Source organism: Melopsittacus undulatus, chromosome 4 (genome assembly GCF_012275295.1).
Source record: "Melopsittacus undulatus isolate bMelUnd1 chromosome 4, bMelUnd1.mat.Z, whole genome shotgun sequence".
Classification (NCBI taxonomy): Eukaryota; Metazoa; Chordata; class Aves; order Psittaciformes; family Psittaculidae; genus Melopsittacus; species Melopsittacus undulatus.
In genome coordinates this window covers 32,145,451-32,289,629 of record NC_047530.1, presented here as the reverse complement: position 1 = coordinate 32,289,629, position 144,179 = coordinate 32,145,451, and positions in this window count along the sequence as shown.

Below are 144,179 nucleotides of genomic sequence, written 5' to 3'. Positions count from 1 at the left end.
TATAGCTCTTGAGAGAAGGAGAAAGAAAAAACAAAACAAAAGACAAGCTGACCATGTGAAAGAATTGCAGGCTGGCAAAGTAGCATAGCCTAGATAAATCCTGTGCATTTGCATAACTGGTGAATTTATAAATATGTTCCACATTATGCTACTTCAATAAATTCCCATTAAAAGTTATTGTGCTATACCTGAACTAATACATTTATGATCAAAAGACTTCTGTTTGACTGTATTCTGCACTCTGTTTTGCTCTTTACATTGGATTCCAATTTCACTAAATCTATTATAAATGATTCTCCTTGTTAGAAACACTGCTTGGCTCTTAGAAAAACAGAATAACATTTTAAAATGGACAGCCAATTCATAGTGCAGAGTGGTGTCACTGCTTTCTGATGAATTGAAGAGGAATGGTAAGCCTTACAGTACACATGAGTAGCATTCAGTTTAGACTTTCCTATGCTAAAATATTTCTTTTAGCTAAATGAGAATCAGAAGTTTGTGAAAATGTACATTAGATACTGATCTTGATTGGACTGTTATAAATCCATAATATCTAGGCTGACTTTTCAAATATAGATCTGGTGTCCTAGAAATCTATATTCTTGTTTTCAGAAAAAAACACAGAAGACTCACTAAGCTGGTTAATATTATTAAGAGAAGGCTTTATTTTTTTAGTGATTGTTCTGACAGATGGATTAGGATTGTGTAAGTGGACTGGAGAAAAGTGGGTACACATTTACAGCTTCAAAGTAGTTGCATTTTGCAGAAGAGTAAAAGTTATAAACGATGAGGGGTTCGAGTGAGAATGGAATTTGGGAACAGTCCATTGTTTCTTCTTTTTCCTGTACATAAGAGAAGTGAGCTCCTTCTGCTTCATCATCCATAATAACCTAAAGTGTATCCAGCTGTGATCTAGCATATTATTCGTATTTGTCTCTTCCTCTGTGCAACTTCAGGTTTAAGATGGGGACACAAGTAACAGGTTGTTCATCAATGCAAAACATACCATTTCCAAAGTGTATCCATCAGGTAGTGGGGAAGAGATAGGTTTCTAATGCCTGGTTTGTCTGTATTATTTACATATCCTGACAATGTTCAGGAGAGCTGGGGGCAGCAGGAAACTGAGGGGGTTGAGAGTGCAGTGCTCACATTGCTTCCTTCAGCACATTCCGCTGGGGAAGAACAATGCAAGTCTTTCAAAAGATTTAGTAACTGACTTATAGAAGAAAAATATCAAAACATACTAGAGACATGAGCAGACAGCCATTCAAGAGGAAAGAGCAAAGATTCCTTTTATGTATTATCTTGCTGGACAGTGGAGGCTCAGCATGCTCTGTCATGTGTTCATAGATGGATCAAATGATTCAGATAGCTCCAGAAAGTTTTGTATCCAACTTAAAGCAAGTCACTCCTTTGACAGGTCCAGTTGTAGTTCATGTAATGTATTCATCAATCTAGAATGCATTCTTTAAATTAACATTTAAATAAAGAAAATAGGCCCATATAAGACATCTTTCGGAATCTTTTTTCTCCCAAAAAATCCCACAGAAAAAAAAAAAAGACTATATAATTAACACCAAAATTCTAATCAAACCTGAAATTGGTTAATTAAGTGGGAAGATAATTTCAGAGATCTAAACCCTTTAATGATCATGAGATTTCATTTATAATACCCTGATTTTTTCCCTTGAGCTTTGCTTAATATACTGATGTAGACATAGATGTGATTTCTAAAGTTAGACTGGATAAACCATGCAAGAAGATGAATTTATGAGATATTTTTAATGTTAAATGGGCCAGCTGTTCCACAATTGATAAATGAGGAAGAATGTAAAACTGTTATATCATGAATATAGAATTCTAAACAAAGAAAGCTATCTAACCTTGATGTATATTTACTTATTTCAGATGCCTCAAGTTCACTATTCCCTCAAAAAAAACCCCTCTTCTGGAATTATTTTAATTAATTTGATTTTTTTACCAATATAATGTTTCCTTCATTTTATCACCATGTTATAGAGTTTTCCTTTTATTCTTTGCTTATGTATAGCTATGTTATTATTCAGTATAGCTAATAATTTACCTATCTTTCATTTACACCAGAGGTATACAAAACCAGGAAGACTAGAAACTTAATCTTTTTATGTCTTTTGGCTGTTGCAGGCTTATTCATGTGTAGTTTTATGGAGTTTCTACTGTAATCTATCTAATGATGCATAAGAGTGGCCCATGGCATTTGGGGAAAAAAAAAAAAAAGCATAGTTGCCTTTGAAGAACTCCTTTCTTCCAGTTTACATCACAGTTCATGTGCCCAAGGCTATCTGCTGTCTTTACAATAAGGTGTCAAACTTTGGCATGCTAGAGGATCAAGCTGGCATATCTGCAGTCAGGCACTATAAGCAGTAATACATTCAGGTCTGACTGCTACTAGCTGCTAGGCCAAGGGAACAAACATAGTACTTATCCCACTCTGGATCTCCAGTTTCCTCTTTCCCATTTTGAAAATACTTCCCTCTGAGAAATACATGATTTGTTGTTGATTTAAGTGTAGGATAAACCAATGTAAAATGTTCAGTTCAGCAGCTCCTCACTCCTTTCTGCTTAGTTTGATAAATATGTCCTGAGTTTCACTGGATAACTGGCTTTAAGCCTCAAAGGAAAACTCCATTGTAATCAATACATTCCATCAAATGAATTAGTTAGCCCATACTAAACATACTTAATTTCAGCATGAAAACACAGGCTGCATTTAGTATCTTTTAAATGGACATAAGTTTCTCTTTAGTGAAGTTAGAATGTCTTTGACTTTCAATAAAGGTAAAAACAAGAAGGTAAAAATGTTGGTCTCTGGAAGAAATAGCTAAATTCAATTTGGATTTCACTGTTCAGGTTTTTAGCCTATAAAAGTTCAAGAAAATTCAGACTCTTTGCAATTCTTACAAATATTTCACTCCCTTTAGAGCAGAACCTTTCTAGGTTACCCTGCTCTTGCAGGGGGGTTGGACTAGATGATCTTTCGAGATCCCTTCCAACCCTTGGGATTCTGTGATTCTGTGTGATTCTCCAACATAGCGATCCCTTTATTTGTCTTTTATGTTAAAAAAGCCATTGTCTAAAGCTTACACACCCCCATTTGATTTGGCTTGACTCTCATCATAAAGATGTTTTTACAGTCTTGCTCTCCTCTCTTTAACAATCCACTTACATCCAGCCACTCAGTTACTTACAGTACATTGCTGACTGTAGATTTTATGGAGACACATGTGCAGTGCAGGAAATCTAGTTTCCTTTTGAAATCATGTCATATGATCTGCATGTGACAAGTGGCTGCTCCTACTACATTCACAAAAACTTCTAAATGTTTTTTCATTTTTATAAAACTTGCACATGAAAATTGTAATAGTTGATGAGTAGCCCACTACTATTTAAGACAACAAATAGTTTTGATTCTGTAAAAATAAAACCCTAAAAGGAAAGGACTGGAAAAGACTACCTCAAATCAGTATGCCTGGATGCATACTGAAAGTTCTGGAAGGCAGAACTGCATTTTTCATACTATTGTCTGAAAGAGAAATTGATAGATTTGCACTGGTTAAATATTCTAAATAACTTTTTTTTCACTCTTTTCCCACAAGATCATGCTTTATTTATAAGTGACTGGGCTTTGTGATATGGAGATCATGCTATAATTCAGAGCAGGTTATATATTCTGACTAAGAATCAGCAATTAAATGATAAACTGCTTAATTTTGTATTTTTTAAGCCTAATATTATTGTCCTGTGAGATACAGATTTTTTTTTTCTATATTTTAACACTCTCACCCAGGAAAATAAAAGTCATTAAGCAAAGCATTTAAAATTAAAGTTTAGATCTTGCTTTCAAACTTTGCAATTTGGGGTTTGAATACTGGATTTCGTCATTGTACAGTGCGGATAGACAGAACACATGAAGTGCAACACAAAGTAGTTGGTGCCTGTTGTACATTTTAACAAACTCGTGTGTGAGAGTTTTTTACTATGGACTGCCTTCTTGTTACATTTCCATTGATTCATTTGCACTAATTGGTGATAAATGAGCATCATGATTAAGTTTCAACAGTGTTTTAAAATACTTTCCCTTTAGCAAGACCGTTTGGAGACTTTACTTATTATGGAATGTAAAATTCCCAATGTGTCTGCAAAGCCACAATAATTGCTTTGTTGTTTGCTTTAGTTTCATTTTGTTTGGTTTGTTTTGGTTTTGGGATTCTGTGATTCTGTGATTCTGTTTGGGGTTTTTTTTGGTTGTTTTTTTTTTTTTTTCCTTCCAATGTTTTTTCATTGTTATTTCTAGCTTCCTATTTATAATCCATAGCATAGTTTTTCTAAAGGAAGAACTCTTCCTTAACTGTGACTAACATATCCAGTCAACCACCAAAGATGAATTCTAAATAATTAAAATGCATTCAAGACTAAACTGAAGTATAGTCAAACTCTTTATGCATCAATATATATATCATTAATACTCTGTGTAAGAATACAAAAGACAAGTTTTAACATTTGTCTTCTGTATTTTTGCTGGTGTTTAATCCAGCATGGGCTGTCATTTCCAAACAGTTAGAAAGTTGAGGCCTATCACATTTCAGTTACTCACCTTATTCTTTTGTATGTTGAAATAGATATGTGAAATCATAGAATCATAGAATAGTTACAGTTGGAAAGGACCTTAAGATTATGTAGTTCCAACCCCCCTGACATGGGAAAGGACACCTCACACTTAAGTACTATGCTGTACTATATATACAAGGCATATATATTAGCTCAGAGTAGATGTGCATATTTGAACTGGTATTGTTAATACAAACAGTGCACAGAAATTCCTTGACTGCAGTTTTAAACCCTTGTAACAATTCATATGACTTGAAATACTCACCAGGTCTGACATTTAAGAGATTTAGTCTAACCACAAGATAACAGCTTTGACTATACTATTCCTAAGTGGGGGGGGGGTTGTTTGTTTTTGTTTTGTTTTGTTTTTTTTTTAATTCATAATGTGGTATCTGTAATATGCACAAAAATAGGACATTGTAACATATTCTGATATCATTGAGCAGCTTTTGCTTCTGAATGACTGAATGCCATTAAGGGAAAAAGAGGAAATCAAACTCAAAGCATTATGAACTTTTAATAACATACTTATTCTTGGCTTTGAACAAATTTGTCATGATAGTGGATATGTGGAACATCATTGAAGGCTCAGTATTCTCTTTCACCAGTGTTCTCGTTCTTAAGAGGCACCTTTGTTTTAAATTTTTCATTTGCCTATGAAACAAAATCTATGAGATACATCATAAGAATAACTTTTCTTTGAGAAAATATTAGACATTTTTGGCAAATCCAGTACAACTTGTCATATGTTACCTCAAATTTTTAAATCAGCGAATAATGGTAATCCTAATCATCAAAAAACCCAAGGATAACCAAGTAAAACATGTTAAAGAATGAATATTTGCTCTTTCTTTTGACAGCTTTAGTATCTGTGAAATGATTTTATACTATTAACTATGCTAAACCTTTTGGATCAAATAAGAATAGATCATGAAAACAACCTTGGTGAAGCTTGACTCCTAGTCTCCTTTACAGAGTTAATTTTTTTGCAAAGATTCAGTCAAGTAACTATAGTATCTTTATAGACAACAGTGTAGTAATCACAAAGGACATTCATGTTGTATTATGCAAGAAATAGTGTGAACTGGAACTCACTGTGAAATACATAATTAAACCAAACAGAGGCCTATATTTTTTCTTAATATACCAAGCAAAATAGATCTAGGAATTGTTCTGCTTTTCACCGTATTTATTATTTACACCCAAAATAGGTGGAAGTTAGTGAGATGTTACTGGTAAGATGCTACTGAGTTAAACATGTGACATGGCTGTTAATATTTACACGAAGTGCAGACAAGGATGTAGCATGTACTGCAAAACCAGAAAACAGCGCTGCTGTGGGTTATTTACTGTGCTGTCCATCTTTTTTCTATTAAGAAGTTATTAGCTAAATAAACCATGGAGAGGATGCATATTTATTAAAAGCACTTGCTCTTGCATCCTGTGTTACATGTGATAATTAGTTACGTGACAGTCCTTACAAAACAAACAAAAAACAACAAAATAACAACCAACTAACTAAATAACAAAACTTTACCTCACTTTGTCTCTATAGTTAAGTGGATTTAGGTAACTTGAAGATTCTTCTCTCTCTTTCAGTGACATTGAGGATTTAATTGCTGAAAGAGGAACACGTCTATATAAACAAACACAATGGCTGTTGTGTAGGGGAGGTTTAAAATACTTCCATACACATTTTCAGCCACTCAGTGACTTGTGTCATAGTAGAACCTTTGGCTAAACTCTGCTATTTTTCTCAGTTTCAGAGGTGACAACTGTCAACTTAGTAATAAAATAAAGCTAACTAAATAAACAGCTGCCACCAACAAAAATTTTCACATTGACCTCTGCAGTACAAGTGCTTGAATAGTTTGGATCTCAGAACTGATCCACAGAATTCTGCTGCTGAAAAGCTGCTGTCAACTGAGCTCTGAGTTAGCCACTTTAGCACAAAAATGTTTTCCACCATATTCTTAGTACAGATAATTGCTTGGTTTTTCCACATGACATAGCTTCAGTCAAATTATTATATCTTGTTTGACTTCTCTAAATTTTAGGAGATTGATTTATGCAAATTGAGAATCAGTTCTTTATGTTGTCATAATGTCTTCAATGTGATATGAGAAATTATTCCTTGTAAATTGGATGCTTGTGGATTCTGATGTATTTTTAATGCTATTAATTCTGTGGTCAGTGTATTATTATGTGGAAGTGAATGTCACAGGTTATTAATTGTTTGAAAAATCATTTCTGTTTAGGGGTTTTCTGGTATTTGTGGTTAGTGGGGTTTTTTGGTGTTTTTGGTGTTTTATTTTGTTTTTATGTGTTTTTTATGTGTTTCCTTTTGCTTTCAATTTAGATTTCCATGCTTTTGTAATTTCAAGAATAGCAAATATCATTAAAAAAACCCAATATCTTTTCCAGAAGCATTATATATATATTCTTTGCATTCTTCACAGATTCTTCCTCTTCCTCTCTTAGTAAATTCTTCTTTTGAATAAACAATATTTGTCATTTTCATGGATCATTTAATATTGTTTTTCCTAATATATCTTCTAAAATCCATCCACTCCCTTTTTTTTTTCACATATGACAAAAAATATATATATGCTAATTAGATGTAAGGCTCTCGTACATGTTAACTGAATTAACAGCAATAATCAAGGATTTTCCAACCTTTCCCTATTCCTTAATATTCCTTCTTTTTGTTCTTCCTCTACAATACAGTGTGGGGTGCTCAGCAGAATTTTTATTGAAGTCTCAATATGAACTTGATTTTTCTTTTTTCTTTTCTTGGACTGTCACAATGGTGAGTGATGTTCACCTTTTAATCAATACCTAGAAAGCAATAATAAAATTACTTAAAAGCGTGATGAATGTTCGAGTGCTTTGTGTGACAGGCCAGAGTTAATAAACTAAAGTTCTTTGTGCTATCAGCTTTGACAAAACTGTTCAGGCTGGTTGATACTCTGAAAGTAGCTGCTCAGCCCTAGTCTCATAAAAAAATGCTATATGAAAACTGAAATAAATTAGTTAAATTTTGGCACATTAATATTTTCAAATATTGACATTTCAGAAGTTCCAAATTTTGCAACTGGGTTAGATCTGAAGAAACTCTGGGAGGGTTATTTCTTTTCCATCATCTAAAGGAACAAGGGAGAATTTTTTTTACAAAATACTGTATCAGGTTTTTGACTGTAGCAGAATAACCCGTGTCTGAGCTGGAGGTATTATGTCTTGATGTCAAAGCTTGCAAGTAGAAAGTGAATAAACAGTTTCCAAACAGATGCATTAATTCTACCTTCTTTACTGGAATGTTTCTCTGCTCATCAATGTCTAGTACCAATTTTATTTGTATCAGAGGTAGTTAGTTTGGGATATTTTATAAACTGCAGTTCTTAATTGAAAGAAAGACAGTGTAAACTGTCTTCTGTTGGTGATGCTGCTTGGTACAACCCTTTTTCAGCTTGGATGCAGTTTAGTAGTTTCCCATCTAGTATTAAGTTCCAGGCCTGAGTAAGAACCAAAATCTGAAAGCTAGATATCTCCAACTGCCAAAACTAAACTCAGCCTCTGGCTTAAAATGAGTCAAGGGCTGATAGTTTTATGACAAATAATTAAAGTCCCTGGAATAATTTATCACAAATCCTCTATCATTATAGCTTTCTCTCATCTTAACCATTATATTAATCTAAGATTTGTTCAAAGTATATCAAAAAGATGCTACACATTTCTCATCCCCTGAAACTTACAAGGCTGTTTAAAATAATACTGTCACTAGAGACTTTATTAAGGGATTGGCTAGAAACAGTAAGATAAACTGAAGTTACAGAAAACCTAGTTAGGACTTTACAGTTCTTGGTCCAGCTGTGCCAGTAAATCACTGTGAGAGCTGAAAAAGAGTTTTTGGGTTACAGTCTGCCTCAACAAATTTTAGGTAATAAATTTTAGGAATTAAGCTGCTAGTCTGAGTGAGTCTGTAGCCTTTCTTTGTAGTCAGTAAAGATACATGGTTGCACCCTAAGGGCAGTTGATGAAACTTTTCTGATATTTTATCTATGCATATATAGTATGAAATTCTTGGTGTAGTTGCCTGAATTTCTCCCTTGACTATAAAGTGAGCTTATATTGATTAGCCGCACAAAAGTTATGTGTCTAACTGACACTAATTCTACCCATAAGTATATAGTGCCTCTATTCTTGTCCATCTAAAAGGAGACAAAAATAAGCACAAACAAGCTCAGCACTCACTGCAGAAGTATTTGGAAGTGCCAATATAAAAGTGCACTACCAATTCCAAAGCCTTTAGCCCTTCTTTGTGAAAGAGGAACTGAGGTGCTCATCTATTTCAGAATCTGCCCATGATATCACCTGCACTTTATATTTCTATTCTTCAGAATCTAATTACCAAAACCTCTAGTAAACAGGGCCACCAACACACATACATGATGGCAAGGTTAAAGATTACTGTTGTATCCAGATGCTGTTTGAAAACCCTGTATCTTTGCAGTTACTTCCTCCCCTGCTTTACACCCTGTTCTAAGCTTTCAGTGCTTCTGTTCTCTGGAGCTGAACATGACAGACTGCTTTCTGCAGGTAACTGTACTTTAAAGGGGCAAGCAATACATTATTTGCTGAAACTGCTGGGACTTAGATCCACATTTGCAACCAAAATCAATATTCATGTTTCTCTATTCCTCTTTTCAAAGGCCTCTTTATTTATAGGTGATAAAATTCAGGCAGTAGGTTTAAAAGGCTCTGAAACTCAAGCTTAATTAAAGCATCTGTTTATCACCAAACATAACAAGCTGTAAATTATATAGATGTTTCAGTTTATTTTGCACTACAAACACGTCATTTTGATCGATATGTGTTTGGCTTCTCTTGTGCATAGGAGCAGTCTTGAAAGTGACAGCTCGCATTTTTTTGAGTACAGTGTTAGGAAAAATTGATGAATAATAACATGATTGACTGGGTGGAGATTTTCAAAGGCACAGGTGCCTGGTCCCTATTAGCTATCAGTGGAATGTAGGTGCCTGGCTCATGTTTGTGTCTCTGAAAGTCTCCTTCGTAGATGCATGAAAAGTCTTAGGCAGTTAGTTAGCTGAATTGGAAATGATCTTCTGTATCTTTAGAAGGAGCTGAAATTTATGTAAAATAAAAAAAGACTGCATAGTAATTTTATCAGTTAGAAATTCTGCTGAAGATATGCAAAAGCTTGTCGCAGAGAATTCCTTTCGGAATTCCAAAAATAATATAATTTAAAGCTAGAAGACATGATTTATGGAGAAAAGATTTAGGGCCTCAATCAGTGTAGAAAAATAGTTAGTTAAAAGAGTCTATTGACTTTTACCAACTTGGAATTATACCTTAAGGAAAATGAGTAAGATAAATAAAAACTAAAAGGGTATCCACATCCTGAAAAAGAAAGCAGTAAATTTCAGTTCCTTCAGGATCACCTTAATATTTTGTATTTAGGGGGAATAGGATATTTTTCGGGAATAATATAACTTCCTTCTGCTGTGAGTGTTGAGTAAATAGTTTGTACTTCAAAGAATTAAGCAATTTATGGCATATGTTTATGGAGTGACACTGAATAACCTTATCTAACCTGTTAAAGTGGGATTATAGTACAAATCCTAGAATGGCTACTTTAATATCCTAATTACTGTATGTTTTTATACAAATTGAGAAATCAAACAGTCATAGCTGACCCAATTATCATGTGGATGGACTGGATTTCTGTTCCAAAATACCAGAAGATTGTCTCCCCTTTATACACTGGATTTGATGGATATTGTTTCCAAATATGGTTCAGATTTTCATTTCTCATCCTATAGCTATAAATGGCTGCAAAAAAAAAGGAAAGCACTTGTTTTTGTATAGATGGGTTATTTTGCTAGATGCCATCTAACACCTTTAGATGACTGATGGTAGGTTTCATCCCACCTTAGTATTTTTAGTACATGTAAAAAGTTTTGATCAGGTTCCCTATGGAGATTGCACAGCCTCTTTGGAAATCTAAAAAAAAAAAATAAAAGAGGTGCTAATCTGACAGACTGGTAATTGACGATGATGAGGAAATTTAGATGCACTTCATAAATCAGTATCTTGCTGACTGAATGCAGTGAAAACAGGCTTCATTTACATTCTGAAAGTATGGTGTTTTCAGTTTTGTTCATCTTTCTTCAGTGGTTCTTTCTGGAAAAAGTCTGAGATTATTTTTGTTCATAAAATGTATTGGAAAGAACTTGGGCCATGTTCTTAAATAAGAAACAAATAGTGAAGCAGCGCTTCACTGACTGACTTTGGTAATTATGAATCATATGCTGCTTTTGACTTCTTTTGGTTAATGAAGAGAGAAGGTTTAGATGCGATTCTCTGACAAGTGTTCCTATACTTTATTGATTAGTTTAGAAACTTCTAAATGTATACTTTTTTATTACTTGGAAAAGACTTTGCATGTCTACTACTTACATAGAATGTCATCAAATGTTACCCCTAAGGAAGAGGGAAAATGTATATATCTTGAGAACCTATGAAAATGTTGTTATCTAAATATTTTACTACACAATAATATTTAAATGTTTAGGCTGGTCTCATTGATATTATAATTAAGTACAAACTAGTTACACCAAAATACCCCCCCAAAAAAAAAATCTTGCTTCTGGTACTGCTGCTTGAAATCTTTTTAAATTCTCACTAGTGCACTTTTGGGTGAATTTGTCTTTCTCTTTAGGGTGATCATGAAATATTTCTTCCCTTATAGCTCACCTGGATTGTGAGTTACTGGAAATTTGCAGAGGTGTGAAGGTGTTTTGGGTGTTTCTGAGTGCGTGCATTGCTGGATAAAAGTTGCTGGGAAGCTGTCTGGGTATATGATGCAATACTGGGTTGAGAAAACGTGTTCTGTGACATCAGAGTTCCAAAGACAGTAAAAGCTACTTTGAGAGTTGTTTGTACAGTGGAGAGTTTGTGTTCATAATAAGACAAAAGATGTGATAAACATATTCCTCCTTCCCTCCCTCCTTCCCTCCCTCCTTCCCTCCCTCCTTCCTCCCTTCCTCCCTTCCTTCCTCTTCCTTTCCTTCCTTCCACTTCCCTTCCTTCCTTTCACTTCCTTTCCTTCCTTTCACTTTCTTTCTTTTCCTTTCTTTCCTCCCTCCGTCCCATTACAGTAAGCATTCAAATTAGGTATACATTCCACAAGTTCCTTTTCAGCAGCATACACTTTCTATCTTATTTTCATTATGATAGCACATTGGAGCTCTGAATACAGGACACCATCATAATAGCCACTGTACCTGAATAAAATCTAGACAATTTCTTTGGTCTTATAGTGCAAATAGGCATTATAAGGAAGCATAGTATAGAACTTTGGAAAGATAAATGAGAAAGTTAAACATGGAAGTATTCTCTTGTAATTACCATACCAAAGTCTTGGCCACTAAACCAGGCTGTCTCTCTTATCTCTCATACTAAACATTTACTCTAAATTGAAACCATGTTTATTTAGAACTGCTTTGACATGCTGTCATTTACAGATTAGTTTTCCAAATTATATAAAACTTAACCACATGGAGAGGAAGAAGGAGTGAGAAATGCAAAACAAAACAAGAGCAAACAACAAATTCTAGGCTGTAGTGCATGTGGGCCAATCAGTGATGATAGTGTGTGAATGGATCAGCAGTATATCCTGATGAGTTTTATACCATCATTTTCTCCAGTTGTTTAAAGTGTCTTAAGTGTAGGACTTCATATTAAAAAAAAACAGCAATCATAATACTTCCTTTCTGTAGGTAAGAAGTATTCAATCACTGGGTGTGAACAATTGTCTAAGGCTTACAAAAGATGAAGGGTTTTTAAGGTAGGTATGTTAGTTGTGCAGATCCCTCTTTTATGCAGCTAATCAAACTTTGTGTTTAAATTGTTTGCAATAGTTTCATGAAGGCTGACACCTCTTAGTGAAATTTTTTGTGTTTATGAGATAACACAGCTGTTGGGCAAATGGCAAAGATTTAAAAATGCTCTTAAGCTGAAATGGGGAAATCAGTCGGCATATAACAATAGCCCTTCATATTCACCTTACTCCTCTATGAACTGCACTATGTAGTCCAGATATCAAGTTAATCCTTTTAGAGATGTGGTGGAAAACAAAAACACTTCTCTTTCATTTCCTTCTACTGTCATAAGAATATGAGCACATTTGTCTAAGTCTGAGACACTAGATAAAGCTCTAAAAAAAAAAATAAGATTTGTCTTAAACTGGGCGAAAACTTCTGATGATTTTTGAAATTATTGAGCTGTATGAGAATAATAGAGATTTCTTATTAACTTACTGGGGTCTAACAGCAAAGTAGGACTCACAGAAAGAAGGAAGTTTTCTCACAGGAACATCAAGCTGACAGATAAACCAAACCATCCAAAGCCTTTGGGAAATTTCATACATCTACACATACATAATAGCATGAAAAACTGCTGCACCTCCTCTGACCTTTTCTTCTCATCATTTATATTATATTGTGGTTCACTAGACTTTGATTGCAATTACACGGTAGAGTTTAACACTTTTTGTTTTCAGTTCTGTATTTCTTGCTAACTAAATATCTGCCTTTTTTCCCTTATCTTTCTCTGAAATTGCCGTTTGTAACTGATCAGTGAGCCCTTACAATGGAAAGCTCAGAGGAGATGGCCACGGAAGATGCAATTATGAAGCCTGGGGAAGATCATGCTAAGTGATTGAATGTGGTTGTTGTAAAGGATGCTGAACTCATGGTAAAGGGGACCAGGGGAAGCCTTTGCTTTGTATGAATGTTTATACAAGCTGGTTGGTAACTAACTGTTCATCCCTTACTTAATCAATAAAAAGCAAAAAAATATGTCACATAGAGAATCCAAACTGAGCAACAAACAAAAGACCTTTGAGCAGAACAACGGACTTGAGCTGGTTTCAATCCATATATGCTTTATATGCTTCTATAATTAAGATATTATAAAAGTCAGTAAGGAAATTCTTGTTTATATTGTGATTCAGTTGAATACAGCAATTGCTGTGCCTCTCTAAGGGGCTTTGTACTTGCACAGTGATTCTAACGCATTCCTGCATCTCACTGCTAAATCAAAATCCTATGTAACTTAAAATAACTTGAAATAAGTAAATCCTGTATTGCACATTAGACCCCCTACATGTGGAATATCTAAAGGAGTCTGTTCAGAATCTTGCACTCAGGCACTACCAACAGTGCAGGACATCCTCGCTGACCTCCAGATTCCCAGAGCACATCTATTCTGCCAACTTCTGCACTCATCAGAAAAAAGTGAATTCCCTCTTCAGCCTAGACCTCCCTCCCTTCTTACTGCTTATAGCTTTTGAGTTATGTACAGTGTTTTTTATGAGAAGCACTTCACAAAACACACTTTTGTTGTGCTGCCGTCAACGCTTTCACAAGAAAGCTGGTATGTTGCATAAGCAAAGAAGAAAAGCTCAGCCTTGCAAACAGATTACGATTACATGAAATGGCTCCAAATCTGTATGTGAAGCCTTTCTAGCTCTCTTCATTTCCTGTGACCCTTAATGATGAATTTTAAGTCATACTGTTGTCCAGGGAAATAAAACCAAAGAAAACTGCTGAACAAGTTTAATATCTTTGCTTCAATGCTTTGATGCAGTTTACACAGTGAAAAAGAAAGAACTGTTAGAGGTAATAGGGTGAAATTAAAAGCTGACTGATCTTTCACTGAAATAATTGTTAGCACTGCCATTGATTTGAAATAAACAGCATACAATGACACCCCAGACTCTGAAGGCCATTTCAGAAGTTACTTCCTCTAGTTTTCCAAAGAAGATAAACATTTGGATATTCAGGAAGTTTGGTCTTTAACTGAGAAATCTGCTCTTTCCTCTGTTCATATGTGTTTCCTGGTTCCTGCTTAGAAACTAGCCAAAGAAGATATTCCTTCATACAACATATGGTTAAAGGTGGGGCATCATGCCTTATGAGGTTTTGGGAGAAAAGTTTATAAGGGTCCTAAACATCATTGGTTAAAGTGATAGAATTCAAAGAAGAGCAACTGAATTTAAAATGAAACAATATCTTGCTCTGAGAGTTCTTCCTTGAATCACAGATTGCTGGCATCTGGTGTAGCACTGTAGGAAATACTGGTATATGCTTGTTCTCTTTTTTTTGTCTTGCAAAAATATCTCCTTTTATTCATTTTAAGAGACAGATCTAGAATTACCTTTTCCCTGACCAGTTCACTCATTCATCTGCTCTAATGTTTTTTATAAGGCACAGAAAAAAAAAAGTAATCTTAACCACTGCAAAGATGTCATCTTTGACATGTAGTGGTGGAGGAGATGGGGGAGCAGGTCATGCAAACTGCCTGAACTGACAGGATGGAACCATCAGAGTCAGCAGGCATTTATCCCTTCCCTCCCACTCTGTTCCCTCTACCTCTACTAATAAGCATATAAAAAGATCTTCAAACAACACTACATAAACTCTGATTTATCTGCCCTGTGGGCAGGGGAGATGTGTATTTAATTCTTAGAAATCTATAAATGGCCTGCTACCATTAAGAAGAGGCCATGGAGAAGTGGGAAAGTAGATGGCAAAGACTTGCCTCCAGTCACTTTTTCATCCAGATCCTCTAAATGTTTTGACTTTGCAAAAAAATATTTGATTATAAATCTGTGCTATTTATATGCAGAACCTAAACATGCCAATAACAAATAGCTGTCTGTGAAAACAGTAGATGACCCCTTAATACAAATACCATATGAAGGGTACTTAGCTTTATAAATGATTTGTTAGGTGAGAGGATAAAAGCACTCCATGGAATTCCTCAGTGATTTGAATTTGCAACAATATGTAGAAAGCCATATTGATGTTATTGTAAGGGGAGGTAGAAGAGTTTGGTATCCTTTTGAATTCCTAATAGCTTTCAGTATAAACTAGCCTGGATCTACTGAAATTAGACTATGTGTACCAGTAGTTATGTGGCCCAAAATTTATTTGCTCTTTTTCACTTGGTATTTGTCTGATCTCTGTGATCATTTCATCCACCACCAAAAATAACTACAGGGTGGCTTTTATTTTGTGACATGTTCTTTATCTCTTGAATAACTAATCCTGGTGTAAAATTCTTAAACCATTACTGAGGGATATAGCTCTTGATGCCCTGGATCATAAACTGAATCAGAGCATTCATTCTCTGCACTTGCTTATTGCCCTTAGCTGTGTTAACGGCTCTTAGACTGTCACTGAAAAGAAAAAACTAGAAAACTGCAGAATGTTGCTATTAAGACAGTAATTATGACAACTGTACCCCAGGAAAAATGTGTTATCTGGATTTTCCTAACCTCTATTCACAGTTTACAATTAGTTACCCATAACAATCCCTTTTTTAGGCAAAATAGGAAGACACATATTAGAAAGTTTAACATTAGTGAAAATTTTTAGAAATGTCCATTGGTGATTCAAATATTGATTGTAGGCCAAAATTACATACTAATATTGGGACAAATCCTAATATAGGATTAGGGTAGGGGAGACAGATGAAGATTAAAAGGAACAAGATATAGATAAAGATTAAAAGGAACAGTTACATTTTCAAATACTAAGGAACACAGAATATGTCACTTAAATGTCTCAGTCTCAGTGAACACTGTGGTGACATTAAAGGTTACATAGTCTATGGCTGTGCAGGAGTGTTTATTTATGTCTGTCTTAGGCAGACAATATCTGCATCTCTCTTAATGCCTGGAAACATTCTAATTGATAAACAAAAAGATCAGTACATATGACATTATATATTTATCTGTTCATTTCTCAAGAAAATAAGCCAAATTCAACTAGATCTTAAAATTGCTACGGAAGACTTAGTAAAGACACAGTGAACAGCAACAAGCAACAAGGCAACAAGTGAATGGCAGCAAGGGCAACACTAAAGACAAGGAGACTAAACTCATTAAGTTTTATTACCCTGGAATAGAAGAAGATGAAGAATGATATGATAGAGACACATAAAAAGAGGAAGGTGTAGATAAGATGATCAAGGAAATTATTCACTCTTACAATAAGAAAAGTAGGGAGCACAAACTGGTATTGTATGACAGAAAATATAAGGTAAAACAAAGGAAGAGGTTTTATTCACATAAATATATAGCTAAACTGTAGAACTCATTATGAGAATATAATGGATTTCTTATAATCCAGGAAAAAAAATAATGAAAGGGTAAATTAATAAAAAAACCCCACAGCTTTGGTTATATCAAATAGTATGAGCCTGTTGAACTTTTTCTATACTGCAACTCTCTAAAAGGATTATCTCTACAGAGTGGGAGTTTACCCCACTTTTACCCTGTCAAACTACAACACCAAGGAAGGATTACTCTATATTTACCCTATTTATAATATCTTACCCATGGCTACCTGCCTGGCTCCAGTGGATAATGGTGTTTTAGGCGAAATGGATCTTTGCTCTAATCCTGTGCTTTCCTGTTCCTCTACAGATCAAAATTTGAATTCCTGCTCTTTAGGATAACCTTCAGGGGGATGGATATACAGGCAATGTGTTTTGTATTTTGATTTCAGACAGCACAGTAGACTAGATTATACCAGACTCAGTTGTCTGAACAACACTTTTTTTCTTTTTAAAAGGTGGTTAAATGTGAAATTAAGTATCTCAGTGTCTCAAATTTTAAAACACATTCCCCAATATCTTAGTTAGAGAGACAAAAGGGGAAGATGATGATTTAAGGAAAGTGATAGATATGTAGGAAGGCCAAGTTCAAGTTATCTGCAAGTACAGATTCATATCCCTCTGAAGTAGCCAAACCCAAGAACAAGGATTTTGACTTGTGTTTTGGCTTAGATGTTCTGAGGTACCATAAAGTAGTAGAGAAAATAGTTCAAAGAATAACTTACTAACTTAATAACTAGCCTTGGGTGATATGGTTTATTGTGAGGTGTCCCTGCCCATGGCAGAGGGGTTGGAACTAGATGATCTTGAGGTCCTTTCCAATCCTAACTATTCTATGATTCTATAATGTAATGGCATAACTTAGTGCAACTTTCACAGCTGTTACGATTTTATCACTTAATCTGATTCTGTTGGCTATATTCGATAGCTATAATTCGTTGTCTAGTCTATGTATTGGTCATCTATGTTCAAAAGGTACCTTAAAGAATGAAAAAGTGCATATTACCAATATTAGGTAGAAATCCTGAATTACAAGGTTTTAGCTGTTTAAGAGGGTTAGTCATAATTAGGAGCTATGAAGTCTTGAATATGGCTTGTTGCAGCAGTTATAGGTTAAGCTGCTTTGCTACAGGAAAATAAACCAATAGACTTGCTTAAAAGAATTTGCCCATCAAAAAGATGAGGCAACAACTTCATGAATTTTGTCAGTTTTCACCTCATTTATGGAAAATTAATAAAGAACAAGAACATTCAGGGAAAATACATTTAAAGTTTTTTTGCTAATCCTGCCTGTCTCAGTTTTTTTTGTACTCAAACTGAGTTTACAAATGATACCACCTGATTTTCAGGGATGCTTGGTGCTTTGAAATCCTCTCAAAAATGGAACTGATGGAGGTTCAGGCTCCCTGTAAGCCCCTTTTGTTGTATTCAGAGGTTGAAATTTGTATGCACCTGGACTGATTTTGGCCACGGATATTTAAAATTATTTTCTCTGCTATCTAAAGTGGCAGAGCAAAAATATAAATGGGAGAAGGCAAACTTGGAGGGAACCACAGGGTCTTAAGTATCCCTACACTTAACGGTATGAACTCAACTATGGAGGTCTGTGGTGCTCTAGATTTGCACAAAATGCTGGTCAGGCACTGCTAATATTTTTTTGTTTTGCAGTGAACTGCTGCCACTTGTCCATCTTGACAAATTGGTTCATAAAAAGGATAATATTTTAGTGCACACACTCCTGGGTCTTGCATGATCACGGCACTCATTATTTACACAGAAACACCTCAGATTTTTTCTTGAGAAGGGAGACACCCATCACTGCAGCTCCAGCAAAATAAGCTAATCAAGGGCAGGTTTCATATCTGTCTGCAAAGTTAGGAGCAGAGCCAGTAAGTATACCACATACCACAGATGCATTCAAGTGTGCACCTGGTGTTAGTTAATTGGGTGAAGATTTTTTGCCTGTGGGTGGAAAGGATTTAGTGACAGAAGGTTTTTCTATTCCCCCACTACCACCCTATGCAATAAGAAGGAGAACATGATTGACTGGCCTATTTTGCAAGACTATCTGGGTCAGGACCAGGGTATGTTCAAGGTTGAAAGGGGAGTTGTTTGATTTACAGAAGATAAATAAGCATGTTCTGGATACATGAAAGATAAATATAATTCCTCTCCCAAATAAACCTTAAATTCTCACTGGCAGAGAAATGGAAGAAGGTTCATTATAGTGATCTTACTGCTGATTTCTCCATCAAGGTGTTTCCAAGTGGATGAAGCACAGTGGTTTTCTCTTTCCTCTGTGTGTGTGTCTACAAAGAGTACATAGGCATGTCTACCAGAAAACAGCACACTGGTGGTTGGTAAGGATAATAAATAAATAACAGTGTAAAAACTTTCCAAGACTTAAAGGATGCAAGAAATATTTAAAAATTTCAGATTCACTGCAACCATCTACTTTAGGTGCATTTTACAAGAAAGGGAAATGGAAGCACGGTGCTTTGAGGGCCAGATCCCATTCATTTCTCTGTGCTACAGAAGAACCTGTGCTGTGCTGAGATTTTAAAGTTCTTTTGAGAGATGTACCTTGATTTACAGGTCAAGGACAGGGAGTCATGTGGTAGGAAACATAACTGTTGCATCTTCTACAGTACTGAAAGGAAAGCTGTGATCAAGCTAAAGTAGAAGGTAACATAGCCTGTGATGTAAGAGTTAAGTTCCTGCCTCATGACGTGTTGTCAAGAATGTTTATTAAGGCTCAAAAATAATGGAGCACAAGGATTCTGAGTTCTCTTGCTGAAATAAAATTTTACAGCGGTGAGCAATTCAGCATATTATACTAAATCCTTCTATTCTACTAGAAAGGGTGAGGAAAATTAGTGTTAGTAATGGAAATACAATTTTACTAAATACTCATAATTGTCCATCTCATCAATATACCAAGAGATGGAGCAGCTGGACTACAATACCTTTTTTTTTTAACATTTTATGGACAGGTGGACTGCAACAGCAAAATAATATCTTGCTAAAAACAAAGAGCAGGGAGGGCTTAGCTGACGGGATTTAAAAGTAAACTTTACTGATTGATGATACTAAATTGGGACAAGCTGTGGACTCCCATAAGGGTAGAGAGCCCTTACAGAGAGATATGGAAAGACTAGAGAACTGGGCCATCACCAAGCATATGTAATTTTAGCCATATTCTGCACCTGGGATGGGGTAATCCAGTTTATACATGCAAACTGGGAAGAAGAGGCTGGAGACCATGGGCCTGCAGAAAGAGATCTGGGGGTTTGGGTTGATGGCAAGTTGAATATGAGTCAGTGGTGTGCCCTGGCAGCCAAAAGGGCCAACTGCATCAAACACAGCATTGCTAGGCAAGGTCGAGGGAGCTGATTGTCCCACCCTGCACTGCATTGGTGAGGCGACACCTCGAATGCTGTGTGCAGTTTGGGGTGACTCAGTGTAAGGACATCAAACTGCTAGAGTGCCCAGAGGAGGGCGACAAAGATGGTGAATGGCCTTCAGGGCAAGAGTTACAAGGAGCAGATGAGATCTCTTATTTTGTGGAGAAGAGCAGGCTGAGAAGTGACCTCATGTCAGCCTACAACTTCCTTAAGAAGGGCAGCAGAGAGGGAAGCGCTGATCTGCTCCCTCTGGTGTCCAGCAATAGGACACGAGGAGATCAAATGGAGCTGTGGCAGGGAAAGTTTAGGTGGGACATTAGGAGAAGGTTCTTCGCTGAGAGGGTGGTCAGTCACTGGAAGAGGCTCTCAGGGGAAGCTGTCAGGGCACCAACATTTGAATGATGCTCTTAGTCTTATGATTTATCTTTAGGTAAAATTAAAGAAGCCAAGAGTTGCACTTGACCCTTAATGGTCCCTTCTAACTTGAGATATTCTATGATTCCACAGAGCTGTGGAGGCAGACTCAGTTAACTGGTTATTACTGGCCTGTGCTAGGATGAACTGCACATGGAAAACATACTTTTCCCTTTTTAAGATAAAAATAAACTGGGTCCTACTGAAGGCAGTTATTTTTGACAAAAAAAATAAATTAATTTATGGAACAAGGCAAATAGACTAATCAATAGTTGAACAAAACGTGAAATTCATTTTCTTGTAAAAAATATGTATGTTTTTCTATTGAGAAAATTTGATGTAGCCCATAGTCTTACCCAAGTGAAGTTTCTCATATTTCTATATCCTTTTTGTCTCTTTCCCATTGTAACTTTTGTACTGGGGGGTGGAAAAAATGTTAAACTCTTCAAAAAGGAAGCTGTCAGGATTATGTCATTATGTAAAGGTGAAAAGATTTTAACTGTGCATGCTGTGATTTTAGACTGCAGTTTAGCAAGGCAGTTACAGAGCAGCCAAACTTTAAGTCTCTGAGTCACCTCTTTGGAGTGACACATTTGTAAGAATTGTCTCCCACTTAATGTGTCCTTGTCACTGTACATATCATGCACTACATAGAATGAATAACTGAAATTCTGTCTCCCTCCCTCAACCATTTGAAGGCAGTATATCAAGCAGTTCTTCAGCATAAGAGAGAACTGGAATTTCTGTTGGTTATCTGAAATATTTATTTTTCCAGTACATGAAATATATATCTGTGCTTATAGCATTCAGCAACAGGAAGAAAAGTCAGGGTTAAGGTTTTATTGTTTGGGAGATTTTGAAATGAGTTTTCAACCGGATGTGTTTTCAGTCTTATCGAATTGATAGGTCAGATGAGCAAAGCCACACTCCTCCATTGCGCATGATGGAAATTCAGAGGGTCTCTACAATGTGTTGTAGCACTAGCCACTCTCAGGGTCTTATTGCAAAGTCATAATTTTTTTTCTGATCTTTTTAGCAGTATCATGGAGTTGCACTGGGACATTGAGTAGTTTTAGCAGTACTGTAGGTGCACTGAAAATGAATAGAAAAAGGACAAAAAAGACCTCACTTTTTGAGACAAGAGAAGATGAATGCAAGAATGCACCTTTGCCATATCCCATACTTAGGAACAAAGTACTAGCAATAGGTTAGGTGACTATTATGTTACTTAGATATCAGGGTTTCTGGGACCACCCTACATCTTTGACATGTGCAGGAATGAAGAAAAAAAGGGTAGGTGCCTCAGTGCTCAGATTCCTCTGGAGCTACATCTGCTTTGCACATATTCATACACTGCAACAACAATAAAAATCTATCTCAGAAAGGAAAGATTCCATGAATTATAATCTTGTAATAGAATAAAATCTGGTTTCAGGCAGGAAGGCTATCTCTTTTGAATCAGGAATCCAAAAACAGAGCATAAGCCTGTGAGGGCAAGTTACAGTGCTCAGATTCTGTGCTGTAACTGTTGCAACTTGAAAGGGGGATTATAGGAAACATCCTTGATCCATGGACACATTTGTGAAAATGGGCAGTGTGAAAAGAGATATTAAATATATTGGAAATATATTTAATGTGTTAGTGTTTCACCTGCTCAACTAGGTAAAAATTTTCAGTTAAAAATCTGAACTTGTGTTTGTATTAGGATGGCTTTTTCCATGAAAATTATGTTTCTTGTTTCTGTAAAAGTTGTAGTCTGTGTTCAATCACATGCACATCCCCAAAGTATTCTTGTAAACCTTGTTCAAGTGCAGCCTAGCTGGTGGCTTGATTGGAGATATGAGATTGCGTCATGAATTTGTGAGGAGGTAGACTAGCATTAAATGACAAAATAAGAACAATTGAATATGTCACCAATTAGAATTAAATTGTGAATTACTCTGTGGACTTCTTGTCGTTCATATAGAAATTATTACAAATAAGTATGGCTAGCCACAAAGATCCATTAGACATGGAGTGATTGTCTTTAATACTTAAGTCAATTTTCCACTTTAGATCAAGAAAAGAGGGAGTAAGAACTTGAGAGCAGGAATAATATTATCTTGGTGTTTCTCCATTACATCTTTAATGGGTTAAGAGCTGTTTTTACTTGCAGACATACTGAAGGAGGTCCTATTATTTTTGAACTTTCAAGTCATTCTGGTTTAATCTGTGACTTGATATTTTTATGAGACATTGTTGAGCTTGGGGGTGGAAGGTTTCCTGTCTCACTGCGGCCAGCAACTTTTCCTTCAGCTTTCAAAATGGGAAGGTTATGAGAGGTCCAGCTACAGTCATGCAAAAACTGTAACAATAAAAATGTAATAGAAACCAGAAATATGGGATTCTGCAAGAGAGAGAACTTTTCTCTTCCAAATCCAGCTTTTGCCTCCTTTCTTCAATGTGTGAGATCTCATTTTCCTATTGATCGTCATCAAACAGCTTCTTGTCCCATTAACATTTTGTAATAGTTCTGAACATGTTTTTGTTTGTAAAATACATGTTTTGTGGAAAAAAATAGTGCAGGGACACAAAAACATCCTTGATATTTATCCCTGATATCCCTGGTGTTAATCCCTGAAATGAATTCTGGTGTCAAATACCTTCTGGTTTTGACCCACTGATTCCAAATAGTGAATAATTTTTTTTTCTGTTTCTGAAGGTCTACCTGTTTACCCAGTACCTCTCTCTCCTGTGGATTCCTTCCTGACAGTCAGCAGAGATCCTCACGTCCTGTATCGCTGAACTCACCAGCATTTGTAGTAATATCAAGAGGAAAATCTAGGGACACCAGTGTGTTCTGGGTTCAGCAGTAGCAGTCATTTTTCTCCTTAGTAGCTGGTGCAGTGCTGTGGTTTTGACTTCCATCCTGGGAACAGTGCTGATAACACCAATGTTTTTAGTTCCTGCTCAGTAATGTTTACTCTGACCAAGGACTTTCTGAGTCTCATGCTCTGCCAGGGAGGAGGGGAAGCTGGGAGGAAGCAGAGACAGGACACCTGACACAAACTAGCCAAAGAGGTATTCCATACCACAGCACGTCATGCCCAGTATATAAACTGGGGGCAGTTATCTGGAAGGGCTAGATCACTGCTCGGGTTGGGCTGGGTATCGGTCGGCAGGTGGTGAACACTTGTATTCTCTTCCCTTGTTATTTCCCTTATCATTAATTATTATTGGTGGTAGCAGCAGTGATTTGTGTTATACCTCAGTTACTAGACTGTTCTTATCTCAACCTGTGGGAGTTACATTCTTTTGATTCTCCTCCCCATCCCTCCAGGAGCAGGAGGAGGTAAAAGGGGGGCAGTGAGCGAGCAGCTATGTGGTTCTGAGTTATAGGCTGGACTTAAACCACAACACAGTGTTAGTTCATCTCCTATTTTTTCTTAATTTATGTCATCCATAGGCCAGATGTTTAAGGAGACAGTGTGCCACCCTACAAAAAAAAAAAAAAAGAAATTCTTTCTTCTGTATTAACAGTTATTTCTAAAGGATGCAGAAAGGAGGTAGGGAAGAGCCAAGAGAAAGCAATATGTGAGTATTCAGGGGAGAGATAAGTACTTTGGAATACTGATGAAACAGTTGAAATGCCAGCAATGTGATCAGTCATAGAACAGAATCATAAAATAGTTTGATTTGGAAGTGATCATCTAGTTCCACCTGCCCCTGCCACAGAGAGGGACACCTTCCACTAGACCAGCTTGCTCAAAGCCCCATCCAACCTGGCCTTGAGCACTTCCAGGGATGGTGCATCCACAGCTTCTCTGGGCAAACCTATTCTAGTGTCTCACCACCCTCACAGTAAATTATTTATTCCAAATATCTAATCTAAATTTGTCCTCTTTCAGTTTAAAGCCATTACTCTTGTCCTATCACTACATGCCTTTCTAAAATGTCTCTGTACAGATAAGCTATGTCCTGGGGGTAGTAAGAATCATCAACTTAAACTGAATTCATTGCATGAATGATAGTACTTTGCAATGACTTGATCTTTGATTGTAGGTGGGAAATAGTGCAATCTAAAAACTAGAACAAGGTGTTCAGTCAGGGTTTCAGAGCTGTTCTTGTGTCCACATTGATCCATCAATTAATTTGGAAAAAAACCCAAAATTATTGTTTCTTTCCATTTACCTGTGTTCAATGAACTTAATATATACCCTGCTAGTGGATTTCTTGAATAACTAAAGTTCCAGAAGGAGAGATGCTATAAGAGAGTGAAGTCATTTTAGTTCTGAGTTTCAGAACATCACTTTGCATGTAACAAACTAGACTGTATTGTGAACAGCCATATACTGCTCCTCTCATCTCACTTGCTTCTTGTAAGACTCGATTTCCTACGGCTGGGAGATGTTTCTCAGGGTATTATTCTCTAACACTACATAGTAAAGAAACCTCCCCCCCCAAAAAAAAATGTAAGAAAAAAATAAATAAAAAAAAAAGAAAAGTCTTCTTTTTTCTCAGAAGATAAGATAGCCAAGACAAGACTCGGTAAGAGCTGCAAAAAAACCATTAAGAAACAAAAGAAAAGAAATGAAAGAATATTCAGGAAATCGTGCAGTAGCTTTCACTGGTGATCATCAAAAATGTAAAAGGTATTTACTGAGCAGAGTGTTTAAAGTACAGGACTAGGATTTGCACTTTGGGTTTGGGGAAGAATTGTGAGATTTAGCATGAATGAGTTTATGGATATCTTCCCCACTGTTCAACATATTTTTTAGATACAAATAGAACAATAAACACATCATTGCAGGAGAAAACAGAACATCAGTGTTTCGGCTGTAAAATGGTTACCTTCAAATTTCTTCAGACAACCAAATAGTTGTTTGTGGTTCTCAAGTCCAGATGTACAGTTCATAAACACAGGGATATTACTAGGGAATTGGTTCCTCTCATCTTGAGTGAACAGCTTGATTTTTTTAAGATATATCCATCTGAAATTTCTATTTGTCATCACATGGTTTGAAAACCATGATTAAGTGTTTGTTAAGAGGGGGCTACTCTGATTTTAGTGGGAATGATGACCCACATTAACTTAATGAGAAAAACTGTCCTTTCCTGAACAGGAATAAAATAGGTTAAAAAAAAATCTGTCAGATATCTGGAAGTGTATTTTAAACAATATTTAGTAATACACTTAAAAAAAACAGTCACATCATACATAATATATAAAGAATTATTAAGCTCATACAAACATAGAGAAAAGAAGCTGAGTTAAATAACTCATTAATTCTTTCAAATATAAAAATCTTAATTATCTTAATCTAAGATAACTGCACTGGCAATCTGACCACTGAATTACTACAGTGTTGTTTTTACTACAGCCTGTTTTACTACAAGCCATATTTTATCTTTCCTGTGCAGTTTTACCCTATTTTCTTCATCATTGCTCCAAATCATTGCCTAAAGAAAGTGTTTTTATGGCTGAGAGTGGATTTTTATCTCCATGATTTGCTATGCATTTGACCTTTCTAGAAGATACATTGGGGCTTAATTCTGCTGTGGGTGTTTACTTACCAGAAACTTAAACTGAGATGTATACAACCAAATTTACATAAGCCAAACAGCCTTTAGGAGATAATGACTTTCAGTCAGTCCTATCTGAGACTGAATCTGAAGCAGCATCCTAAGGGTCAAAGGCTTTGACTCATATTTCCTTTTCCACTCTCTTTAGCAACTTGCCAGCATTTTATCTTGCTAGCAGCAGCTGTTTAAACAAAACCATGAAAACACGTTTATTTCCTTTGAAAGAATCAACAAGAAGCATTATGAGATAGTATTTTCTTGAAGATGGGTTTGAAAAGATAGCAAAAGTCTTGTGCAGTTTTATTATCAGCTTGCATTTAATAGTGATGAAGATAATGATGGATTTCTGAATATAGAGTTGTATTTAATGAGCATGAAGGGTGTTAAATCAACCTTGGGAACAAAGTCTCTTCCATTTATTAATGGATAAAGGCAAAAAAAGAATTATCTGATACTGCTCAATTTATGCAGCTTAATTTTATCATCAATTTACTATGGAGTCAGGAAAAACCAGTTAATCTCTGAAGTCTTTCTGACAACACCAGTATACACTTCTAATACATTCTTTGGGGTTTGGTGTTTTCTAAAGTTACTCTTGTTTAAGTGGAAAACAATTGATATTATTTTCCTTTGCTGAAATACAGTGTCTGAGCATGCGGGAAAGATATTAATGCTGAAAATAAATAATAGATTGCTTTTAATTGTTAGTGCTATTTTTAACTTGGAGGGCTCAATGAAACTGCAGACTCATCAGCAATATCTCATGAACTTGGAAGTTGCTTTTCTTAAAAAGAGTAATGATAATCTCATTGCCTCCAACATGGTTCATAGCTTTTCTGTAATAGGAAAGGACTTCAAAGAAATTTTGGAGTTAAAGAAAGAAAGCAGGGAGTTAAAGAAAACATGATAAAAACTGATGGATCTCTCTGTCTAAACAAAGGGAATTAGCTTCTATGAAAAGTCTAATAGCCTTCATTGCAGACAATCATAATTTGCACTGGTTGGTTTCGTGGTGCATAGAAAATCTTTAATTTTATAAATGTTTTTTTTTTAAAGGGCATATACTTTTATGGTCAGATATGGAAATATATTTCCCCAAATCCTCCATTAGAATAACTTCTGTAAAATATTAATTCAAAGTCCTATTTTCTAGAATTTCTGTATACACATAATACAATGGATCTGATGAGTTCCTTTTAGATGCATTATTTTGTAAGAAATGCTGTGCTTACAGTCAAAGAAGAAAGAAAAAAGACAGCAAGCCTTAGTATGTTTGAAATAATCTCCTAAGATTTTGTACTAAATGCCTCTTTCCATCAATGACATCTAGAGTACTTATACATTTAAAAATAAATAAATGAAAAGGCTGTTCAAGCTGGAAAATCTGAGAAAGTCAGGAAGAGTCTGGGAAAATTTTCTTGTTGAGTGAGGAATGTTCAAAGAAAGTGGTCGACAGCTCCTTCAAACACTGTCTTATCAATAAGTAAAAGAATAAATACGTTTGGGGAAAACTGACTTCAGAATGCTTTAGGTCTTGCTAGAGGACTGATCAAACAGATGAGTTATACCTAGTTTTTCTCTGCTTACCATGGAGATGCCAAGGCCTGGTTAGGATCTCTACATGCATATAGCTATATAGGGAATACAGTCCTGATCTGTACCTGGCAGTTCACAAAAGACACATGCCTACTTTTTAAAGCTCAGTGCTAGTCAGTACTTCTTTTCTCTTCCTCAAAGTAAAAGCACTGACATTCCATAAATTGTCTGTCATTAATTGTTTGTGGGTTTGTTTGTTTGTTTTGTTGGTTGTTTTTGTTTTGTTTTTTTTTTTTTTAGTCTTTTTAGCTGCAGCTAGTGTCTGTCCTTATTTTGCAAGTTTTGGAGGCTTGTAAGTCTCAAAGCCACTCTGTCACTAAGCTTACATGTACCCTAGTCACATTAGCAGAATAAGCTCTCATGAATATAGGTCCAGTCTTTTATTATTACAAACAATTCATTTATCCAGGTTCAAAATCTCTAAACATCAGCTTCAAACTAATATTCGGAAGACAATAGTTTCGCTTATCAATCTGTCCGTTTTGGCTTCATTTTAGCAAAGACTCCATTAGCAAATGTTACCTGATGTGCTTCTAAGTTCCAGAACACAGGAGAAAGATCTTTTCAAGCTTGACATGTAAATTGCAGCATAGAGAAATGACTACTGACTGCATTTATTACCCATATTATTGGCCAATTTGTCAGTTTCTATTGAAACCACTTGCTTCCTCTGACAGATGAAAAAAGGATCCCACAACATGAGTGGAGGAAGAAGGTAAGCTGTGAGAAATAGTTTGTGATGTACCTCTACATCATTAGGTTATGAAAGAAGGAAGGAACAGGAAGAAAGGAATATTAATTAATTAATGCATTAAAAGTTAATTATCTTTCATTCTCCCACCCACCTGTGTGTGCATGTGTGCTTGTGTGTCCTTTTAGCCCTAGTGCCAGAGGAGCCAAATACGAGAGGATGGTTAAGTATTCTCCCCTCAGTTTCAAAAAGTGAATGTGATTATTATCTGCAGAAAGGTTTATCAGTTATTATTTTGTACCAAAATGACTACTCCATGAGTAAAATAAAAAGAGATTTCAGGTGTCAAAATAACAGTTGATGAAACATTTAGAAAAACCTCTCCAAGCAGCTCAATAGCAGCAATGTTAAACCTCAGCTATGTCTCTGGCATCTCATACTAACAGACCTTGTTTCTATGAAGAAGGCCGTTCACTTGCTTGTTGTTTTATCTGGCACTGCTCCCTGCACAAAAATCAATCTCCAATTCCTTTTAATGTTTAGCACTAAATCCAGAAAGCAAAACAAAGCATATGAGTCTTGCATTTATTACAGCAGCCTCTTGTGTTTGGCTTCAGGGCAGCCTTCTAATCAACGGAATGAATAAACAGTCATTGACTCACTTTCAGAGAACATGGGAGACAGCTCAATCTTCATGAAGGCCAGCACAGAGAAGGGGCCTCTAAATCATAAATCAAAACACTATCAGCCTGTTAATTTAGCCAGGCAATTATTAAGATGTTAAAGCATTTGTACTATGTTTATTGATGGAGGCTAAGGGACAAAGGCAAACTTCCTTAAATCTATGCCTTCATGGAAAATGGAAATATCTTATAAGTAATATAACATTTTCAAAGACAGCTTGGGGATTTTTTTAAGTTTTTTTGTTGGCTTTTCTCCATCTAAAGCTGTAGAAGTATGAACTTCCACATTACATTGACATGTGTATTTTTCTGTATATAAATTGTTAGAAAAAGGCATGAAAAGTGGTTAATAAGATAAAGTTTCATACCTGCCATTTTCTGTGGAGGAGATTCACTGGATAGTTACAGAATTGTGTTTCCTTTTATTCTCACTTCAGTTGTATGAATCTTAACTACTGTGAACCTTTCAAAAGGAGTGGGAGGATCCCCACAGCCTTTCCTTTCTTGTACTCCAAGGAGTTATAAGATGACAGAAGTATCAAAATCTGAATCAGTACTCTGACCATTAGTCCCAGATATAAAATATGAGTGACTTGATCTTCCATTTTCCTACCAGTGTTTGCTAAATGAGGAGTGGGGCATGTAGATGCAAAGAATCTAGAAACTTTCAGACTCTTTAATTTTGCTTTTAAATGCTAGTTTATATTCTTCATGATTTCAGACAAAAAAAAAACAATGAAAAAGGATATCCTGAAGCATTTACCTGAGGAGAAAAATGTAACAATTTTTAATCTATATTCTACTGTTTAATATCACAGTTTTCAAGGCCTGCTTCCTTTGGTTTTTGTTTTTTTAGTGTTTGAGTTTGGAAATTAACTACAAATGAAAAATAGTTATTTTAATCCTCCTCCTCATATTTTTAATTTTTTCTATAACATTAAATAATATATTTTAGAAATTTCAGCTGATGTTAAAAGTTTATAGAATATTGCAATATAATTTTGTTTTACTATGTGGCCTGCGTTAACACAGACTCATATACGTGGATAATTGTCTGTTCCCAAAAAAATACCATACTTCTCAACAATTATGCCAATTTTGATTAGGACAAAAGCAGATTATCTGCTGCTACATGTTATTTCTAAAAAAAAAAACTGTAGTTGATAAAGATATTCAAATTATTCTCTCTTTTTTAGCTGAAAAAATCTTTAAATCCATACAGAAAAATAGCTGAAACTGAATGTCACATATAGTAATGGAATTTCAGTAATCCCAGATGGCTCATCAGGCTAAACAGATAATGGAGCATGCTGTTGCAGCCAACAGCCGCTTTTGATTTACTCTCCCAAAGAAGGAAGGCAATACTTCAAAATCTTTTCAGTCTGTAGACTTTTATATAGTATTTTTAGTCTTTAACTGGCTGAATTTGATCTTGAAAAATAAAAACAATTTGATTAAGGTAGGCATCACTGTAAAGGATGTTTAGAACCTAAAAGATACATACTCATCTAGACATGCAACCCTGCTGGAAATCCTAATTTCTTGTAATGCTGTAAAATTGTGCATCATTGCTTTCCCAAATTATTCTTCCTGACATAGACCTGTTATATAGTTTTCTAAGGAACTTTCTGTTTCTTTTCTTGTTTGCTTGCTTGCTTTCTTCAGCTTTCTTTCTTTGCTTTCTTTTCCTTCCTTCCTTTGTTCCTTCTCCTCCATAGAATCATAGAATAGTTAGGGTTGGAAAGGACCTTAAGATCATAGAATCATAGAATAGTTAGGATTGGAAAGGACCTCAAGATCATCTAGTTCCAACCCCCCCTGCCATGGGCAGGGACACCTCACACTAAACTATATCACCCAGGGCTTCATCCAACCTGGTCTTGAACACTGCCAGGGATGGAGCATTCACTACCTCCCTGGGCAACCCATTCCAGTACATCACCACGCTAACAGGAAAGAACTGCTTCCTTATATCCAGTCTAAACCTCTGCTGTTTAAGTTTCAACCCGTTACCCCTTGTCCTACCACTACAGTCCCTAATGAATAGTCCCTCTCCAGCATCCCTGTAGGTCCCCTTCAGATACTGGAAGGCTGCTATGAGGTCTCCACGCAGCCTTCTCTTCTCCAGGCTGAACAGCCCCAACTTTTTCAGCCTGTCTTCATATGGGAGGTGCTCCAGTCCCCTGATCATCCTCGTGGCCCTCCTCTGGACTTGTTTTCAACAGTTCCATGTCCTTTTTATGTTGAGGGCACCAGAACTGCACACAATACTTCAAGTGAGGTCCCACGAGCTTTTCTCTTTCTCTTTCTTACTCTTTTTAAAGATAGAATAAAACTGAATCCCATCTGAGTTTTTCAGCCACATCTTCTTAAAATGAAAATATTCTGAACTTTCGAGTGTCTATCCCATTTTGTAATAAAAAGATGACTAAACTAAGCAATTAATATTTCCAATACATTGAATAATTGCAGTTGTCCTCCCAGAAAAAGGTTGGTTGGGTTTGTTTTTTTTTTTTTTTTAAATCCAATAAACTATAATCAAAGCTAGTTTTACCAATTTATCAACATTTCTGGTATTTTAAATTATATAGAACACATGAATCAAAGCAAGATAATTAAAAAGCAAGTAAGAAGAAAGGAAAATAAAAAAAGAAAAAGATGGAATACACCTGCTTAGCAGAATTTATAGTTCAACTCTCTTGGCTGTACCAGTCACTTAGAACATTAATTTGTCTTTTAAAGGATTAATGTGTTTAATTAAGTTTATGAAGTAATTCCTTAGAGGCTAAGTCCATATCTAACAGAATAATGAAGCCACAGTTTTTGTGGCTTTTTCACACAATAAAACCTTCCGCATTACTTTCAGAGGAACGGGTAGTTCCCTCCATTATATTTGCTCTTTATTCTATGTATTTATTATATGTATATAAAAAAACCCTCAATCTCCAGTAACCAATAATCTCTGTCATTAGGAGAGTCCTCTCTACTCCTGAAATCAGAGCACATGTACTAACTGTAAATGATAAATATGTAACATCTTCCATGGTTGATGTCTCAGTGGCTTACCTGATGGCACTTTTCTTTGCGTAAGTAATGATGTTTACCAGTAATAGAGCTTTCTGAAGGATTTTCAGCCTCTCAATATGTGATGGGAATAAGGAAATACTGTAATTGATGTCTCCAAATGCTGAAAATAATTTGATTCTGAAACATTTTGACTCTATCTATGCTTAGATTGACCTTAACATTATAAAACTCAAGTATGTAACAATCTCCTAAGTACGATCCTCTTGAAATAATTGACTTCAGGCCTAGAAGACATTCTTTGATACTCACATACTATTTCTGCAATGTTTTTTATGCTGTATCTTAGGCAAATAAATTCACTGACAGTACACCACAATTCTTAAGCTGATTTTTAAAGATTTACACCTTCACAAAATGTTAGAGAACCAGGTCTTCTAGTATAACATATTTACTGTTTTTATTTTGGCTACCAATTAGCAATGTAGACAGGGGAAAGGTAGCTTATAAGGCTTGTTATCTGAAGGTGATCTCAAAATAAATCTTAATTTTCTAGGCATGAAAACAGTTGGAATTGAATTGCTCTATGTTACAAAGTTAATAGTCTTTTTTTGAGGTGTGATGATCACTTTAGCCACCCTCTCTCAGAGTTGGAAAATAAAAAATTATCTTCATGTGTAAAAATGTTAAGTATTGCCTATTTAATGTTAAATATTGCCTGTTTCGTTTATGAATTTATGTGTTGTAATGTTTACATCAGAAACTGTATCCTTTTCTTCCAAGAGTATTCTGTTTGCCTGATTCTGTCATTGCTCACCCTTTTTATGTTTTGTCTTTTGTCAGAGAAGGAAGGTGCGTATACTAGAGGCAACATTGATTCTTTTTCCTTTGTCATGACTATAAACATATATTCAAATGATCATGCTGTAACTTCCTTTTTTGTTGAAATTGAAAAACCAGTATGAGAACTGAAATTACATCATTATGTGTTAGAAAATTAACAGTCTTTTTCTGACAGAAGGGAATGTAGATTCTGAATGTTGGTTTAGGGTTTTTTTTGTTGTTTATTTTTCGGGAAATATGATTTTTTTTTCCCTTTCAAAATGACATGAACACTGTTTGAAAGTCTATCACTCCCCAAGACAAAATGGTGAGGTTTCTTTTGTTTTTGTTTGTTTGCTTTTTTGGTTTTTTTTTTGTTTGTTCAAAAGAAATGTCCAATTGTTTTGCTGCATTCCTAAGAAAATTAACTGATGATTCCATTTATTTTGAAACGTTAACTCCTGGAGTCAAAGGTTTTTTTTTGCTTGTTATTTGCATGTTATGATCACTAACTCACCCATATAAAGAAAAATCATAATGAATACAAATAGCCAGTGGCCTATACTGAGATGTGCTTAAGGAGGTTTCTGCTGGGATAAGTCCAGTCAAATGCTCCGTAGTGTTTACTCGTATACTGGTATGATTTCACAGTAGCATGTGGTAGCTGAAGCCTTCATTTTCCTTGGGTTCTGTAAAAGCTCCTAAGTAAGGGAAAAAATTAAAAAGAAAATGCTACATTCTAACACACTCTTTTATATAGTCCAGTTTTAGAAACTACTTTTTTTTTTCCCTACCTTGAGTGAGGTCTTTGGGAAAATAAACACTTCATCCATGTTTCCTTAAGTCTGTGTCCATATTCATGATCCTCTTTTATCTCCTGATAGTTTGATCTTATCACTCAGAGATATTTAGTCTTACAGGAGCAGTTTAGAAAAAAATCAAGACCCTATTCTATGTGATTTTTTTCATGGAAGCACTTATTTTGAATGTAGAAATGTGAGGAGTAAAGGTGAGCAGTTTGGGAGTGAGCTCTGAGGTCTTAGGGCTTAACAAGCCCTGAGGCAATGAGCTGGGCTGTTGAAGGACAGCGAAGGTCGAAGAGCAAGCCTCAGGAGGATGGGCCCAGATGGAGTTGTGACTGGAACCTCAGATGGAGGCTAGAGGATGTGGGGGTTGTGAGAGGGTCTGCAACATTGCAATTGTTCTATTTACCTGGAGGGTTTCACAGGGGCCAATGAGATTGAACACGGTATGTATGTGCTTGTTGGAAAGTACCAAACAATGGGATAAAAAGGGCTTTGTAACAGTAAGCGAGGATTTGAGTCTGCATTAACTTGAGTCCGTGTCGTGAAATGCCACATAGAAACACTGCTCTCTTCTTTGAATATACTTCCCTTCAAGATTACCAGGCATACCATCTCCTATGCAAAGATTTGCTTTGAACCCAGGAAGTTTCTGTGAATAAAGTTGCAATAAAGAAGCTGTGCTGAAGGTTAAACAAACCATTAATCCTTTAGATGAAACACTTCTGCTGTATCAGGAACAGTCTCCTTAGTAGGTACATACAAATACATATATCGTTTTATATTTTTCCTCCTGATCCTTAACAGTTGCAACAAAAAATACCTTTCTAAGGCCTTTATTGTCTAGGACTGAAAATGTTTCATAGCAGTAGCACACACTAATCACCATCATCATCATCACTGGTTGTCTTTCATGCACCAAAATTTTATTTAGATATCTTCAAATGTAACTGAGCATACAGACAACTAAAACTCTGTAAATATTATTGTAAAAAATCACATACCCCAATCCCATTATGTGCAAATGTAATACAAAAGTTTGGCTTATCAACATTCCTAAACAACCTTTAAAATCAAAGATTTTTGCATGCCAGATTAGTACAAGACTAATGAGGAAATGAAATTTGTTCTCACAAATGCAGCGCAACGACTGCTTCTTGATATCTTTTCTAAGAGAGGGGAAGCTGTTAGGGAGAAGTTTCTCCATAAGTTTCTGCTCTGGGCCAAAGGACAGGGCCACTTCAAGGCACCTCCGCTAATTTTTCTCTATGACAAGTGGTGTGCTGTTGGGGACTGCATGTGGGATCTGACTGTCTCTGGCAAGGATAAGGAGGTGAAAGACTTTCGAGTGTTGTGGAGAACAGTGGTGAATGTGCTTAAGTACATGAAAGCAGAGACTAAAGTCGCAGCCGCAGCTGTGCAAGTACTAGGACTGAAACCATCACAGAAAGAGCGGTCGAGCATATCGTGTGTAGCTACGACTGGTGAACCTGCCTTGCCAATAAAGGGGATGACTGGGAAACCATGTCAGACCGTTGCTGAATTGTTGCAAGGCACAGAGCAGCCCCTTAACATCCCGGCTATTTTGCCCCAGCTGCCTGAGGGTGCCGCGGTGAGCACGTCTGCTCCACCAGCTGAGGAGGTGTCCCGGTATACAGCCCAACAACAAGCGGGGCCCGCATGTAATCCCAGGGACCCTGCTAAGGTCCCCTTACCTAATGATGATTCAGCTACGGTTACAGCCGCCGTGTCACCCTCCCAGGATGAACCTAAGCACAAAGTATCCCCTAAGGAGTTGTTGGACAAACTGAAGGAGGTGATGCAGCACCTTGATGATCGTGCTCAAATTGTAGTGCAAAAGCTTGAGCGTGAATTAACGGACAAAACATCAACTAATGTTCCCCCTATTGCCCCGCCCTGGGAGCTCGAGCAGGCAGCGCTGTGCGGTGCAGGGGGCCCGGGGCCCTGCGCCCTGGCCGCGAAGCTGCTGGAGCTGCTGAGGCCGCTGGGGCCGGGGAGCGGAGCCGGCCCTGAGCCCCCCCCCCCCCCCCCCCCCCCCCGCCTTCGGGCACAGCCTCCGGCCGCCTTCCCCCGCCCCAGGAGGAGGAGAAGGAGGCGGCGGCCACCACTCGGCGCGGGGGGAAGCGGCAGCGCTGCGGCGGCACCGCGGAGAGCAGGGAGCGCGCCCAGCGGGTGCTGGAGCTGACAGCGCACAACGAGCGGCTGCGCGCAGAGATCCAGCGGCTCAGCACCGAGGTGCAGCGCACGCGGGCGGCCCTCATCGACCGCATCGTGAACCTCCGGCTGGCATAGGCAGCGCGGCTGCTCCACAGCCGGTGGGGTAGGGACAATGCGGCCCCCACACATGGGGGGCAGACATGAACTGGAAGGGCGCTACCCCGCCGGCACAGGCTGATCCTGGGGGGGTACTGCGACCACGCATCATTGTACAGGGTTTACATTTATTACACACACAATCGCCCCTGACCATTTCTAAGGGAACACACCTTATTTTACTTCACAAAGAGACTTGGAGCAGGTAATTGTTCCCCAATTGTCAGTTTGCCACACAGGGGGACTGCAAGAGTGTTGTAATTGCCAGGCGACTAGCCATCGGGCATGGGTCAAGATCTTATGTGGAGGGTGTAAGGGAAGGTTTTAGATTCATCAAAGTGAGCTGATAAACGGTCTTTAGTACAGTCATAATTTCCGGTGGAATTGCATGACTGTCTACCAAGCCTTGTCTAGACTGACAAATTTGCCCATAAAACAAGGCCTATATGCAATCCAGGACAAAGACAAGGTGCGGCGAGGCCTAATTGCCTGGGAGTTGCAGCACATTCTGGACCGAGTTACTGCTCAAAACCAGTCCTGAATCCTGAAAAGGCAGTGTAATGTGCACATACATGTCCCCACAGAGTGGCAGGTTCACCCTGAAAATTGGCATGATATTTGTCGGCGGCATACTCGACCCCGCCCTAGTGATGGCCGAGGACATAGAGCACTCAATGTTGAGTCTCGACTCCTGGCCAAATCTGTGGGTAACTTGGGCTAGTCAAACAAATACATCTTCCTTTTGCTTGGCTATGTCATCAGCTACCGATCCCTTTCGGATGTGCCTTGTGGGCATTCCGGGGTTTAATCCTGCAGATTTTGTGTCCTTTTCAACCAGAACCTGTAGTGCTTCCCATAACACCGGTTACTGCACTGCCCTGATTTTGTCTAGTTTAAACACTCCGTTGCCATGGGACCCCCAGGAGATCGATTTGTTGGGAAGTCGAGCTTTAAATGCTAACTTACGTGAATCAGGATGTGTAATGTTTGGTATATACCGGTGGCAGGTTAATGACACACTAGTTTGGCTAACACCAAAGAACAATGTTTTTGCCAGCCTGCCTAGAATGTGTGGGTGGTACGGAGGCTATGGGTGGGGAAATGGACACATACAAATATGGGCACATATCTCAGCGTTAGCCCTACCAAAAAAAGTATTTCTTATCTGTGGCGACCGTGCTTGGCAGGGCATTCCACGGTATGCACGGGGAGGGCCGTGTTATCTAGGGAAACTATCGGTGCTTGCTCCGAACATTTCCTCTATACTGTCCCTACGTCGAGCCAAGAGAAGTGTCCATTCTCTCCCCCCTAATTGCAATGACAATGTTGAGCTTTGGGGCCCAACGGCTCGGATATTTGCAGCTATGATTCCAAGTATAGGAACCGCACATGCCCTAACCACAATTAATAAATTGGCCTGCTGGGTTGTCAAACAGTCAAATGTGACCACTGAAATCTTGACCAAATTAGCTGAAGACACTGACAGCCTCAGACACCAGATATTGCAAAACAGGGCAGCGATAGATTTCCTATTATTGGCCCAGGGACACGGTTGTGAAGAATTTGAAGGAATGTGTTGTTTCAATATGTCCTCACATGCCCAGTCTATACATAAGCAACTTCAATGGTTACAGAATCATGTTAACGATATCGCTGTAGTTGACAATCCCCTCGACAACTTATTAGCATCGTGGGGGATTGGGTCATGGTTACGATCCTTCGTAAAGGCAGGACTAATTGTGTGTCTCATTATATTTTGTCTGTTGTTGATATTGCCTTGTATGTTTAAATGTGTGCAATCGATGATTAACCGCATGCTTAAACAAACCTTTATGGTTCAAAAAGAAAAAGGGGGAATTGTGGAGGATTTTCTGTTAGAAAATGGCCATGGGGTGGAGGATTTTTTATTAGAGAATGGCCACGTGTTATTAATGGAAATGTACAGCAAGGGTCATGAGGCTACTGAAGAAGGTTAGTTTTGCAACGAGAACAGATGTTATATTCCGTCATGTCTGGAGGAAAACAGAACAGGAACTGAAAACAGTGGAGCAAGGAATTATCTCAGCTAAGCAGAAACCGCAAGGCCTGACGACAGGAACCACAAGGCTTGACGAAAAGGGACATGATTAGAAGCCATTCTCCAATCAGCTATGCAGCCGCTTCGCATGGACATTTGTATCTGACCAATCAAACTAACTGTTGACAGTTTGTGGTTTTGTGTTACTAATCTATGAAACTATAAAAAACGCTATGAATATTCAGTAAATCAGAGCATTCACCATAACTCTATGAGTGTCCGTGTCTGACTCTCGAGCCACCCACAGATACAAATGGCAAGATTATATTTTTTTACTATGGTGATTTGAAAATCATACACTGAAGAAGGTACAATGAGGGTAGTGTCCATCCCCATATGTTTTCTGAAACTTAACATAAACTCCAGATTAGGGCCAGTGAAAGAATGTGATGTTGAGAAGTTATTCTGTTGCTTAAACATTTGCATGTATGTCTGTTTTATTTGGCATGGTGTGCCCAAGGTTTAGCTTTAAAAGTGGTAGATACACCTCTGGAATCCCACACATTCTGAAATGCAGCCAGAAGGCCATTGTACCTAGAGGCACCTAGAAAAATCCCCTTTAATTATCTCAGTAATAGGTATGTTAACTCATTCAAAAGTGTCAGTAAATAGTAGATTAATCTATTATCTTTACTTAGCTATGATAGTACACTTATTCTTGCTACCACAAGTATACATCATCATTTCTGTTTTATAAAAATAATATATTTATGGTTTCCAAAGAAATTTACATTTTCTGAAGCCTGTTTAGAAGTGATCAACCATCTGGAGACCTCAGAAGCTTAAAACAGGATTCTTTTACTATGTGTTGTAGAACATGGTTATGTGTTCATTCTTTTGCATAAGAAAATCTTTAGTACATGAAATTCAACATAAGCAATACCAGTGTCTCTGAGAGCTTATGAACCCTGGACTTTAGATGAAGTCTTTCACCTCTTCATTTCTATTGGAAGTGTCTTCACAACAACAAGGCATGTATTTAATCTAGCACATGACATAAACCAAAATTATATTACTGCTACTGAGTTATTTCATACTCTCAGTATTTGGAAATAATGTGTGAGATAATTGACACCTAAAGCTACCTTAGCTACAGATATAGCTTGGTAGGGTTTGATTAATGTGGAACTCAGCTGGCTGATAACAGATGATTAATAGGAACTTACTGGAAAACATTTGAATGTGAAATTTTTCACTGTCTTTTTTTTTTTTTTGAGGGAGGGAGAGGGGAATCTTAGAAAGATTGCAGACACATTAGAATATAAGTTTCTAGCTTCATTTGCAAGACAAACTCCTAAATTTACAGCCCCTGTGGAGTGAGATGGCAGCACTCACTCTATCAGAGTTCCTTTTGTCCCTTTTCTTCTTCACACTAGTGAAGAGTGAGACAAACACATCCTGTTACAAAACCTGGGAGGGACAAAGCTGGGATACAAAAGCTCACAGTTACTTTTTTTTGGTTGGTTGGTTGGTTGAAGTATATGAAGAAGAAAAACTGAGCTTCTAATTGTAAGATTAAATTGCCTCAACATGCAGCTCTTTAGCCTGAACTCTGGCTGTTCTGGCTTTGATGAGCCAGTTGCATTCAGATCATCAGCATTTCAACAATGTTGGCATCAGTGTTTGAATATGTACCACTGTCTGTGTTAGGTCTATCGGACTGGTCTTCTTGCACTTATCTTGTCTTAGCTGGCTTATTGTTGTGGTTAACTTCATGAGTTCCTAACAACTTGATTGTCAAAGATTTCTGAAGCTGTTTACAGACTTTTTTTGAAGAATATTTCCAATTCAAGGTAATCCACTGTATTCATTCTGTTGTGCTAATCATAACAGCCTTTTTTTAATGTTTTTTTTTTGTGAGAAAAAAAGCTAGTCACAGTGATCCTGCTAAAATTCCAGTGTTACTAACTATATCACAAGTAACATAATTCTTTTATGAGCAATTTAAATTATGTTCTCTGTTTCTAATTTGAAACGTGTTATAACTTATCCCAGAAGTGGCTGCCATAGCAAGGCTAGGTCCAGTGATTCCTTTCCATTGCTTAATCTATAACAGTGGGATTATTCATCCCTATTGACATATACTATATGACATATACTATCCACTTTATATTCGTTTAGTTTTTATTCAAAAGTATGCATGCAGTTGAAGATTGCATTAAATGGAATTTCACCTTGCCATGTAGCAGAACTAAGAAAATTGAGGAAAAGTAAAGACATAATACACAAATAAAACATGCCTTTAGTGCATGGTTGTGGGGTGTGTTTTATTAATCCTACCCTCCATATTTTTGATATGTAAGAAATAGGAATAAAACCCTTAGAAACATCTAGGACTGTAGACAAATGAACCAGGCTACTAGTTAGATCTTGGTTTGAGGTTAAGCATCCAGGATCAGGGCAATAAAACAAACCTTCTGTTCTGATCATACAACACAAATCAAGCCTACTTCCATGCTCTTAAGGATTGTGGAGTTTTTCTTGCCTGCCTGGGGAACCCAACAGGAAGGATCAAGTGTTATGGCTTCATCATATGGCTTGGTGGCACCAGTAATTATCCTCCACCTACTAGTGGTGAGCCAGTGTGGTATTTGCAATTCCAGATAACTACTGTTCACAACTATCACAAGGATAAAGTGGACAAACAGGTTTTTGTATCTTCTTTTGTTTGAAAAATGAGATTTACAGTACCATCTTGATTTTCATTCAAGTGTTGGAGAATGTTGACGTGCTTTCCCATTCATCAGCATCCAAAAACTGCACTCAGCACTGACTTCTCACAATTAAAAAAATCTGTCCTAAACTTTAAATTTATCCCTGGAAATGATGACAGATATCTGAGAGGCTGTAATTATTCCTTTACTAAGTTGCCTACATTCCCCTATTTGAAGAAAATTTCTGAAGTGGTTGGAAGTAAGTGCAGATAAAAGTTCAGATACCACTGTCGGATTCCAGGGATCCAAAAGCAGAATGTATCCCTTAGTGTTAGCCCTCCATTTATTAAAATCTCAGATAATAATCTGAAGAAGTGCTATCTTAGTCATCTCTATTTTTGTCTTTGCATTATGGAATCCAGTAAAACATACATGAGATATTAAGAGAGCTGGTTAAAGTTCCAACCTAATGATGGATTCTGTTAGTCGTCTTTGATGTGGGACAGGGTGTCTGGCTGTGACTGTCAGCTAGGGTCACCTGGCAGGGTCCACACCCTGCATGTTGAAAAGTCCCCTACGGAGAGCAAACCAACATTCAGAAGTGAGGACCCTGAAAATCTCCAGCGTATTTTAACCTCTTAATGTGATTAAATCAAAAAAGAAAAAAAGGAGAGGGAAAAAAAAAAAGGAAAAAATAGCAGCTGTTAAGCATCCTGATTTGCCTACCAGAAACAGTTAACATTCAGTGTGGGCTAGTAATCAAGCAGCAAAGCTATGTAAGATCTGCAGGGAGGTTCAGTGAGAGGAAGGCCTGTGGAAGTCTATGCTTGAGTTAGGAAACAGCCTGTCTTCTGAGGTATCTTCGGTAAACACATCACTTACTTAAGTGTATCTGACTCTTCAGCCCTGCCATGGGCTACTGTGTTAGCAATTCTGTCATGTAGCTCAACGTCAGTGTTTAGAAGACAGGTATATGGCAGTGCTTGGATCTTAAAGATTACCTGAATAATGGGAACCATCTAACAATTTCCTAAGAGAGCCTCTGGACCATGAAAACCAAAATCCCCACTCACTGTTTTAGGACTTCATTTCCTGTCAGGATTAGTAAAAACTCACAGCAAAAGTTAGTGGATACTCACACTGTCTTCGCCCACACTTTCTTCAGAGTCTGAATAAAAGGTTTCAATATCTGAGGTATCTGAGACTATCAGTTCCCATCTCTAAGTTCACTGATTATAGGAAACAAACATCAGAAAGACATTAAGTTAAGACACTGTGGTTTATGTCACTAAGAGACACAGAGCTGGACATTCTCTTTCTCACTACTTTTTTTTTCTTTTTTTTTGATCTCTCAGTCCTCTCACCCCATAAAAGATTTCTGAAACGGAGACTTTTATTCTGACTAAACGTTAAAGAAAGGTCTCCTTCACTTACATGTGCAAATCTTTATCTCCATCTGTTTCTTATTTCATGTTTCATGCCCATCTGTCTTTTTTATATCTAGATGCTCTTTCTCATAACACCATCAATGTGGTAGCTATGTTCATTTTTTTAATCATCTGGGAAATGTTTTTGCTTGAGTTTTTTGTTTTGTTATATTTTCATCTGTTTCTCAAAGGCTTACCTTAAAAACTCAGAGAGGTCATTTACCTCCCAGATAGTCTGTTGTCCTTTTAATTCCTCCAGGGAAGCTTCATTAGATAAAAAAAAATAAAAAAGAAATAAAAAAAAAAAATAAAATCCACTCCACAGTCCCTTGTGGTAGCATCAGAAAAGGAACTGAAGATCCATTTATCCATTTATATCTGGAAGCATAGCAGAGACTAATGTCAAGTGGAAGGTTTCCAACTTTTGTAGTACTACCTGTTGTCCTGCCCCCCCCCCTTACCAATACCCTCTTTCGCAGAAGCTCTGGAGATAATTTTACAGCATTAAAGAAAACAAACAAACAATATTCCTTTTACAGTGTTACAAAATAGGTTGGGAATGTAAAAATTTAGAGAATAAAATCTATTTTCCTATGTCATGGTTTAAGCCCAGCTGGCAACCCAGAAACCATGCAGCTGCTCACTCACTCCCTCCCCTTCCTCCCTCCACTCGCGAATGGGTGGGGAGAAGAATCGAAAGAATGTAATTCCCACGGGTTGAGATAAGAACAGTCCAGTAACTAAGGTATAACACAAAACCACTACTGCTACCACCAATAATAATAATGATAAGGGAAGAGAATACAACTGCTCACCACCTGCCGAACGATACCCAGCCTGACCCGAGCAGTGATCTAGCCCTTCCAGATGACTGCCCCCAGTTTATATACTGGGCATGACATGCTGTGGTATGGAATACCTCTTTGGCTAGTTTGTGTCAGGTGTCCTGTCTCTGCTTCCTCCCAGCTTCCCCTCCTCCCTGGCAGAGCATGAGACTCAGAAAGTCCTTGGTCAGAGTAAACATTACTGAGCAGGAACTAAAAACATTGGTGTTATCAGCACTGTTCCCAGGATGGAAGTCAAAGCCACAGCACTGCACTGGCTACTAAGAATGAGAAAAATTACTGCTACTGCTCAACCCAGGACATCCTGTTAGATTCATAATTTATAGATTTGTGTAGTAATTTCTATAGTATTACACTACATTAATCTTTATTTTTGTGGTGGTGGGACTTTGCTTTAAAGTGAAGGGGAATAAGGTAAAGTAAGGTAGACAGACAGTGAGAAATGGACTCCATCCTGGTCCACTGAGTTCATTGACTTTACCTCAGGAAAGCATATTTTGTGTGGTGCAAGATGATAGTCATTTAACAGGAACCTGGGAAAACAGTATTATATTTCAAAAATTATTTCCTCTAGCTCATCATACTGCTTTTTAGCACCACCTGGTTCCCTAGTGCAAATGTATGTAACACTTTTTTGGTTTATTTGGGTCATTAAATGTTCTGCTTCCAGGATTCTGAACACAGATAATGATTCTATCTAATGAGGCTGATATGAAGAAAGGCTAAAGCTGATCTGAAGTGGTGTTATAGCAGAAAGGAACAGAAATACCTTTAGTTAGAGACTATTTTTTTGTCCTGTTACTGACATGCTAGAACACCAGTAAGGTCAAAGAATAGATCAGCTTGTATGTACAGATCATATCCATTTAGAATGGATATTCCTGCTACTATAGAATTTGCTAAGATGAGGACACACATATTTCTAAAAGACAGAGTTTATCTAATTGGAAACAAATAACTGAATCTCTCTTCCTGTGAATGCATGGTAAACATGGTTAAGGTAGCATCTAAGTTGCTAATAGAAAAAATAGTAAATAGATTTTACCTAGCCTGGCAACAGCATGTTTTTTGGTATGAAAGTATTTTATTTTTATCTTTCTACGATGTTATGGATTTTTTTTTAATGAACAAAGTTTTCTCATAGAAAATTCCAATATATAGTCATAGCAATGTCACAACTAAGCTATCGCTTGTCATGACTAAGCTATTAGGCTATGGTGTTGATATGTTTATGATTGTTACTTTGCTGTCTGTTTTAAATGGATTGTTGAGATACATTACAAAGTAGCCTATTTCTTAAACCATCTCTGAGTTGAAGGGAACTCTGAGTGTACATAAGCCTATCCTGTAAAACTTAGAAATTCTTTGGGCTGTGTGTTATAGTGCTTCCTTATCTCCATAGAAAGCACATACAGATATGTGATTTATGCTACCGAAAATTTCCCCCATTAAGAATACAAATCTTATTTGGCTTTACCATCAGATTACTGTTTGGAATGATGATTTTATACTGGTTTATTTATTTACTTATTCATTCATATTTATGATCTCTATATTGAAGTGTGAACTCAAAGTGTTATTTAGAAGTTATTGAACATAACTCATTTAAATACTAAAGTACTTAAGTATATAACATATACACATATATAGTATTAGAAGCCAAGCTTTTGATATAGCTTAAAATACTATGCTATTGTGTCTACAAATAACATTATCACAGTTAGTGATTCTTGACTCTACAACTAATGCATCACATCACTGCAGCAGAATCTTTTCCATACATAGGAGGAGATTGAAGGAAGCTAGTGGAACATAGAATATATGGCACTAGATGCTCAGACATGGTATTTCAAAGATGATTGTATTTTAAGTCTTTTACACACCAGTGGAAAAAAAAAAAAAAAAAGATGTGACAAATACTTTGGGGCAATTATAATCCACTAGCTCCACTGGCATTTGGGGATTTTGTTTTGCAGCTGCATGGATTCTGCTAGCTTTCTGAATATTATTGTTGCTTCATAATTTACTTGAATTAAGAAGGATCTTCCTGCTGTCTTAATGGGAACATGACCAGACAGACCAAAGAAATAAACTTTTTAAAAATATTTTTTTATGGGCAACCCTGATGCAACTGCCCCCTTTCTACATTCTGTGTCTCAAGTTCTTCCTTACTATCATGATCTCAAACGTAGATGTAATTATATTTGTTTCTTATTAAATACCCTGCTTTACTTTTATGGCTCTGGGGACAGAAACTTACTGTTTGCTTCTGATAACACAATTATCTGCTGGTTCAACAAAGAGGACTAGAGCTAAATGAGTTCTGTGACATACTCTGCCCTGTACAACTCAAGTTTAAATTAAATTTTTACTAGAAAATAATGTGCTGGATGTTTACAGAACTGTAAACTGTATGGTTTAATTCCTTATGTGAAAACAGGATGTTATTCTAGTCTTTAACCAGTACTAACTATAAAGTAAATATATCATTACTCTCTCCACACTTCACACTGTTCTTTCTTTGTTTATATTTTCTCTCCAATTGCTTTTGTATTTGGAAATAACGAATTCTTTATGTTGATTATCTGCAGCCTTGCTTCTATATTTGAGTCCAGAAGGCTTTTGTGAAAGATGCCTCAATACAAATACTTGTGTACAGCTAAACTGCAGAAGCAAAGACACACTACTCATTGTGCAATATTTAAGTTCTCAAATAAGCCAGCTCTGTCTCTACCATGCTCCGGTGTCTTACTGTTTAGGGTTTCTGAAATAACAGATAAATTCATTGTTCTGAGGAAGCTTTGTTGGCACAGCCTGTTTTCCTTCAAGAACAGCTCAAATTTGGAGAAATCTTTTTATGTAAACAACATTCCAGATCTACTTTATTCTAATGATACCTCAGCATTTGCTAAGAATACAGACAAAAGTTCATTGGTGTAATTTGCTAAACCTGACTCTATTGTGGTAAACCATGTTCAATTTCATAATGGAGGCAGGGTGAGCCATGTTATTTCACCATGTGTGAACAGCCACATAAAACCAGAGTTCAACTGTCAGTTTTCCCTAAAAGAAATTTCCTTCCTTGGAAGAAGCTGAAATCATCTGGATGCAATTTCACAATCTTAGACCTGTTGTGTGTAGCATTTTCTAATTAAAAGAAAAAAAAAAGGAAAAAAAAGGAAAAAAAAACAACAAAGAAAAAAAAAACAAGCTTTCTTCTACTTTCTTTGGAAGATAATTTCCTCTGCTGTGGAAGTGTCTAGAGAGCATGCTTCCTTTAGAGAAAGTATTGGTGCTTGACTACAAATGTAGAATTCCTCTTATTTGTTCCTCTGTGCTTTCTGCAGAAAATAGTAAGAAAAGATGTTAAGGTCACATTGGACATGCATCTTGGTAAATGTTCAAAGTTGAAGTCAGCACAGGTTGCAATAGGTTATGGAAAGATTAGCAGAAATAGGCGTCTTATTTTGCCTCTACCAATGCCATTTTGAGCATGCAGCTGAGAATCCTTAAGATATTATCTGTCTAAAAATGCAAGGGTACAAATTTTAAAAATAGCATTTTAAAATGCAAAATGATTGGGCAGACTGAAAAACTAGCAATCAGAAGTTCACTTGACAGCATGAAACAAACGTTATTCATTATCATTTTAAGCCTTCGTTCTTTTTTTTCTCCAAATACCTTATGTTCATGGAATTCAGCTTTTATTAAAGTCCAGCAGAGTTTTATCACTGATTTCAAAGAAGGCAAGATTTGATCCTGGGATTCCAGTGGGATTAATTTCAGCATAATGGACTATTCAGCTTGAATAGCAGGAAACAAATTTCATCAGAGAATAAAATAAACTCTTGGGGGTTTGGGTTTTTTGGCCATCTATAATGCTTTCTTGTGCTGTAAAAGTACAATTAGAGGTTGCCCAAGACCGCATAGCACTTGAAAAAGCAGCCAGATAAAGAATGCCTTCAACAGGTATAGTGTGAGTTATACGGGACAACATATGTCTTTCTTAATTCAAAAATGAAGGAATTAAAGCCCACATTGCTTTTGTCCAGTGAATAGTTTAAACTTTTCATTTTCTTGGCAAACTGCCTTTCCTTCTCCTTAACAGCATTAAATTCATGTGTTTATTTAAAATACCCATGTCTTCCACAGTTTAGAAAGAAGTATCTCGTTTATTTACCTAAACTGAGGCTGTAAAATTGATATACTCTTTAGGATTCTTTATTCTAATCTCTTTTATTTTCTGATTTAAGGCTACTGTGGCTTAGTTTTCAGTTTTTGCATCCTGTTATAAACTTACAGTCATCCTTTTCATCATCTCCTAGAATTGCTCCTCTTCTTTTCCAAACTGACTATGGTGATTGTGAAGGGTACAACAACAACAAAACATTAAAAAAAAAAACAAACCAAAAATCCCAACAAACCAAACCAAAAAAAGACACACAAAAAAGCCACAAGAGATTAGGGTGATTTAAGGATGTTTAAAATTGACCTCACTAAAAGTATTTAGGGAATATTTTCATCTCCCAATTGTTTGATCCTTATCATTCAAAGAGAGTTTAAAATTCCTAACAAGTCCAAGGTCAGAGCAGATTTTCTTAAGGCTAACCAGGTGTGTTCATATCAGTTGCAAATGCTAACCAAATGGTATTGATTGATGAACAGCAAAAGATACCATCTCATAGGAATCTAGTATGAAGTGTGGAATGTTTTTAGTTACATGTTTTAGAGGAGCCAAATTCAGGTGCTGAAAGCAATGTGAAAAACCAATTGGAGAAATGTTTTAAATAGAGAAAGGCTAAATGGAACACAAACATGTTTCATGTAGGTGATCAAGAAGCCACTATCACGTTATTGACAAAACACACATGAAGACACACACAGACTGCCTTGTTGCACTTGGAGGGGTAAACAGAGAAAAGAAGAAAAGAAGTGATAAAATCTCATCTAGGTTAGAGCAGAGCACTAGACATATTTACATGTAGTCATAACACAGATGCAGACAGACACAAACACAGAGTAACAGAAGGCAGTGAGACCTGACAGTTAATAAAGACATGCACAGATTGAATGCTGGAGACTGTAGATAAGGTAAGTAATAAAACATCAGGAAAGGTATGTGTGAATAACTGATGCAGGATAGAGTAAGACTACAGAAGGAAGACTACAGAGCCAGACTCTTCTCACTGTCATTGAGTGACAAAAGGCAGGAAATGTGGGAAATTTTCTTTTCTTTCTTTTTACTGTGAGCACAGTCAAACACTGGAACCAGTTACCTGGAAAGTTTTTGGGGTGTCTATCTGTATGATATTTAAAACTTGATGCAGCTGTGGGCAACCAGCTGTAACTGACCCTGCTTTGAGCAAGAAAGTTGAATTGGATAGTCCAAGGAAACCCCTGCCAATCTCAGCCTGTCTGTGATTCTATACATGATCAGCAGAGTTAAGGTAATTTAAAAATCAGCTTAAAGTCACAAAACAAACCAAAGATTCCTATGATTATTTTAGTCACATACCAGTTGGAAATAATGCAACTATTATCAGTCCTAAGAACTAAATATTTATTGAGTTATTATTCTGTGTTTGGGAGAATGTATTCCTATCCTTATGATGAGTGTTAATTCTTGTATAGCTTTACAGTAAAAAATGGAGCAAGGCTACATTGGCTTATGTACTGATCTTAAATCAGCAGGTCTTTATAACTCCTGTCCAAGAAGAACTTGGCTTTAATGATGATTTTCAGTTAATTTTGGAAGATTTGGATGTTTGTGCAAAGTAGGAAATTTTACTGGGATTTAGAACTGAAATGCATTTTGATGGAAAAAGAGATTTTAATTATAGATTGCATATTTAGATATTTAATTGTATATATTGTCTGTTAACCCAGTCTTCAGCATATGAAAGTTGAGACTGAGCTGTTAGATCCTTGTCTTTTTTTCCCCAGACTGAAGAAGGTAAAGTACTGGAATGGCTTTCCAGGAATTAAAACCAAAATTACATTTTTTAAATATATCTTTCTTTCTAAAAGATACTTTTAAATCAGCGCTTTGCTTTGTGCTATGTGGGAGATCAAGTTGTATGATTAAAATAATCCAGCATCATGCAGTGTAGGTACCTGAATTAGCTGTCTTTGAATTAAATCAACTAGGATGGGTCTGGAAATCAGTATAAATGCAGTTTCATGGAACTCCATTAGGGCTGATTTAATCTCCTTTTTTGGTAATATATTGACTATGGCTTTCTAAAGTAACCATATGCTTGTGAAAAAAAAAGAGAAGAAGGAAAAACTTGCTCAAATAAAAGTGAAAGTAATCCAGCTCATGGAAGATTTTCAGAGGGAATTCATAGATGATATAGCAAAAAAAGAAAGATAAAATGGAAACAACCTATTTTACACATTGCCATCAATGAGCCTACAAAAATTCTTCAAAACACTCAGCATAAGATTTTTATCTTATCAACTTTATCTAATCAACTCAATATTTTTATCAGCATGTTATGTAGAATCCAAGAGACACATTTTACTAACACACTTCGCTAGCTAATAAAACAATGTACATAACATGATAAAAAAAGAAGGAACCAAACAGCACTTAAAAAAACCTAATTCATATTTTTATTTGTATAAACATATAAAATATTTATATGTACTTATATTTGTATTTATGCATTACATGTTAGCATATAGTAGTGCCAAGCTAGTGTTAACTATGATCATTAGGTTACATTATTTACCACTTATAAGTATTCAGGCAACATTCGGATTATTGAAATAATTTAATTCTAAAGTATAAATTGATTATAAGACAATAAGTTCTTCATTGGTTCATTCTGAATGAATGGTGACTTACATTTATGCATATTAATTGCTGCTATCTTTCTCAAAAGCAAGATCCTTATACAATAGTTTTGTATGCTTGGTCAAATATGATCTTATAAAAGTCAGAGAATATGCTGAATTGTGCAGTGCACTGCCAGTATGCAATCTACAGATAGAAGCAAAAACAAGTCTGAATGGCACCTTGGCTACCTCCTTTACACTCGTGAGCTGACATAACTAACATTCTTCTGTGTGTATTGAAAGATAAGCAATCATCAGTGTTTAGGGGTATACCTATGAATGCAATCTAACACTAACAGATTACTGAATTCCGACTCATGATAAAGACTCAAGGTGGCAACTGTTTAAATCAACAGAATAGAAATTATTAATCTGCATTAACTTGCATGCACTTCTAGACAATAAAGAATTTCTAAGTCAGTTTGAATCAGCTGGCTCATTAGTTGTGCTCCTACAAAATAAAAATGGTTATCTTAGTAAAGAAAAAGCAATAATTATGTGACCAAATAGATGAAGTACCAAATCCTTGATTTTAGTCTTTTGTGGAAAAGTTGCTGATTAATTTTTTGTGATATATCCATATTTTAAAAGGATCATAGTGGCAGTAAAATTTTACATTTTAAACCCCCAGAAAGTTTTACTTGTGCTTATTTTACATAATTCGTTACTGGAACCTATTGAAACCCAGTGGATGTGCAGTCAGAAGAGCTGAATATGTAGTGATGAATAGATAGCGATAGCTCCTTGAGGAATAGAGCAGGTGCTGTAACACACAAAATACAGAGTACCATAGTTTAAATAAATTACTAGAAAAACATAATGATATAGAAATAAATTCCCTTTTCACACATCTTCACATATCTGTAAACAGCAAAACACTGCTAAAAGAACCTAAGGAGAAGTCACAGTTTTGGAAAGCAAGGAAAATCAATATATCAATATGTCATACAGCCATATAGATAAAACTGTTGTTTGTAAACACTTGTATCTTGCATCAAAGTTAGATGATTTTTCTTTTCATTTAAAAATTAAATAGAACCTAAAAGCTGAGCATTCCCCAGGGGTCCACATGAGAATACATACCAAGTGCTCTCAAATCTTTTTCCACTAAAAATATTCAACAAATCCACATGGTTTAGCTTGCTATACTTTGTTTCCTCTCATCCTGCAGAGATTAATGAACCTGCTGATGTTCAGTGGTTTATAACTAATATTTATTCAACTAATTTTGTCTTATATTTCTATTGATTTGTTTTTTGCTTGTCTGAGATTTCATTTAATTATTTGTTACCATTCAAGAAAAATATTTCCTAGATTGGATCAGTGGATTGTTCATTGCGATCTCCTAAGTGTTGTAATAATAAATACAGGTACTTAATATTAAATCTACCAGAGTAGCAAAATAAGATATAAGCTATTATCTCTTGGTCTTTGTTTAAATGAGGACTGCTGGAACAAGCTGTTGATAAATGCTTGTGCTGACAATGATCCAAATTAATCCAAATTTCTTTCCTTTTATTACTCTGCATCATTCATTTCAAAGATAATTTTCCAAAAAATATTCCAGGGACTCGTTTTATGGAATACTCATAGGTAAAGGAAATTAGATCAGCTGGTTTAGATCTTAAATGATTACTTCTTAGAATCATACAATCATAGAATAGTTAGGGTTGGAAAGGACCTTAAGATCATCTAGTTCCAACCCCCCTGCCATGGGCAGGGACACCTCACACTAAACCATGTCATCCAAGGCTCTGTCCTATCCAGCCTTGAACACTGCTAGGGATGGAGCATTCACAACTTCCCTGGGCAGACCATTCCACTGCCTCATCACCTTAACAGTGAAGAATTTCTTCCTCATATCCAATCAAAACTTCACCTGTTAAAGTTTTAACCCATTATCTCTTGTCCTGTCACTACAGTCCCTAATGAATAATCCATCCCAGCATCCCTATAGCCCCCCACTGAGATACTGGAAGGCTGCTATGAGGTTTCCATGGAGCCTTCTCCAGGATGAACAGCCCCAGCTTTCTCAGCTTATCTTCATACAGGAGGTGCTTCAGCCCCCTGATCATCCTCGTGGCCCTCCTCTGGACTTGTTCCAACAGTTCCATGTCTTTTTTATGTTGAGAACACCAGAACAGTACACAATACTCCAAGTGAGGTCTCTTCTTAGGGTTAGTTTTCAAATTAGTTGTCCTTCCAAAAGGAAGAACTAGCTTTTGTCTAGGTCTTTTTGTCTGACTTCTTAAATCTTAAAAAGAAATCCTAACCAGCTCAAATGGAAAATTATCCAGTACCTTCCTTTGGATTTTCAAGCATTTATTCAAGGAACTTCTGATAGTAATGTTTCGCAAGCAGCTGAGCATCAGGGAAAGTGGCTACTAAGCTTGTATATGTATGATAGGTTTTCAGACATGCCTGTATTCTTAGGTCTGTTCTTTCTTCCATAAAAATGACCTTAATGCCTTTGTTCTTTAATAGGATAATGTCTCAATTTTTCACTATGGAAGGTGAAGACTGTCAAGGTAAACTCAGTCTAAAACAGTCTGCATTTTTATCTGTTTGATATGAGAATGACAAAGTAAATAAATGCAGGAGAATTGTAGATCCTTAACAGGATTATTAGTAGCTGCCTATTTGCCAAAGATATTTCCAGAATTTTTTCTCACTATTGTAAGTGTTCATACATCTAGCAGAATGACTAGGTGTACACTGGGAAACAAATAGGAAATGGGGTTGCCATACTTTTATTTTGAGTGACTAATGTAAACACGTTTGTAATGTGGTCAGTGAATGCCTGTAGTCCGTGGACAGCTTCTAAGAGGAATTTTGGAAACCACCTAAAAACAGTGAAGTTCAGCTATTTCCTCTATTTATGTACATAAGTGAAATTGCCAAAGGAATCTGCCCTTACCTCCACTGGAAATCTGTTTTGGGATTTAACATCAGTTCAAAGTACTGGGTTAAATTAATTAGTTAAGCATTTAAAAAGAGTTTTGATGTTCAAATATTAGTTGATATAATGCATTTGACATCCAAAGAGGAATAAAGAACAACACATGCACTAGAAATTACGTGGGAGTGTTTGGCACCTCAAATAGGAACTAAAACTTGATGGTGAGCAAGAAGCTATTTAAAAATATAATAATAGAGTGAAGACAAAAGTACAGCTGAAACATTGTGAATCTTAATTTTGCATCCTATTTGAGTTCCAGAATTCTCTCCTAAAGGTAAAAATCTATCTCAATTTTTAAAGAATGAAGTTCATTCCTGTTTCTTAAAATATGATTCCAGAAAGAGAATTAATTGGTAGCAGCACATATTTATTGTAGTGATTGCTGAATATACAACAATAACAGAGATCTAGGAATAGGCATGAAAAATGAAGGTCTTCATCATGGTAAATGATTGCTAGTTTGCAGAGCATCTTCTATTTCCTCTCTTACCTCTCCTTGGGCTGAAATTCAATCAGATCAGGCTGAGGAAATCACATACTTTTGAACTTCAGAGAATTTCTTCAAGCACCTCAAACTATTTCATTAAAATGTGTGCACAAGCACCAGCAGTCAGTTCAGTCATTTTTTAAGGGGAAATACCAGATATCATTGTTAATTTACGGAGAGCCTGACACTAAGTGCACATACTGAAATCCACCAGATTACAGCATCTCTACTGAAGCTGTGCCTGGTTTCTCTACCTTGATCAGTCTGAGCCATTATTTAAGTACAGTTTGCTCAGTCTGTCAAATCAGAAGTGCTTTCATATATGCTGAAATACACAGCAACAAACACCTTGGAAACTTAAAATAGAAAGCCTATAGCATACAACTACTTTCCAAGAGAAAATGTATACCAAATAGGGCTTTTTATCAAGATGTTTTTTAAGATGGGTACCTAAAATTCACAGTTCTACTCAAGTTCTCCTAGGAAAAACAGCAGGGCTACAAATGATGAGCTTTCTGTTATGAGTTCCCAGCATGCGTTTGTGCTGTAAGCCAAAGAGCAAAATTTTTCTTCATGAAACATTCTCTTGAGAATTGTGGGTAGAATTTCTGTTTTTTTTTTTTCCAGTTGCAATGCATGTGGTGTATTTTATGTAATTGTAGAATAGAATCATAGAACAGTTATGAATATAGAGACAAGTGCTGGGATTAACAGCAATTTCCTGCACTGAACTGAAACCTCGCTAATCAATTTTAAGTAACCAGCTAATGCATTTATATAATAAACTAATCAATATCAAATGCACATTTTACCCTTTGTATTAAATTTAATACCCCAGCATGCAATTAAGTGACATTATTGACGATGGTTTGTACATGTAATTGGTGATTTGATATTACAATTGGTGTTCTGTGCCCGTAAACAATTTTCTAATAAATTCAGTACCATTAATTTATTCCTTCATACTATTCTGTAGGACATATAGAATATAAAATTAATTCCTGAAACTTTAACCAGCAAATTCCTGACTTAGGTTTTATTTCCAAAGATTTTGTAAAAAGACCCAAAAATGCAAACATTTTGAAAAATGCTTTAAGTATCTTGTTGATATTGGTTGAAATGGTTGAAATTGATGATCTTAAGGTTGAAATTGATGATCTTAAGGTCCTTTCCAAACTTTTAGATTCTGTCAAAAGGCGCGTGACCAGCAGGTCGGAGGATGTGATCCTGCCCCTCTACTCTGCTCTTGTGAGACCTCACTTGGAGTATTGTGTGCAGTTCTGGTTTCCTCAACACAAAAAGGACATGAAACTGTTGGAACAAGTCCAGAGAAGGGCCATGAGGATGATCAGGGGAATGGAACACCTCCTGTATGAAGACAGGCTGAGAAAGTTGTGTCTGTTCAGCCTGGAGAAGAGAAGGCTGCGTGGAGACCTCATAGCAGTCTTCCGGTATCTCAGTGGGGGGCTACAGGGATGCTGGGGATGGACTATTCATTAGGGACTGTAGTGACAGGACAAGGGATAATGGGTTAAAACTTTAACAGGTGAAGTTTAGATTGGATATAAAGAAGAAATTCTTTACTGTTAGGGTGGTGAGGCAGTGGAATGGTCTGCCCAGGGAAGTTGTGAATACTCCATCCTGGTGTTCAAGGCCAGATTGGACATAGCCTTGGGCAACATGGTTTAGTGTGAGGTGTCCCTGCCCATGGCAGGGGGTTGGATCTAGATGATCTTAAGGTCCTTTCCAATCCTAACTGTTCTATGATTCTATGATACTATGACTTTCCTATAAATTAAAAAAAATATATTTTGCAGTACAAATGGAATAAAATTATTTGGGCTGAGTTCATACACTTTTTAGAGACATTTTGTGTTATGTTTAATGACTACAGAATTATGTAATTAACTTTCATAATTTTTCACAACATGCATGATATATTTAATATAATAGTTTGATATAATATATCTATTGCCATATAGATAGAGAATATCTCAGGAAAATGGTACAACTTCCTGTCATTTAATAAAGAAATTTTTGATATTTAGAAAGCACTGTCAGGACCTTGGGCTAGCAAACTTTTAACTAGCTGATACATTCTTTTATTCAGGTATTGAGCTGTTCTGAGTGAAATTTAACAGTTTCAGAAACCTCTTGGATAGAAGAGATCTGCTTACTCAATGACGGCCGATATATCAGCTACACAATCTGTTGATTAGACACTAAGACCTGTCTAAATCATGAGAGAACTGGATATTGTTTTCTTTTCTAGTTGGGCATCTGTTCTAGCCATTAATAATCCGAATTATGGCTGTTACAAAACTTTCCCTGACAGCTTATTCTATTGTTTAACTAATCTTTGAGAAGTAAATCTTTTGTCCTAATATTTGTCCTACATTTTTCCCACTGAAGCTTGAGGCAATTATTCCTTGTTCTGTCTTCCTTGACAATGAAGTATAATTAATCTCTTTTTTCTTTATAGCTTCCTTTTATGCTCCTGTAGTCTTTAGCAAAGTACTGTTATATTATTCATTCATATTATTTGTTTCTCTAGCTTCATCACAGAGATAATAAATAAAAATAAATGACTGAAAAAACAGGAGATTCAGAAAGAAGGCTTGTGTGTGTCTATTTGCACATCCATATGCTGTTTTAAATGACACAAACCCCATGAACATTACTGATAACATAACTTTCTGTGAAATTCACAGTGGTCTTCAAAGTCAATGACACAATGTGGGCTGTTCAAGCTAATTGTTTACCTTTCTAAGTACAACCTTTTAACACACTAAGATACAGTAACATTATCAAGTGAAAATAATGTCCATAAATGCATCTGCCAGCAGTTCAAAGAAGTGAAAGTACCCAGTTTCCTTTCAAAATTTGAATGTTGAAGTTCCTAGAATTTCAATTAACATTTATTCACATGCAATTGTAAATTGTACCTGATTTTCAGTCCATTTATATTATTGATGTAATCTGTATGCTCTACAGCTAAATAAAACCAGCCCAACTTAAGATGATTTAGAAACATAGGGGAAAATATTTTTACTACAGTCTTTAAACACTTAGAACTTCCAAATCAATTTTCTTTATCTATATTGAGTATTGAATGCTCCATACTAAAACTGCAGTAAAATTGCAAGTTTTCACACAATATTACATGAGGATGTAGCATACTAAATCAGAGTAACTTACATGAACATAAAAAACATCATATTTTTTGGGGTATAAGCATTTTTTAGACATTAGTTGTCAAACTTACTCCTATCTAATTTGATTTCTGACTGGTTACATTTGTTTTGGGGTTGATTTTTTTTTTATTAAATAAATTAAAACAAGGAATTAGTCCTTGTGCTTCTTGCAAGGCTTATTTTCTGTGCTACCAACCTCTCCCATTAACACCCACTTGGTTTCATTCATGACTAGAGGTATCTTTCATATGAAATTTCAAGTACCAAAATAGGCAACCCACTCATTCCAGTTAGGGCAGTAGAGTCGCTTACTGTTTATAAGTGGGAAGTACCATAATCATCACTGCAATCTGATGCATCCTTGTTATGATAAATGAGAGCATTACCAAGCTTGTGGATACCCACACATTGACAGAATTATTTGTTTGTTCTGGTATGACACACAGTTAAATAGTGCAGGATCCAGCAAACCTCAGTGTTGAAGTAAGCAGCTTTTTCAGTGGACTTGTGTATTCATTCTTGCACACAGGTATTTTGAAAACTTTTTAAGTCCCTGCTGATCACAGAATCACAAAACATTTATGTTTTCCATAGACAGAGTTGTGTCAATGTTTACCAGATTTATGTACAGCAAAGCACTGCCTGAGTGTTAGGATTTTTTGTTGTGCGGGTAGTATGCTGCCAAAATTCAGCCATGATCTGACTTTTTTATTTTTTCCCACATTGCACATTTATTACATATTACAACAACCTGGGATCTGCCTGGGAAAGGTTCTGAACTCTTGTACTAGGTTATGATCTAATGAAAAATGTCAGGGTTGTTTTGTTGCTGTTTAGCTGCAATAAAAATATGCAAAGACAGTATGAACATATATCCAGTGCCTAGTAAGAATAAAATGTTTTCTCACATTCCAAGAATAAAATGTTTCATCTGTGCACAAGAACACTATCTTTTTTGTGGTCCCAAGACAGATTTTTCTTCATTCATTCAAGGTATTATCTAGTCAAGCCAATTAGGAAGGACAATGGGATGCACAGGATTCTGTTTATGGGGTAACAAAGTGATAAAAAGGAAACCAGATACAATCCTATGCTCAAATATAGATTATTATTAGTTGGTATTTTGAAAAGATTTTTTATTATTTTTTTTAATATAATACCTTGCTAAAAATATGTATATGTATACTTCTTTTCATTTAGGACTTTCAAAATGTTTCATAAAGTTTTTAATATAACAATGTGCTTGTTGGAGATAGGGAGTGAGGTTATAGAGAGCATTTTGTTCAAGTAGATTAAATAGTAAATCAATGTTACATTAGAATATGTATTGAGAAAATCTAAAAGGCTATAAATACTGTTTAAGTTCAGTGTGAAAAAAAAAACCCACTTCATTAAATAGTTGAATTCTGGAAAAATATAAAGTACACAAAGATTGTTTTAAATGTAGGCTGTTTACGTATGGAAAACTTAAAATTCTGCAAACTGCAGAAGCATCTCTAAGATGTTCTAACAGATGCGGAAAGAAAAAAAAAAAAAAAAAAAAAGAAAGTCCTGCAATTCAAATTAAATTATTTACTTGATCTAACATGTCTCTGTGACTCAGCATGCCTGCTTACATGCTGAGGATCAACGGCATGTGTATAATCGGCCCATACCACCCAAAGTATGGTAAGGTTACATGGGTTTCAAATAGCAGACACTGAATTACATTCAGACATTTTTAAGACCTGTCTGTCCCTCCAATGTGAAATGCATCTATAGGCATAGAAAACAAGCGAAAATAGTGGGAAATTTTAATTTTAATTTTTCCATTTTAGAATATTTTATGTAAATAAATGATTAGTAAATCACATTAGAGTCTGGCTGCACACCTGATAACAAAGAACAATATGAAAAGTGTGAGGTTTTCCTGCCTATAGCAGAGGGGTTGGAACTAGATGATCTTCAGGTCCTTTCCAACCCTAACTATTCTATGACTCTATGATTCTATGAGGTGTGGCTATAGGTTAACTAGGTTCAAGGTCATGTGCTTCTCTTTTCCCTGGCTATATTGAATATATTAGTCATGATCTTGATTTGAAAATCTGGACAAATTCAGTTATAAACCACTGGGTTTTAGGAGTGAATGTTTTCACAGAGGGAGGGAACAGTTCGAAAGTGATGGGAAATGAGTCATCATCAGCATGGACTGCTGATGAGTATCTTCACTGTGGATATTCCCAAGAAAGTTGGGAACAGCTTCATCGCTTCATTCTGGGTAAAATGATTAGTGATTAGTCATTCTCCAAGATAGGGAGAACTATTTATATTCATCATTCCTATACTTAAACAAGCCAGCCTTACATCAGTGGTTGAGAAACACAGATGGCATTGTCATTGGAACGAAGGATACATAATCTGCCTTAATTTCACTTCCTGCCCTAGAAAGAAATTAGAAAGTTTGGGGGTATTTTTATGAGTGTGTTTGTTGGCTCGTTTGGGTTACTTTCACCTTTTCTTGAGAGGTTTGTATGCGTTAAACAGTGCCTTTGAAAGCCAGCATACATGTTTTCTAAATGAGATAGGAAAGGACTTACTCATGCTTGTTCATCCACTTTCTTGACTCTGCTTAGAATCAGACACACCCTGGCCAGGGCATAAATCAGATCGAAAGAAAATCCTTTGTGCTGATGTGACTGAAGTCAAACATAAAAAGATTTAGGAGCAAAGAACATTAAAACAACAATTGAAAAGCACTCTCAGCTGAATCCTCTCTCCAGATGGAAATGATCCTGTCAATCACATGTGCTGTCTCTGTGCCCATATGGCTAGGTCTGCTCCTTGGGGACAGCTTGTTCTCCTCAATTCCCTCATGCTACATTCAGATTCTGAGGCAGAGGTTCCTGCTACACACATAAGGTCTTGTATATCATTTGGAGAAAGAGATGCAGTTCTCTTATGACAGTCAGGGAAGGATTTCTGTCTCCTTAGGTGGTGAACTTAGCATCTGGTCTAATGCCCCCTTGGCCTTTCACCAGAGTGCTGTCAGATATTCCAGCCACCATATCCCCAGGCACTTTAGCCATTTAGTTTGGTCAGAATTCAGAGCGAGTTTTTCAGTCTCAGTTTCTTAATATATATTTCTGTGTGGATCTTCTGCACAGCACCCACCACTGAGATTTCACTGTTATTCTCCAGACTAATTCTGACTTCTCATATTCCTTTTAGAGCCCCAATATGCCATTGTTTAAATGGCAATAGCGGCTTTTCTTCCCTTGCCTTCGAGCTCACACAATTCACATTATTTCAATACTCAGGGTTTCTTTTTTCTTGGAGATCCCTCTAGGATTTGTCTTTCACCTTTATTTAAAAAGGAATAACCTCTTTTAGTCTGTTTGCTTGTTTATGATATACAATGCCAGAATTATGCAAGACTTTTCATAGGGCAGTCTGCAAACACATGTATGATCACCTCCACTCATATATGAATACCTATACTCACTCCTTTAGGGTCCTAGGGCAGCCTGGTCTGCAGTAAATTCAGGCAAATCATATATTGTATATGTGTGTAATAACACCCTTTTCTTGCTCATCTGTTCACAGAAAGCTTATGTGAGGTGTTTATTAATACACTAAGTTTTTGCAACCCCTGACTGATACATTTAGATATTCTGTACCAAAACTCTCTTTTAATGTGGATACAATTATTGCCCAAATTACATCAGATTGTGGTTCAAGAAGAAAACCCAAACCAAACCAAAACAAGCAAAAAACAACAAGAGATTCCTCCCATAAGGACTTTTCAATGGATAAAACTAGCACCACTTTAAAGGTTTGTATTTTGATATACTGGAAAGAAATAGTTTCTATAACATGGGAATATTCTGCGTTTCCAGCATAATACACTGGAGTTGACCTTTTAATCATGTTAAGTTCTGTGGTTCATAATTGAAACTAGGCTGTTTAGAAAATGGAACTTGATCATTTGGGAAATTTTTACATTTTGTATATATGGGGATACCCAATGTCTTTCTGGAAGAAAAGTAAATAAGTCAAAACAAACAAAATTCCAGGAAAAAAAATCCATTTAGAAATACTAAAAGAAAAATTAAGTCCAGTGAAGTCAAAATTTTGTATTGTCAACACTTTGACACTTCAGTACAGAGAAGAGAAGGCTGTGTGGAGACCTCATAGCAGCCTGCCTGTGTCTGAAGGGGGGACTGCAAGAGTACCAGAAAGGGACTCTTCGTCAGGAACTGTAGCAATAGGGCAAGGGGCAATGGGTTCAAACTTAAACAGGGGAAGTTCAGGTTAGATATAAGGAAGACATTCTTTACTGTGAGGGTGGTGAGGCACTGGAACAGGTTGCCCAAATAAGTGGTAAATGTTCCATCCCAGTCAGTGTTCAAGGACAGGTTGGACAGAGCCTTGGGTGACATGGTCTAGTGTGAGGTGTCCCTGTCCATGACAGGGGGATTGGAACTAGATGTTCTCAAGGTCCTTTTCAACCCTAATCATTCCATGATTCTATGTTATATGATTCTATAATTTTTATTTTTTTTTCCTCTGCTCTTTTTTCTGTGAAAAAAATCAGAAAACTAGCTTGAACCATACTGTATTGAGGAAAACAATCTTCTTAAGGATAAAAATAGGGCAACGTAAACATTAACAGCAATAATAAGAAGTAACCTTGTTTCTGGGGTTATCTTTAAAAGTTAGTTTGGGGTCTTTTCTCAATAGTGGACTCAAATGGAGAAAAACAAAAATTGTTTTCATTAAAGTAGATTCTTTTCCTCTCTTCTCCTCTCCTCTCCTTCCCTCTCCTCTCATTTTCTCTCCTCTCTTCTTCTCCTCTCCTCTCCTCTCCTCATGTCCTCCTTTCCCCTTCCTGTCCTTTCTCTTCCTACCTCTCCCTTTCTATGAATGGTGTATCTGACTTTAAAAATTAATAACTAATATACTGTGAATTAGCTGAGAGAATCATTTATATAATTACATAACAGAAAGTAGCATTTATATACTTTTTTGAACAAATGGTGGAAGAAAATCTGTGACAATTTTTGTCTGAACTTTAACTGACCATTCTTCCACCCACCTCCCTGACTACTGGTTAGATGTAAAGCTCAAAGGTCACATTCTGCAGCTGGGTTTTGAACATTTTCAGAAGGGAAGAGCCCAACTGATAGGGAAATTAGGAAAGTTATTTTTATTATTATTTATTAATTTTATTTAAGTTTGACTTGTTAGATTCCAGTTCAGTATATTTCAGTAATATATGCTTCCCTGATTTTCATGAATAACAAACATATACATAACAATGTGTATATATGAATGTCACATCAGAAATTCAACATGGAACATCTGATTTGACCTTCTGTAAAACAAAGACTACCCAGTTTTTCCTGTATTGAGTTAAAATGTGCTTTACACTGCAGATTACACACCCTACAGAAAATGGAAATACGAGCATAGTTCCTTTGAAATGTCACATGTTTTTCTCACTCTACAGAACAACAGGGGTATAAGATAAACCCTTATTCTTCCATTAGTCTTGCCACATTACTGATTTCTTTCATAGGATGCAGAAATATCTTTTTTTTAATCTAAACTTTTTTTTTTTCTTCTTGTTTGAGGTGTAACTGTGACAGAATGAACTACTTCACAGTAAACTGGGTAAAGGGTGAATTGAATATGAGTTAAGAGTGTGCTCTGGCAGCCAAAAGGGCCAGCTGTGTCATAGAATCATAGAATAGTTAAGAGTTGAAAAGGACCCCAAGATTATCTAGTTCCAACCCACCCACCATGGGCAGGGACACTGCACACTAGGCCATGTCACCCAAGGCTCCATCCAGCCTGACCTTGAACACTGCCAGGGATGGAACATTTACCATTTCTTTGGGCAAGCTGTGCCAGTGCTTCACCACCCTCACAGTAAAAAACTTCTTCCTTATATCCAATCTAAACTTCCCCTGTTTTAGTTTGAACCCATTACTCCTTGTCCTATCGCTCCAGTCGCTGATGGAAAGTCTCTCTCTGGGTCTTTTGTTTTTTGTAGCCCCCCTTCAGATACTGGAAGGCTGCTATGAGGTGTCCACACAGCCTTCTCTTCTCCAGGCTGAACAGCCCCAACTTTCTCAGCCTGTCTTCATATAGGAGGTGCTCCATTCCCCTGATCTTCCTCGTGGCCCTCCTCTGGACTTGTTCCAACAGTTCCATCTCCTTTCTGTGTTGAGGTCACCAGAACTACACACAATACTCCAAGTGAGGTCTCACGAGAACAGAGTAGGGGAGCAGGATCACCTCCTTGGACCTGCTGGTCATGCTCCTTTTGATGCAGCCCAGAATACAGTTGGCTTTCTGGGCTGTAAGTGCACACTGAAGCCGACTCCTGTTCCGTTCCTCATTGACCAACACCCCCAAGTCCTTCTCTGCAGAGCTGCTCTGAAACTTTTCTCTGCCCAACCTGTAGCTGTGCCTGAGATTGCCCGACTCAGATGTAGGACCTTGTACATGACTTTGTTGAACTTCATGCCCTGGGGTGCATCAAGCACAGGATTGCTAGCCAAGGTCGAGAGAGCTGATTATTGCACTCTGCACTGCACTGATGTGGCGGCACCTCAAGTACTGTGCGTAGTTTTAGGTGCCTCAACATAAGGACATCAAACACATGAGAGTGTGTCCAGAGGAGGGTGACCAAGATGGTGAAAGGACTCCAGGGCATGATTTACAAGGAGCAGCTGAGGTCTCTTATTTGTAGAGAAGAGCAGACTGAGGAGTGACCTCATGGCAGTCTACAACTTCCTCAAGGGAGCAGTGGAGATATAGGTGCTGGTGACAAGCAATAGGACATGAAGAAGTGGAATCAAGTCATGTCAGGAGAAGTTCAGGTTGGATAGAAGATTCAGATTAGTTCAGAAGGCTCTTCACTGAGGAGGGTCAGTTACTGGAACAACTTCCCAGGGAATTAGTCACAGTATCAAGTGTGTCAGAGTTCAAGGATCATGGAATCATCAGAATCATAGAGACATAGAGACAGTAGTTAGGGTTGGAAAGGACCTTAAGCTCATCTAGTTCCAAACTCCCTGCCACGAGCAGGGACACCTCCCACTAAACCATGTCACCCAAGGCTCTGTCCTATCCAGCCTTGAACATCTCCAGGGATGGAGCATTTACCACTTATTTGGGCAACTTGTTCCAGTGCCCCACCACTGGCCTTTTTATGTATAACCTCTTCTGCCCCCTCACTCTTAGAATTTACAAAACGTTCATATTTTTCTTCTCTTACTTATTCTGTTACTTATTTGAATAAAATCTTTAAAACTCTGTAATAATTCTCAAATTGTAAATATATTTTTAATTTTTTTTATCCTTTTCCATAAGACAAGCATTTGAAATAGATTTTTACATTTAATTTCAAGTTAAAATGATGGAAAAGCAAAGCTATATCTTATAGCAAGGATCCTACTGTGAGCACAATACAAGATTCGAAAGGTTTTCAAGCAAGTCAAATTCAATAGTGGATCTGAAAACGAAGCTGTGTCAGCTTGCTTTGGAACTTGAAAATGCTTTGGTTATGAATTTTGTTTTAAAAATAGGTTCTCTGTTCTCCAGTTATGTGATATGGTCTATTCTGTTGCTTTGTATGTCTAAATATGCTCGACTTTCTAATGAAGTGTAAAAGAAATTCATACTGTTTAATGGATTCTACATGCTTGTGTCTGCTTCTTCTTGGCCAGCAAAATAATAATACTTGGTATTTATAGCATCATCTGATCATTACATTGAAAAACACTTTTGCAAATATTTCAAAATACAACTTTTGCAACTTAAGTAAGCAATGTCAGTTTATCTGTAGTCACAAGTGGCAGAAAACGAAAGCATATAGAGCTTGGTTATTTTCAAAATTAATCTCACCCATAAACAGATTTTCAAAAGAACTCTACATGGGACATGGTCTCATCTAGCCTATTCCTGATAGCAGCTGCTGAGGACTGTATACTTTTGAAACTATAGTTACTATTATATAAATGAATAGAAACTCTGATCTTTTGAAGCCAGCTGTGGCTCTTGAACACACTAGAATATGTGACTCAGAACTCCCTTTAAAATCCATTAGAGTGCTAAGTAAAATTGCAAAGACCTAATTCCAGTCCAAAAATATATTTCCTTCAGAAACAAGGCCAATGATACCTACCCCTGTTATAAAGGCAAGCCCAATCAGTACAAATGAGCTGTTGAGATGAAAACAGAAGCTTGTCTTTACCCTCTGTGGGTCAAACACATATAATTATATACTTTCATTAAGTGCATTGTTCAACATGGCTCTGTGACCAAAAAAGCATTTCTGTGGCCAAATGCAATGTACCGGTTAGACTAGCAATTGCAACATGGCAAGAAAAGAATCCAGCAAAAGAATCCAACAGAACAGCTAAATAACTTCTGCCCTCATGAAAATAAAATACTTATTTTTGAAAATTGAGTGTACTAGATGATAATTTTATTTTTTTTTGTGATACATTCCTGGACAGACTACAGAATCACAGAGACAGGTAAGAGTGTTTTAGTCTGGTATGACAAGAAGATGTTTGAACCTCCAGTCATATGTGTATGTATGTGTGTATATATTCTCTGCCAGCCTTCCAACACAGAAGTCTTGTTGGAGTCTACATTGAGGCATTTCTCCTGGGTAATATAACCCAGAAAATATAATAAGGAAATATAATATGAAAAATTTAATGAGGAAAAAATGTAAAATAGTGGAAAATCATATAAACATGATAATTTCTCTTCTCTTGGGAGGAATAGCGCAAGGCCAAGTGCAAGGTCCTGCACTTGGGTTGGGGCAATACCAAGCACAAATACAGGCTGAGAGGAGAATTCATTGATAGCAGGACTTAGGGGTGTCTGTTGACAAGAATCTCAACATGACCCAGTGATTTATGCACTTGCAGCCCAGAAAGCCAAACATATGCTGGGCTGCATCAAAAGAAGCATGATCAGCTGGTTGACTGAGATGATTCTTCCCCTCTACTGTGCTTTGGTGAGACCTCACCTAGAGTACTATGCTCAGCTCTGAAGCCCCCATCACAAGAAGACATTTACCTGCTTGAGTGAGTCCAGAGGGACACAAAGATGATCAGAGGGCTGGAGCATCACTCCTATGAAGACAGGCTGAGAGAGTTCTGCTTGTTGAGCCTGGAGAAGGCTTCAGAAGACCCTATAGCAGCCTTCCAGTACATAAAAGAAGCCCATAAGAAATCTGGAGAGATACTTCTTACAAGGGCATGTAGTCAAAGGACAAAGGGAAATGTTTTTAAACTGAAAGAGGGTAGATGTATGTTAGACATTAGGAAAAAAATCTTTACTGTGATGGTGGTGAGACATTAGCACAGGTTTCCCAGAAAACCTGTGACTGCCCCATCACTGAAAGTGTTCAAGGCTAGGCTGGATAGGGCTTTGAGCAACCTGGTCTAGTGAGAGGTGCCCGTGGGTGGGGGATGAAACTAGGTGATCTCTAAGGTCCTTTCAAGTCCTAATTATTTTACGATAATTGAGTCAAATAACTTTTGGTTTCTGATGGACTTGTAACTGTTTAGCATACTCATTCCATTATTTTATGTTTTCCTGATATAAATAGCAGGAGACTTTTATTTTATAAGTCATATTTTCCTGCTCTTAATAGGGTATAGTACTCCCAAAGGCAACAAATGCAAAAGTAGTAATAATACTAATAATGAGTGACAGTTTTCATAACCAGTTGTAAAAATAAATCAGACTTTTCAAGTGCATAATGCAGTGGTACTTTCCAATGGAGTATATATGGCATAATGCGTGCTCTAACTGCCATGTTCTCTGCTGTTCTTCATTCCTTTTTAGAGACCAGACTGTTAAACTATTTGTGTAAAGACTTATTTTATTTCTTCACTGCTTAGAGGGTTAAAAAGAAGTAGAAGATTTTCACTTTTTTTTCAGTTAGGAAAAGAAGTGCAAACACTAAAACTAGAGCTGTGTTCCACTTCTGCTGTAAATAAAGCAACAATCAGGGAATAAATAAACCTTCTAAGGAAACACGGAAATTATTCATTGTCTGCAATAGGCTACAGTTCAAGTGAGTGACAGAGGTTGGAAGATATGTGGCATGACACTTCTTTTCTGTTGTGTACTTGCTGCAGCTGGCAGTGGGAATGTTCTCATCTGTTTACAGTCTACATTCACTGTTAGGTTTGCTGTAAATTGACTATAAGAATGTGGTAAACTAACTCCCCTTGACTTACTTGCTATACTATATATATATATGTTTACTGTTTTCCACTAAAGCCATACAAAAAAAAGTTTTTATTTGTTTAGCCAATAATTGTTTCTCTGTCATATACTTATGAAACTGTTATGTATGTAACTCACAATTTATTTTATTCAGGGTAAAAGAGAAATTTCCTCCCTTGTCTTGTGTTTGGTGTCTGTGAATCAGATAACCAAAGAATGCATTAATCTTTGAGAGAATTATGTTACCAAGAAAAATGCACAGGCATGTCTGGGAAAGAGAAAAAGAAATTTTCCTCTCAGTGGAAATGATCACAATTATTTCTACTTCCAAATCAAGAAAATAACAAAATATTTAGTGCATTTCTATATTATAAATAATTTTAGCAGAACAGAAAAATTCTTGAGAGTGACTTAATTCTAGATCAACTTCCAATATGCAAAATCTTCTCAAAAAAACCCAAAACCGAACAAACCTTAATTTTTCAAAAGTCATCCATCAACATAGTGAAAACTAAATGATTTGGCTTCAAACTTAAAATATGTTTATTTAAAAAACTTTAAAATCACAGTTGTAATTAAGTATGTATGCAAACACTTTTTTTATATGAGCACAAAGTTATTCCTGTAGTCTAAGAGGTCTGAGAAGAATGCAGTAGCAGCATTATTTTGTCCCTGTCCATGGCAGGGGGGTTGGAACTAGATAATCTTGAGGTCCTTTCCAATCCTAACTATTCTATGATTCTATTATTGCTTGGAAGTTATCCATGCCTACTTATAAGCACATTTCCTACAGAGTTTCTGGAATCAAGCCTAGGAGAGTTATATATAGATCCACTACACATTTCAGTGGAACATAACCAGTTTACTACTAGAGCAATCAACACTGCAAATTTCCCTTAGGTCCTCACAGATTTGAAACTGATCAGGGCAAAGTGCTTAAAGGCTAGTAAGCCACCTGAATGTAATTGCTCAAACAGGGACAAGAAAATCAACAGTGATCTACTGCTATGTTTATAAAACCAAGCAATTTTATAGTCTAAAAAAAAAAAGAAAAAGCTTATTTACTAAGAAAAGGCAACTAATTAAAGAAATGTATAATTTTTATGTGAAAGTAATGAATTTGCTATCTTATCTAAAGTCATATGTAGAATTTTTTAGACCAGTTCTTGTACTAGGTGGGGGGCTTTGGAGTATTTGGGGTTGAGGCATAAGTTTTGCAATAGGAAAGAACACTGTATCTGTAGGTTTAGTATTGGAAATAAACAACTTGAAGAAATCAACTGGTAAAATTCTTTGGAGACATTTTTTACCAGAAAACCATGTGGAAGAGTTAAAACAAAGTAATGTGTGTAGTTATGTCTAAAGAGATTGAGGGATTTTCAGAACTTGCACCTTGACCATCAAACCAAGATATTCTGTTTTAATAAAGCAAAGTTGTGCATTGCCCATTAGATAAAGTAATAGCTTCATGGTAATGACACAGATGTGTGATATGGAAAAGGGCAAGAACCCAAATCTCACTATCATATAAATCAAGTGATCAAAGCAAGAATATTAACTAAGTTATTTTGAGTCTCTCACACATGGAGAAATACACTATCCAAGTCTGAGATGTATATTCTCATATATTGTTAAAAATCTAAGGAAACTCAAAAAAAGTTAAATTAACAATTTCAAACAACAACAACAAAACAAACAAAAAAACAAAACAGAAAACAATCTGTATTGATGTAATATGAAATAACTGCTTCATTGAAAAATTAAGAGAAAATTTACATAACAGGTAAAAATATTGTAGAAAAAGTCCTCATTTCATATAACTAGCTATCTAGAAAAAGCTTGTATAGCTCAAAGGCTTCATGAACTTAATTATAGTTACAGACGTACTTTACAGTTATTCATCTCAAATAGTAGAAGCACAAAATTTATATTTTAGATTGTCTAACCTGTATACATCAGAATAAAAATCTAGATAGTTAAGGTTTGCTTTTTTTCCATTTGGTGTGTCATAATTATTCCTGTAAGGTTGTTGCTGCTTCATTATTATTAGTAGTAGCAGTATTAACATTAATACTATTTATTGATATTAATTTATTCAATTTCTATATTAAAATTCAGTTTGGTTTGGGTTTGGTTTTTTTTTTTGGCAAAAGTCTTTCTTGATATTTTGTCAGTTACAGCTGCAATTTTTAAGTAAACCAAAGAAGTGTCAGCCTAGATTTATAATGATAACTGTTGTTGTGATAGTCTATAGAGTAATGATGAAATGCATATAATTATATGCTTTATCATAGGATGAATTAATGGTATTCTGCTAATTTCCTTTTTTTTTTCTTTTTAGGAAGATTAGGGAAGTTACTCAGCATCCACTACTGAGAAGTACTTTTCAAACCCTAAATGTCATTTCTTTTCTACATCTCTTAAAAACTTTCCTGTTCCATGGCACTCTGAAAATCTCAATTTAACTGTTGTTTTGAAACTTCCAGTGTTATAAACATTAACTCTTGTAAGTACCATACCTACTTTGAGATTAACTAAATTTTGGTATAACTACCATTGTAAAAAGCTATTTATAATTTGGCTGTTTGGTTTGGGTTTTTTTGGGGGGGTTTGGGGGGTTTTTCTTTTAGGAATGTTATTCCTTTTTTTTTTTTTATGTCCTGATGTAATTGATTTTGTTTCTGGAGCTCCAGTGGCATAACAGGTTTAGAAATCTCTCTACAGCATACATTATGGGAGAATTCAGTGTCAAGGGTCACCAAAATACCCAAGATACCGTATATATGTAGAGGTCATACTTGATGTTACAATTTATCAGGGGGCAACCCAATAATATCTTAAAAAATTGCTCTCCTGAGACTTAGTGATCCTGTGACTGGATAGATATGGGGGAAATAGGGAAATAAAAGCATGGCAGCACATTTTTTCATTTTTGCATATTACTGTTTCTTTGAGCCCCAGTTAAGGTATTCTTAACTTTGCTGAACTAGACTGTTAATTTTTTATTTTAAGGTCTGTTTGTTTTTCTCCCTCTCTTCCACAAAAATGAAAATTTATGGTAAACTTACAAGCCTTTCTTGTCAGTATTAGAAAAAGATGTCACTAACTTAGAAGCGATTCTGATGAGTATGTGGCATTTTATCAAAGTAAAATGAGAGTGATTCCAGCATAAGACTGTTTGAAACAAGTAAATAGAGCATGTCTGTCTGTAGCCCAGAGCTAAAGCACTTTTCTACCTCCTGAATATCTCTGGCAGCTATCTACAATTGCTGCTCTCCAATCAGCATCAGCAAATGTAACCACTTAAACTTCATCCTGCTGTCGAGATCAGTTATCCGGATAAAAGGCAGTAGAGATCTGTCTTAATCCATGTGGGACACACTTAATGCTTCCCCTAGAGTGGACATGATTTCTCTTTCTAGCATTATCTGCTTTCTGTTTCTTACACTAGCTCTTTTATCTGCTTCTGTGTCTCATAAAGAATACTTGCAAGCTTCTATCTTAAGCAGGTACCAATTAGGTAGAATTAAGCACAGGCTGTTGAAAATTCACGCAGTCACAGCATTTGTATTGTCATTTTCAACACTGCTTTTCTTGTCTTGAATTAGGGAGGATGTGAAATAGGCAGCAGTTTTCATTTGTATTCACAAGACTCTATATTTCTTAGTGCTCTGGAAAAACACAGAAGTCAGGTTAGCTGCAAAGTACAAAATCTATTTTTCAAAGATGAGAACCATATGTAAATGGTAAAAGTCCTGTTTGCATAAAGCCCTGCTCAAATCCAGAGTACAGCATTCTTTGTGAGCCATCCTGCTGAATGAAAGCTGAGTGAGAAACTTGCTCGTGGGAAAAATCTAGCATTCCAGAAAGCAGCTCAGAGTTTAGATACACCCCAGTCATTCCATACATTATCAGAAATAAAATGCTGAGTAGGTGCAGATCTGATGTCTCATACAAAAGGTAAACATAGGGCCATCTGTCTGCCTAAGTTTGGAAAGATGAAACTCCACGGCAGTACTATTACCTTACTAGTGACTGCTGTCTTCAGCTATCCTATAGGGTGGATGCTGTCACACCTCCCATTGTAAGTTAGAATAGAAAATTTCAAAAAAAGTATCTGACATATGCTTACTTTCCCCTGCACAGTGATAGTTTGGTGCATCTTCTTGTCTGCTTATTGGTACTACACATCAGAAGTTGAAACAGCTAACACTATTCCTTTTGTATACAGCCTCTTAAGGATTTCACGTTCATGTAAATTTAGATCACATTTCCCACCCATTCAATGAAGAACAAGTGAAGATGGGTATTGTGTAAAGCAAGTTTTGGCAAAGTATATTCTTTCTTTTAATTTTTTTTCTTGGAGATCTTATAATAAGTATAAATCTTAGAAAAACATGAAAAATAGTTACTAACTTTATAATAAAAATAAAAGCATATTATCTTTAGCTAATTATGAATTGCTGCAGAATTACTAGAATGCAAAGTTCTGTTAGAGTGAGAAACTAAGCCAAAATTATTAAAATCACTTGCCCCCAGCTGCTTAGCAACCTGGAGGAAGCTGTAGGTAAAAGGAAAGTCCTTTTGAATCCTTTCTCAGTCCACTAAGAATGATAATTTTCCCCCTTCTTCCTTCAAAATACTGCTAAACCATTTGAAACCCCAAAATTTGACTGATTATATTTTCAGCACCTGTTCAACCTTGTATTTAAACTTCTTCTCAACAATTTGACCATCATTTTCATCATGTTAAGCACTGATAGCTGTTTAAACAGAGTGCACAGGACACTCAGAAGCAAACCCCAGAGTTTATTTCAAAATATTAATCTTGCACCATATCTTGAAAATACAATTCTTGTAAAAGAAAATCATTACAGAGACACAAGTGCTCTGAGGACAAAGTTGGGGGCATGTGGGGGTTGTTTTCAGTAGAAGCAGAAAAGAGTTTTAAATCAAAGTTCAATATCCTCAAAGGGAGGGTAATGAAAGTATATACTGTGACTGCTTTGCCTGAGAATATTTTACTAGTTTGCTCCTTCATCTGGGAGATGTTACCCTTGCATTTTCTATATGGAAAGTAACTGAAGTACAATATGCAAGTACCTTAGAGGGTCATAATAAGTAAGGATTAACTTTGTATTCTGACAACCCTTACACAGTTAAATCCACAGATCTGAGCTCTCACTTCTTAAATTTCCACCAGATAAACTTGGTCCATATGGTCAATGAATAATATGTCTTTTAATAGACTTTAAATCAGCCAACAAGGGCAGCAAACATGCTGAACTAGAGAGATAAAGGATTTGCATTCAGTTCATTGAACTCTGATGAGGTAGCTCTTTGGTTCAGAGGAAACTTGTCCTGAGCTTTTATCACAACTTTCTCAAAACCAGCAAAATAGGTACCTTGAGAAGGTAAAGAATTAGTTTGAGTTTAAAATAAATTAATTCACTTTTGTCCAAAATTTTATAAGACCGGAAAGAGAAGAAATGGAGATCCTTGCCAAGATGTTTTGAAGGCATTCTACTATCTGAAGTGTCAGAAATAATCTCACTAAAGAGACCACGAGGAAGAGAGAATTTAAAGTGATTCAGATAACACAAGGAGTATAATATGGCTATGCATGTTCTCTTTTCAGTATATTGAAATTAATGAGAAATAGTCTTTGCTTCCTATGCATGTCTGTATACCAAGAAAATGTTACTAGGAATTCTAGCAAATAGATTGGCTCGTATTTGTCAAGGCTGTCTGACTAAATATATAGCATTATGTTCCTGTAGTTAGATGTTGATGCTAAGCTAATAGTAAAAAAAAAAGAATATATTTAATTAAATTTTGCTTTGTAGGAAATCTGTCAGGTAGCTCATACATAACTATTATTTCTGGGTTTTATATAATCTAGTTTTTTTTAACATGCAACAACTGCCTTATTAAACAGAAATTAAATGTCTATTAGAGATACTTATATTGCTTTGCCTAGCTAATATCAAACTTCTTCACATTTTTCAAAGGCTATATAAGATGACTTATTACTATATCTTAAAAGAAAAATTCTGTTCCATTTAATTTTATGTAAGTATTGAATCGCCTTCTCCTTTACATGTCTTCACTTTCCACTTTGGGCTTATGGTTCTTTTCTTCTTGGCTCCCAGTCAAGGTATCACAGCCACTGTGGGCTATGAACTCTCAGCCAAGTTTAATGAAGTTCTTCATAAAATCTTTGAATCTCTTTTGTGTATTAATATATACCACCAGCAATACCTGTGACGTATAAACATGTAATTTTGTGATAATGTCTAGAAAGAGATTGTGAAGCTGAGCTGGTCTGGCAGCTATATCATAAATCATGGCTCATAGCAGTCTTCCAGTATCTGAAGGGGGCCTACAGGGATGGTGGTGAAAACTCTTCATTAGGGACTGTAGTGATAGGACAAGGGGTAATGGGTTGAAACTTAAACAGCAGAGGTTTAGATTGGATATAAGGACGAAATTCTTTACTGCTAGGGTGATGAGGTACTGGAATGAGTTGCCCAGGGAGATTGTGAATGCTCCATCCCTGGTGGTGTTCAAGATCTGGTTGGATGAAGCCTTGGGTGATATGGTTTAGTGTGAGGTGTCCCTGCCCGTGGCAGGTGGGCTGGAACTGGATGATCTTAAAGTCCTTTCCAACCCTAACTATTCTATGATTCTATGATTGATAGCTTGAGGAGTAAACTGCATCTTGAAGGCAAGTATCCTTTCTCATGGTATGAATCAGTTATTACATGTACCCGTTTGCTATTAAACATCCTTTTGTCATGCATTCACACTATTTTCTCCCCTTTAAGGACATTCTATGTATTTCAGGGAGGAAAAAAAGTGTATTTAAATGTTCTCCTCTCCAAGTTTACTGACCCTTTGAATCCTGGAACAAGTCAGTATAACAGAGAGAAAATTTGATCCACAGTTTCAGTACACATGAAATTAAGAAGCATTTGGGATTCATTTTAGATATCTCCTTACCATTTTTTATGTAAAATCTTTTAAAAGACAGAGCATGTCTTCATGTAAATTCAGTGGAAGATGAATATAATCTTTACAGCCAATACAACTAGACATCTGAACAAAGCTTAAGCACTGTTTAGGTCAGTTATTTATTCTTAAATGCTATTTATATTCAAATTACCGTTTGATCTCACAAAAGTTGACCATATTGTATGTATATATAAATTGTTTTTATTTATAATGTTCTTTGTGGAAGTATTGAAAATTTGCATGTTTTGATTCTCTCGCAGTTGGTCTGAATTCTGGTGAAAATACTGTTGTCTTGGGCAGAATGAAAAAAAAAAGTTAAAAAGGTTTAACTCAATTAGAAATTTTTCTGGTCAGAAAATAGCCAAAAAAATAAGGGAACTGTAATATATTTGGCCTCAACTCAAAGAAACTTCCAGACATCTATTTTAATCAGCCATCGGTCTTGGTGTGTTTTTGCCTAGAAAACTGTGATTAATGTTAAATGTTTGTTAGTATGAGAATCCTAAATTAGCATTCAGCAGGAAACAGCAGTAGAATATGGGAAGACTCTTCTGGAAAGAATTAACTTGCCACTCTTCAGCAGCACAAGGAGAACTCTTTGAACTACTTCTGATTGAAGCAAAAATAGATAAGGAAGATTTTACTATAGACTCACTTAAACCTGTGGCCAAAATTCAGTGACCATTGCTGATATTTTTCTTACTCAAAAGACACAAAAGTTTCACTACTTTTTTCCACTTTTGAGACACACAGATATGTACACAAAAACACACGTGCACACAAATATATATTCCAGATATTACTGTGCAATGAGGACTGAAATAAAGACTACATGCTTATGAGAACTACATATAGGGCTTCCTTCAGCATGAAACATTTTCAGAAAGCTGATATTGTTGGGATGGGGGGTGAGGGTTGAGCAAACAGTATTGTGAGAGAAGTGCTTGCTGACAGGTTGACAAAAGTACATGTAGCCTTTCCTTTTACAGGGGAGAGGTTAGGCACTACACCACCACAGCAGACAAGACCTTGGGGTATTACACAGCTATCCATTCGCAGCTTTCACAGTGATGAATGGAGTCTTGGCAGATGCCTTGCAGAGAACTGGCAAGAGAGAGAAACAGAAAGGAGGAGATTTCTCAAATGTCTGCCCTTTTCCAATTCAGATTGGGTGAGGCAGGTGATTAGAAGATAAAGTCTTGGGCCATCTAATGAAACCCATCTGCTCCTACTCTCTGGTGTCAAGTCAGAAAAGCTCTCAGAAGCTCAAGGAGCATGAAAAATTGTTTTAATCAGAACTTATACTTGAGCAGAAATATCCTTGTAAAAGCACTCAAGGGGCTCCGAGGACAATATTCTTATTCACTGTGGAGTTTCAGATTTATGGATATAACTTACTTAACTGATGCTCAGACTTTGAAATATCCTCAGTTACATTAAGCAAAATTAGGGATTCAATAACACCTGATGGATTGGAGAGTAAGGAAAAAAAAGCTAAATCTGTCACCAGATACTTACCTTAACAGGAACTAATTCAGTAGTTCTTCTTTATGAGGTTTCTTCCAGGTTCTTCTAAGGCTTCTAATACTGGTTGAAGTGTATGGAACATGTCCTTTTCTGTCTAATGATGAGCCTCATTCAGAAGATTGTTAACAATGAAGTTAATAAATATATCCTTAACTTGAAGCTTTTCTCAATCTTTCATAATAGCCAGGAGAAAAAACTTAGCAGGATATTTTGGCAGCATCCGACTTTGTGATGAAACCTTTACAAATTTAACTGTTCTCTTGAAGGTAAAACAATAAAAAAAAGTAGAGAACTCCACAGCTTGGGGAAATGGAGGAGTTTACTCTATGTAGAGATCTACTTAACAGTAATGTAAAGTTATAATTTCACTGGGGTGTGAATTTGAAATGATGAGCAACATTTCAGGTGAAGTGGCTAATTTAGTCTATTCACATTTATTCACGTATGCTAGTCAAGTGAGACATGAGCTTCCAAGCTCAGGATCACAGCATCCCAATGAGTAGGAAATCAAGTAAGGGAGCTAGGAGACCAGCATGGTTAAACAAGGAGCTGTTGGGCAAACTCAAGTGGAAAAGGAGAATCTGTGGATTATGGAAAGAGGGGCTGGCCACTTGGGAGGAATATAGGACAGTTGCTAGAGGATGTAGGGAGGCAATTAGGACAGCTAAGGCCTCCTTGGAAATTAATCTTGCTAATCGGATTAAGGACAATAGAAAGGGCTTCTTCAAATACATAGCCAATAAAACTAACACAAGAGGCAATATAGGCCCACTGTTGAACGAGGTGGGTGCCCTGGAGACAGAGGATACAATGAAGGCAGAAGTGCTGAATGCTTTCTTTGCCTCTGTCTTTACTCATGCAGACTCTCCCCAGGGGCCCCAGATTCCTGTAGCCTCAGAAGGAGTCAGGACAAAGGAAAAGTTTGCTTTGGTAGATGAGGATTGGGTTAGGGATCAGCTATGCAATCTGGACATCTATAAATCAATGGGTCCGGATGGAATGCACCCACGGGTGCTGAGGGAGCTGGCGGAGGTCATTACTAGGCCACTCTCCATAATCTTTGGTAAATCGTGGGAAATGGGAGAGGTGCCTGAGGACTGGAAGATGGCAAATGTCACACCAGTCTATAAGAAAGGCAAGAAGGAGGACCCAGGTAATTATGGACTGGTCAGCCCTACCTCCGTCCCTGGAAAGGTGATGGAACAACTTATTCTTGACTCCATCTCTAGGCATATCAAGGATGAGGGAGTTATTAGGAACAGCCAACATGGTTTTATGAAGGGGAAGTCACGTTTGACCAACCTTATAGCCTTCTATGAGGAAGTGACTAGGTGTAGGGATGATGGTAGAGTGGTAGATGTGGTTTTTCTTGATTTCAGTAAGGCATTTGATACTGTCTCCCACAGCATTCTCATAGATAAGCTAAGAAAGTGCGGGCTTGACTATCAGGTAGTGAGGTGGATCAAGAACTGGTTGAAAGGAAGAAGGCAGAGAGTTGTGGCCAATGGCACAGAATCTAGCTGGAGGTCTGTGACTAGTGGAGTCCCTCAGGGGTCCGTGCTGGGACCAGTGCTGTTTAATATTTTCATCAACGACCTGGATGAGGGAACTGAGTGTACCCTCAGCAAGTTCGCTGATGACACTAAACTGGGAGGAGTGGCTGACACACCAGAAGGCTGTGTTGCCATTCAGCGAGACCTGGACAAGCTGGAGAGTTGGGCAGGGAGAAACTTGATGAAATTCAACAAGGGCAAGTGTAGAGTCTTGCATCTGGGGAAGAACAACCCCATGTACCAGTACAGGTTGGGGGTTGACCCGCTGGAAAGGAGTGAAGGGGAAAGGGACCTGGGGGTCCTGGTGGATAGGAGGATGACCATGAGCCAGCAATGTGCCCTTGTGGCCAAGAAGGCAAATGGCATCCTAGGGTGCATTAGAAAGGGTGTGGTTAGTAGGGCAAGAGAGGTTCTCCTCCCCCTCTACTCTGCCTTGGTGAGGCCGCATCTGGAATATTGCATCCAGTTCTGGGCCCCTCAGTTCAAGAAGGATAGGGAATTGCTTGAAAGAGTCCAGCACAGAGCCACAAAGATGATTAAGGGAGTGGAACACCTCCCTTATGAGGAGAGGCTGAGGGAGCTGGGTCTCTTTAGCTTGGAGGAGACTGAGGGGTGACCTCATCAGTGTTTACAAATATGTAAAGGGTGGGTGTCAGGATGATGGAGCCAGGCTTTTTTTCAGTGATATCCAGTGATAGGACAAGAGGCAATGGGTGTAAACTGGAGCATGGGAGGTTCCACGTTAACATCAGGAAGAACTTCTTTACTGTAAGAGTGACAGAGCACTGGAACAGGTTGCCCAGGGAGGTTGTGGAGTCTCCTATGTTGGAGATATTCAAGGCCTGCCTGGACAAATTCCTGTGTGATTACCCTGCTCTTCCAGGGGGTTGGACTAGATGATCTTTTGAGGTCCCTTCCAACTCTCAGGATTCTGTGATTCTGTGGTTTCTGAGAATCAGGATGAAAGGCTGCCTAGCATTTCAGTAGAGATTTGGCTGCCTTGCACCTATATTTATTGCATTGTTTTTTCAAAGCATTGTTGGTATGTCGGCCATGGTCAGTGGAATACAGTAGTATTTTGAGAAGTACAAAATTTTCATAATTAAATCTATTTATGGAGACAACATATAGTAATTCTCCCTAATCTTCCTGTGATTTCCTATGCAAATACTGCCAGGCTTACTCAAGGCCACAGGGTTTAGCTACTCACTTGACTGTAAAGCATGTCAATGCAAATTCAGGCTGATACACCCACATGGAAATCTCCAGGGCTTCAGCAAGTTACAATTCAGCCACAGTATTAACAAAACAAGATAGCAATTATGCAAGGAATCAGCTGAAAGGTTATTTTTAATTTTAAATTTATGCCTCTGTGCAGCTGGGTGTAGCAAGATGGGGCACCCTTCCCCATTAACCAGGCCTTTGGAAACCAGGAAACGCTGTACTCTGTGTACATTTCACAGTAAATTTGTGTTAGCCCTGAAAGCAAATGATTTTCTGGTGTGGTAGAATGTTTTTGGGATTTTTTTAATATTAAGATATCAGATATTTTTGGCTTCGACAATGGCAAGAAATTAGTGCTGACTGTATAAAGGCAAGGTTATGTGCATATCTGGGGACGTTAAAAAGGCTCTGCTGATTGCCATCAGTCCTCATCTCCAGTAGTGTCTAGTCCTGAGCTCTGGTCTCTGCCATGAAGTCAGATCACCTTAATTCTCAACTTTCCCATTTTCGATCACTTAATTGCTATTATATGAATACCCTTGTAGAGACCCTCTAACAGACCCATTTATTTTAAAGACTTGACTTTATGTATTCCCATTTGCTCTAGATAAACTCCTCTTTATTAGGAGCTGTTCAGCAATCTCCCACAGCTAAGAACTGGTACTATTCCTGTGAAGTCAGTATCCTCTGTATGAGGCCTCAATATTAAAGTCTGTAAATACAAAGAAGTTGCTTTCAAGGCCTTGGTAGGTCTGGCTGCCCTTGCCTGAGCTGTCCTGGGGCTTCGCCACTCAGTCCACAGGCCAGGCCCACAGCACATGTCAGCTTCTCAGGGCCATCAGCAACACTGTAGTATGGCTGGTCCCACCTCCCAACAGCCCTACCAAGCCAGGCTCACCCATACGCCAACAACCCATCTGACCCTGGACCATGTCTGTCCCCAGAGAGGTGCCTGATGCTTGGGGCTGGGGCTGCCTTTCTGGATGGAGCAGTGGAATGAACCCTGGCTATCAGTCCCTGCTCTGACACCTTGGGGGGAATCCCTATGGCAGCCCAGAGAAAGCAGCTGACATTTGCAGTGCCCTAGCAATGTTCTGAACACTTGGTCAACATCTGTGAGAGAATTCACAGAATAATAAATCAGTTTCAGTTGGAAAGGACCTCAAGATCATCTAGTTCCAACCCCCCTGCCATGGGCAGGGAAGCTTCACACTTAACCATGTCGCCCAAGGCTCTGTCCAACTTGGCCTTGAACACTCCAAGGGATGGAGCATTCACAGCTTCCTCGGGGAGTCCATTTCACTGACTCACCATCTTCACAGTATACATCCAATCTAAACATCCCCTGTTTAAGTTTTAATCCCATTACCTGTTGTCCTATCGCTCCAGTCCCTGATGGAAAGTCCCTCTTGTAGGCCCCCTTCAGATACTGGAAAGCTGCTATGAGGTCTCCATGCAGCCTTCTCTTCTCCAGGCTGAACAGCCCCAACTTTCTCAGCCTGTCTTCATATGGGAGGTTCTCCAGTCCCCTGATCAGCCTTGTGGCCCTCCTCTGGACTTGTTCCAACAGTTCCATGTCCTTTTTATGTTGAGGGCACCAGAACTGCACACAATACTCCAAGTGAGGTCTCACAAGAGCAGAGTAGAGGGGCAGGATCACCTCCTTTGACCTGCTGGTCATGCTTTTTTTGATGCAGCCCAGGATACGGTTGGCTTTCTGGGCTGCGAGCACACACTGAAGCTGGTTCATGTTCAGTTTCTCATTGACCAACACCCCCAAGTCCTTCTCCACAGGGCTGTTCTGAATCTCTTCTCTGCCCAACCTGTAGCTGTGCCTGGGATTGCCCCTGCCTTGCACTTGGCCTGGTTTAACTTCAGGAGGTTGGCAATTTTGAAGAGGCCAAGGCAGTAAGCTCAAACGCTGGAAGTCAGCTGATTATACCTGTGAGTTGTTCGTCTCAAAGTTTTGGTCCAAGGCAGCTATCCCTGTCCCAGGCATACTCTGGGTGTTAGCCATTCCCAACAAACAGTTTGCATATTTGTACCCTTTTCTGAGTTGTGAGAATAAATAATAAATTCATACTAGGTCAGCATGCCCACTTGGTAATCTCAGGTAAGAGAAAGTTCAAATCACACTTAAGTTATGTAAATATAGCCAAGATAAATTCTCCATTCATAATTTGGGCTTAATTCAGTCCAAATGAATTTCCTGGACATCCAGTTACTGAGCCCTATTGGGCATAATTTGAGGAGGATCCTGCCCAAACCCCAGCTGCCACCAGGGAAAACCTTGGGGCACTAAGTGTGACCAATAATTATGTATATACATATATATCAGTCAGTCCACACAAACATCTTAGAGGTCCTGAGGCATCTGAGATGCCACTTAAATGATAACAAATGTGCAATTTAATCAAGACCTTTGTGCTTACAAGAGCAACCTGTTCAAACACCCTCACAACATAGAGGTTCCTGCAAGACAGCAGTTTTTTAAAAAATTGACAAAATTTTAGTTAGGGGGGGTGCATCACACAGCTATAACCGTTCATCTTCTGAAGGACAACATTGCTTCAATATCTAACCTTATAAAATCTTGGAACAAAATTCTGTAAATCACCATCTGTGTGTAACACAAGTGCAGCTATCATCACTTGAAATGTTTCGAATAAAAACCACCAAGGTTAAAATGAAGCAGCTTTGATGGTGCATATTGTAACTACTGCTTTCCATTCTCGTGTTGGTCTGATTCATCCCAGCATGTTTATATTATATTGCAGGACACTTTAAAGTAATTTTTTACACACTAATGTGGAATCCAAGTCAAAGCCTTGTGAAATCAACTGGATACTTTTATTTCCCAGAAAATTTAGGCAGATGTCTTAAATGTTCATATAGGCAGAACTAGTCAGTTTAACTGGACAGCTTTGACTGTCTCTGTATTTTGTGTGCATTTCCATTTTTATGATTGCACATTTTAATTATTCTGCAAATACCTAGAGCCAGAGGCAGACATTTCAAATTACATCAAAATAAATTAATATCAACAGTAATGTTCATTGCTTCTGCTGGAAACACAGGCTGGCAAAACACACTTGTTCATATAATCTGCATGTTTGAACAGCATACCTTTAAACCCTTAAACAGGGTGAAAATTAGCCTTCAAATTACAAAGCCTGGATTCAAAGTGATTTCATGAGTTTGCCACAGCAAACAAGTGTGAAAAGAAGAGTGAAATAAGAAATGAGGTAGAAAGGACTATTAGGGACTTGTGTCACCAGCCCTTCACCTGAATTAGGCTGGACACTATCATATTATCCACAACTTGTTTTCTATGAACTGTTTAGATAGTCCAACAGGAGGTGCTTTTAATTTTTTACTCCAGCTTCTTACAGGTGGATTGATAGAATCTGAAACCAAACTGAAACTGCACCATTCCTGCAAGCTTAGTACTGGTCTTTCTCCAGCTACTTCAGCAGTTTGTGTTTGCCATATGGGTGGCATGCAAGTTTCTGAGTATTCAGAGGCAGCAGAAAAATCAAAAAAGAGGGAAAAACCCACACTTTTGAGAATATACTACCACTAGTCACAGATCAAAATATTTTCTTGTAAAGACATTGTTGATTTCAACTATTCTTTCCTCTCCTTTCCCTGCTCCAGTACTTTTCATTATCCTATAACTGAAAGAGGTTGATGAAATTACATTTGTGGCAGCCATATCATTCTATTGAAATGTTCATATCCTCTTTTATTTTTTTTAAGGACAAAATATTGAAGTGATCTCCTTCCTGTTTGTCTGTGGTTTTATATTTTGTTTCCAAAAGGCAAATCAGTGTGTCTCTTTCCTATGTGTCTGGCCAACCTGCCACAGATTTCATTTCTCTTCAGAGAATTCTAGCTGGCAATTTCATATAGAAATTCTGCAACTTAAAGACATTTGCCATTAGGCCACGAATGGCACCATTGGGAGATTTCTTCTCCTATCTTTTGATCATTCATTCTTTTTCTTTCTGAGTAATGTTTCTAAAAAAATATTATACTTCTTTTTTTTTTTTACTTCTTTTTGTTGTTGTTTTTTGTCTTTCAGAACCAAGCAATCAAATCAAAAACTAATCCAAAATGCTGGGCAAAGTATTAGCAGGTTACTCTTTATGTACCTGCTCAGACTTCAGATATGAGAGCAGAGCTGAAAAAAGGCAGGGGATGGAAAAGGAAAAATGAAAATATTTGCATTTAAGTTAGACCACCATCTAAAGGTTTGTCACACCTAACAATAGCAGGACCAATGTTCATAAAATGTGAAAGCATTCCTGCAGTGTCAGACGTTGGAAGGACTGTGAGGAAATAACATAATCTTGTTTTCCATTTATGCTGGTTAGCTCAGTTTGGTGTGAAGTAGTCATTAAAAGAACCTGGCATTTCACCATATTTAGTAAGCAAATGAGGAATTTGTGGATTTTTTTCCCCTTTTAATTTTTTTTTTTTCTGGGCATATAAACCCACTATCAAATGTGACTGAGAAATTACATTTGCATGCACACACCTACACAAGATTTTTTGTTGTTGTTGTCCTGTAACTGCTACAGCTATTCTAAATTCACACTATGCACATGCATATATGCATATATTCAAGCACAGTTTTGATGTCATGCATGTATATACTATAGTTAGGGTAAGACCATGAGCTTGAGTGGGGTAATGGGAGCTGGGACTTGTTCTGCATAGGAACTACCCATTTAGTAGGACACACAACCAGCCAAAGCCTTTCTTTACAGCTATCCATGAGAACAGTGAGCATGTAGATGAGGGACACCCAATGGTCAAAACATTGAAAGTAAAGTGGGTTCAAGTAACTTAAGATCAGATTCCTTAAAGAACTGAGAAAATAGGCAGAATTTTAATGCTTATGCATTAGCAACATAACAGCAGGATTTACAGGATTCTGAGCTCCCTTTCACGTATGCACATGCTAACTCTAAACCTACAAATATCTAGTTTTTGACAGAATCTATACATGTGTCTAAAGCACTTGTGTTTTTATGAATAAGTAAGTGCTCCAAAGGAGTTTGGAGCAGAACTAGGCTACTTCCCAAACTCAGACTTTAATATGGTCAAATTAGGTTTTTTGATATGCGAGGCAAGGCTAAAGTAAGGCTAACCAATTCATAGAACATCAATTTCTACACAATAATTGCATTCACCACTCCTGGAAAAAACATCATACTTTCTCTTTCCTTCTGTTATTATTTTAGTATATTAGTGCAGTGATTAGAAATCCCACACAAAAATTCACAGAACCACAAACTGAAGTTTGTGATTCTCTGGAGAATGTCTATTCAAACCCAACCTACTCAAAGAAGGGTCAGCAACAAAACACTGTTCAGAGCCATGTTCCCTTGGATTTTTAATATTTCTGTGGACAGAGATTCCATAACTTCTTTGCCTGACTTGTTCAATTTTTTGACCACCTTTGCAAAAAGGTGTAAAAGGCAAAATCTATACTTAAAAATGGATTTTCACTTTTGAGAGTTGAAGGTGTAGAAAAATTCAGCTTTTTGCTTCTGTCTAGTAATTAATTTTCACCCTGGGCAAGTGCCTGATTGGTCACCTGGACAGAAGTCTGAGTTTTAAAAAACAACTAATAGTATCTCCCACTCCAGCCTTCCCTCTTCCAAAACAATAAGTTAAAAACTCTTACCAAGAAAAATATCAATTTCTGAAAATGACTTTTAAATTAAAGTTTGTCAAAAATTTGATGTCCAGAGTTCTAAAGAGTAAAGTTATCACTGAACAAAATCTATACAGGTTCCCCTAATTCAAGCTTCTCCACCTATTTACCTCAGCTTTAATCTGGAAGACATGTTCTTAGGTCAAGTTTGTCTCTTTCATTCTTGGTTTCTAAGGTAAGACTTGTCAAAATGATGCCAGGTTATATCAAAGTGTATATTCATATACTTGGGAAATGGAAAATGCAGGGATCTTAGCAACTCATTTCACATAGATCATTAAAGAGCTGTAGGAAAGTAACAGTTAGAGGTCACTATTACCCTGGACTGAAAGTGGAACAGTCACCTGTGACAGGTAATAAAAAGTTCTATATTCTATTGTTACCAGACCGAGTTACTTTTGTCTTTACTCCGACCCTCCTTTTTTATCTGTCACCAAATTTCTAAATTTTATGGCATGATTCCTGAGAGACTGTTCTACTGATGGTTTGACACCATCTAGTTTTAGAGGAAAGATATAAGATAACCTTAATTTTGAAAAAAAAAAAAACAACCAAGAAATAAATAGAATTTATGTAAACACTCAAAGGATTTGTGCTGTCTTTCCATTTTTCAATTTACGGCTTGGCAGCCGATGTTTTGATTGACACCAGTGTTTTTTTTTATCAGGCTACTTTTTGTACGGAGGTCATATAGTTCTACTCCAAAAGCTATAAGAAGTATTCAGGGTAGGTAGAATAAGACATATGAGAGAAGGGCTCTATAAATAATAGGAAAAAGTTTGATATTATACTAAGAAATCTTGTCTATTGGTCAAAAACCCTTTACAAATGTAAAGCAAATCTACCATTTGTTCTCTTAGTCCAGATACATTGTGCATGTGATGTAGAATTGCCCCTCCATATCTGGATTCAGACTTCTAATCACAAGCTATGGTGATGTTTTTATAGTGGGGCTTTGTTGTCTGGGGAACCAGATTTGGGAAAGAAAGCAAAAATGGTTTTTGTTCTTGAAAATAATAAAATCTGGGGGGGAAGAAGACAAGAAAAAGCTGGGGGGAACAACACACACTGACATGACCCAAACTAAATAAACATATGAGAATGAGAAGATAAACCCATACCTAAAGACTTTCTTATAAACCTATATTTTAATTCCTCTTTCCACTCTCATCTTCTCATTGTAAAGAGCCTAGTATCTTTTATTCACCTTTCCACTGTCAAGGGTTCCGTTCATCCTCAGTGCTTTCTTCCATAACTATTACCTGTCTTTTTATCCCTGCTACCAAATCTGTCATCAGTTTCATATGACCAGGTAAATTAAAATGCTTCAGATTATGTCCAAGGCCTTGCTCAATCAATTAATAAAATACAAAACCTGGTTGAAATGATTGTGTAGCAGACCAGTAAGAAAGAAAACGTTGAATCTTTTCAATGCAGTAGAAATATCGGAGAGTGAATTAATATTTACTGTTAAGGTTCATGTACTTTTTAAAATTTCTTGTGCAGACAAAAAAAAAAAAAGAAAGAAACACTAAAATATCCAACAGCATAGTTGATGTTTGCCTGACAATAAAAGATAAAATGTGTTTTGGTGCTCCTACTACTTGTAGCTATTTTGTGACATCGACAACATGTAGAGTGCCCTAGATGTTGGTTTAAGAGTTAAATTAAATACAGACAATCTGGGACAAAAAATCTCTTCTAGGAGCAAAGTAATATATAACAGCTATGAAACTTCTCTTCATCTCATGTTCCCTAACTCCCACAGACTTGCTCAATGTTAAATAATCTTGGGGATCTCAGCAGTAAATTTGAATCTTGTAATATCAATTTCATGGGTACATTTTCTGCAAACATATCTAGCCAGCCTGATTTGTGATTATGTCACTTCTTTGATACTTTTCTTTTAAATAGTTCCTCAACATGAAGACTGTGGGACAGAAGTAAGAAAAAAATATTGAATACATTTAAATGTTAATGAATTATTAAATAATGCATGTTTACTTTTTTTTTTCAATTGGTAGAACAGACATTAAACTGTGTGAAGCATGTGGGCTGCTGTTTCCAAGGAAACAGTATCTGAATAAACAAATTGAAGAATTTGGGCACACCACCCTGCAAAATGTAGACACCATGAAATCAAATCTTTTTACCTTTATTGCTCAAGGAGAATGAATCATGGGAGCATTCAGTCAGGGCTTATTTGCATCTCTGCGATGTTTGTTTTTTTACTGATATTATTATTATTATTAATAATAATAATAATAATATAGGCACATTGATTAGCTTTCTTTACACCTGAGTGACATGCAGACACATTGGTCCCAGCTTGCAACCTGTCAGAACAGGAAATTAAATTATGTGACTATGAGTTAAGTAATAAGAAATCTAAAATCAGTGGATTCTTATCTCTGAATTACTGTGTTAATTAGCAATCATATTACTCATAATAAAATATTGATCTTCCTGAACACATATGGGAGATTCTGGAGTCATTATCAGGAGAATACTTACACGTTCTCAGCATCCCTACTGTCTGACAAGGAAATAGATTGAAAGCACTGAGAATATTCAATGGGAGTTGCATCAGTGGGTCACTGTACCTGGCTCATTCATGTTCTTACTCATCTGGATGATGTCGAAGGAGATAATATCTTCAATGCTTCCAGCTCTCAGCAGTTCTAAAGGGGACAGACCACTAGAGCAAGGTTGTGAGGCATCTTGTGTTGCCTGTAAAACTTAGCTTTAAAAACTAATGGTGAAATCCAAATCTCTTTCCCTAAATGTTACTGTCTTGAATTTTGATCTCAGTACTTTTGAAGTAAGTAACTCCATTAAATGTAGATTTTGTAAATGAAATGCAGCTTCCCTTCAGAATTCTCAGCCATGGTTCAATATGTGCCTACATATTTTTGTAGCTTTTGTCACAATTGGGCTGATAGGATTTAGTAAGGCCTTTGAGTGCTACTGTGAGAACTGTCATGAATCTTTCACAGTCCAGGGTAGCAACAGCATAGTGTAATGAGCATTACCCTAAAACAAATCAGTATTTATAATGTTAAAGAAAGCCATGCTAACTTTTGGTGCATCCCCACTGATTTAGGTGGTCAAAAAATCAATAGTTTCAAAATGTCCAAGAGTGGGTGAATATCATTAACATGGCAGCTTTCTGCATCAGAACAGCCAGTCCAAACTGCCTGCAAAAGTAAAAGGTTGATATCAGTCACAGAAGATCTTGTCTGGGCCACCATTCATAGTCACCAGCATAGAATTATACCCTATTAAGCTTACTCTGTTTAGTATTCTCAAATCCAGCCAGCAAACCAGAGTGTTTAGATTGGGCTATATTGGCTTTTTATCTGATATACTTTCCACTGTGATGCTATCTCGAAAACAAAGGAAACCTTTTCTGAGAAGTTCAATCTTCACATAAGATTTCAGGTTCAGTTTGATTCATGGTACAAAATCATTTAAGTCAGAGAAAGCCAGAGAGATACTGTCATCTTCATATTAATAGGTTTTAAAGGTTGGTCTCCATCACTGTAAATCTCAGACACATGCAATTTGGATAGATATGATGACTTACCTAATGGTGTATCCAAGTATGCAAAATGTACTGCTTTCACTGAAAATTGCAAATATTGCAGGGATGTTTGCTTTACTGAACAGGACCAGAATGACTGTCGGTGCAGCTCTATTGACTGTCTCACTAAAAATAACATACTGACAATTTTAAGAAGTCATACAGCATTAAAACATGTTCTATTTTACTACTTAAAAACCTAGTATTTCCCCTGAGGTAAGCTGAACAAAGATGGCTCTAAAGAAACAAGCACAAAGAGGATCAATGCTTAACCTAGACATACAAAATAGTTATCAGAAGGTGTTGGCCTATAAGATTCATGGTACATTAAAATGGTTTTTTTTTTCTTGAAAGAGAAGAAACAAATTGCAAATTTGCAACTAAGAGTAACTCAGAAAGTAGAAGTGCCAGTGTTATGGGGGGCTAGTAAACCCCTGTAATATGTATATTGTCTCAAGAACAACTGCTGCATATATTTTAATATGGGGATAATGTGATGATGAGTTCTCTTTGTACTCATTACTACTAATAACAACAAGAAACAAAACTGTAACAATTTTTCCGAATTCCTTAGACAACTGCTTTCTTCAGCTTCCTGCATATATGAGAAAGAGCATATAATTTTTTGCTAGAGATGTGACAGAACACAGAAATTTATTGAATTTCTACTTGTACTTGTAGCCTATTAAGTTCTTTGGAACTTAGACTGTGTTTTACATGTCAATCAAATAAAATCATACCCAAGTTTAAAAATACATTTTTTCTCCCCTTCCTACCTTCGCCCATGCAATATTGAGAAGTTGGCTGTCTTTTCATCTTTCCACAAAACAAATGAGGACTCTTTATGGCTTTCATCTGTTGTTTTTTAACCTACTACTTAATATGGCTTTTAAAAATGAGTTTTGAAACACTGAATGGTTTGAAGTAAACCTGTTCCATAAAACTGGGGGAAAAAAAAATACTGATGACTGTAAAAGGCAGGAATTTTGAAGAATAGTTTTTGACATTTTCAGAAGAATGTTTTCTACATTGCATAGTTTGGGAAATGAGGGCACTGCTAAACAAAGACTGTAAACATGGGCATCAAAGGAATGTTTTCTGAAAAGAAAAGAAAAGAAAAGAAAAGAAAAGAAAAGAAAAGAAAAGAAAAGAAAAGAAAAGAGAAGAAAAGAGAAGAAAAGAAAAGAAAAGAAAAGAAAAGGAAAAGAAAAGGAAAAGAGAAGAGAAGAAAAGAAAAGAAGAAAAGAAAAGAAAAGAAAAGAAAAGAAAAGAAAAGAAAAGAAAAGAAAAGAAAAGAAAAGAAAAGAAAAGAAAAGAAAAGAAAAGAAAAGAAAAGAAAAGAAAAGAAAAGAAAAGAGAAAAAAGAATTGTCTATTGAAAAGATATGTAACCATTGCTCTCATTCTAAATATTCTTAAAACTCCTGGATTTATAATAATATAGTTAGGTCTGCCATGCTAGTATAACATCAGTTTGTCATGGGTATTTCTCTGACTCACGTGTACTGCATCGAAGGTCACTCTGAGAGTTCAATGCCTCAAGAAAATTCCATTTTTCCTAAGATGACAATCTTTTGCCTTGTCCACTTTTAATCTCAACTGTTTTCATTCTTTTTCCATGCTTATTTTTTAGCTGGAAAGGTCTTCTTGAACTCTGAAATTCTATTTAGTTCTACATACAGAGGGAAGTCTAGAATTTTGATGTGTGGAGGAGTCAACAGGAGGCTTGAGTAAACAGGAGGTTTTTAGATTTGTTAGGAACTGTAGAACTTTTTATACAGAAAGAACAGGAGCAGAAAGAAACCAGCTGCACCTTACTCATAATGGTAAAAAGCTAAACCAAATCTAAAAAGCTCTTAAAAGATTATTGAAATCAGAACTTAAAATAAAGAGAGCTCTTTCACAAGAACAGATATCCTGACACAATCTGCAAAAGTGATATTAAAGCTTATGCTAACTGTGCTCCTCAGAGGAAAGAAATTAACAATATAAGCATAGTATTTTACACATAGAACATGCAACATCAATCAGTGAAATGGGTGCAAAATTTATTAGTGCTTCCTCACCTATGCTAGGAACCTGGAAACTGGGATGTGAAATTATTACAATGCTTGGAATCAGAACAACAACCCTGACATCTCAGGTACCTCAGAGACTTGGTAGAAGGGGGATAAATCATGGGACGCTGGTGTCAGGCTTCCAGCTTCATAGAAATGCCAGACTAGGATTCCGTATGAAGGGTGATATGAAGCTTAAACAACATTAAAGTGTTATGATAAAAAAGGAAAGGCATTATTCCATTTGGATGGAAAGCTCATTTTATTAATAAAAATGTTGGACTAGCATGGAACAACGTTCTTACAGAACAATTGTACTGATCAGGAAATGCTGAGTGAGTTGAAAGAAGTTCCAAATCTGGGAGAAGTACTAAGTGTGAGAGATGCTGATTTCCTATCTAGAAATCTGATAAGTACTTGAATAGGATGAAATATAATAGTGTTTTGCTCTGATGAATTGTTTATTTATAGAACAAAAGTCTTAGAACCCACAGAGAGTATACAAAGTACAGAAGGTGTTCGTCTTTTAGTATACTCAAAAAAATCTCCAAATGATTCTTTCCTGGATCTTTGTCAAATGCTGGCTTCTATCTTTATCTCTTCTGTGCTCATTGCTACATCTGCTTTTTACTTCCAACAACAAATAAATCCTCACAGAAAGCCTAGATGCAAAGAGGTATGGAAACACTACAAAAAGAAAAGTCTGATCTGGAACTTCAGTATAGTTTTTCAGCATCAAAAAATTCAAACTAGTGTGGCTAAAACAATCCCCCTACCACCTGCCAAAACAGAAAAAAAAAAAAAAAGAAAAAAGCCATAGACAACAATCTTGCATCAACACAAGGAAACTGAATGACTGAATACATTTTTCTATGTCCTAATTTAATAATTCCATGTGTCTAAAATAGTTTCCAGAATCAAATGCTGCTAGAAATCAAACCTCTAAACATTTCAAAGCTCTTGATTACTGATAGGATTTCTATTTTTCTCTTTGTGATTTCTTGCATGGCTGTGTTTTGCCTCGCATTTGCAAGTTAGATTGACATTTCGAGGAAGCATGAATTTAGTGTACTTTTACTGAGGAAACAATACACCCTTGTTCAGGCTTTCTGAAGCCTGGTAAAACACAGAAAAGTATTTTTAATTAAGATGACAGTAGTCTGGGAATCATAGAATCATATAATAGTTAGGGTAGCAAAGGACCTTAAGATCATCTAGTTCCAACCCCCATGGCATGGGCAGGGACACCTCACACTAAACCATATCACCCAAGGCTTCATCCAACCTGGCCTTGAACACTGCCAGGGGTGGAGCATTCACAACCTCCCTGGGCAACCCATTCCAGTACCCTCACAGTAAAGAATTTCTTCCTTATAGCCAATCTAAACCTCTGCTGTTTAAGTTTCAACCCGTTACCCCTTGTCCTATCACTACAGGCTCCTTTCAGATACTGGAAGGCTGCTATGAGGTCTCCATGCAGCCTTCTCTTTTCCAGGCTGAACAGCCCCAACTTTCTCAGCCTGTCTTCATATGGGAGGTGCTCCAGTCCCCTGATCATCCTGGTGGCCCTCCTCTGGACTTGTTCCAACAGTTCCATGTCCTTTTTATGTTGAGGGCACCAGAACTGCACACAATACTCCAAGTGAGGTCTCACGAGAGCAGAGTAGAGGGGCAGGATCACATCCTCCGACCTGCTGGTCACGCTTTTTTTGATGCAGCCCAGGATACGGTTGGCTTTCTGGGCTGCGAGCACACACTGAAGCTGGTTCATGTTCATTTTCTCATCAGCCAACAACCCCAGGCCCTTCTCCACAGGCCTGTACTAAATTTTCTTTTTGCCCAACCTGTAGCTGTGCCTGGGATTGCTCCAACCCAGGTGTAGGACCTTGCACTTTTCATGGTTAAAATTCATGAGGTTGGCACCAGCCCACCTCACAAGCATGTCAAGGTCCCTCTGGATGGCATTCCTTCCCTCCAAAGCATGTCAAGGTCCCTCTGGATGGAATTCCTTCCCTCCAGCGTATCAACTGAACCACACAGCTTGGTGTCATCGGCAAACTTGCTGAGGGCGCACTCAATCCCACTGTCCATGTCACCGACAAAGATATTAACCAAGACCGGTCGCAATACCGATTCCTGAGGGACACCACTGGTTACTGGTTTCCAGCTGGACATTGTACCGTTGACCACAACTCTTTGCGTGTGGCCATCCAGTCAGTTCTTTATCCACCGAGTTGTCCACCTATAAAATTGAAAATTCCAAACTCCTTTAACTTCATCTAATACAATTTTATAGACAAAAGTAGATTTGAGGAGGCCTGGGTATACAGTTCCTATGATCATTAAACACTGAGTTCTAGGTCAAAATTTCTAGTAGGCCCATTGGGTTCCATGATGTCCTTGTGTGTGAATCGTCTTGATGTGTAATAAAGTATAACTTAGTTTTCTTCCATCTTCATTTTACCTTTTTTCTATTTGTCATTTTTTGTATCTTTTTTTTCTTTTTTTTTTTTTTGGTATGTGCTTCTAGGTGGAAAATAAACCCAATACAAAATGAACAAGTCCCTTGTTTGTTAGTGATGTCAACTGCAGAACAAAACCTCTGAAAAGTTCCTCCCTGGGGAGTGATCATACATGTGCCACACCAGCACCACACATGGATCTTTACAAGTACACTAAATGTCTATGTTTTAAAAGTTCCTCTTTAAAGTAATAATTTGCATCAACCTTCAAAATTTTTTTTTCTTAAATATTAGTTGTTTTCCTTTCCTGGGCACAAAGAAGCAGATGATATTCACAGTGTTCTCAGTTGTTTCTGCTTATGAGGCAAATAATGAAAGGGCTTGTTTTATCTTGTTTGGTAGTTTTTCTTCTACCAGGCTGCTTAGTTTAACTTGGCAATTCTGTAATGTTCAACTACCTGCATGTACCAGATCCTGATCTATAGTCCTGTACAGGATCTTGTCATCTTTTATTTTTTTTTTGTTTACTATAAAACATAAATTTGACTAAATAATAGTCAATATTAGATTATTTTGATCTTCATATTAATCACACATTCTATTTGTCTTCCCATGGTTAGTGCACATTTTGATTTTGTAGCCCAAATTCCTGTTATTGAAATTGAAATAAATGACTTTGCAAGACTACTGGATCATTTTATTCAATTCTAGATTTGTGAAGCTTTTTCAGCATAAGTTCTGTTCTGTTATTGAAAATCTTCTCTGTCATAACAATTGAAAACCAAATGCATAGATTTTTTGGCATTTACATATCATGCCAGATATGCCTGTGTCTGTATGTCATGGGTTCAGCCGTAGCAGTCATTTTTCTCCTTCTTGTAGCTGGTGCAGTGCTGTGTTTTGACTTCTGGGCTGGGAACAGTTGCTTGATAGCAAGTACATTTTGAGGTACTGCTCGGGTGTTTTTTTTTCAGGGCCTTTTCTGAGCACGTGCTCTGCCAGGGAGGAGGGGAGGCCGGGAGGAAGGAGACACAGGACACCTGACCCAGGCTAGCCAATGAGGTATTCCATACCATAGCACATCAGGCCCAGGATGCAACTGGGAGAGGGCTGGAGGGGATGGAGCGCTGGGGGGGAGATGGAGAAGGGAGCACGCGGTGCTTGGTCGGGCAGGGTGGAGTGAGTTATGAGTCAGTGGCTGGTGAGGTGTTGTATTCTCTTCACTTGTTGTTTTCTGTATCATCATTATTATTTATAGTAGTAGTGGCAGTAGTGATTTATGTTATACCTTAGCTATTAAACCGTTCTTATCTCAATCCGTGGGGGCTACATTCTTTGGATTCCCCTTCCTAACTCTCCGGGACTTGGGGGAGCAAGGGGGGGAGTGAGTGAGCGAACTGTGCAGACTTTGGTTTAAACCATGATACTGTAGAAAGGCTGAAAAATATCTACACAAAACCAGTTTCTTGTGTTTTTGACTTAGTTTTTAATGACTTATTACCTGTACATTCTGAATTTTACCAACAATGCAATTTACAAGTCAGTTTATAAAGCTGTAGAATACCTTAGAAACTTTAAAAATCCCTGTCAGTATGCGTTGCTATTTCTACCTTGTTCAAAATATTCTGAAGTTTGGCATTTGCTGTGAAATGGCGGATGAGTCAAAATCTTCAGCATTTGACATCATTCTGCAATTGCACCACGTTTTGATAATATCAATTACTACTGAAGACAATTGGGACAAAATTTTGAGTTTTTCAGTAAATTCTGTCATATATAGCAAGTCCTTGAGTTCATAGGCACAATTTCATATAAAAATAATGAAGAAAAAATTCACAATTTTTGATTCAGTAATGTCATATGCTAACAACATTGAAATTCATTGATCTAGTGTCACAAAAGACTTTCTGTCCAATTTTTTTCTCTTTGCAATGCTATTCTAGTCTCCAGGAGAGTATGGTTATAGAGTATTGTCTCTGAAAAACTGTGTAGCAGAATACAAAAGAAATCAGATTGCTGAAGTCTTCCCTCCTTAGAAATGTTTCCTTCATCTATTATGACAACACTTAAACCTGAGTTTACACTGGAAAGCAGTAATCTTATCTCAAGACTTTCCTGACTCCATCAGCTTCAAAAGTGAAGCCTGCAAGGTTTGGCATTGTCACTAGAACTCCATGATAAAATTACAGTCATAATTAGAAGTCCAACATTGGCTATCTATGATTTGACATACCAATCAAAACAGTAAATTTAAAAGATTATGAGGTTTAGGACACAAGGTTGAAAAAGCTGAGAAGTATGAAAGCAAGGATCAGATTTCATCCATAGCTTAGAGCTTCTTTGTCTTCTGCATTCCTGGTAGTCCAGCAAAACTGGTTGGCAAGGTATAATTGTGTATTAATGGCCAAGAACTATATGCATACTAACATCATAGAACCATACATAATATATATGGGAAAAGATCCTGCAACTTCTCTTCTGTAGCAGAAGGAATGCTATGGCTTTATTTAGTTAGTAGAGATTTCATAAATTACCTTCATGCATTCTTCAGCATTCCCAATTTCCACTCGGTTATGTTAAACACTGAAACAAAATGCTATGCCTTTGCCACTATTTCAATTATTTTCTTTGCTGTCATAACTGTGGACAGAGGGGAAAAAGAATATGTGGCCAAAGAGAACGGTTAGTAGGTCAAGGAAAATGGGAAGTAACAGTGTTTGTAGCTGCAGAAAGAACATGTTTGTGCAAACTCTTGTCTTATGTAGACAATGTTTGTGCAGGCATCTGCCTCATCTGGAAAAACAGTTACTTAAGCAAAACCTCATGAACAGTAGTATGATTGGTTGAAAAGGCAAGTGATCAGTAAAGCCACTGGCTGGGGAAGCGCATGGTATGCACATGAAGAAGGAACTTTTTTTCATGATGGAAAAGTACCGAAGGCACTAACCACTACTAGCCACTAGGCAAAATACTATAAGAGCCTGTGATCATGCAATAAATATCTCTAGTTGCACCACGCCTGCAGTCCATGACTCATACACCACACGTATCAAAATTTGTATGGAAAAAACCCCACCAATAAATTTCAGATCTTTCAGCCTAAATATTAGTGGAAAGAAAAAAAAATGATAATTTGTGGTGTTTGAAGAATTTGTGGTGGAGAAGAATTGAAATTTATTTCTCTTTCCATGTTCTGTTAAGGGATGGTTTTTTTTTTTTTTTGTTTATCTTTGGGTGGAGATTTAGGGGTGCAAGTTGTGTTTTCAAGAAAGATTTCATTGAAAATAAATACATTTTGTTAGACAGAGGTTCTGACTGGGCTTTATGCTGACTGTGAAGAACAAAAAACAATTTTGCTGAAGGGTTCAAATGGTTATCGTACAGAGCAAGTACCTGGAAACATGAATAGCACACTAGCATACACAATGTTCATTCCTTTTGAAGACATAACAGAATATATTAGATCTTCAGTAGGTTATTCTGTAATTTAGTCACTGTAGATTTGTCTGTCTTCAGAATAAATTGGTAACAGTTTGTTAATTGTGCTGGAGTGATTTTCTGGAGTGATACTATGTTTTTTTGACCATCGTTTGTCATAGGAGTGTGTTTGTCCTTTGATTTGACTTTATAATTAGTGCTTGAGGGCAAGAAGAATTGTAATCATTGAATAGCTTTGAACATTATTTTCCACTGAATTGTAAGCTGAGTCCATGGTCAGTATTATGGGACCGCATGAGAAAAGATCCCCACTTAAGGCTGACAGGCTAGTTGTACAATCTAGCACAAAGGATACTGCTGTGGTGAGGCATTTTGAATCATCTGACAACAACATCTCCTTGTCTTCTGTCATGAACAGAAATACAAAGTTGGAACACAGATGAATACACCACAGCAGAAGGAAGGAATACAGACCATACTAAGGAGTTTCTCTGGTGTGTACTGGAGAAAGCACACAACCTCACCGATACACAGAATGCTAAAATGACTCCTGCACAAAGCTCTTCCTGATATAACATCACTGTCTTTTGGAATCTTGACACCTTTAAAGGCCATTACTAACACCTCCTCTGCAATGTACTCCTCTGCATCACATAAGTGCTGGGGAATCAGATCAAGCAAAACTCCCATTAAAGTAAATGAAAGTTGTCTCTGCATGAGGGGCAAATGAAAATGCAACAAGGAGCTTTTGCTTTGGACTTAAGAGCTCAGGGGAAGCCTCAGAGAGAAAGAATATGCCCAATAAATAGCGCTTTAGATCAGGGACTTTTCTGGTCCATTAGATTGAAGTTTTGAGAAGAGGGAAGTTAATAGTACTTTGATCTCTTAGCTATTCATAAAGACAGGTAATAAACTTATAACTGTACCTTGGGGACTTATAAAGGCACACGTAAGTGCACATCAGTCTGTAGTTACAAAGAAATGCCATTTCAGTTCTCATTTCCATTTACAAATTGGGACAATTAAATAATTTCTCCTTATTTAATAGAGACAAATATAATTTACTCTTTTCAGGGATATGCAATGCCAATAGCATACTTAAGTTTAATGTACTGTTAGTCTTAATTTGGAGGCAACAAGAAACATGACAATTAAATAGCATATATTGCTTCCTCCGTTTTTCTGGGAAAAAAACAGAAAGGTTGATAATACTGCTATTTGTATTAATAGGAATTTTTTAACCATGGCCATTCTTTTGGCATAGTTTGATTATCTTCTTTTCATCACCTATGAGTAGCATAGAAATTCCTCCTTCTCCATCCCAAAACAAACACAAATGAATTGGTTTCTGCATTTGTTTCTAAATGTTTTTACAGAACTCAGTTTCAGAAATATTAGTAGTACTTCCCTGATATATGCATGTTTGGCATACATCACTATTCATGTTCTTCAGTAAATTTATGGAGTACTTCTGTGTACTACAGTAAGACAGGCCATCTAAGAAACAGAATAGAATGAAGCTTTTTCCCCATTGAATTGATACTGAAGCTTCTGATACTGTGCATTTTTGCATTTGTTGTAAAAGTTCCATTGTGCTTGGATGATACATTTCTGAATGAGGAATACTTTCTCAGATATAAGGTCCAAGAAGCTGCATACCTTTGTTACAGAATAGATGCTAAAGTAGTGATTATTACTGTGTGTTGTGTTTTACACACTTCTCAGACTATACACAGGTAAATAAATACAATATTTTGTCAAAATATACTCACAAAAGAGTTTTAAAAGAATGTGAAGTCAGGGAGGCTATAAATAATTTAATTAATTGTGCATGACCACAAGATGTTAGAGTATGTTAACAGTTCTTGAGAATGGCCCAGACAACAGAGGGCTAATTAGTACTTAGCTATAACTTGTCCACATTCAGGGGCTAAAATACAGGCATTTTAAATGAGTCTCTGGCTACAGCTTGGGAAGTATAGCCTGAATACTACATATGATACTGCTGTACATTGAGCTAAGGTGTGTCTTTTTCACAGTCTTCTGTATAGACTTTTCTCTCAGTAAATTTCTAATTAATAGGGAAGCTAAATTTAAACAGAACTTTATCCATGTACCTTATATTCTTCTACCATTTCCCAAGGACAAAAAAAACCCAACAAAACAACAAAGCAAAACGAGACAGAAAGGGTTTCATGGGTGCAAACTGCCCCCACTAACATCTGGAGCAATTTACTTTTTAGTCTGGGGTCAGGGGAGAGCTGTTTGGAGGGTTTTTTTTGTTTGCTTTTTTGTTTGTTTGCTTAGAGGAAAGAAAGAAGGAGAAACGTCAAAAGAAACGAATGGCTTTTCAAAACTTGAGGCAAAAGAAAGCTGCATCTTAAATCCCATGCCAAATTTTAGCCTAGAGAAAATTAACATGTTGCAATCTTAGATGGAATAGAAACACACAGACAGACTTTTTACCATATCATTACTGTAGTTAGATAGGTCTAAAGTTGGTTAAATTAATGGAGGGTGACATTTTGTAAGTTTTTCTGCTGAAAAAAATGTTATAGCAGAAATGCAGACACCTCAACAAAATTCTACAAAAACCTGCCTTAGAAATGAACAGAGATGTTTAGTCAATTTTGCTAATTCAGCATCGATGAATATTGTCACAGTTCAAATTTGCAGCTGACCTGCTACTGGCAAACAGACATTTCATGCACATTGTGCCATCACATATGGAGGTTGATGCTTATCCTTTTTTTTTTTTCAGAATTGCAAATCTCCTCCAACAGTATGTTTTGTTTTTTTGCTTTTTCTATTCAGGCTTTCTTTGAAATATGGCTAGAATGAATCCTCACAAGCAACGTACTATTTGTTTGAATCGTAGATGAGCACCTGTAAATTATTTAGGACTGATTTTAGACTATCCTGAAATATTGCTCTGAGTAAAAACTACATTTTAACAGAAGATTAATTTTTCCTTTGTACAGTATTTAGAATTTAAAACTTTGGATCAATTTTTGCACTAAAGCAAATATTTGTCTTATGTCCTTTTCATGAAAAAATACAACTATTTCCACTGTGAGGTTCCATATTCCATTATTATTAATACTGTTAGTGACTAAAGTCACTGAAATTAGTGATTAGCATTATTAATATCCAAGTCACCACTGGGATATTAAGGAAATAAATAACCAGATATTTGGACTTTTTCACATGCATTACACATGCAGCATATGATAACACCTTGGACTTTTTTTTTTTCTCTCCATTTCTCAGTATACATTCCAGGAAACAAATTGAAGAACAGGAAAGTATTTCGTCTACAGGAAAGTGTAGAATGTAACAAATGACAGCAATAAGCACACTAATTAAAACAGCATACAAGAGCTTTTCAGATGAAAACTCTGTTGAGATCTTTTAGATGCAATGGGTACCTTCCTTAACCCAGAGCTATGCCTAAATGTTATAACTGTATTCTGAGGGTCTAAACACATATGACTCAAAGTACTGCTGTGTACTTTTAGTATTGAGACTAAAATCACTGAAATCAGTGATTGATCCTTTTTTATGATTAACATCTTATCACTGATGAAGCTGATTTAATCATCCTTTGGAGTCACTATTGGTTTATATGTATATGGCTTTCAGAATTATTTTTCACTGAGTGATGATGATGATGATGAAACATCTTTCAGCTAGCACATACTTATGCATGCTCACAAAAGGTAGTCCTATTTTTCTGTCTCCTGAAGCCAATTGTATAAATGTACAGTAGTGATAAATGTATATATAGTATATAGTATATAGTATAGTATATAGTATAAAGTATATATATATACTATACTATATATAGTATATAGTATAAATGTACAGTACATTCAGGAAGGGGAAAGTGATAGGGGAGGCTGAAAGGAACTTAGAACGTGCATTTTTTCCCCATCATCAAGATTAAGACAATTTTTAGATATTAACGACAAAGACCTTGTTGTCATGGAAAAATTCACCATAATCTTTTGCAATACTAGAGGATACACTACGTGGCAAAGGAAAGATATTTCCTCTGTGTCATTTTTTCTAATTTTGAAATAATTCCAACTGCCAGTCTTAATTTCCAGGGAATATTTCACTGATCAGAAATCTTCATCTTCTTTCCTTTTTACAGTCAGTCAGTAACTGGAATGTCCTGCTGCAGTCCTGTAATGATATCTCCTTCTACCTTTTATCCTAGTTGTTTATTTAGGCCAAGATCATCTGGATGATTCAGTCAGAACAACTTTCTCAATTTAAACTTGAATATTCTTTTAGCCCTTACTACAGGCGTTAGACTAATGGCTAAGCAGTTATTGTTTCCAGATGTTGTTCCTTTCTGTCTACACCCAGGTACTGGTCAGCTATGTTTGAAGTCAAGCAATCTATTCACACATACAGAAGAGAAAAAGAAAAAAAATCCAAGTTGAGAAATGTTCCATGCAGCTGAACTGTAGACTCATAAATTCCTCACTGTAATGTTTACATACCTCTGAATGGCTCCAATTGCTACCAGCCAGGGGCCTGGGTGTTCTGCTTGCCACACAGAAATCTGAAACCTTTAACAATTTCATAAACAATGGTCCCTAACCAAGAACATATGCTCACCAGGCCACTATGTAAGACATTAAATATCCAGGGAATATAAAGGAGGGGGAAAAGGGGAGAAGAAGAAAGAGAAGAACACTGAATGTTTTGTTAAATGGAGTAGCTTGTCAGCTAAAGATAGTTACTGTTGTTCTGCTTCAGAAGATTTTGTACCTTTAGTGTTTTACTCAAAATAAAATTTCATTTTTGTGTCTTTTTCTAGCTATCTGCTATTAAATATTTACATTAAACAAATACATGCTATAAAAGATTCAGATTTGCCTTTACTGCTTTTTACTTACTTTTTTGCCCAATGAATTTTGAAGTGTACAAGGCAATTTGTCACAGCTGTAGGACAGAGAATCTTCCCCTCTTTCCTACATATAAATTAGTCCAAAACCAATGTTTAAACTCATTTTCTAGACTTATTAGCCAGTGAAAGTTTCCTTCCCCACAGCTTAAACTATTTCCAGCTATTAGGATTCCACAGTTTCCCTTGAGAAAACATTCCACAATCTAATAGACTCCACCATAAGGAAATTTTCTGATATAATTGAGCCCACATTTACTTAATAGGTATCCTTCAGCTTGGAAAATTCATAGATTTGATTGTTGGTTGGGGGAGGGGAGGACTAATCCTACAGCTATTTCATGCTTTCAGATTGTAAAAGAGGTTCAGCTGAAAAAGTGGAGAACTGTCTACAAATCATGGCATCTTTTTTTGTGAAATACGATGCAATGTCTTGAACATTGATGGCTTCCTTTGTTATTTGAAAGCTGTGGGCTTTTCTCCTTGGGAAGGGAACCCTCATAGAATCTCTATAGCTTTGGTGGGAGCATTATATCTGAGAAATGCTGAGGTGATTTGACTAATTTTATTCTTCCATTCCTGCTGCAGAAGCAAAATTATGTGCATTTGAATATTTTCACGATTTAACCTATTAACTGAATTTTACTGTAGTTAAGTGTACTTAAATGGGGAGCATAAATCCAGAGCTATGAGTAATGCCTGTTAAAGAGCATAGATAGTTTAGCAGTATAATATTAGACTAGCTAATAATGCATTGATTCAAGAGCAGTACCCAAAATGCCCCCAATTTTACCCTATCTTCTTCTTCAGATGTACTTTTCAAACTGATGATGCACAAATGCCTAAACAATTTCTATTCAGTGTTTGAAGTTTAACTGTAGGAATATTCTCACTTGAGAGATACACATTTCTACTCAGAAGCCCATTTACAAAAGTAAGTTCTAAGAGCAGACATGTTGAAATCAGTTTCAGTTGTTCAGCAGAACAAAAGTAAAACTCAGGAGCAGGAAAAAAAACCCAGAAAAAAAATTAACAGATGTAATCTTTTTTTTTTTTTTTTCCTGCTACTTTAGTTGGATATGATTAATCTTGCTTATATCAAAAATTCTTCTATCAGTTTTATCACTTGGGCTCTCATAATGTCTCATCAGCAGAACCATCCTCTTCTGCTGACCCATGAGGCCAGCTCTGCCTCACTATAATTGTACTACAAGTTTCAGATACACCTGAATGGACTTCTAACTTGATGGCTCTTAATAAATGGGTCTTGACAAATACTTTGTAGAAGCTATTTCAAGAAGAGTTAAGCAAGAAAGAAAGGAAAGTGGATTCAAGAAAGAGTAGGAAGAAGGAGAGCTTACAGAAATAAAGGAAATTGTAGTTTTATCTTCTCCACAGTAGCTTCTACAAAGAAACATCTCAATGGAAAATACTGCTGACAGCTTGCAAAGAAACCTGCTGGCTTATGCTCGGCTGCATCAAAATGTTGCATACAGAGCTCTGAATCCCCAAGAGCAATAAAGACTTGTCTTTTTTGATTCTTCCATGGTTTCTTAGTTTGGACACTCTCATGTACTGACAACGTCACATTTCTCTTCCAAAAATGTCACAGGAGCTCTTGGAAGCACCACATTCAGGCTCACTGTTGTACTAGGCAGTGACAATACTTACACTGGGAAACCTTGATGACACTTTGGTCTCTCCACACGTGTTGAGATGCGTATGCCGTTAATGTTATGCTATTTTTATAGAAGAATATGGTACAAAATGGAAATGAAGAAGCACAGCTTTTATGACTTGAAATAAATAAATAAATGTGAGGAACAGATGAGTTTGCTGAAATAAAACACAGATCAAATCAGGAATATAGTTCTCTATGGGACAGCCAAGGTCAGTCTGTCCTGTTTCCCATAGCTGTAATAATGACTTAATGCAGAGCAGTCTACATGACACGTATTTCATGTCACTGCACATCACATGCAAAAGAATACATTATCCAGAACCCTTTTAAGAACTTCATATAGATAACAAAAGATAAAATCCCATTACTATATTGTTATGAAATTATGAAGAAATAAAGATCTTTTATAATTTGATAACTAACATTATACTATCATTCCTAAATTCCAGCATAGGCAATTTTACTTGAGGAATAATATAGTCCAGGAATAAAATTGCCTAATTTTATTTTGGGAAAATTTCTAGATGATTTTGATCTTAAGTATGAAAACTAAAGAAGAAACAATAATGTAAACCATTCAGCTTAGAGAAAATGTCTTCCTAAACCCAAGTTTGATGATTGAAATCATTATAAATAACATAAATGCAAGATTCACCCAGCTGAGCTACAGTTTATTCCATAGGCACAGTCTGTCCTACTTCTTCCCTTTTCCCTTTTTCTCATCTCTATACTGGATAAATATGCTTTTTCTGTCTGCTTTGTGAAAAGTTAGATAATCCTAAATTACATGACTAAATCATCTGGTGTGTATCACATGCACATTGATCTCAGACTGGTCTTTTAATATCTCTGTAACTCACTATTCTTACACACAGAGATGAAGAATGATTCTATTTATTCTCATTGTGAGGAAAACGTTCACTGGATGGAGACCTTGTGAGATCCCATACATGAAATTTATCTGAAATTTCCATGTGCTACTGTAGTATTGAATAATGTAAAAGAAATTGGTTACATGTGTAAGTCTAAGTGTGATTTTTTTTAGATGTAGCCAATTAAATGCATTCACTCAAGTATATCCAGAAAGTGAATAAGAAACTGAGACTATAGTGTAATTTCAGATGACTTTATCATGTCTTAATACATCTAGCATGAACATATGTTGTTGAACATAGTTAAGCAATGGGAAACTTAATAGTGATCAGATATAGCATATTTTTTACTCTGATCAAGCCTGGAAGGATGAATTATAAGTTAATAGATACCAATTTAAATGCCCACTGAACAGCCAACAACTATTATGTAGTATTCCATGGTAACATAAAAAGGTTCAGCTTGTTGTTAGAAAATGATACCTATAGGTTACTGAGAGTGGTTTTGTTGTTTTTTTATTTTTATTTTTCATGATCTGACTTTGTGAAGTGGTAGGAAAGGAATATAGTTGTTTCAGGAACAGTGCAGGGAGTAGGAAGAGAATCTTATTTTTCCTGAGCAATTTACTTTATCTAAAGCAGCCTGTTGTAATTTGCTTGAAATACTGCTAACAATTGAAATAACTGAAATGTTCCCACTTAAGACTGCCAGTTATGATCACTGTTGTCTCACAATTGTCTCAGATGAACTCGTCAAGATTTTGTTATTCTTGCCAGAGGACCGAGAGTTGATCTCTCAAGGGAAGAAGGGCTTTTTTCTATGCCTTAAATGCACAGCTTTCCTGGGATTTGAAGTTTTGCAGTCTGGCTAACCCTAAAAGTCTGTGTCAAAGATAGTCTGCATACCTACTGTTAACAGTCATGCATTTGGTCATTTAGCTTGTGTGACTTCAAATAATACAATGTTCTAATTAAATAAACTTTGAAATTACATTCTTGTCTACTCTGATCTGAGTTTTCCTTCACTAACTTGCTTTCCTTTTTTCCCAACTAGGTTCAAATTAGGCTTTTATTTGTCTCAATAAGTAGTAGTATTATCTTTAGATCTAATCAGTCTAGTCCCATACTAACTAATAGAACAACACAATTGCAAGAATTGATTCATATCATATGTTCACCATAAAGACTTTTATTAGAAATTGCAATGCCAAATGAGACCATTGTTTTATCTTATAAGTTCATGAACGAGTGTCAAATCTAATTTCAGCTCATGCTTCAGTGTATAACTGTAATTGAAAATGTTCTGTGTTTTGGTATGTGAATATAACTCCAGGATCTAACTGCAGAACTTTTACTGTGGCTTTATGGACTATTGGTGTGCCAACAACCACACTCCGAAAATCCCCCTTCTTCTTGGAACCATTTGCAACACTTACTTTCTTGTACTTCATAGCATCAAAAGCATTATTATTGCTTACAAAAATGCATATTCTTAAGTTAGTTATCTTTAAATAAAACCCCAGTGCGGCCAAAGCAGTTTATAATCTTCACTGCAAATATGTGAACAGGTCAAAAAAAAAAAAATGAAAACTTCCCTGTGGTCTTTAACAGAGCATATGAATCATGTGAGAATTTTGCCTATCCTTCAGTAAAATGTGACATTGTAAATAACTCCTGTGAGAATACACTTTTTCCTGTTCCACAGAGACAAGACAACTAGATATAGAGAAGATAAACTTTCCAAAGTAATCAAAAACCCATGTATGTCCCTTTTCACAGTTCAAGTCTTAGTGCAAATTATAAACTGTAGTAATTTGATGGTCGTGTTCTTATCTTGTGGAAAGTTGTTAGTACTGTAAAGCTAGCAGGCAATTTGCTGTGATTACTGTTTTCTGATCAAAAGAGTGCAATAAGTGGAATAGATTGTTTGAGGTGAGGATTAAAACGTGTGGACAAAGATTGTAAGAGCTAACAAGCTGGAACAGTAGATCTTTCCACATCAGCAAAGAACTGAATTATGATGTCGAATTTGTGTTTAGTAGCAAAAGGGCAAAGTTGCCCAGGCTTTGTGACAGTTTTAGAGTTATTTTCAGGATTAGAGAGGACAACACTAAAATATATTCTTATCTCTAACAGCTGTAGCAATCTTCAATCATTTTTATAAAGGTAAGATTCATATTCAGGTTAAAATTGTAAAAATAAAGATAATAGAATTGTAACTGAAGTTGTCAAACCTGCTTTGCTAAATTCTATTGTGAAAGATGTGTAAGACTGAAAAGAGAGGAAGTTTGAACAGAATTAATCTTGATCTGAGAAGAAAATGTGACTCCCTACAAATATATAGATACATACATATATGTCTACATAAAATATATTTGTACATTACAACAAATTTAAATTTTGTTCTAAGAAAAAGTCCTTGATTTTTCCAGATCCATTTTGAAGAAAGAAACCTTCTTTATTTCTGATCTGCTCATTTCCCAATTAATACTAATATTTTTTTTTTCTTCCTTCTTCTCTTGCTTGTGGGAACTCTGCTTCTACACAACATCAGGAAAAGCTTAATTGTAATCACAGTGGCATGAACTTTCATTAGAAATTATTGAAAATATATGAAGGACTTAAATCCGTAGGATATTTTTAGTATAATTTTGTTGTCAGATATTTCAATGTCCATTGTTGAGAGGGAGCAAGATCATAGAATCATAGAATAGATAGGATTGGAAAGGACCTTAAGATCATCTAGTTCCAACCACCCTGCCATGCGCAGGGATACCTCACGCTAAATCATATCACCCAAGGCTTCATCCAGCCTGGCCTTGAACACTGCCAGGGATGGAGCATTCACTACCTCCCTGGACAACCCATTCTAGCACCTCACCACCCTAACAGGAAAGAATTTCTTCCTTATAGCCGATCTAAACCTTTGCTGTTTAAGTTTTAACCCATTATCTCTTGTCCTACCACTACAGTCCCTAATGAATAGTCCCTCAACAGCATCCCCCTTCAGATACTGGAAGGCTGCTATGAGGTCTCCATGCAGCCTTCTCTTCTCCAGGCTGAACAGACCCAACTTTCTCAGCCTCTCTTCATACAGGAGGTGCTCCAGTCCCCTGATCAGCCTTGTGGCCCTCCTCTGGACTTGTTCCAACAGTTCCATGTTTTTTTTATGTTGAGGGCACCAGAACTGCACACAATACTCCAAGTGAGGTCTCACAAGAGCAGAGTAGAGGGGCAGGATCACCTCCTTCGACCTGCTGGTCATGCTTTTTTTGATGCAGCCCAGGATACGGCTGGCTTTCTGGGCTGCGAGCACACACTGCTGGCTCATGCTCATTTTCACATCATCATGTTCATTTTCTCATTGAAAAATAAAAAAGAAAAAATCGCTGACCTGATATTTAAAACAAAGTGGATAGAAAATAACTGATATGAAATTCCCAAAAGGATGCTGTGGAATTTGTTTTAGTCCCAATATTTAAGACTGTCAGGGATAGTTTATGAATATTAATTTTGTTCTTTAGATTTATCAAATTTCTTCTTGAGCAACCATCTAACTTTGTAATCTGCCAGTCTCTTACAGCAATTATTAAATTTCAAAATTTTGCAAGGACCTTTTTTTCTGACATTTGTAAACAGTTTTTCAGTTTTGGTCGTCTTTATTAGTCTTTTTCATAACTGAGTCCACAAGTAAAAAGCCAACCAAACAAAAATTTGTAAGGTAATTACTTGAAATATTCACCTCAGATTTTAGGTAGGAATGTTTTAGAAGATCAGATAAATAGACATCCTCATAGCCGTCAAAAAAATGCATGCTTAATACTCCATCGAAAATGAGTTAGAGAAAGCATCAGCTGGCTTTTATGGATAATGGTTTGATTACACCTTTTACAACAGTTTTCTATTGCTCTATTCAAAATTAATCAGTACATTTTTTAATATACTTATCAAGAAGCTTGTTTCTGTCGAGACAATATACACTAAGACAAACTTGCTTACAATTTGCGACAGAATATGATGGAACTGACTTTTCCTGGTAACTTGGTTTTTCATATACGGTGATTCATTGATTTGATGGAGACTATTTGCCAAATTCTTCCAAAAAAAATCTTTCATTTTCACTGGAACTGTTTTCAGAGTAACTTTTTTCTTTTGACAACTAGGTAAAATTTTATTCTAAAACCTGTAAGACTTTGATCTGGGTAGGGATTGTTTTATTTTTAAAGAGATATTTCAGAGGTGTTTTATTTTTCATTCAAAAAAATGAAATCTGAATCCACAGATCTGCATTAATATATTGTGCATGAACACAACTAAATATTTTTTCTTTCCCAAAATTTTCCATTATTTTATTTTCTTTGTTACTTTCTTGATACTGTAATTTTTTTTTTCTTAGTGTTTGGTATCTGTTTTTTAATTTTACTTTTTTCCCCAAAGGGTTTCTCTTCTCAATTTGTTTTCTCTGTGGCAAAATCAGTCTGTCATACAATGGTGGATTTATACATTCTGAGGTATTTTTTGAGCTAGTCATTGCACTAATAGAATTTGATGTGAGTTCATTTGGAGGGAAAACAAAATTAAAAAAACAACAAAAAAAAACCCAACAGTATTCTGGTACAGAACAGAAATTCTGCTAATAAACACTTTACGTTTCAAGCCTGAAAAAGGACCATAAGCACAGACAATTGCTGTGTGTCTTGCTGAGTCATTTTAGGGTATCAGGATGTAAGGTTTTGAATGCAGACTAAAGGATTCTTTATCAAAAAGACAAAGCTGCAAGAAGCAATTCAATATCATGCTCTAGAGGTGCTCCAAGTGACTAAGAGAGTGATAACATGGTAATCTATAGATTAGAGAGCTGCACAAATATGTTTTTTCTTGTTTAAGGACATGTGTAAGTCAGACCTCTATTTAGCAAGAAGGTAGGTAAGAGGAGTTTTTCAATTCACTTTAGGTCTTCTCCTTAGGTTCTGTTTTCTAAGCCTTCTGTGATTTCATTTGCCAATAAAAGCACTAGCTCACATATTTATGAGGATAGAACCATTCTAAAAAGGGCAAGTTTTAAAATATATCCCTACTTAATTTTCTGCTGCAATCCAAGAATGCATCTGATTGAAAAAAAAGAGGTTATTTAATAAAGAACTGCGAAGTAGGGTGACACTTTGAGTAATTATTTGTACTATGTCAATAGTCACATATTAGTAAAAAAAAATTGGAAATTACTTTAGATGCACCATCTGGAAGATGCACTTTGGTATTTCTCTTCCTTAAGTGTAAGCTCACATGTAGTTAGATAGAATCCTATCTTGCTATTTAAAAGTGATGGTCAAATAAGTGGATTGGCTAGATGTCAGCAAGAAGGTGGGTAAGAAAATTTCTTTGTTTTATAATCAAAAGATGCTAACACTTAAGGTTCATAGCTGACATATCTGGTCCATTTCCTGTTGTTCCAGTGATAGCTATAGTGAAACAGAGATATTGTCATAAGGAGATATGAAGAACAGTAGGCTTCAGGCAGAAGTTTAGATAAGCTTTACAACTAAATTAGAGATAAAGCAAACATAAAAGATTAAAAAAAAAACAAACCCTCAAGTATTAGCTAGTATATTTTTAAAGAAAAAAATATTTGCATTTCAAAGCATTATATTTAATAAAGGGAACTATTAGTGTATCTGCAGTTATTGGCACTGTGAGAGTATAGAGCTGAAAGGTGGGTTGTATCACATTGAGTTATGTATTGCTAAACAAAGGCATATATGTATTTAGTGACTTTTCCCTCCTACAATTCAGTGGCACTGAGAAGCTTAAACCAGGAGCTCTGATTTCCAGACTACTTCTCCCTTCTTTTCACAGCAATTCCTTTTGACCTGTCCAAAATTAATTACCATCTGTCTCATGTTATCTTTCTAGATGAAGGTGAACTAAGAGTAGTAAGATGGAGGCTACAATAATGCCTACCAGCAGATTTCACTGGGCTATTGCCAAAATGAGAGAGTCCCATCTGCTTTCTGAGGACATGTTGCAACAAACTCAGGTGCTCTCTTAATGACCTGACATAACTGTTTAAAGAGATATGTATGATTATAATATATCACTATCTTAATTACAGCAGCAGGGTTTAGCTCTCTTGATGCTCTTATGCTGGTTGCTTTGCTTGCTGTAGTCTTCTTACCTACTCCTTCAGCATATAAATTATATCACATTAGATTCTGTTAGATCAATCCAAATTCAGATACAGTTTTTAAGGAAGTCTAAATTTTGATTTCTTGCATAAATGCACACCAGAATGGAGGTGATTCTCTTCCTTCCCTAATAAATGGTAAACCCAAGAATCTTTACTGTCCTGAACTCTGTTTTAACCACATGGCGTGTAAAGGAGATATACTTTTGAAGCTGTGAATTAAACTGTTTTCTTTGACTTCCCAGTCCACCCAAGTTAGTGAATGATCTTAAGATTAAACTGTAAAAGAACAACTGAGGATTTTTAGTATGCCCAGGTCACTGGTGAAAGAAGAAAATGAACTGCAGAGAAACACAATTTTAACATTTGAATGAAGCATCAACACCACTCCCGTAATCCATAGAAGGATCTTGCACTTTTGGTATGTAATTCATATGGGTGGTATCCCCTAAGCTGTTACCTTGTCTCCAGATTTTCTATAATTATAAAAGGGCATTAGGGTGACTGGAAATCTATTATATAGATGTCTATATGTGAGCTACAGGTATATGAGATTAATAATATCTCACTTCCTTTCATGAAAATAGGTGGCTTGGATTTAGTGAAGATTCGTCTTCCCACTGCCCAGCCAGATGAACTATCTGAAAAGAAGTACATACATATAATTGAGCATATGCAAAGTTGAAGAAGGCATGTTGGAATAATTTCCCTTTGGAAGTGAGGTAAGGCTTCTTATTTCTAATGTTTTTATTATCTTCATTATCAGTATATTCTGTGCTCTTAAACAAAGTAAGAGATTCAAGAAGCACTAATACCCAGTTCAGAAAATATGTCATAGGAACTTTCTGACCACTCTCCTTCACTTCCTACTTTGCTATACCTGCCATATTTGGTATACAAAATGACTATTATTTTTTCTTTTTTTTTTTTTTTTTACCTTGAAAACCTCTTCCATAATGACTTAATTATGGAATTATTATTCCAAGTAAAGTAGAATGGCTTAAAATGAAAATTATCCACATGTATTCAAACTTAAATTTGCATCCAACTATCTTTACACTGGTTTCCATTTGGGTCTGTCAGTGTCACTTCCATGATATACTCAGACCTTTAGCCTTCCTGTAGAGAATCATAGAACCATGAAATCATAGAATGATTTGGGTTGGAAGGGACTTTAAAGGTCACCTAGTTCCACCCCATCTGCCGTGGACAGGGATACATTTCACTAGGCCATGTTGCTCAATATGTGCAACTTCTGCTAAGCTCCTTCACAAAGCAGTGTATTTCACGTTTATAGTGTCAAAGAGTTTCAATTACACTGAAGATGGTCAGTTATCTTCTACCCAAACACCTCTGAAGTGTTATCAACATTCACATTTCTACATAGATGTTTACATGCATTTGAGATTATGTATAGCCAAATTTAGCTGACATACAGCTTGCAGCTGTAGCTGCAAGACTGTATTGGTAGTATTGACTAATGATGGAAGGTATTTTCCCTCTCCATAATTTAAAATTATGCTAAACGGATTTTTCTTTCAGCAGGCTTTATTATGCTTCTGTATCTACTAGGTGTACATGTATTAGCCTAACAGGAGAAATTGTCTCATTAGACAGTCATCATCTGCTTTCAAGGAAGTACCTTGAACTGCAGACGTTTTAGGAGAAAGAGGGAGGAAGGAAAGAATCAAAATCGTGAAACTATTTATTAGGCCTCAAAGGGTCAATAGTCTGTCATTTTGTGTACTTGCAATTAACTTGTCTGTCTGACATTTTAATTGAGATAAAGTCTAAACCCTCTAACTCTCTTTCATATTGTCTGCAATATTTTTTCTTAGGTATCAATTTCTTCTCATCATAGACAGAGAGGGAGAAATGAAAGTGATGAAACAAATGCAAGTGTAAGGTTCCTATAATCATATAATCAGATAGACAAATTAGCCACAAGAGGAATAAAAGTGAGAAAGGACATCTGTACAACAGAGAAATATAAAGGCACTGGTATTTCGTTAGAGTTTATTAGTTGCAAGGAAATGGAGCATGAGAGAAAAGCATGGCTTTGTTGAGGAGAGGAAGTCAGTAATTTATTATTCCAAGTCTTATAATCTCAAAATGTTTGCAGTCTCAAATTCTCCTTTCCTGCTCAATTCAACCTTTTTAAAAATAATATTACTTCACTGCTGTTTTGCATGCTGATGTTTTCCCAGCCTCTCTCCCTGCCACTACCTCAGAGAAAAAGGAAACTCTTTCGGTTATTTGCCAATACAAAAACTATATCCCTCGTAACGAGATTCCTCCCTCTCCATTCTCTTTCCTTTAATCTACATGAGTTACTAAGACTTTCCTCTCATCTCTCATAACAACAGGATACAAAATTTTTGTGATCCATGATATGATACATCAGTATGTTGCTTGTCTTTGCTAGAGATTGAACTTTACGTGAGGTGAACTCGGGGCAGCACCAACTGGATACACAATTCATTATTACAAAGGTGTCAACTGAATGATCAGCTCAAATTTCCTCAAGCCTTTCTTATTGTTATTTGTAAGTTAGGCATTACGATTAGCCTTCTTGATTTCATCTGGAAAACCCTTTACTGACTTCCCAAGTGGCACAGAGCTACTAATCTCACACACACTCAGGCTATGTCCCTGGAGGTGTACTCCAGGCTAAATTTTAATGTTTGGCTCAAAATTCCTGACACAGACACCATCAGACTACACCTGATTTTTCTGTCTGAGAGAAAAAGAAGCCAGCCATGGAGGGCCTTGCAGTAGAGGTTCAAACATATTTGCCTACACTGTGAAAAAAAAAAACAAACCAACAAACAACAGTGGTTGGTAAAGGAGTATCTGAATTTATGCCTTTCTTAAGGAAAACATCTGGAGAGATGATCAGCACATATGGCAAAATCGTATTATATTTCTATGACAAAATAACTGGTACATTTTGACTACTGGATGCTTTATAAACTACTGTCTAAATGTTGACATCCTTCCTGTAGTTTATCTCTTGGTAGAGATTCATTGTGTGTCAAAATGGGATTTTTTTTTCAGATCTTATTTACTTAATCCATTATAGTTTGGGGTTTTAAGCATTTTGTATTCTAAGCTGCCCCTAGACTCACAGGACAGCTTGTACCTCTGCCATTTCAAAATGTAAAAAAACAAAATATAGCACTCTCATGGCCTTTGAAAATAAGCATATGGTGCTGGTGCATTTTTTTTTCATGCTAGTATAGTAGTGTATTTCAGAGAAAAGTCTTCTTAACCTATTGCCACCAAAAATCACTGATTACCATTATTCTTGGTTTCCTTAAGCAGCCTGTAGTACCTATATGTCCTTACTTGACTTAGATATTTGCATGAATTATGTATTCTTCGTGCAAAGCCATTGCATAGCTACAAGCTGGAGACTGTGCAAGTTTGAGGTATACCCTTCCTTTCTATAAATGTACAGGTAAAACATCTTTATTGCCATTACATGCATATCAAAGAGAAAGTTAATACCACATGGATCAAGCGAGAATTGATTTTAAGTAAGTAAGGGAAATAAAAAACCCTCTTTAGTATTCACTAAGGGATTGGAGTATATGCTTAAACCCCAACAGTCTTAATGTGCATATTCCACCGATTTGTTTATCAGTGGTAAGGAAGTTTGACCACACATGAAGAAATCTGATATACTGAACAAGATTAAGTGCCATTGAAGAATGAATTTATAGCAGCAGTTGATTAATCCCTTCCACAGTGGAAAGGTCTTCTGTTTTTCAGACAAACCCTCTCGTTGATGATGGATCATCTATAGCAGAATTGTCTCAGCTATATGATCTGTTTTGCTGTGTTGAATAAAAAAAATGCATATTCCGTAAGACATTGCATTCTGTAGACAATTATGTTACATGTGACACAAACCTGTTCACCTCTTTGGTACCACAAGGAAAGTAAATGTGTGAGATGGATGCATGTGAAATTCTCTTAAGAGAAAGGTTGTGGTTTCTTCTAAATATCTGCAACATGGACAGATCAATAAGCATTTTAATCATCCCAGTGACTTGAAGTTATTCTTGGATGAATTAGTATGTCCAGATCCAATGATATTCTGTTGTGTCCACAGACACGAAAAGCTTCAGGAGCTAGACAAGAGTCCTTTTCAAGTTCCGTCTAACCTTTCATACACCAGCTGTGGAAATCAATTAACCTTGGTGAAACTAAGCTGCTGTTCTCAATAATGAAATGCTGTGTGTTCTCAATAATGAAAAATACCAACTGTGCTCTAGTAATTTTCTCTGTCCGTAAAAAGAAAGATGGTGCTTCTGAATTTCTTTCTCACACTTTTTCCTACATAGAATTGCCTTTTTATTCTGCTTTCAAAAGCTTCTGCTTTTGAAAGTTACCAGATGTGCCAGAAAGATTAACACAGGACAATGTTTGGGAAGGCAGGAAAGCTATCCTGTGGCACAGTCCTGATGTTTATGATTCCCTAAGGCTCGTATTAATCCAGCTCTCAAAGTAAAAAGCATCTGATTGGGTGTCAAAGTGAACTTACACTAATTCCCCCATATTATGATTCCTATCAATTCCTTGGGAATTTACAAGCTGCCATCTTACAAATATCTTCTTTTTATGCTTAATAGAATTACACAACACCTTTGGGCTTGGAAAACTTGAAGACAATGTTTGAAAGACAGGATAAGAAGAATCTCAGCCTGTATACTGATCACAACTTTATAGCCAAAGAGACAAGTGCATCTGTCTAGCACCTGATATCACTGAATTCAGTGTAAATAAGAACAGGACTGAAAAAAAATGCACTTTAATGTTTCCAGTGCTTATTATCTCTCAGTCATTCCAGATATGATTTTTTGAATTTACCATAGTTCCTTTTCCCTTCCCTTTTCCTTTCTGTCTTCCCTTCACCTTCTCCTTCCTCTTCACCTTTCCTTTTTCCTTTTCTTTTCCCTCTCAAGAGTCTTAAACTTCCTTGGTTCCTCCTGTTATTTCTACCCCTAGGCATGTTTTGCTTCTGTAAAACGTTTATAGAATAAGTCAAACCTGAATATATTATTTGTGAAGTTTATTAAGAAACTTCAGTTGTTTACAGTGCTTATTGAAAAAAAAAAAGTAGAGGCTTATAAATTGCATCATAGATCACTACAAATGAGTGAATCATGCTTCTAATGTTTTGTTTGGTAGTTGGTGCTACAGCGATATATGTTGGAAATAGGAAAAGAGTTATTTAGACACTTAAAATATATTGCATTAATATTGTTCTAGTGTGTTCAAGGAAGACTATAAAGAAAAAAGAAGTGTTTCAAATATGTAGATCTTCTCTATTATGTCACATTTGCTGAAAGTTGCTTTCAGTGATGACTTCCTTAGTTCCTATATATGAGAGCTAGATAGTCAAAATATACAGTGATTTTACATTGGATAGTTTTCACTAGTTTGTGTAGAAATATACTTTATACATTTTAGTTATCTGATCCTCCAGTAGACAAGGCTGTTCTTCTCCAACATAGGAAAAAGTCAGAAATATTTATCATAGAATCATAGGGCTGGAAAGGACCTTAAGATCATCTAGTTCCAACCCCCCTGCCGTGGGCAGGCCGCGTCGCATTAAACCATGTCACCCAATGCTCTGTCCAACCTGGCCTTGAATGCTGACTGGGATGGAGCATTTACCACTTCTTCAGGCAACCTTCTCCAATGCCTCACCACCCTAACAGTAAAGAATTTCTTCCTTATATCCAGCCTAAACTTCCCCTGTTTAAGTTTTAACCCATCACCCCTTGTCCTATCACTACAGTTCCTAGTGAAGAGTCTCACTCCAGCATCCCTGTAGGCCCCCTTCAGATACTGGAAAGCTGCTATGAGGTCTTCATGCAGCCTTCTGTCCCCAGGCTGAACAGCCTCGACTTTCTCAGCCTGTCTTCATACGGGAGGTGCTCCAGACCCCTGATCATCCTCGTGGCCCTCCTCTGGACTTGTTCTAACACTTCCATGTCCTTTTCATGTTGAGGACACCAGAACTGCACAAATACTCCAAGTGAGGTCTCACGAGAGCAGAATAGAGGGGCATTGTGCACCTTTCCCTCACAAGACCAGTGCAGGCACTCTCTACATTCTGATCTCTGTGTTGCAGCCTCCCCTCTCACTGCCTCTGAATGGGTGTCTACACTGGTCACCCCTGGGGCAGCCAGAGCAGAACTCCCAGAATGGGCCCTGGTCATACGGTGAGTGCTCACCATCCCACTCAACCTGCCCTGGTTGCTCACACTCCCTGGGGCAGGTTTTTAACCATTCAGGGCTGGTGCTGCTCCTCCTGGCTCCGCCCCCTGTGAGTCCGTGCTCACCTCAGCTGAGCTGCCGGCTCCTGGGCAAGTCCTCTCGAGGACTTGAGGCTCCCTTGGTGGCTCTTGCCTCTGAGTTGAGGCTCCTGGACGTTGAGCTTCCCCCCAGCTCTGGGTTGAAGTCGTCCTCTCTCAAGCTACTCACTTCAGCAGAGATGAAAAAGAAAACCCTAACAAACTACTGAAATGTACTTCTTTTGCACCTTTTTTGAAAATCAAAATTTGTCCAAGGAATAGGGAGTTTCATTAAGTTTGGGCTACAGGAACTTCATGGTATCTGAAGTTTTCTATCCCAACCAAAGCGCAATGTATCAGTTGCTCCTCGACTGCACTTTTAATTTCTGGAATCAGCTTCAAAACATTTCTGAATCCATCCATATATTATAATATGTAGTATTACTCAAAAACATAGATGACTTATTGTCATGGTTTGAGCATGTTTTGAGGGTGTATTTGTTCAAGGTTTTTTTCCAGCCAGGTGGAGGAGGGGAGTCCGGGAGGAAGGAGAGACAGGACACCTGACCCAGGCTAGTCAATGAGGTATTCCATACCATAGCATGTGATGCCCAGGATGCATACTGGGAAAGAGAAGGCTGGAGGGGGGGGGCTCTGGAGAAAAATGGAGGAGGGAGCACATGGTGCTCGGCCAGGCAGGGTGGAGTGAGTTATGGGTCGGTGGCTGGTGGGGTGTTGTATTCTTTTCACTTGCTGTTTGCTGTATCATTATTATTTGTAGTAGTAAATGGCAGTAGGGGTTTTGTGTTATGCCTTAGCAATTAAACCGTTCTTATCTCAATCCGTGGGGGCTACATTCTTTGGATTCTCCTTCCTAACTCTCCAGGAGTAGGGGGACTTGGTTTAAACCATGACACTTATTCAAAATGTCAATTATCAGAGAAGGCTTAATGCCATAAGGCAAAGTTATCAACAGCTCTGTAAGCTTATCCTAATGACATCTGTTGAAGTGGCATGTAAGCTGACTACAACAGTGAAAGTGCAGTTCCATTAATTGCCATCATCCCAGTCCAGTTGATATATTAGTCTAACATAAATCTGTCCTTCTTGCATCAGATGTCATAAGGCATCTTGACACAGCATTTCATTGCATGACAATAGAAGCCTAAGAAAGGCATTTGTCCAAGTACCACTGGCTTTAAATAAGCAGCCAGCTCCTTTCAGTTTTAAAAATCCCAGTTGTTGCCATAGTTTATAAAATTTTCAGCCTGCTGAAAACAGAGTATCAAAAGTCTAGCACTGTGGGAGTCACAAAGAGATTTCAGAAATAGGATAATTCCACATATGGACAACAGCAAAACCAAATTTGTGGGCCAAACTCTCTACTAGCATAACTTTCTCAAGACACCATGTGGCTAGACATTATTATCAATAATTAGTTCTTATTTAACCAGCCCCTCAGTCATCAAGCACTGCTACTGAGGAAGGTGGTTAGAACTTGACGACTACATGCTGGTTTATATGTTTAATTTTTGCCAACTTAATTCTCTAAATGCCAATAATTTAAAGATTCCAAAACTATTGTTATAAAATACTGTTTTATGTACTTACTATCAAACAGGAGTCAAAGAAATTCATGGTAAGTACTTTTTCTTGTTGCATTGAACACCTTGACACTTTTGTACGGTTTCTAATAATCACACTGTCTGAAGAACAGTATCTTAAAAAAAAACTAATTCCAGTCTTGATCTCATCAGCCTCATTTTCCAGGTCACACAGAAACCTTTTTCCTTTCAAACAGTATGGGCTTTGTTTCATCTTTACAACCTAAGTCGGAAGATTTTTTGTTCATATTAGTACCTTGCTTATTTGTCTTTTTATTCCAGAAAATAGAAAATGTTATTTTACCTTTTCCATTTAATGTTTCTCCAGTTTATTGTTACATTCCAACCCTCACATGAAAACCCATAAACAAGAGGTCTGCCAACTCCAAGGAAGACAAGTGACATTCCAATAACTCAGGCTTTTACAGTTTTGAAACTACCTAAAAAGACAGACAAGACAGAGAAGGTGGAATCTTGTCCATGTGAAACTGAATAGAAGAAATAGGCTTTTTAGAATAAACCCCATACGTTATTGAATAAAGTTTTTTGTGACAACAAAATTACAGAAGCCTATTTTATGACATTGTTTCCTTCTCATGATCATTTAATTCCAAGATGAATTTGTTAACCTTTATGAAGAGGAAGGAAAATAACTTTCAATGGTAAAGAGATTTTCAAATCAATTTAGAACATGTGGTCCACTTACTAAGAATTTTGCTGTTTACCTACGAATAAATTCTACAGAAAAGCATCATGTCTTAACTAAAAGTATCACATTTCCAGTGCAACACTCTGAAGTTAGCAACTGATGGTGGTTAATTAATAGAAATCAGTAATTCTAGAGCTTAATGTCATGGTCCTAAAGATTTTATTTTATTTTTTCCTAAATATTACTTCTAAAGATCTTTTCCTCTATCTTATTAATCACTGCTTTGAAACTAAATACAGATTAATTCTGGAGCAACTACTTTTGTGAAATGTCTTCAAAAGGTATTGGTCTATTTTGTTTTTCTTTTCTTTTTGCTTTAAAATAAAAAAAAAAAGTTTGTTTTGGCTTTTTTTTGTTGCTGTTTTTGTTGATTGTTGTTTGTCTATTGTCCAGTAAACTTGAATTCATAAATTGCCAAGTTGATCAATAAGATAAATTCTTTTTAGAAAATTCAGGAATTTTGGATAAACAATGACAAAAAAATATTTAAAGGTACATCTGCAAATCCATAGGTAAAACACACAGCTGTTTGGAGGGTGGGAAGAAAATATCATTTGGAGTATGTACTACACTGTTTAGCTTGTTACAAGATGTGCTAGGAGGTTATACTTTTACTCTGCTTCTATACTCCCTCTGCGAATCACTACGTCAGGAAGTACAATCCCAGCATCTACTATCTACCACACTGACAGAAAAGTTTTCTGTGATTTGAGTATATTAAGTTGACTCTTTTCCCTAAGAACGAGAATTTTAGTCATATAAAGTCATGCACAACCAGAGGGCACTGGCCGAGTTCCTCTTTGTATATGCCACATATGTTTTTAATACTGCATGTTTCATGAACTCTGGATTTTGGGGGTTCATTTCCTTTTCTCATCACCTTTCTTTGCTCAAGGGGGAAATTCAAGGCATCAAAGAGCATCAAATTCATCACTTGTTGAAAATGCAGTGAAACCTCAATACAGACTGATTGCTTTAAAAATGAATTTAAATAAAAGCAATTAGTTGGTGTTCTTTAAAATATAATGAAAAGAAATCCTTCTAGAGATTCAAAACTTGCTGGAATTATCCCTGAGGGTGATCCAATAGCACAAAAATAAATACACCATTAGCCAATTACACATAATAACGCTAAGATGTGTCAGTGGTGATGCCATTCAGATGATTTATTAGATTTACTACAAAGAGTCTACTTCTAATCTGTATTTATTAGAGAAAACATTGTATGAATTCAGCACATAATGCTCAGTTTTAAATCCTGTACCATGATACAGTCATTCCAACATTCTTTTTCTTTCTAAAAAGAGAAAACAACTGAACCTTGAAAACAGTCTCTCTCTTGAAAACTTTTATCAAAGATTTCCTGAATTATCCCAAACTTATGAACTTAAAGCCTGATTTATAGATTTTACTTTTGGGATTACTTTAATTGAATCCTCAATTTGATTTCATTTCTAGAGAAACACAAATGAAGACATAGTTTTATGCTACTAATTAGAAAGGAAAAGAAAGGAGAATGTTCTTGAAGAAAGATTGCCTGATCATGTCTTGAAGCTGAATAGAAGTGTAGTGATTTGGGTTTCATTTTTTTTTTTTGTTCTTACATACAAAACATTAGGAGACTTTTTTCGTCATAAACTCAGATGTGCAAGAACCAAGGATCTTTTCTAAGAAAAGGGAAAAACTATAGTGCCATTTTTCTTGCTCTCATTCGTTCATATAGATAATATATACATACACCACCTTAAATGAGATAGTTCTGTGGCAAAATAGCATTGGTGCATTAAAATGTCAAAGGAAAAAAACAACCTAACAAACAAAAAAAAAAAGCCCCACAAACACACAAAAACGCATTAAAAAGATAAAATAAAAAAACCAAAAAACTAACTTGAAAGTGCCTACCCAGCATAAAGGGTATAAATGACATGTTATTTACTGATACAGCTTGGTTGTTTTGACAAATACTCCTATGATATCACCTCACATACCTGACATTTTTCAGCACTATTTTGTTACTGTGGATGTTGGTACAGACTTGTTTTAGGCCTGTATGAGGAGCTGCTGCAGAAGGAGCAACGCTAATGTTGGCTGGGAACTCTCAGAGAAGTCCCTGTCCCTGCAGTTCTGAAAGGCATTCTCTGATCAAGGCTTGGAGCTGATTGGTACAAATTCTCCATCTACAATCTCTTAATTTCTCTTTTACTCCACTGGACCTCCTTTTTATCTTTTTCATACCTATAGCCTTCTCAAGCTCTTCACCTCCCCTCCTCTTTCCATTAACAAGTACATCTTAAAAAAACAAAACAAAAACACCCAACCAACTGACCAAAAAAAACAGAGAATACGTCTTTCTTTCTGGCATTGTTTTATTTTGCTGCTATTAAGAATGTCTCATATTCTGTCCCAAATTAACTTCTTGTTAATTTGCAATAAATACTGTATAAAAGCAATTTATTTTCTCTTGCCTAGTATAATGTAGTTCCATTCTTCTTTTGCCTTTATGTGCTTCCCTAATAAGCACTATTAATAATAAGACCTGGAACAGCCCATGTTCTTTTCTTGGTTGCACACCTGTGAATTATTGTGAATTACTGTGAATTATCGTTTTTCCTGTAACAAATATTTCCTTTTTTTTTTTTTTTTTTAATATAAGCCTGATCAGAAATAAATGTGTTTGCTTGCTTGTTTGCTTTCTTTTTATTAATGTATGTCTCCAGTCTTTGATGGGTAAAAAATTGTTCAACAAGTTAATGTGGACCTCAATTTTTTTGGCATAAATCCAGTAATTCATTTGAACCTGAAGGACATGACAATAGAGAAGACATTGGCATGAGCAGACCTGAACCATATGGTTCTGGCCAATCTGAACTGCAGATCCTTTTGTGCAAACACTCTGGCCATTCTGACTACCTAGGAAATATCAGGGAATAAAAATGGTTGAGAAAGATTAAGTACAGGCTGATCTTTGGCTTTGATAACTTCATTTCACCTGGAAGGAATCAGAAATATGTGGCAGGGAGTATTAGTGTTCCCTTTTTAAATGAATCCTTGTTACTAGTTTTGGATTTTTTTTCAAACTCCAAAAGTAAAAGGAAAGCAAGAAGGAATTGATTGTACATTGCTGAGTACTTGTCACCAGGGTGACTATGTGATTGCCCTATAGTCTAATATGTGGCATTTACAAAAAATATCTTCTGTAGCTAAAGAAAATAAGCTGTCTTTTGGCCCTCTTGGTCTAGACTGAGAAAACAGAAAAACAAACCAAATCAAGCAAAACAAAACAAATCAAACCAACCAACCAACCAAAATCCAATAAACCCCAGCAAACAACAGCAACAACAAAAACAACCAGGAAACCATAAAAACTATATAATTACATTGTCATATATGTATTAAGAAAGGATAAGTCTGTAGTTCTGCAAGGAGCCTTAATGTTACTTTTTGAGTTTTTTAAAGCCATTCATGAGAATGATATCTCAGAGGCTTGGGCTTTCTTGTGACTTTTCTTTGCAATTTATTGAAGTTGAACTTTAAATGAAAGAAAATTCTATTTTCATTTGTGCAATGCAGTAATACAGTGGAAGACTTGAAGCAAGAAAATGTTCCCATTTTTATCTTTCATGTTCATGTGCACATGTCAAATTTGTGCTCAATTCAGGAGCTGAAAGTTAGTATCAGCTCTTCAGTTTACACAAACAATATTGCTTGAATGATTCAACGCTAATTTGAACCAGCAGAGAAGATGTGGACTGAAATGTCTGCAATGACATTTCTCATTTGAAGGGAAAAATGCAGGCATCACAAATGATTTGCATGGAGAGTGTAGGAGGTTAACTTAACAGGGTTTCACTTTTGCAGATCTGGACCTAAAACTTATCAATACAAAGTCCTGATATCTTATCAATGAGCAATAAATTTGCAATTTTATTTTCTTTAGTTTAATTTTCAACTTCACCCTATTCCTATGCATCACAAAACTACAGATTTATTTGTGACATGTTTTACTCTTGGCTTACACTGTATTAGTTTAGGAATATTTTACATCCATGCCTAAACTTTCCCATAAATCACTATTTTTCTTGGTATAGTCACAGCAGACTTTTAATGAACTTTTGACTGGAACCTTGATTAACTGACATGCTTGTTTATAGTCAGAACCAAAGCAAGAAAGCCAAGTCTTATTAGTATGGAAAATATAGACTGGTCAGGGATCCCAAGGCCTAGGGTCAGGCTTACAAAATAGCTTTATTTCAAGAGTTCATTGTGAGGGAAACAGAAACAAGTTGAAGAAAAATATGCATGAACAAATGAGAAGTTAAAATTGTTAAGACAAGGGAATTTACCACACACTGCTCTGTTTTAAGAAAAAATGTAATAAAGTTTTGATTAAAAAATAGACCTTATATACTGTATTTCCTCATAAAGCTTTATTTCTTATAAAAATTATTATACTAATGCTAAAAAAAAAAGTTGTTTTGAATTCTATGAATTCCTTAAAACTAAACTACAGTTGGTTAAGGAGTCACTGACTATTCTGACAGTTGGATAACTGTCCAGTAATTATCTATATTTGGGCAAATAAAAGATTTTGCCTGTAAAATTTACTGATGTTTAGAAAAATTGCCATGAAAGAGAATACTTTGCCAAACAGAATGCATTATTTCAGAAGATTTTTGCAGGGCTTTTTTAGGTGAGAATGTTATTTATCACAAAGATCAATTTATTGTCACTATCTTCACACATGAAATATGTCATAGAATCACAGAATCATAGACTAATAGAATAGTTAGAGTTGGAAAGGACCTTAAGATCATCTAGGTCCAACCCCCCTGCCATGGGCAGGACACATCTCACTAAACCATGTCAACCAAGGCTCTGTCCAGCCTGGCCTTGAACACCAGGTCACGGTGCAAAATACTGCAAAGTGGCTTACAATACAAAGTTCTGTAGTCTTCTTTACCTTTTTAATCTAAAAAAGTTATTGTCAATCCAACAATGAAGTTATAGCAAAATGTTGAACAGCAAAACTTTGGAAAAGATTATAAAAGCTAATATTTAATTAGTTACATGAAGGAAAGATTTTCTTAAGGGCTAGTGATTTAATTGTTTTTTATTTCAAGGTTTCTTGGACCATAGATTATGGCTGCTGAAATTAGTCTTTATTAGAAACAGATTTCTGAACTTAAGAGATAAGCATTTTTATCCATCTTTCCCAGTTATCTTTGCCCAGGAGTGGACATGGGAAATAAAAGCTAATTCATTCTAGCAGTGAATAAGTCTAAAGGGAGAAAGCATTCTCATGTGGTTTAGATGAACATTAATTTCTTCAGTGTCTTCAAACTTGGAGCACACATCCCTGATAATTATTTTTTTCATGGGATTTCTACTCCTATTCACAAGTTGAGCTATTATCCTAAAAAAAAGAAAAGTTGTAACAGATTATTTCAAAATAACCAACAGCTTCCAAGATAAGTTCAGATCACATTTGGTTCCAGTTTAAAACAAGAGCTGAGGTTGAGCAAAAGGGCTGCATGTTTCTAATTGTGTCACTAATAGATCACCTGTATCCACTTCATTCATGGAGACTCAGAACCCAAAGCAGATCAAAAATGTCAAATTATTATCAACTGCTAATGAAATTCTGCTCATGTGATTTGATACATTGCTGTGAGTGAAGCATTCTGTTTCATCAGCAATTTAAGGGCCTAACAGGCTAGTATTTATGTTTTTACACTGTAAGAAGCTTGGTTCTATGTCTTTGTATACAAGAGAGATAATAAATAGCAGGTATTCTAACATTAGAGCTTTGTTTGGTTTTTAAACTGTTTTTTTACTGCTTTTTTCTTGATAACTTTACAGCAATCAGAACTGAAATCTCACAAAGAGCTGCACATTACAACTGCCTTCCTGGTATTGTTATTTCTGAAAGCTCAAAGTTCAAAGAGCCACGGACACCCACCTTGATAAAAGACAGAAGAATGTTGTTGTATGCCTGGTTTAAATTTCTTATCCTTCATTAAGCAAAAGCATAGTTCATCAATAGTGTAGTAGTGTTCTCAAACAAACAGACCTCATCTACAAGAAACTACTGAAGTTTCACATTTTATTTTCTCATAAATGAATTAAGGCTGGCAAATAAAATCTCAGTACATGAATGTCAATATGTGTACTCAGTACATGAGTGTCACTAACGACACCTCTCCATGACTTACAGTGCTCATTAGATATTTTGGCTTTTGTTTTCCCCTTCATAACTTGTGGGGTGTGATTTTACTTAAGTTCTGCTAACATTCTGGAAAAAGATCAAGAAATTAAATGTTTGTACATTTTAAAATATGTGGAGGACTGAACTAAATTATGAAAATATATTAATTGTGGTAATCTTACTTTATTACTGTTAATTAAATAGTTCAAAATGTCTCATCAGTATTCTGCTAGATAGTCATTTAGCACAATCAAAATGCAAAAGAACATTAGAAGTAAGTTAAAGACAAAAATTTGCTGGATTATCCAGGCTACTTCTAGGTCAAAGCAGGATACTTGCCAACAGAACATGTATTGTGCTATCTCTCATGCTACAAACACTCTGAAAAGGCTGCTTCTTCAAATCTCTTTAGAAGTTTTGCTGCTGTGATGCTTTAAACAAAATTAATGAGCTGCTTCATGGATGGCACTACAATTCCTGCTAACCAAAGGCATTCGGCTTTCTAATATTCCATTTGTTCCTTCTGATCTCCCTTGTTTGGGAGGAGACTATTCTTCTGCCTTTGTGCAGAATTTAACATAATGGAAACCTCTGCTGCACTGGAACACTACCTGCTAGGCAGCAGCACAAATAAATATCACTGTATAGGTAAGAAAGGTTTGTGTGCACATATACACCAGAACTTTTCCACTTGTTTCATAGCTCAGTGGTGCTGGAGCACAATTTCTAATAACGTAAGTAGTCTTGCTGGAGTTACCAGTTATGAAGATGAATCCCATTACAGCCTGGGGCTGGCAAATCCTGTGTTTCCGTGTCTGTCACCATCTACTTTCAGTGATTAGGGAAGAAATTTGAATAAACAATTCAGGCTAATGAATTCATATTTACTGAGAATGGAAGGCTAATTAGAAGAGATTAAATGTTTTGTATAGAATGAAGAGACTAGTACAGTCCGTTAAAACTTGCATTTATCTAAGGGGCTTTAAGAGCCCTGATATGTGTTGTCTTTATTATAAAAGGAAGTACATAAATTTGAGTCCACTTCTGTAAATATATGCAATTCCTTAATTTACACAAGTCTAGTAGGCACCTAGAGAAAAATTCAGACATTGCAAATGCTCCTCCTTTAAATGAATATGGAATTTGCACAGTTTCTTTCTGGTTTGAGTGGTTTCAAAGACACTGTACTGCAAAATTATAGGTAACTTCCCATTCAAATGGAATAGAAAGCTGAACCAGCATTTTTAATATACTGTATATTTCATTTACAAGCAACTGATATGTCCTAGAAAGTTCTGGGATTTTATGGTATCTTTTCACTGTAGATGAAGCAAACAGAATCAAACTTTTACAAATTATTCACTCAATAAGCCATGCACCCTGAAAAGAGCATCAAAGACTGCTACAAAATAAGAGGCAGACAAGGCCTCAGAGGTCAAAGCCCTTTAGGGAAAATAAAATTATTCTTATTGCAGGCCCGATAGTATGTATGAAAATGCACATATATATTTCAAATCTGAAATCTCTTGTTAGTCTTCTGGAGGTTTTTTGTTGCACCCAACTTAAAAAATTGATTATAGCAAAAATTAAGGATGCATGCCTAAAGCAGTTTGAGTACTTTGAATATCAAACTTTGTTAGCTTTATAGAAAAGAATATAACACTCACCAACCCCAAAGTGCCTCAGTACTGTGTATGTTCCATTTAAATATTTAGACTACAATGAGAAATACAAATATATTTATTTATGCTGAATTAAATTAATAATAAATAAAGAATATTAGTTCCTTAGAAAGTGAAATATTAGTTCCTTGTGTTTAAGTTCATTTGTCTTCAGTACTACCTGTTTTGCCAGCTGTCAATATATCAAAATGCTCTTTTATTTCATTGCAGCCATAACCATCCTCTGTTGCTTGGATATGGAATAATTTGGTAGAGTAGAATTATAAAAATTGTTTTTTTCATATAGAAGTAAGAGTCACACTTCAGAGGCTGAGGCCTTCTCAAGTTCCAGTGTTCTGTTTTCACCCCTTCCTGGTCAATTTCATTCACATTGAGTAACATGCAGAGCCTAGATCTGCAGATAAGGAAATTAAGAAAAGGTCATATGGCCCTTTCAGAATCTAAAAATTAAAAAAAAAAAAAAAGAGATTTTCTATGTGCCTAGTAAATGAACCAAATGAAGTATTACTCCATTGTTTTGCAACTTTCTGAGCAGGGAAATTGACAGATATTTGGCCTACCCACCTTTCAAGCTTCTCAGTTTCCAAAAAAGCATGAGACCTTTTAATACTGGAGAATGTAGCTTTTACTACATTTAACCCTTCTCGTTACAGCAAATATATGAAGAGTGGAACTGAAGAAAAGAATTCCCAGATCTGAATTTAGTATTCTTTTATCACAGGTATCCACTTCTTTTTACATGTCAGTCATTTTTACCAGTTCCGAATGACTTTGTTTTCTTTCTACAGTAAACTATGCTATCATCTTTTTCTTTTTAAGACATAGAAAACATAGAATTCAGAAGGTTTAGTTCACATGCTTTATTTGCCCTCCTTCCTCCCCTCCCCCCCCCCCTCCCCGCCCCCTTTGCAATTTTATATCTCTGAATCTAAGTTTGACTACATTTGGACAAACCCTCAAGAACTTAAACTCACCTAAAAAAAACACAAGGTTTCAAGGTTACAACCTAATGCTGAAAGCGAAATGTTCTCTCAGATGTGTAGCTATAGAGCTGTACCCTGAGCTGCAACATGAAAAGCAGCAGAGTAGAGGTTCAAAGATGTACCATCATTCATGGCAAGAGTAGAAGAAACCCTACACCCTTGACTTATCTAAGTGCATTCACATATGAGTCACAGCTCTCTGGTGCTCTGTGCACACATATAAAAGGTTGAAAATAATGGGAATAAAAAGGATACATCTACAGCAAAGTGACATATTTAGATTTATCTCATGCTATTTTGACACCGTACATGGAAAAAGACAGGCAGCTCCAGGGTGTCAGTAAAGATCTTAAGTGAACTCAAGTACAATCAAGAGCTCTGGTGTCTATCCTCTGACTAAAGAAGTGGTACAAGGAAGACGTCATAATTTTTGTGTACTAGGAAAGGTGCAGTGGAACTGACCTGTAATATCTATGAACAGTGAGAAATTAATCATTGTACAAATTAGAGTGAAAGCATTTAAGGCTTCTTTTAATAATAATTCAACTCCTTTAGTTATGGTATATGGCGTTTTTCCAAATTCATACAGAATTAATAAGAAATATATTAACACTTCTAGTAACACAGAAATAAACAGAGGTTTATTTCATTAACTCACTTGCCTTCCTCACCTCTGCCACCAAGTTTATTTCAGTTCAGGGGAAAAGAGAGAGAAAGGTATTAATGCCTGCCTCTTTGTCTTTGAAAAAGAATCCTGAAGAAAATAAACATTACACGTTCTCACTCTGAGTTGTCTTGTAGGAGGTACAGAGCTCATCAAGAGCTCAAGACGAAAAAGCATATAAAGTTTAATAATTCATAGGTTGCCCTAGATATCTCCAGAAGAAAGATAAAGAAGGAAATATCTAAAAGATGAAAGTTAAAACCTAGGTCTGTGCAGTAAAGATGCTATATTGAAAAAGCAAGTAGGAGAAAACTTCTAGGAAAACACAGGCTGGTATCATCTGTAATTTTTGAGATTTATGGACTGCAAGCTGGATATGGTAACAAAGTCTAGGCTTAGTGCTAGAGAATTCAGTCAAGCACAAGACAGACTGCTACCCCTCTTTCACAGTCTCCACTAAGATGACAGCAGTAGCTCCCAGGGTTGTGGGTGCCCTTGGGAGAAGCAACCTGTCATGGTTTAAACCAAGTCCCCCAACTCCTGGAGAGTTAGGAAGGAGAATCCAAGGAATGTAGCCCCCACGGATTGAGATAAGAACGGTTTAATAGCTAAGGCATAACACAATAATAATGATACAGCCAATAACAAGAGAAAAGAATACAACACCCCACCAGCCACCGACCCATAACTCACTCCACCCTGCCAGGCCGAGCACCGCGTGCTCCCGCCTCCATTTTCCTCTAGAGCTCTACCCCTCCAGCTCTCTCTCTCCCAGTATGCATCCTGGGCATCACATGCTATGGTATGGAATACCCCATTGGTATGGTCAGGTGTCCTGTCTCTCCTTCCTCCCGGACTCCCTTCCTCCCCGGCAGAACACGTGCCTTGAACAAAAGGCACTTGAACAAAAACAAAGGCCTTGAACAAAAACACCCTCAAAACATGCTCACTATCAAGCAATTATTCCCAGCCCAGAAGTCAAAACACAGCACTGCACCAGCTACAAGAAGGAGAAAAATTACTGCCACGGCTGAACCCATGACACAACCTCACCATGAGTCAGCAGATACAATTATTTCAAATCACACAGGGATACATTTGATTGTTTCAGGAGTGTGTGCTGTTAAGATAGAAATTTCTTGTCTCCCCCAGTGGGATGCTACAGCATTTGTAACTGCCACTTCTTTGTCGATTCTATAAGCATATGTAAAGAGAAAAACATCTACAGGAATCTCTCAGTAGACAAGGAAAACATATAGTGTGAGACACTTTGCCGCTGCAGAACAGTTATTTCCCTCTTTAAAGTGTTGAATTCTATAACGCATTGGAAAGATGCCAAATTCTGTGAGTATGGTATTACAGTTTGTGGTATTTTGAGTGACATGATCTTGGAAAGTCATGTCTGTTAAAACTATTCTTACAGCCTGTCTAGAAATTCAGAATGATTACACTCCCTCACACTGTGTCCATGAGTTTTAGATAAAGTGTCAATGGAGAAAGAAAAGAAAAAGCAAAAAAGTAAAAGGTATATAGAAAAAAAACCCAAACAAACAAAAAACCCAACAAAAAAACAACCCAAAATTACAAGTGCTGTATAACTTCTACAGAAAATTCTATAACCGCTCAAGAATGCACAGCATCCTAAAACTCACTACTGTGAGAGATTAGGTAATATTACTGCTTTTATCCATGGCAAAGTGTGTATGAGTTCTTCAGTTATTGTGTGCTGCATAATGTTTGAAACCATAAAATTCACAGTACCGTTATGCAGCACCTTCCCTACAGATACTGTCTCAGCATAAAAAGATTCCAAACCCTTGATCCTTTGTAGCATGTAAATAGGATATTTTCAGTACTAAATTGATATTATATGATGTTTATTGAATGTTCTCTGAGAAGTTGAGCTTGATTGTAGAACTTATTCTTCAGAAACTCTTTGTGAGACATTTCAAAATAATAATGAAAGGAAAATCCAGAGATTTTCATTGTCATTTGGTTATTAAGACAAACCATTTGCTCCCACTGAACCACAGCTAAAGTTCTGCCAAAATGTCAGTCACCAGGTGTGCCTGAAAAACTGCATGATAGACTGCAGCTTTTCAAGAAATAACCCATTCAGGCTCATTAGATTTATAATATCCTGCACTGCAGCAGTTATAGGGTTTTATTTTTCACTGTCTTTTTTAAAAGGCTTTGTTTGCACAGTCAAACTTTTTTTTCTGAGCTCCATAAACCTCTGAAAATAGCTCCACTTAGGAAAATGGAGAAAGGGCATGTCTGCAGGGGAAAAAAAAAGTGTGTTTCTAAGTCAGCCTTGTTAATCCAAATAAATAAACTCTGATGTTGCAGTCAAACAAGTTATCTCAACTTTTGATTGGGCTAAACTCTTGAATCTCTCTAACACCTGCAATGTCAAAATGAACAGTACTCAATATGATGGACGCCTGTGAAGCAGCTTACTTTCTCCATCAGTTTAGGTTCAAAGAGAGTCCATAGCTCAGCTGCAGCAATTAAATATTGCTGGGTTTACTGCTGTGTTAAGTTAAAATTATCTCAGGCAAGTACATCTAAGTCAAGAATGTGCCTTTTCAGGGTGAAGAAATTTTGTCCACTTTGTTTCTACTGGACACTTTTTGGAGTATGACCGTGGGTCCTGGAGGTCCATCTATGGAAATGGAAATCAACAGCATATACCAGTCCTTACTGTAGGAATGCCACAAACGGCTACTCAGACTCCTCTTATAATGACTGAAAACCCATGCCAAACCCGAGGAATTTGTCAGCCTACAGTTATCAAGGGTAAGGGAATCTTACAAGCCTTACAGGGATTAAGTGTTGTCACCAGAAAGTGTTCTTCAGTTACATCACCTGGTCTGGAAATAATGCTCCCGAGCTCTAGGAGGTCTGAACAAGGTCAGAAATTAAATTGGAGAAAGTACATCAATTTGCTCTAGACAAAAGATATCAAAAAGTTGTTCTTGGTTAATCAGGTTGTGTCATATCAGCTATGACAATATGACAATATGGATTTATATCATATATCCCATCAATAAATTCTGAATACAGTGAAGGTCTGTTGTTTACTAGCTTTCATCCAAACCTTTTTCATGTAAGATATTTCAGATTATATACTGCAAGAAATCAAATAAAAGGATAACTAAAAAGTCTTATATTAATTTGAAGTGTTTTAATTAGTAAATAATAAGTATAATTTTTTAAAAATAGAAAGTTACAATGTAACATGGGAAGAGACAAAGATATGATTTTATTTTTAATCATTTTTACTTGTTTAAAATATTTTTTTTAAATATTAGTTTCCTGAGGTAATGCCAGCAAAATCAGGGAAAATGCAATACTCAAGAGACTAATTTTGAGAAGAATCTGTGTAAACAACCTGTAAAATGTATCCTGCATGATAGATATTGAGATATCTTCAAGGTCTTTTTAACAGAAAATTCTTGAAGCAGGAAGTTGAAGATAGATCACCTGGACAGTGAAAAAACAGTTTTGGCCATGTCTTAATGGAACACACAGTCGAAATGATATCTGTAACACACTCTTATCCAGAAATATATTTATAATTTTTTCAATCTTTTTTTTTTTTTCAGATAGTAAGCACTAAAGAGAATAAAATAATAAATTTGGTTTAAAATTGACAAAATTTAGAGAAAACTTTAACACTTGTGAGACCTGATCATTTATGTTGTGTCACACTAGTAAAAGGCATGTTTCTCTAGCTGGCTTCTAATTAAATCCAGGATTTTTTTATCCACTCTATATTGAGTGTCCTCTAAATGTAAATAAATAGTGTTTCTACCAAGAAAAGTAATTATACTGTAAAAAATCACAGAGCTCTCAACACTAAGTGGTGTTAAAATAACAAAAGTATGGGTATGATCCTTTCTTTTCTCACTATAGTTATTTGACTTACCAAAATAAAGATTACAAGATATAAACTTGAAGTTGTCATCACTTGAGAACTAGTGCTAACATAACCAAGAATGTCTATCATTCCAGTGATGTAAAATCAGATTCTTTATGTTACAATACTTGAGGCATAATATTTTTTGTTTCTACTAATGCCTAGTAATGACAGCTTGAACATTTCAAGTCACTCAGGCAAATCCACAAAGATCTAAACTCTCCACAGTGTTATCAAAATGCTGTTGAAAAGCATTAAACATCAATTTCATTTTCTTTGGAAGTTAGGTAGTTGTTGAATCTGCATCTCAAGAATTTAGAATGATCACTATAGCAATTCCCAACTACAAATTTCCTGATATGCAGGTGCTTATAACTTTAATGATGGTGGATTTTGGTGAAATTAAGACTGTTACAATGTGTGGACTGATCTTTTTATACCGTAAATAATGTTATTACCTATATTTTTTAACAGGTTTTTTGCAGAAAAACTACAGCAGGCCAAGTGGCTAAAAAGACTATATGTTCTCTATATGCTGAATTGGCATGTCAGCTATATAGGTCTATTTTCAGTCTAGAAGAATGCTGAAAAATGATCAAAAATTATTTCAGCTACTGAAATGATCTGAAGATCTGAATACGTGTAGCAGGATTTGTCAAGGAAATATATATGGAAACACGTATATAATAAAAACCAGGTGATTGACATCTTTGAAGGTACGAATGGTTATATGTGCTTCTCATTAAAAAATTAAGCAATTGTTACCAGAGTATTGCCAATGTCTTTTCTGTAGTTTTACACCTTTCTGACTCAGGAAATTTCATTTCTCTTTTATGAGCTCAACCCATGAAATTTTTTTTCTGTCATCTTGCATCAATACAGCATTCAGTAAAACAAGCTGTATATATCTGTGGTCCTGGAGTTGTGTACTTAATGAAATTTTAGAGATTTCTTTGTTAGATATAGCTGGTTTACATATTTTTGGTTTTGTAGTTTGCATTGTAGAAACTCAGCAACCAAATACACTGTCTCAGCTTTCAGTGTACTGCTCGTTGTGGAATCACAATTTCCAGTAAAAAAAAGGAAAGAAGCTGCTCTGAGAGCACATTTTATTTACTCAGCTGATATCAGTCTAAGGTAATATAATAAATATCCCAATCTTCGTTCCTGATTTGTATTAAATAAATAAATAAATTTGGAAAAGTAGGTTTTGAAATGTTTTTCTGTAATCAGTCTTGCAAACATTGAGCTTGGAAACATTTCTTCCAGAGATTAAACACCAACTAAATTGCAGGAAGGACAATAATTTATCGTAACCATTATTTATTTCTTTTTTAATGGGACATCTTCATGATTGAGAACTTTTTTTCATCAATTTTTAGAATAAGAAATAAACTGAAGTCAGCTTCCACATAAATATCCATAAAGTTCCAAATGTCTACCTAGTTCTGTAGCAGACAGGAAAATGAAACCTTTCAATAATAATAATAAAAAAAAGAAGTTGGATAATTTCTTTTTTTTTCCCTGAGTTAACAAAAATTGTGAATCTGTGCTTGGAAAAAAACCTCAAAACCTAACAGATGTAGAACTTTCACATTTAATGGCTAGATGACGAAAAGAAATTTGCCACTATTGCCAAATTGAAGTTATACTTTTTTAAAGAAAATTAGATTTTACAAAAAACCCCACTTTTTAATTTTCAGAAATAAAAGGAAAATAATGTCTATATACATATATAACTACACATACATGAAATATATAGACGTAACCATAAATTTGGTGAAAGTAATAAAAAGGGGAATTCTTTTTTTGTTGTTTTTCTTAATGTAGAATTCTTTTTACTCCGTTAAATGTCTCTGGTTTATAGTCTATGCAACAGACATGGCAAAATTAGTCCCCTTTGTACATGTATTAGTACTTTGTCCAGTCTAAACATCTTGAGCAATGGAATGTCCTTTGGGAAACTTATTTTGCACAGTCTAATACATCTCACTGTCAGAAAACTGATTCTGATATTCAGCCTATTTTTTTTCCTCCCTTAATTTCCTCCCATTGCTCCTAATTACATCTCCTTATGCCACCCTAAATCATTTCTCCCCCTGCTTAGTGTTTATGGCCTTCAAATACCTGCAGAATGTTATCATATCCTTATGAGTTGTCATTTAACCAAATTCAATGTAGAAATTTATGTAAATTGGCACTGCTATATTGAATTATGCTATTTATACCACCTGAGCATGTAAAGCACAGCATTCGATTTTCATGGGAAGAGAGTTGATGCCAGTTTGTGTCATGACTCACACCTGCCTAGAGAAGGGAAAAGAAAAATATGCTTCAAACATTACCTTTTTCACCAAGCCCCCACAGTTTGCTAGTTCTGCCTTAGTGTGCAAAACTGTGATTGTATTCAAATATATATGTGTGTACATAATATACCTCAAAACCTAGACACAAATACTGTGAAAAATCTCTGATGACAACACTGCTAGCATATTATAAAAAAAAAAAAAAAAACAAAAACAATTCTAACAGGCAAGGCTTTAAGCCAGCAAGAGTCCTTTACATATTAAACCAGTGTTGAATCCACTTTATTTCTGGATTGGTAAACTTTTGAGGAATATCACAAATCCAGCCAGGGATACATTAAAATACTTTTGTCCAAGCTAGGAAAAAAACCTGTGGAAAGCAGTAAGTCCTTGACAAACTTATGCATGTTCTTGAAGGACAGTAGGTAGCTCTTTCTGAAGAGCATTTATGCTCTGTCATGGTTTATCCCCAATCAGCAACTAAGCCCCACACAGCCATTCACTTGCTCCCCCCTGGTGGGATGGAGGAGAGAATTGGAAGGGTAAAAGTGAGAAAACTCACAGGTTGGGATCAAGACAGTTTAATAGGTAAAGCAAAAGCTCCTCTCATAAGCAAAGCAAAACAAGGAATTAATTCACTCCTTTCCTTTGGCAGGCAGGTGTTCAGCCATCTCCAGGACAGCAGAGCTACATCACATATAACAGCTACTTGGGGATACAAATGCCATCATTCCCAACAGCACCTCCCTCCCCGCCCCATCATTCTTCTTCCCCTAGTTTGAGATGATGAGTATGATGCCATATAGTGTGGGATACACGTTTGGTCAGTTGGAGTCATCTGTCCCAGCTGTGTTCCCTCCCAGCTTCTTGTGCACCCCTAGTCAGCTCGCTGGTGGGATTGTTTGAAGGGCAGAAAAGGCCTTGAGTCTGTCCAAGCACGGCTCAGCAGTCACAAAACCATCCCTGTGTTATCATCACTGTTTCCAGCACAGTTCCAAATAATAATCCCATACTAACTACTATGAAGAAAATTAACTCTACCCCCTCTACCACAGCCAATACCAGCACATGCTCCTACTTTCACCTATTCTGATCAGACAATAAAAAATAATTAAAAAAATATGATGGTAATTCTGAAAACATCACTAATTGCTAAGGTAAATCATAAATTTGAGTAATTCAGTGATTGCTTTTTCAGAAAGTTCTGCATAACTATCATAAAACTTCCAACAGTCTAAATCACAGATTTGTCTAGGTACATGTGTACCTTCGGCAGTGGTACAAGATCGGGTTATCATAAGAAAGGAGGATTTTTACGATTATCATATCATTCAGATTATGAGAAGAGCTGATAGCCTTAGAAACAGCTTTCCAGATCTAAGACATTTGTCACCCTCATTCCTCTGTTCTCAGAGGTGAGAACTGAATTCAGTACAGATGTAATCATCTTAGCACAAATGCAACTTCATCTAAAGAATCACATCCCTGGAGCATAATACTAGACAGATAACAAAGATTCCTTGCTTGCTTCTTCAAAACAGCATAGGTCTACACCAAATAAAAATGACAACATAGTTCATGTCAAATAAAGAGCATCTCAAAAGGTGTCTCTTGAAAAGCACATGGCTTCTCATGTCAAAACTCCCACAGCAGGAGCATTAGGAAACTGTACAATATGATCTAGGCACACTCTACCGAATACGGTATGTGGATGGCAGGAGGTTAAGGTGCTTTTTTATTAGCACAGTAATCACCAAGTTCTTCAACAAAGAGATTATATTGTGTGTTTGCTATACTCATACTGTTTCAACACCCTTTGTAATGCTGATGTTGACATTTTCAGTATAAAAATGTAGTTAATGCTGAATGGTTAGGAATATTATTTCTGAGCACTATGCTCAACAGTTATGAGAAAATTAGCATGGAACAGAATGAAAAAAGCCACTTAAGTAGTTTAAGAAAATGCTGTAATACAGTCAAGAAGTATCTGAAACCCCTTCACAAGGGTGCAACTTCTGCTGAACGGGTCTTGCTGAAACACACAGGATGGCATGTGCCCCTTTCAGTCTGCATGGCAGTCATCCAGATCTGTGGAAAAGCACATGAAGTAGATGGTTGTGACTGAAAAACACAGGAACACATAACAGTGCCTTTTTTTTCATATAGGTCTGTTTCCATGTCAGCATACACTCAGGAAAAGGGGGAAGAAATGCTATGCTACAATGAAGAAATCATCACTGCCAACCTCAACGGATGAAAAATTATGATACTGTCACTTCACAAAGATCCCCTGATAGACTGAGTTTTCCCCCCATTAGCGAAGCCTTCAGTAGGCCAAGAAAGTTAACATAAAAAAAGTGCAATTTTGCCCAGAGTAAATAAGTAAATACATAAATCTCTTTTGCTACTAGAATAGCATTGAAGTCACTACTTTAATTTAAAGAGACCAGTCCACATGAGATTCACCAAAGATTAGGTTTTTCTATAGCACTAACTACTCTGAGAAATAGAACACCTCATAAAATATCTGTAGTCAGCTCTTCCAGATTTTCAGTTTTCAAAGAAGCAGAATATATCAGCATGGTTTGGTAATGGAGGAGCCAGGCTTAATCACACTTCAGACAAAGTAAATCACAGATACCTGGCGAAAGCTGTCACCTTTGTTATTGGTCACGTGTTGCCTTGGCTAATTCTCCTCACATTGCATTATGAAAATCACATCACTGTTTCCCACTGATGTGTGCCATTGTAAACTTTCCAGCTGAAATTTATTTCTGTGTCTCACCAGGATTCTCTCAAGTTTACACCCTTTTGAAGTTTTCATGGTAGTAAAATAGTTCAACTTAGTTCCTGTTTAGTTTGTTTGTGCCTTATCTCTTTGAAGGAATCCCGTTCTCTATTTGTGTGCATGTCCGCACATTCTGTGCACACATGTTCATGCTTGTGTGTGTATGTAAAGCGTACCTGATCCCTATTGGATGCTTTCTGTCGTTCTAGGCTGAGGAACCTAATAAAGAAAAATAAATGACTGTAAAGGCTGGAAATGGTCTAAGTCATGCTTCCAAGTTAATTACCTCTTCTCAGTGCTATCAGTCTGGGCCTTCTTAAAAAACTGGGCCTTGCTTGTTGTGAATAAATATCACAGCACCCTGGACTATGTGATTATTGAGTTCTGTTAATTGCCACTATATCTAACTCAAAAATTCTGGATAAAATGCTTGTTGTGAAAGTATATATAGGCATGCATATAAATACATATAAGCAGCATTCTAAAATATTTTAATATAAAATATTAAAATATTTAATATACATCTGTTGTGTATATACGTTGTCATGAAATCAGGACATACAGGTAAATATAACTATTTTCTATTGCTATACTATAATATGCAATTTATAACATAGTGTGGCATAATATATATCATGATGTGTTCTATTGTATCATATTCATGTTATTATATTCTACTCATACAAATAATATAACATACATCATATGCAATTTGGACTTTAGCTTCAGATTTTCAATGTAGCATCCTGGCAAATCAGTAAGGAGAGTACTTAATAATTTAGGAAGGTCATCTGTGACTGTGGATTGCTGATTTCTACCTATTTCAATGGAAACAGAGAGGCTACTCTACAAAATGCTTCACAATATATACTTGGATATTCTGAATATTCCTGACAGAATGTTTTCTCTTCCATTAACTAAAGACATCTAATAAAAACAGGTTTTCCAGAATAAAGTGACTTTCTGGATATCCACATAATTTCCTCTTTTTAGCCTAGTTTGTACAAATACTTTAGTTTTCCCAAATTCCAGAAATATTTATTAAGATCAAAAAATATGTTGCTGAGATATTCCACTGTATATGAAATCTAAGATAAAGATATCTGTTCCTTCAAACTTGCAAGTACAAAATGAGAAAAATATGAAGTCCCTTAACAAGTGCCTAATTTATGGAATTTACTGAAAAATTAACCAGTAATCATGACTGTTCTGCTGGAAACTCCAGCATGAATAAATCAATGTTTGTGACCCCTGTGCAATGTTAGGCATATTAAAAATTAAGCCCTGTGTAGCATAAATCATGACCATACAAAAAAAAGACCAACAAAAACCCAACAAACCAAGCATAAAAAATTACTTTCTCTGTGTTTAATTTATCCAACTATAGAGAGATATAGAAACATTACACTTGCATTGCTTTAAGTACATCCCTAGCAAGTCAACATGATTACACCTGGACAGAGTATTTTCAGCATCAGTAAAACAGAGATAGATTGATCAAACTCTGTTCTTTCATCCAAATCAGCAGAAGTCATTGAACCCCTGGTTTTCACTTAAATTTTTCAATTAGAAAGTGTATGAAATTTACATTATCACACTGAATGTAATCTTTTCTTAATGGATGCAATGAAAAAATAAAGCAGCAGAAACTTAAATTCCAAACCAGCTGGGTTTCTGTATTTAAAAAAAAAATAATTTCCTGACAGTAGTAATTTTGATAATAGTTCTAAAGAGCACAGTTATGAAGTTTTCATCTGAAGCTGAAAAAATGCATTGCTTAAAACTTGCCATTAAATAGAATAGGCAGGTGTAAACACATTAAAGTTCACATCATTGTGCTTTTTTGTGTAAAAAAAAATTAACTTTTTTTGTTTCAACACACTGATGTACGTATAGTGAATATAATAATATTTTTAGCCCTCAAATTATTTGCTACTGAAGTAAATAAGGCTTTTTCTCTTGGTCACAGTAGATTTAGGGTTATGAACTATGTTTGTGACAGTCAGACCTGTGAGTATGCCTTTTTGATGTCAGTGAATGATCTGATAATACCCCTGATGTATTTCACAGCAAAGAACCACATAAGAAAAATTACAGCTTTTGGCATTATTTGGTTTATGCTTGCTTGACTTGCAGGTGTTCCCTGGATTTCAAATACTGGACATATTTTGGACATATTTGGACAAAATATGTCTGGACATATTTTCAGGTTAGATAAAATTAAGCCTTTCCTGCTATTGAAAGAAAAAAAAAAAAAAAAAAAACAACACTCTTTTTTTACAGTGCAAGGGATAGTTAAGAGTATATGTTTTTAACAGTATTTTCCCCCTTTTAAAAATACATCATTTTACAACTGAATTGCTTTAAAACTAAATACAGAATGATTTTGTTGCCTCTTGACAGTGTTAGGAAATATTCTATTATTTTTTCATCACATTTTTAAAGAGTATAAGCAAGATTTGTTTCCCTTTGATTCAGTTTTTCTTACATTCTTGTCTTTTAAGGTCATAAAAGCATTCTGTTTAAAAAGTAAAAACCAAACTGACTGTTTTTCTTAAGGAAAATAGGTGAAAATTCCATTTACTTCTATACATTCCTCACATTTTTGATTGTGCATGGTACTGGAAAGCACATATACACAACATTGCTTTTGGAGCACCAATATCTTCACTACCCTGTCAAAAAATTATGCCAGTACCTCTGACATTAATTCGAAAAGGTCAGGCTGTTAAATATATAAGAATAATATAACTCTTCTTTAGCTCCATCTGAGAACAGATGGCAAATCATACTTAGAAAAACAGAAGGTTTGGGTTGTTGGGTTTTTCTTGGCATTCAAGAAACTTTCTTTAAAGCTAACTGGAAGAAAGGGAAACAAACAATTTATTATTCTTATGTCAAGAGAAGATACATCCTGTCTTGTTAAATGTGATTATGACCGTTACAATAATCTAAGACTAGATTTCAAAAAACTAATAGAAGCAAATAACCTATTTATATATTTCCCCTTTTCTTTTCTGCCTACACATTGTCTCAGAACACATCACTTCCCAAAAACTTACTATAAATCCTTCCATAAATGGTTCATCCAAAATAGAGATTCAAAGAAAGAAGTCTATAAATGCATACACATGTCACAAAGCATGTTTATGCAATCTGTTTGCATGAATTGTAAATGAAGAATTGAAATTAATTTCCCATGCATATTCTATTTTATAACATTTATTTCTATATATTTTTTGAGTTTAGTGTTTCCATATGTATACGTATTTTCTTATATTTTTAATGCTCTTTAATTAAGGAGATAAACTTCTTAGTCTGTCTTTCTTTTTAAGATTTGATTAAACTTTAATGGTTTGATTGAGATACCAAAGAAAGAAGATTTGTGTTTTACATATTAATCTTATGGAAGTTACTATTAACTTGAACTAATACATATATGTATCACAAGTATTAAAACAGCAGGAGTAATCCACAGGGTCATTTTAAAAAATAAAAGTAAAAAAAAATTACTATTTATAATTAACTGGTGTTCTTTTACTTACTCAGTATGCCTACAGAAAGTCTTAATGAATGTGTGCTCTTGACATTTGGGGTCCTTAAAATGCTACTAGATAGGAAGTTGCTAGAGCTATTTATACATACATAGCAATTTCTGACTCATGGTATGAAAATGCTTTACACACATCTGTTTTCCTCTTGTCACAGACAATAAATAATACTACTTTTCACTCATGTAGCAGTTTTATACCCATTGCTTGCTGGCCAGATAAGCACTTCAAGGTAAAGGAGAGCAAATGACAATGCCACGCTCAAGTGCTGACTCAATGGCAGAATCAGTTTTGAACTTCAGTCTTTTGACATATAAAAATGCAGCAGTGTTGACTCCCATGCAGAACATTACTTTTAGTATTAAGATAAAGTGAACACAGTTATATAATATCAGATAAATAAAAGATTGGGAGGGAGTTGATGGCTTAAAACTGTATTTATACAGGGTGTGTGATAGGCAGTAGCTATTGTCTGATAAAACAGTGACAAGGATGGACTGCCATGACAAAAAGAGAGGGCATCAGCAGTGTGTTATTATAGTCTTTGTGCTAAAGCTAATTTTATTCTGGTTTTATGTGAATCTGCTCCGATGTCCATATTTTCTTTTTACTTATTTCAGCTTCTGGAAATGATAAGACTGGAAGATTGTGTTTGTCCAGTGCAGTTGTGATAAGTCTAAAGCACAAATCATCATGTCAATACTCAGTATGAGGATAGAAAAGGCAACGACCAGAAAAGCGGAAGAGGAATTTATAGGGCAACATATATTATGAAATCATTGCAATAAACCAGGTTTCAAGGAAATGTTATTCATTGGGAATTAGTATATAATTTTTCTTTCTTGTTTATTTTTTTAAACAATGTAAAGAAAGGATGGTTCTGCACGTAGAACCAGGTCTCAGGAAACCAATTACAAATCCAAGCCCATATCTAATTAATTCGGGTCTATCGGTTAGGACAATAGAACTTGGGAATGACAATTATTATTTTAGGCATCTAGAAGTAGATCATAAGGAACACAGGTCCCCTACATCTGTGTCATAAAACTTTCTGGCAGTTGATGTTGGGAGATGAAGTTCAGGAAAATGAACTTCTTGTCTATGAGAAAAGTTAACAAATCCAAATTCAAAACTAATATTCTAGACTTAACTTCTATAGAAACAGCCTAGAAATGGGTACTTCTGTTATTTCTACTTTCTCCGAGTACCAAAACTCATTCGAGCTGTCTTGAAAGGAAAATATTTTGAGCAAACAGGAATGGACCATATACATATCCAAAGCTGTCTTCCATCTTTCCTTATGTTTCCTATTTGCTGGTTTTCCTTTGTTGCCTTTTAGCACCTTGACTTCTACATTTTCTACCATTTTGTAAATCCATTCATTGCAGAGGGAGCCCAGACAGTGGATTATATTTACAGACAGCTGTAAATAAACTGGACACTGATATATCACAATTAGGGCACCTAAATTCTCTGTAGTCATACCCTTCTTGTGCCTTTGTTTCTTGCTTGTAAAGTGTATACAACAGCACTTTCCCACTTAGTGAATACAATGGGAAGTAAAAGACATTTAATATAAGGAACACACCTAAACTGTGGTAAAAAAAAGAACTCTCAAGTACCTAAGTCAGATAGTAAACATTACACCAGACTTTAGGCTGTCAAAAGATCATCTTTTCAGTGATCCTCTGTAACTTTCATGGGTTTGCCAAAGAAAAGTCATAATGCAAAATGAAATCATGCCTTGGTTCTTTAATATCACTAGCATAAATATGGATGTTCCTCAGTGTGTTTCAATCTTCTTTTCCTACCAGGTGTCAATATCAGCATTACAGAGTGTTGATGAAAGAATTTAACATGCTAAGATAGTGAAAGAGATGTTTTGGAAAAGGCTCAGATATTTCCTTGTAAATAAGGATGCAATTTTCAAAGGAAATGACTGAAGTGGTGATGTTACATGGCTGTACTCTCAATTTTATGGTAGCATTACATGTCCCTTCATATATGTGCTCTTTCAGCATTTAAAATTTGAGCCAGAATGTCAGAAGTCCTTTGCAAATTGCTGTAAAATACTTTGGTTCATTGAGTTACCTATTCAATATACTGCATTAAAAAGACATAGGAGATCTTAGAATAGAAATGAAACTTGTAAAACTTTTAATATTTTTAATTAATTAATTTATATTTCATTGAATTTAAAAATGCAATGTAATAGATTTTCTTAAAACTGAAAGATGAGAATTTTTTTTCCCAAGAATTGTTTTCTGTGCTTTCTTCTATAGGTTAACAGAAAAGGTGTTCATCTGGGGAATGGACAAATACTGCTATTCTGAATGTCTGAATATTTTTATATATATATATTCTCAAAACATATGGATTTTAAAGATCCTGTGTGTATTTGCACTTTTTTAATTGATTTAAAAAAAATAATCAATAAAAAAGTCTTTGACTGCAGTCACTCTAACACGACCCCCATTCAGACTATATCGCTGTCATTTGTTTTAGGTTTAGCCATTTCAGCTTTACTGACACATTTCTATTCAGTTCTCACTCATGTTCCTCTCTTCAGCTTGGTTCACATAGCGGAATGATCCCAGACTCATGGAACTGGATTCCTAGAAGATGTGAACTAGAGGTGCATGTATTTCATTCCAGCTACAAATATTCAGTTTATGGGACTGACATATGAGATTCTCAGCTCTGGTTCAATACACTGTCCTCTTATTGTGTATCTTACTAATGTGGACATATAATTTTCTTCAGTCATAGGCTGAGATTTTCTTTTTCCTTTAAATTGTACATTTGATAAAGAAATTTCAGAGAAAGGCTCCAGTATAGAGTCTTACCTAGTTTCTTCAGTCTATAAATTACCTTGTGTAGCTTTTGGGAAAGCATTTTTAAATGGATTGTCAGTGCTTTTAGTTTCAGAGTTTGATGCAATTCTCTGAGTATTTCTAATTCTGCAGCAGCAAGTCACAGAAATGCACTGTAAGAAACATGATGAAATAAAAATGTACAGACGTTTGGTTCCTCCAATATCTGGTCAAATTTGGGGTTTATTCTTGTATTGTCTGAATAGATTATAGATATTATTTTGCTGTTGTAGTTCTTTTAATATGTGACCACTTGAGCCTTCAGGTTCTTTAGGGAACCACATAAGACTAAAAACAACTGTGAAACCTCTTTCATTTCTGCTCTCAGGATGTGCAGGTTTCTCAACTGTATGGCAAAGTTCTTGAAATGAGATACCTTACTGATGAAAGTTTCTGCTCTTTTTCTGTCCATAGATTATAAATCTGTGAACAGCAAGAAGTCTTAGCTACAGAGCTGTTCATAGACAACTTTGAAAAGCCCAGTTTTACTAATCATCATTATTCCATAAAAATGTCAACCTCTCCTCCAACTTCAATACCATTTGCTCTTGATCACAATCTTCTGCCTTTCATCAAATGAGGCCCTACATGAACTCTGTTCTGTCCTTTCACCCCACAGAAGTTCACCCAAGTTCAGTGATAGGTTGTAAAAGGCCAGAGAAGGAAATCTGCATTATATCTTTATCTTTCTCAAAGTTCAAAAGTCATCCAGCCTGATGAATTAAAAACTGTTAATGAATTTGTAATCTATGTATCTTAGAAATAGAAAAGAAGTGGAAGCCCTTGATATTTGTTTAGATTTTCTTCTAGCTATTCACTTTCAAGAACACAACAGTTTAATTTAATTTCCTTTGAATATTTTTTTTCTTCCTAGACCCTAGGATAGTACTAGCGAAATATGCATCTGAAAAGGGATCATTAAAATCTTAAAACATGAGAGATCTGGTTATTAAAAGCAGCTCAAACATGAGTTGGTCTAGAAACTAAATTAAAAGCTGTCATTGGTATGAACACAAATAAGTTTTGTACAACTACATCTATACTGAAATCTCAAAGAATCTCAGGTTCTTATTCTTCTTAATCCTCTCAACCTATAGCACAGAGCTGTTTGGCTTGGAAGGAATTTTTCAAAGATCATCTAGTCCAATCGCCCCTGTCATTTCATTAGATCATGTAATGTCAATGGCTAAACAAGGCATTGTCTGTGTCTGGAATTAAGAAAGAATTTAATTTTGCCACAAACATTTCTTCTTGGGTGTTTCATTGTGCAAAGAGATTTGCATTTTATCATCCATCCCAGAGAAGCTGTAAGCACAGTTAATCTAGCATCAAAAACAGGTGAAGGACAGACACAATAAGATGTAGCAGGAATCCAAGTACCATAGGAGTATATGTGATCCTTAGTGTGTGATTTTCCCATAAGTCTATGCAAGCTCAACAA